This window comes from Magnolia sinica, chromosome 12 (assembly GCF_029962835.1).
Source record: "Magnolia sinica isolate HGM2019 chromosome 12, MsV1, whole genome shotgun sequence".
Lineage (NCBI taxonomy): Eukaryota > Viridiplantae > Streptophyta > Magnoliopsida > Magnoliales > Magnoliaceae > Magnolia > Magnolia sinica.
Genome location: NC_080584.1, coordinates 73,165,400 through 73,309,578, shown reverse-complemented (window position 1 = coordinate 73,309,578; position 144,179 = coordinate 73,165,400). Strand labels below are relative to the sequence as shown.

The 144,179-nt window shown below is 38.8% G+C and overlaps 4 protein-coding genes and 1 long non-coding RNA gene across 5 annotated transcripts; 4 read left to right on the top strand and 1 right to left on the bottom strand.

Moving 5' to 3' along the window:
• The first annotated feature begins 27,203 nt into the window (after nucleotides 1-27,203).
• On the top strand, nucleotides 27,204-34,160 carry LOC131221695 ((3S,6E)-nerolidol synthase 1-like). The gene is made up of 7 exons (XM_058216995.1): nucleotides 27,204-27,876; nucleotides 28,053-28,323; nucleotides 28,596-28,968; nucleotides 29,064-29,282; nucleotides 29,388-29,526; nucleotides 32,657-32,905; nucleotides 33,684-34,160. The coding sequence occupies exons 1-7, from the start codon at nucleotides 27,730-27,732 to the stop codon at nucleotides 33,972-33,974; spliced, it is 1,689 nt and encodes a 562-aa protein (XP_058072978.1). The 5' UTR covers nucleotides 27,204-27,729; the 3' UTR covers nucleotides 33,975-34,160.
• An 11,677-nt stretch (nucleotides 34,161-45,837) lies between these two features.
• On the top strand, nucleotides 45,838-52,825 carry LOC131221694 (large ribosomal subunit protein uL2-like). Its single transcript, XM_058216994.1, has 2 exons — nucleotides 45,838-46,338; nucleotides 52,268-52,825. Exons 1-2 carry the CDS (start codon nucleotides 45,899-45,901, stop codon nucleotides 52,611-52,613), a joined length of 786 nt encoding a protein of 261 aa, XP_058072977.1. The 5' UTR covers nucleotides 45,838-45,898; the 3' UTR covers nucleotides 52,614-52,825.
• Nucleotides 52,826-54,418: 1,593 nt separating this feature from the next.
• LOC131221692 ((-)-germacrene D synthase-like) lies at nucleotides 54,419-92,280 on the bottom strand. Its single transcript, XM_058216992.1, has 7 exons — nucleotides 92,111-92,280; nucleotides 70,470-70,743; nucleotides 65,239-65,611; nucleotides 56,642-56,860; nucleotides 56,101-56,239; nucleotides 55,696-55,944; nucleotides 54,419-54,738 (listed from the first exon to the last, which is right to left on the bottom strand). The coding sequence occupies exons 1-7, from the start codon at nucleotides 92,249-92,251 to the stop codon at nucleotides 54,445-54,447; spliced, it is 1,689 nt and encodes a 562-aa protein (XP_058072975.1). The 5' UTR covers nucleotides 92,252-92,280; the 3' UTR covers nucleotides 54,419-54,444.
• A 47,373-nt stretch (nucleotides 92,281-139,653) lies between these two features.
• On the top strand, nucleotides 139,654-140,863 carry LOC131220639 (uncharacterized). The gene is made up of 3 exons (XR_009158747.1): nucleotides 139,654-139,973; nucleotides 140,454-140,525; nucleotides 140,634-140,863. It is a non-coding gene; the product is annotated as an uncharacterized LOC131220639 (long non-coding RNA).
• Nucleotides 140,864-141,794: 931 nt separating this feature from the next.
• LOC131220638 (sulfite reductase 1 [ferredoxin], chloroplastic-like) lies at nucleotides 141,795-143,017 on the top strand. Its single transcript, XM_058215440.1, has 3 exons — nucleotides 141,795-141,943; nucleotides 142,194-142,328; nucleotides 142,864-143,017. The coding sequence occupies exons 1-3, from the start codon at nucleotides 141,851-141,853 to the stop codon at nucleotides 142,984-142,986; spliced, it is 351 nt and encodes a 116-aa protein (XP_058071423.1). The 5' UTR covers nucleotides 141,795-141,850; the 3' UTR covers nucleotides 142,987-143,017.
• The last annotated feature ends 1,162 nt before the right edge of the window (nucleotides 143,018-144,179 follow it).

The following is a 144,179-nucleotide window of genomic DNA, read 5'->3' as shown; positions in this document are numbered from 1 at the left end:
CGATTTTCCCAAATGTTGCAGGTGTTGTGGGCCATTGTTTGTGTGCGGATCTCCGATTTGAACCATCCAAAAGATCGGGCAAGGGGTCTTTACCCTGGCCATGGAGAAGAAAAGTGATTCTTGAATGTCTTTTGTCCAAAATAAGAATCCAAACGCAGCTCTCTTACATTTTTCTGCGACTGCGCACGTGAAACTCCACCGACCAACTCTAGCCACCGTCTTTGTTGCCTGTGAAAAGGAGAAGAGAAGAGGGAAAAAAAACATTCTTGGACGTGGGAGAGAAGGAGAGAAAGAGAGGGAAAGGAGGACGTGCAGCCGGTCATTGGAGGAGTTTTCTTCACCTTCTTCTTTCTTTTGTTCCTTTCCTGGCTTTGTTTACATCTTTCCTTTAAGATTTAGCTTGATCATGACTATGTCAGGCTAAACCTCTAAGCTAGGGCTAAGAGGTGAAGCTTGTAGCGTGATGAGTAGTTTTCTATAGCTTTGATTCATACAATGTTAAACTCTCTTTAATTATAGTTTGATTATATGGAATATTCATAGTTTTTTAATAGTTTGTTGTGACTTCAATTAAAATGGATCTGCGATACTTTGAGTATTTTCCATGCATGTATAAAGGTTATGGTCATAGGATTAACCCTGTTGTTCACCATCGTCTCCTGGGCATGGTTGGATGATGAAACCCTTCCTAACATTATAACTCTCTTAGATTGGTTGTGAATTGGTTAAATTCTGTTATTTGTTTTGTCTCATGGGCATGGTTTTGTGATGCATGGAATCACTTCTAGTTCATCTACCTATCTTCTATCGAAAACTAGATCAAAGGAAGTTTAGATTTGATTTTTAATATTATATCCACCAACTAGATGAAGATGGGACTCTAAATCCAATTGTGTTTATGAATTAAGCATAGATACCCCTGATCCCTATAAGTGGATCCTTGGAAACCCTAGTTTCCCACCTTTGAATTTCACAAGTTTTAGTTTAATATTTCACCATTATTCTCTTATATTTTTCTGGTTTAGATTACATCTCCTTCTAGTTCTAGTTCTAATTACTTTCAGATTACGTACAAGGTTCAGTCCCTCTGGATTTGACCTCGGTCTTACCGAGATTATTACTACATCGCAACCCTATACTTGGGGTGGTGAACAGCAGTTGAGCATCGCTTTGAGCTCAGGGTGGAATTAGCACATCTGCAATATGGTTGAGAGTTATCTGCAGCCCTTGCATGGTCAACTGACTCTCTCGATGGAAAGCTTCCATTTTTTCCAAAAGATAACGAATCATTGGATCACCGTCTACAGTATTTTGATTCATACCTTCGTTGTTTGTCATCAGCCTGAGGGGAGACCTCGCTCTGATACCAATTGACACAGGGATAAACGTGATGAGGTCGAGCACCGTCTTCCTCAAGAGGATAATTATTCCAAATCTACGGAACTTCTCTGGATTCCTCACGGAGACTTCTCGAATCCACGAGGGAAAAAACAAAAAAATAGAAGTAAATTCTATAAATTTTGTAATTTAATTAATTGATCTCTAATGTGTATCCTTACACCATTAATAAAGAAAAAAATAAACCAAAATTCGTAATTCAAAAAAATAGCAAAATTCTAACTCAAATAAAAATCCTAATTCTAATAAAACTCTTCTAAAACCTAAATTTTAAAAATAAAAATTCCAAATAAAATTTTGTTAGAAGAGTCCTAGCATAATTAAAAGTTTTTTTTTTCCTAAAAAAGAAGAAAATCTAAAATTCTAAAAATAGAAAAATATTAAAGAATTCAGAATTACTAAAAATAGTAAATGTTTCCTAAAAATTCATTTTTGAGCTGAAACCGCGTGTTTTCTAACGAAACGGTCAAATGTGACCCACTTTGTGGGTCAGTTTAGCTCGGATGGCTTGTTTCAGTAAAGATTGATACATTGTGCGCCCCATAATGATACTCGGATCAAAAGGTACGGTCAATTTACAGTACAACTTCTTTTAGCCCAACCATGCTAGGAACATATTTGTGACACGTGCTACATCACTATCACACCTTATTAGAGGTTTGAATCATCTGATGAGCATTGTCTTTCAGGTCATCCTAAGAATGATGAATTGGATCTCACAAGTCCAAACACAACCATGTGCATAAGAAGGTTCCAATAAACTTAGCCCAGTACTACATTATTATTCTTCATTCAAAACTTCCACCCGTCAAAGCTTTCAAATTCCATACGCATGTAGGATTATGCCTCTCCAGGAAGTCCCTAAAGGCATAAGCTACGTGGATCTCACCACAATGCTTTTGTGACATCCAATCCATCCATGCATTAATAATTGAGGTAGATCCAAAACACTAAGTGGGACACACTATGGGGAAACAATGGAGATTGAATGCCCACTACTGAAACTTCTATCAGGCCATGGAAGTTTTGTATTAGGCTAATATTTGTGTTTTTAGTTCATCCCATGAGTATTACTTTATGATAGAGTGCAAGACATTCCCAATGCCTCGATGTCACTAACAGGATTCTTAATCTTCCGTACTTCTCACACTTCTCACCTTTAGGATCTCCACATCGTAAGTTTTCATATCCAGCTTAATAACTACATATAAGGACCACAGTTCAAGCGTCCTGCTCCAAACTTATTTACAATAATCACAACTATAGTGAGGCCCATTGAATTGCTCAATTTAAATAATCCAACGGTCAGATTTAAACCAATGATCATGTGTGACCCACTAGATAAGAGTCTTCCAGGCCCTACATAGAAATCTATGGTTGACATCCTATCCCCATTGTTTCTTATGGTGTGGCCCACCCAGGGTATGGATATTGCTAATTTGTGCTAGAGGGTAGAGCATGATGTACAGGGTGGATTTTATATACACAATATAGTGAGGCCCACAAGCTAGGTTGTTTTAGAGGGGTTATTTGGATGCCGGAAAAAATGAATGGTTACAAAGGAACACGAGTAGTCATGTCATTTTAAAAATACAATGATAAACGTTGGTCCAAATTAATGAAAGCTGGTAAGATGGGCCAAACCCACGAACGCGGTAGTTGACTTCTAAATTTTATTATTTCAGGAGGTTATATCTAATTAGGCAATGAGCCGATGGTTTTGGTAAGAGTACCTTCTTCTTTTTCAGAAGAAGGTAGGTTTTTTTTTTTTTTTTTTTTTTTTTTTGCGTGTGTGAAATTTTCCTATGTTTTTATGGTTTTTTTATTGAAAGAATAGATTTTTCTTTCCAGAAAAGAATAGATATTTTTCTAATATATAGTTTTCTTTTCCTATTTTTTTATATTAATTTTATAATTTTCCTCTATTTTTTTAGGAGGTAAAGAATGAGAAGATTCTATATTTCTTTTAGGAGGAGAAGGTTTTTTTTTATTTATTTTTTATTTTTTTAAAGACATTTTTTTCATTTATTTTACTTTTTCTTTTCCTTTTTACCAAGGAAGAGGTAGAAAACAACCTCTGAAAAAAAAAAAAAAAAAAAAAAATTGACTAGCCTAGTCAACCCCCGGAGTCTAGAGTCAAGCCTGACCCACTGACCGAACCGAATTTGGGACGCAGATTGCGTCTTACACCCGCTCCTCTCTAGCCACTAACGGTCAGTTCTGTGGGCAGGCCCACCGTGATCTATCTTCTAATCCACGCTGTCCATCCCTTCTCTCGAATCATTTTAACGTATATACATAAAAAATGAGCAGGTCCAACTCTCAAGTGGACCGCACCAAATAATAAGCTTGGAATGCATAAAGCATTAAATGTAGGAGTCATCTTTTTTTTTCTTTTTTTTCTTTTTTTTGGTGCAGAACACGTGTTGACGCCAATGTACTAACGAGTTATGGGACTGAACAGGACCTTTTTTTTTTTTTTTTTTTTTTTTAAACAGAGAAGAATAGATTAGTATTTCATATGGGCACCACAAAAAGGTCGGGCCCTACCTATCATATAGCCTAAATATGAAGCAAAAAAGAGCAGAGAGAAAAACTACAGCCATCCTGTAGAGAACAGGGCATAATTGAACCCCAACGATGACGAAAAAGGAAAGATCAACCGGACTGGAAGCTGGGCTTAAACGAAAGAGGCTTGAGGGGAGCAAGGGACAAAAGCTGCCAAAAAAAAACCACTGACAGAGCTCAGGGCAAACTGCAAAGCACATAGATCTAACCACTGAGAGGACCAAGCCGAATTGCCCCTAGGCCTAGCCTGTCAAGGAAAAGGCTGCCTCTAACATGCCTCGGGAGGAGCGATGAGCGACAAAAGAGCGAAGAAACTTGGGACTCGCTGCCCATACGAACCATACCATCTGCAGGACCATTACCTTCTCGATAAATATGATAGAAAAGAATTTGAGCAGAAGATCTCCATCTCAGAATTCTATCTATCCAGTAGACCCATTTCCATGAGGGGCACGCGGTACCGTTGAGGAAATCAACCACCAGTTTAGAGTCGGGAGAAGCCTAATCTAAAACAATGGGCAATCCCATCATGGACCGCACGGAGTTCCGCATATGTGTTGGAAGCTAGCCCATAGCCAGCTGAAAAGGCAAAAATAAAGTTGCCATTATCACCCCTGCAAACACCACCACCCCCAGCCGGCCCTGGGTTACCCCTTGCCGAGCCATCAGTGTTGAGCTTGATCCATCCCCTACGAGGTTTCCCCCACCTGACGATTGTAGGGAGAGAGCGAGGGCGGGGAGAGACAGAAATCCCCAAAAAAGAGCAAGAAAAGCTAGAAGGAGGCGGGTACAAAACGTCAGGGGCGCGCTTAACTAGCGAGGAAATCTCACACCTCACCTTGAACACAATCTCAGCCACCTTCATAGGCTTGCCATCATATTTAGCTGAGTTCCTAGACTTCCAAATCTCCCACAAAATCAAAGAGGGAGAAATCCTAAGAAGCGGGGAAAGATGCCGTTGCAGTCCTACTGGGTTCCACCATAGATCGAGGGTGTCTAGGATAGACAAATTGGCGACGAAAGGAATGCCGAAGGCCTGCCCAAAAATTTTCCATACGTCTGAAGCTGTCTCACTGCTGAAGAAAAGATGATGCAAGGATTCAGATTTGTGGCCACCGGATGCAATGCCATCGCAGCAAACGCACTTAGAGGCCAAAGATACACCTCGCCCCTGAACGTCTACATCAGTAGGAATCGCCCTATGCAAGATTCTCATTTGTTGTGTGGTTCACTTGAACTTTGGATCTGCCTCATTTTTTGTGCACATACAGTAAAATGATCTAAGAGAATGGATGGACGGCGTGGGTTAGCAGATATCATGGTAGGCCCACCCACGGAACTGCCCGTTCGTGCTAGAGACAGGTGGGGGTAGGACGCAATCTGCGTCCCTCAATTTGGTGGGAGTCTTGATTGGCAACTAAGCCTTACATCAAGCACCATACCCCATCAGAATATCAAATGAGTGTGGAAGAAATTCACACGAAGGTGTGTGGTGATGGCATGTTTTACTTGCCTGTGGATGATCTGGGCCTACATGCTTGAAATATAAGGGAGAGAGGGAAAATCAATTGGAGAAACAATACTGGGAAAATCTGTCATTCAAGGGCTATGATTTCAGGCAAACATTGCAGTCATGCAAGACGAAATTTAAGCTACCTTCATCAGATATTTAGTTGCCTGAGAAAACTTCTCTTGACGCCTCACCTTAGATCCAGGTTCTCATGAGCATTTACTACGTGGACTTGGATGGAATTAGGTGGGATGAAATTACATTTGGTCCCGTGCAAATTTCATCCGGCCTTTGAAGAGAATGGAAATGGTTGGGATTAGATGGGATGAAATTGCACTTAGTCCCATGTAGAATTTCCAGAAATCACTACACATATAGACCTCACATTAAGGCATGTATTTTATCCATGCCATCCATCATACATGCCCTTTACACCTGACATCTTTTCAAAAAAAATAAAAATAAAATTGCATTGACACAGGAAGAATCGACAATTCAGGCAGAGCCCATGTAAAAGCCCGGACTCCACCTATCCTATGTACAAACGTACAGACACTCACCGAAAAGAACTGCCAGCTCATGCCCAAAGAAGAGCAACTGCCATTAGGGAGGGGTGGTTTTGTTTGGCTTCATGATAGGCAGTCCTGCATCCTTTTTGTCTGTGGGTCAACCTGAATTTAGCTTGTATATATAGCTATCTTATATATATATATATATAGAAAATGGAATTAAGGCTTTCTTGAAAAAGAGAAAAACGAGGAGCAGCTGCCGAGGCACCTGGCTAGCCGCCGTTTACAGGTGACATTCTAGTTATATACATGTACAAGTGACTAACATCCGTTGTGAATTTTGTTTGTTGATTACGATTCCATGGTCTGAGAAACACGATTTTGCTTAATCCAATGTTTTTCCCATATTAAGAATTTTATCCCAAACATAAGGATTGGGTGGCCCAAATGGCATGATATTTCCAGACATACATCCGCTGTGCAATAATGGTATTATCCCATCTAAAACAATTCCATACCATTTAATCCCACGGACCAAACAGGCTTAGGCTTGTGCATGTGAGGCCATGCTTCCCTGATACAGGCCATTAGCTTGGGAGGCCCATCAATTAAATGAAGGTGCCTGAGAACCCGAAGATTATTGGAAGATCATAACCATCTCACTGCAAGATTGCTCTTAGCTGATTGTGGACTGTTGCTTTTAGCTGATAGCCAACGGGTTGGATGGAAAATAAACATCATGGTGGCCCCCTTACGAAGGTTTCAATGGTGGGTGTCATTAATTATCACAGCTTCCTGTGATGTGCTCCACTTGAATTTTGGATCTGCTTCTGTTTTTGAATCATTATCAGGAAAAATCGATGGACAGCATGGATAGAATACATGCATCAAGGTGGATCATATAGAGCCCTGCCTAGACAGATTATTGTTTAGGCAGAGGCAGGATGCAACCCCCTTCCAACTCCCGCACAGTTCTCCTTTACTACTTTCTCAATTTAAAGAAGGGCTCAACAAAATAAACAGCATAAACCTCTAACGATATCTTCTTCTTTTTTTTCACTATAGAAGAGAAGAAAAGAATTCCATACCACCAAAGGTTCTTGGGCATTTACATGCACGGTGAAAACTCTCTCTCTCTCTCTACTGATTTTCATTCTTTGATAATTGCATTTGGACTACCCCAACGGATGGGCCGTCTTGATTTTTGGTCCATGAGCATTCCTGCTGGCTCCACCTTGCATATCTTGATTTTAGGTACCAGGAACATTCCTGCTGGCCTCAACCTGTGAATTCTCCTTCTTTCTTTCTTTCTTTTTTTTTTAAGCTATTTCTTCATTTCAGAGAAATCATGTGATACAACTAGGCCACCTCGTGAATTCTCTGCTTCAACATTTCCACCTCGCATGAAAGTGTGACCATGTGATGGTTTCTCCACTGAGCAAATCGTTGGATACTACAGCTGAGAGTGAAAAATGGCACAGTTAGGGCAAAGTTAGCTTAAACCTCAAATCGTGGATCCCACTTTAGATGGCGGCGTGAACCAAAAAACGACACTGGTGTCTTTTCCGGAAGCGGATTGGCTGGTGTACCACACACCATGACCTGACTAGTGGGTTTACGACATGAAGTTTTGTGGTTCCCATTATAAGGTATGTGTTATATTCAAACCGTCGGTTCATTTGGCAAGCTGTAGTAAGGACTGAGCTGAAAAATAAGACAGATCAAAAGATCAAGTGGACCACACTGCAAAAAGCAGTGGGACATTGAACGTCCACCATTTAAACCCTTTTGGGTCACAGAAGTTTTGGATCAATATGATATATTTTTCCTCTTCATCTAAGTCCATGTGATCTTATGAATATATTGGATAGCAAATAAACATTATACGAGCCTATGAATGTTTTAATAGTGAGAATCATTGTCCCACTGCTATTTGTGGTGTGGTCCAGTTAAGCTTTTGATATGACTCAATTTTGGTTGTATGCTCTGAAATGATATCGCTAAATAGATGAACGGTGTGGATATAATAAATACATCATTGTAGGGCCATCTAACTTTGATATCTTTGAAAAAACAAAAAAAAAAAGACTTTGATATCATTTGAACCGTTAGAACATCGAGGAGCTCAAGGAGCGTCAGCGCTCATCTTTGCACGACACGTACCTATACCAGCAAGGGCGGCAGCATGTGGTATACCAGCCCGTCGGCTTCCTTCTTTTCCTAAATGTCAAAGTATGGACATTTAAAGCTCTTTCAAAATGAGCAATATCAACTCTCAACAAACAGAAAAGCCCGTTAACCAGAGGTTTGGATCAGTTTAACTATTAAAATTTGAATGATCTATCTTGAGCTAAAGTACAATATATGTACAAAATTATAAGCGCCTGTGTTTCAACCGTTACACTGTCAGAGAATCATCTTTCTGTGATGTTCGTGCATGATTTATATGGCCCCTAACCATGGGGCGAGTTTTCATCTAACCCTAAGCTATGTAGGTCCACCATACTCTATCTTATATCCACTGCATCGCCTCCTGTCCGTCACACCATCCCATGCTAGGAAGTGATAGAAACAATCAGACAGGTCCAAGATTTACGTGTACCATGCTACAAGCAACGATGGAGATTGGAAACTTTATTGGGGCTGCGGAAGTTTTGATCAAGCTGATACCTGTGTTTACCTTCATTCCAGTGGAATCACCTCCTGAATGGTTTGGATGGCATATAAACATTGCGGATGGGCCATGATGGTTTCAACCATGGGAAGTTTCCATCCCTACAGTTTCTGTAGTGGAACTGACTTGAAGTTTTGGATACCCTAAATGCATGGCGACACTCATAAGTGGAGTAGAGTAGATACAACGCAGAGACTGGTGTCACTACTCTTGTATGACACCTGATGACTCTAGGTGAACATCTCGAGAAAAGGCTGAGCAAATTCCGTCTTTTTTTAGACAGATATCCTGTAGCAGGGACGTTGATTGGGCACCACACATTGCTGTTTAACTCTGACACCTGCCTGCAGAAGCAACGACTGATTTCGTTTATGCCGATGCTGAGTACTTTCACTAGTTTTCTATTTCCACACAATGGTGAGATTACGGCCGTTCCCTATAGGCATAAGCTATCCTAGGCTCACCGGAATGGTGGTGTGACATCTGATCTGTCCATCAGTAAAAGAGACACAACTAAGTTAGGGCACCCCAAGGAAAACAATGGGAGTTGAATTACTACTAAAATCTTTGACATGGGAAAACTTTCTTCTTTTGCAAGATTTTTAAGTACTATGAAGAAAATATTAGTAAATAAAAAGTTTAAAAAATAGTCATTAAAGGCTAATAAATGGATTTAGATTTTTAAGTATAAAATTAAATAATGAATTTATTTAGATAATTCTTTCTTTAATTTTGAAATAATTTGCTAATAAATTGTAAAAAGTATGAACTTCCAATATTTGGAAAATCTCACAACATTACCAACCACAATATATTTAAGTTGATTTTCTGTAGCATATCAAGCTCGCGATTGAGTGATGGTTTAATATGTACCATGCATATATAAGAGGGCAATACCTTGGTTGCCCACTAGTGTGCTAGTGTGTGTGTGTGTCTCTCTCTCTCTCTCTCTCTCTCTCTCTCTCTCTCTCAATGTTACCCATTATTCAATGGTCCAAACTGTCATTGCTTGTCTAGGAAATCCCTGTAGGCATAAGCTGCATGGAGCTCACCACAATGTTTTTGTGACATCCAATTAGGAGTGTACGCCGAGTCGAGCTGGCTCAGCTCGACTCAGCTCGGCCACTAGCTGACCCCATCTTAAACTCTGCTCAGCTTAGTCCTCGAGCCTGACTAACCAGGTCGGCTTGGTTCGGTTAGCAGCTCGGGCCAATTCGAGCCAAGTTCGAGCCAAAATCGAGCCTCCGCGGCATTTTCACAAACACATGTTGTGCGCTTTCAATTTTTTTCACTGTATGTGGAACAGCAACAGCTGTTTACAAGTATTTCATCAAATACCTTGTAAGCAACATCAAAATCAAGAAAAAATTGGCATTTGTTTTATATACATACCTTCCTTGCCAGTAGCCGACACTTCGTTGAGTCATTCCATCAAACACTTGGTGAGCAACATCAATATCAAAGTAACCGAGTCACGGAACTACTTCAATCTGAGTTCGATTCAAGTTAGGGTTCGATCTGAGTCGAGTCGAGGTTGGGCAAGCTCGAACCCGATTCGAAATTTTTCGAGCTCAAAAAATCAGCTCGAACTGAACTTCGAATTGAGTCGAATCGAACCTTTTTGAGTTGAGTCAAGCGAGCTAACCGAGCTAACTCAGTTCGTGTACACCCCTACATCCAATCCAACCATGCATAAGTAATTGAGGTAGATCCAAAACATTAAGTGGGACACACTATGGGGAAACAATGGAGATTGAATGCCCACTATAGAAACTTTTGTGGGGCTATGGAAGTTTTCTATTAAGCTAATATTTGTGGTTTTAGTTCTTCCCAATGAGTATTACTTTATGATAGAGTGGACTTTACCTGTAACAACCCTAAATTTTGGTGCATTAAAAAAAACTAAAATAAATATTTAAAGATTTTATTTTTAAATAAAAAATAAAAACAAGTCAATAGTTAAGTTGGTAGAGACATTCTTAGTTGAGAGAGAGGTTTAAGGATTGATTATTGGAGTAGTAATAGTATTTTTTTAATCAAATGTCATAAAAAAATTATTCAAATTCAAGATAAAGAAGGATGTGCTCATCCTATCTTATGAGAAGTTTCTTTAAAAAAGGATACGGAAAGGTTTCTGCTTAAAAGAAAAAAAAATAGTAAGCCTTAAAAAAAAAAGGAGAGGAGATTCTAATAAGGCTTGATCAAGTAAGTTCTAACCCTTATATCTTTTTAATTTTTTATTATATTGTTAATTTATTCCTGATCTATAAAATGGATTGTGTGGATTATCCACATAATCATTGTATAGGTGTGTAGAGAAATTTTTAATAAAGTGATGCTTTTATAATTTCAAATCTAGTTAGTAATATTTTTGGAATAAATTGAATGGATGGAATCTGATTGTGTTAAGATAGATCTGAATGAGTCATTTGATCGTAAGCACCAAAAGATGACAGTGCCTTGAATTTCAGATTGATCTGACCATCAGAGGGCGGCACTAGTCAGATCTATGAATGTTTAATAAGGAAATCTTAAATTTCTACGCAACTGATTGATATCACTTAACATAAAAAAGTCGAGATGGGCCATTGGTGTATATGTGATTAGATTCACACCATTCATCAAATGTGTAGAGGTAAAATATGCTAAGACCTTAAGAATCTGGATGATCCAATCATCTGGTTGGTCACCCCGATTAATTATTTGACATCAAATTTCAGAATCTTAAAAAGAAAATCTAAATCTTGATCATGAAATTTAAATAAATATATAATTTTAATTATTTGATTACTCAGCGTTTGGCCACTTAGGATATATATATCAAAGGTGGGCCCCACCATGTAAAATAACTAGATGAATAATAATGTTGTTGATATAACTGATAGGATCTCTGAATTTAAACCAACCTAATTACCTTGTGGATTCTACACTACCAAACTCAGGTTAGTAACCCAACGTATCTCATGATTCATTAGAATTAAAATAAATTATTTGCGATGGTTTGATTGATTGATGTATTAATTTAATTGTTTTATTGAAATATTGTGTAATGCGGTAAATTTTATGTTAATCTGTACCAAATTTCATGAATTTATAATTGTACAATGAATTTATTTATCAAGACAAGTATATATGGTAGTTATGAAACAGATACATGCATACATCATCTATCATTCATTGCATTTACATTATGTATTGTCGATCCTAGTGGCCCTCCCTGGAAGAAATGTCGATCCTGGTAGAGCGTTACTAGATGTGGTTATGCTCAAGCCTACCAAAAGGTGAAAGCCTACCCAACGGGTGGATGTGAGTTGACGACCTCCAATCTAAGCAAATGAATGATCATCTCATCTAATGCATTCATACATCATTTGCATCCATACCATTATACATATATTTTCATATTATTTTAATTGTTATGTTATGAGTCATGCTGTGTTATTTTACTAAGCTTGACCAGCTTACCTTTTTATTGATGGAAAAACTATACGGAGAAACCATTAGCAAATGATGTGGCGTAAGAACCAGAAGGATTTACTGCACCTGAACATGACCCATGTGAAGCCTGGACATACTTATCTGAAGATGAAGTGGCGGCATTAGACCATTTCTGATTATGTGATTTATTTGCTAGAATTGTTTGATTAGAGTATAATGCATATTGGTATTGATTTTGAAAATTTAAGAAATTGTTTAGATTTATTTAATTGAAATAATGTTAGTCTGGAATAAATATATTTGTAGTATGATGATATAATAAATGAATGATTTTTAATATGTATATTATTTTAAGGGTCGTCAAGATTATATATGCCTGGTTGATTGATGCTAAGTGTTATGTATGTGTGATTGGAGTTGGGATGAAACTTAGACTGAATGCAATTATCACCTCTGATTAAACTGATTAAGGAATTAATTTGGTACACTTTGTATACGAGTTACGAACCGAAACTCAGGTCTGAGGGTGCACACTCTATACTCGAATTTTAGGGCGTGACATTACCTATGCAATATGACAACCCTATATAGAAATCTATGGCTAACATCCTATCCTCATTGTTTCCTATGATGTGGCCCACCTGGGGTGTGGATATTGCTAATTTTTGTTAGAGGGTAAAGCATGATGTACAGGGTGGATTTTATATATACAACATAGTGGGGCCCATAAGCGAGGTTGATTTAAAGGGGTTATTCATATGCTGCAAAAAAATGAATGGTTACAACAGAACACGAGTTTGTTGGTGCAAATTAATGAAATCTGGCAAAATAAGTCAAACCTATGAATGCAGTAGTTGATTTCTAAATTTTATTATTGCAGGGGGTTATATCTAATTAGACAAATAGCTGATGTCTTTTCATAAAAAAACCTTCTTCTTTTTCAGAAGAAGATAGATTTTCTTTTTCTTTTTCTTTTCTTCTTCTTCTTTTATCTTTTTTCTTCTTCTTCTTTCTTTTATAATTTTCCTATGTTTTTATGAATTTTTTTTTTTTAATCGAAAGAATAGATTTTTTTTCCCTTCCAGAAAAGAATAGAGATTTTTCTAATAGTTTTTATTTTTATTTTTCTGTTTTTTTTTTTTTTAAATCATTCTCGTCTTCTTCTTCTTCTTCTTTTTTTAATTTTTTGTTTTTTTGCTAAGGAGAAGACGAAGGAGAAGATTCTCTATTTTTTAAAAGAATGAAAAAATTATTTTTTAAAGACTTTTTATTTTATTTTATTCTTTTAATAGGGAAGAGGAAGAAGAAAATAACGTGACAAAACAGAAATTATTTTTTGACTAGCCTATTCAACCCTTGGAGTCTAGAGTCAAGCCAGGCCTAATGACCGAACCAAATTTGGTGGGAATATTGATAGGAAACTATGCCTTAAATCAAGCACCATATACCCCATCAGAATATCAAATGAGCCCCATTCACATGAAGTTATGGCATCATGTTTTCTTACGTGTGGATGAGCTGGGTACACATGCTTAAAACATAAGTGCGAGGTGGAAAATCACTGAGAGGAACAATATAGGGAAAATCTGTCACCGTAAGGGCTATGATTTCAAGCTTGTTTGGTTCTCTTCTTCTTATGAAAACATCACAATCATGCAAGAAGAAATTTAAGCCACACCTTCATCATATGTTTAGTTGCCCGAGAAAATTTCTCTCCATGTTCTCATGTCTCTCATGTCCGTTTTGTACGTGGGCTTAGATGGAATTAGGTGGGATGGAATTACATTTAGTCTCGTGCAAATTTCATCCAGTGTTTGAGCAGGATGGGAAAGGTTGGGATTAAATGGAATGGAATTCCACTTAGTCCCATGTGGAATTTCTAGTGAATTTTGAAATCCACTACACATGTAAGCCCCAAATTGATGCATGTATTTTATCAATCATCATATGTGCCCTTTACACATGACATATTTTTCAAAAAGAAAATTGTATTGATATCGGAAGAATGAACAATTCAAGCATATAAAAGCCTATACTCCACCTATCCTATATGTACATGTACAGACACTCACAAAAAAGAAATAGCCAACTCATGGCCAAAGAAAAGGAGTAGTTGTCCCAAGGGAAGGCTACTTTTGTTTGGTTTCATGATAGGTGGCTTTTTGTTTTTGTTTTTGTTTTTTAATGAGAGAGAGAGAGAGAGAGAGAGAGAGAGAGATAGAGCAGTCGTAAAGACATTCTAGTTATATACATGTACATGTGATGGACAATCATTGTGAATTTGGTTTGTTGATTATGATTCCATGGTTCACCAAATAAAATTTTGCTTAATCCAGTGTTTTTCCCATAACAAGAATTTTATCCCAAACATGAGGATCGGATGGCCCAAATACTAAGGTGTCACGCCGCAAATTTGGGAACGGACAGCTTCCGTAATGTCCCAAATTCGGCACTCGACTTCCATACACCAAGTTACGAGTTCGGCACAACACAAGAAAGATTTTTGACTGATTTTTTTAAAATTATAATGTTTGAGCATAAAGATCCATGATCATAATACCAAGCAACAATCTCCATTATAAATCCTGATGGTTATAAGTACAATGCTTTCCAAAAGGTACACAACATCAATATTATCAAATTAGAAGATAGATACAATGCATCGAGAAAGCTAAGTCCTCCAAGCTACTCTTGCCCTGAAAAAAAAGTCTAGTGAGTACACTCATGTGTGCGTAGTGTTCAAGCATGCAGTAACAATCCAAATATCAGAGTACACAAGCTGAAGCATAGCGACCAAGTAATGCTAGATAAAGCCAAAAAGGACATGATGCAATGCAAGAGATGATATGCAAAAGTATGCCAGATGTATGCAGGCATGCAGATCCTCCTCTAAAAGTCCACATCTCAATATAGTTATCATCACTGGGAATCACTAGGGCCTAGTATCCAAGACAAGTCTGAAACTTGTTGAATAAAGGCCTCACATACCCGCCTTATCAGTGGGGGCTTATAGCCATGCCAATACCCACCCGGCATACCAGTAGCGGACCCATTTCATGGGTTGGTCAAACGTAACCACATTCGCTCCAATTCTTCAGCTAGGCGTAACTGAACCTCTTCTCACCTGATCGCGTCGACGGGAATCAGGCCTATGATGGTCTCGGCACCATGTGGCCCATGGTATCCGCCCAATCTCGACGATGAGGCTTGAGGGTACCACTCAAGGTTTAGAGAATTTCACCCAGGGGTCTAGGACCCAGTATAAGAAACTCAAATTTTCGGTGCCCATAAATACTAACCATGATGCTGCTATGGTGGTTTCATCAATATAACCACGATGTTGCTGTGGTATTCAATCCATCTCATGAGGATGCTATGCAAAATGCAATGATAATCCGCAAGCACGCTATGCAGTATAATTGCACTCGAGCAATGCTATGCATGTAAGGCACATATGCATACGAGGCAACCCTAATACCAATCGGGCTCCTCTGCCAACCACATCCGATCTATAATCCACGCTCATTGTGTAATATCGTCATCGGCATAAACATAAATCACAATGTAGTATCAAGTGATCTTTAGAGACTTCAACCCAAGGACTGTGCCCAATATATTCGCTTTATGGACTTCAACCCAGGGACTATGCCCAATATATTCGTTTTAGGGACTTCAACCCAGGGACCAAGCCCGCGGTCTCTCAAACTGGGTAACATCCGCACATACTCCATCATGTGCACCCCGCACCAACATCCTCTACTACATGCATATGATCTCTGCATGATCAAACTATGCACACCATGCACTCCTCATCCATGATGCATGTACATGTATATGTGCGTGCAGATGCAATATGCACAAATATCATAAGATCAGTAAAAAAAATGATCACGGTACCAACATGGCAAAATAGTAGCCTGGTGTGCACTCTCCCTCATGACCATGGGGCTATGCGAGTGTCCACATCTTCCATGTCACAAGTGTGTACCAACCACACAATAGCACAACTAGGATCAATCCATCACTTGACATCAATCGCATGGCCAAAACCTCATATAGTGGCACCAGAACAAGTTACATATCAAACACATGCAAGTGATGCACACATACCATAATATGTCTCAAATCCGTATGTAAAGATCCATAGCTATTCAAAAGCTATGTCATATCACCAACATATTCATTCATGGTTAAGAGTTAAGTGGTTTACCTCATCAATTCTGTAGGAACTAGGTACATAAGTGTCACGTCACTATATGATGCTAGATGCATTATTTATGGCTCAAGGTAATACATACAGTGGTCCATTTAGTCCTTACATCCAATTGATCACCATCTAAGTATATAAACATAAATTAGTATTACCATGCAATACAATCATCACATCTAACCATACACGCATCATCATCACCACAAGTATCACATTACACAATCACCGCATATGTGTCATCACAACATGCATAATTAGATTTCAATCCAACGCTTCAACATGTCTAGCTATCATTTCAAGTGGACTAAGGCCAAATTCATTGCCACACTTAAATAGGCCAGTTAGTGGGATGCTACATCCTAACCTTCTGCCTTGTTGGGTAGCCCTGGTGATTACCACAAACCGTTCATTCAAGTCTCAATCACATCTCATCCACAAGGCCCAAATGGGACTTAGCATACTTCCTTTAAATGGAGTCTCATGCACTTACCAAGAGGCCCAAACATAGGCCCAATATGGACATCTCATGGAATCTTACATTCTTAATAAGAGAAAATAACCTATGGGCCCAATAGGTTACCGCTAATGGGCCCACAAGACATCCACTCAAGGTGGGCTTTAAGGCTAATAGGCCCACCACTCTAATGTCATTGTGAACATATTATGTCCACAAATCAAGCCAATACTATTAACAAGATGGGTCCAACAATCAATCTGACACACGTCCTAAGTTCACATATCTAAGAGTTTACACCATTGGCATAGTCCACGAGTCTAGAGTGACCACACAATTCTCATATGCCCACATGATCTTATGGTCATTCCATTACCAAAAGTCCATATGGTTGAGAGGCCACACACATGTCACTCTACTTGCCATAATAAAGAACTTAAGGTTAGATGGTTACGTACTCTCATTACATCATAACTCACATAATGGGGATACCTCTTTATTAAACTTTCACATGGTCAGGCAGCCAGTACCACAATTTCACATAGTTTAGTATATATATGATTATTATCATGATCTAGTGTCCACATTTCAAAATATCTAAACATAATTAAAAAATCATAATCCTGCACACGAATATAAGGCTACACTAATTATGCTAAGTCTTAGGCAACAACCGCCTCACACTTCACACGGCTAATAATCTTGGTTTAGTGTCACATGATGAATGGACCAATGGCCACATTTAATCACATCACATATAGTTTAGTGGTATGTACTTCCGCTTTACTAATGAGTTGAATGTAGGGATCATATTCATGTCACATAATACCGAGTTGAGGACCACTCTATTATCAAGTTATATAATCCAACCTATCTCATAATTCTCATGACTGAGAAAATCTGCACGTACAACCCGATTGTTCATGGTTTAGGTGACCATGGCTATGCCCATAAGCACGTGGTCATATCATTAGGTGGCCACCAATGCCCCCTGATTTCATGTAGTTGGTTGGCCTTGTGTGCATTTCACATTCATACAGTTAGATGACTACATATACTCCACCATTGCCTATGATTAGGTGGTCATACATACATTAAATACTCACATGACTCATGGGCTAAACAGGTATATCACACCCTCACACCACTAGAGTCTACATATTTGTTATAATTGAACATGTTTAAAGGCTTAAGCATAAGTCACACGATCCTACGACTTAGTTTTACACTATAATCACAATTCCATGGGGTCATGAGTTAACCACACATCATAAAATTTGCTTAATCAAGTGTCGTAACTTGATCCTACAGCATCACATGAGCACGTAGTGTAGATCTCAGATGTGGCACAATTTCACACGGATCAGGGATGACTCATGCACCACAAGGTCACACAGCTTAGCAGTTGCCTAATCATCACATGATCATGTAGTTTGGGCCACGTACAATCACAAGTTTGCACATGTAAGGTGGACCACATCAAATTACCAGATCCCATAATTCAAGGCCATAAAAGTCTTGATATCCTCTCCATTTAGGTTACATCACCTTAGGAACAAGTTGAAAGACAAATAACCATCACTGTAGACCCACCTGTTGGATAGTGCAGGCTACTAGCTTTGGGCTTGCTCTAAGTTTTGTACCATACTCTAAAACAAGCAGACATGTGGATGAACGACGTTGATATGAAGCACTTGCCTCACATGGAATCTACACCAAACCCATGATCTAGACAGTTTTGATGACACATAAGCAGTATGGTGGACCCGATAATATCTTTTAAAGGTAAATGATATTGTCCTGTGGATATGATATACTGAGATTTGTATCTAATTTATTTTGAGTTAACATGAAGGGTTGGGTCCACTGAAATGGTGGGGTCCACTTCCAAATGGCCATAAAATGGATGAGCGGTGTAGATATGCAACACGTACACCTAAGTGGGCTACACATGCACCAATCCATGGTGGGCCTGGGGCTTAAAATCAAGTTAATCTGTGGCACATGTGGGCCACACCACACACAAAAGTTGAGAGGTTACCCGCCATTAAAATATTCATAATTATTTATTGGGCCCACCAAGACGCAGTTTATAAATCCAGGCTATCCATTTTGTGTGTCCCACTTGGTTAAGGGGTCTGACCAAGTTTCAGATGCATCCAAATTTCATATAAACCCCAGCAAGTGCTTTTATATATATTGGCCATATCTTCACATGATTTTTGATGGGGTGGGCCACCTGAGTTCCGTGTATGGCTGATTTTTGGGGTAGCCCATTATCTAGAGGGGACCCATCAAATGCACAGTGTAGATGCTTGACATACATCACAGTGAGACCTGTAGTGGGACCCATCATCCCTGCCAATATTTCAAGCAGTGTCCTCTAGACGCTGACAGCAAGTGGCATCCAGCCCCTTTGCTATTTTTATTTTTTTGTGAGGTTTTTCATAGGTGGGGCTCACATCAGGACAATCCACTCCATCTGCTGGGTTCCCTGGCTCGTGGCAAACCCAATAAGCCCAATATTCAATATGTTTAGGTCCACAGAAATATCACAGCGGGCCCTAACAATTTCGATAGTAAAATTCCATTATTACCACTATTTTCAATGGTGTGGCCTACCAGAGATTTGGATTGGTTTGATTTTTTGACTCAACGCCTAAAATGATCTGGAAAATAGGATGGATGGTGTGGTTCAAATACATACTTAATGTATGAATTATATGCATAAAAGGAGGGCCCATAGTGCTGGGGTCCCCCATCAAACGTCCTCTCTCTCTCTCTCTCTCTCTCTCTCTCTCTCTCTCTCTCTCTCTCTCTCTCTATATATATATATATATATATATATATATATATATATATATATATATATATATATATATATATTGTGTAGGGTTTAAAGTGTCGGCCAGCCCAATGGGCCATATTTGAATGGTATATAAGCATTCTGGTGGGGCCGAACTATTAATGGGTCTCAAATGAAGTCTAGAATAAATTGATTTTATAGGTTTTCTCCTATGCATCCACACCATTAATAACATCATCATCATCATTACAATTATCTTCACCATCAATCATATTATTTTCATTATCTACACCATTTCTAACATTAAAGTATCATCTTCACCATCCATAAATACAATGAAAACAAAAATAAGAATGAGTGGGGATGGTGTACTCACCTTGATGGACTAGATGGATGGTTGAGATGGATGGAAGGGATGGAATTGATGGGATGGATTAGTTAAGATGGATGGAAAGGATGGAATTAAAGGGATGGATTGGTTGAGATGGATGGACGGGATGGGATTAATGGCCTACCAAGCTCACTCCTCTCTCTCTCTCTCTCTCTCTCATAGTAAGAAAATGGTGAAAATATTGAGGATTGAAGGGGTATATGTAGAGGATTTGCTAATATTGTTGTTAGATAAGATCGAGGTGGTTATGTTAGCTTAAGGAAGGATTATGGCAAGTATTGCATGATTAATACTTAATGGTGGATTAAATGAGATACGGGGTGACATGGCATGCTGACATCATGCATAAGGGGTTGTATGGAGAACAATTGACTTCGCATGTACATGAGAGAGGTATGGTATGGGTGTGTGACATCACACACATGGGTGGAGATTCTCTCACCCATGTGTGGTATGGTGTATATGTACATAGCATGTGTTGTGCACATGTGTGGAATGGGATGCATGCCGCTATGCGCACATGATACACCGATAATTCTTCGTGGTGTATCTCACTAACGGAGCATCGTAAAGATGCACGAGTGGTACCTTCACGATCACGGTGATAAAACAATTGATATAAAATAGGTTTCGAGGTCTTGTGGTTTTAATCAGTCGGGTGTGTGCTATGCATAATCAATCCAGGTCTCGCCAAGGGTGTCGATCATCATGTACATAGGCATAGAAAATGGTACAGAATGAACGAGGTCTTACACAAGGTATTTCCAAACATGAAATTGCGATACAATAATAGTATTAATCCCATCTAATACAATTCCATACCATTTAATCACACAGACGAAATAGGCTTAGGCTTATGCATGTGGGGCCATGCTTCCTGACATAGCCTGCCTGGGAGGCTCAATGGCTAAATGATGGTGCCTAAGAACCCATGGATTGGAAGATTGTAACTATCTCACTGCAAGATTGCTTTTAGCTGATTGTGGACTATTGATATTGGATAGGATTGTAGTATGAAGGCTATTTTTTATGCATGGTCCACCTAGCATGAGATCATCATATCAATGGCATTGATTTTTGAAACATGGGTGCACGTTCACAAATTGAAGAAACCCAAGTGCATGTCCATGGGTCAAGGACACGATCGGACATCTAGCAGGTTCTATTGTTCTACAACACCTATTATGGAGTGGAGGAAAAATGCCTCATGAGATAATAATAACTGGAGATAGCTAGAAAAGTTCATAAATTGGTAGTCTTTCATCCTTCTCTATGCCCTATGCCCTTCTCTCTCACAACTCTCAGGTAATGTCCTGCTCCTGCCTAGACGATAATACATCAAGGCAGGCTCTGTAGGGATCAGTGTAATGTTTGGGTTTTATCCATACTATCACCACCCAGATTTTGGGTACCTGGCGTATATTTCGGACCCGAGATCCACAACATGATTTGAACATTAAGACTTCTTCTTTTTCTGATAGGTGTTTGTCCATGTGTTTGTCAATAGATACTTGGATCCATCCTCTCTTTGCCACAGAATGATTCTGTTTGTTGCAATCCGATTGTGTCACATCATCACACAATACATTTAATGTATTTAATGCCAGTACTAACAACACTGTAATTACATGGACCAATCATAATGTAGGAAAATAAGATTTTTTTACTTGTGGTAAGCAGAGGATCCGGATTCTAGATATTTTACAAATGAGAAATTTCCAACTGTAAACCCCACCTTTTACGCACCGTCTTTTCCAAACACTCCCAAACTTTACTTTTCCAAACTAAACCATTATGTATGGACACACTATTTTCAAACGAAAATACCCTTGCATTTAGCATGGTTGCACTGTGCACTCTGTAGATATATGGCTACAGATTATAGCCATAGCTAGCTGTAGCGTAGAGCCTTTGCACAATATAATTTGTGGACTTACTCTACCTATAGCTACGGTTATAATTCGTAGCCATAGGAGTACATAATGGACAATGCAATTGTGCTGAATGCAAGGGCATTTTCTTCTGAAAATAGTGTGTCCTTGCATAATGGCTTAATTTGGAAAAGTAAAGTTTGGGAGCGTTTGGAACAGACGGTGGGTAAAAGGTGGTGTTTACAGTCGGAAATTTCTCTTTACAAATGAAACTATTTTAAATGCAAAGCTTTGTTCGTATAGATAAGGACACTTTTCCCACAGCAAGAACATATAGGAGCCACGTTGCAGCAACAAGTTACTTGCAAGAAAAAGCTCTATGGCGTTTGTTACTAGCAAGAAAAAGCTTTATACCACTTGACGGTGGTGAATGATTATCACATGTATAATTGTTATACACATTGCTTATCTCTTAAGATTTAACTGTCCATATAACATAGGGAGGGATGTGATGAGATCGATCAACGTCTTCCTCGAGGGATATCTACTCTGAATTCATGGAGCACTCAAGACTCCTCCTAGAACTTCCTTGAATCCATGAGAAATAAAAGAAAAAAAATAATTTCTAATAAATTTAAAATATCTTAATTGATAATAAAAGTAAAATAATAGTGCAACTCTTCAAATAAGGAACTCAAACTTAGGATGAAGTTTAGAGTTAGAAACCAACTCAAACACCCTAAAAATGTGACTTAACTTACAATTTTTAAGCAATCTCTTTTCCTAGTAGACTTCATGACTTTCGCTAAAAATACCTTCTAGACTTTATGGTTTTCAGATTTTTTATTTTTTTTATGTTTTTTAAAAAAAAAAAAAAAAAAGTTAAGTGACCAATTTGGCCCAACTATCTCCTAACTTTTCTAAGCCCTTTACATGTTGGGCATGACTTCTACAACTTAAAGTATCAAAAGTTGTAAACTTACTAGCACTTTTAACTGTCAATCCAATGGAATCTTGCAAATTCGGCATGGGCAACCTAGTGTAGCAGGTTGGTTGGCTTAAGTAGGTTCTCTTGCTTGAAAATCATATATAATATGTTGAAAATCTCATCCCAATTTGTGAGATATGACTGTTTTAATGTTCTAACAGTCCAGATCATTTCCACCTCCTATCAAGCCCAGGCCATTGATCTCGGAGGCCCAACGTTTAAATGATCATTATGCCTCAAGAATCTAGAGATCGGAAGATCATAACCATCTAACTGCTAGGTTACTTTTAGGTGATGATGGACCATTGTTGTATAGACTCTATTGTTTATCCATGGCCCACCCAGCATGGGATCATCATATTGATGGTCTTTTACTGTTTTTCTAGTTTGAAGGTGGGCTCACATAATAAATAATCTCACTATGTAGATCTTTTCTAATATAATATAAATATCGACATTTCATTTCCTACCCATTGAACTCATGACTAAGATATATATATATATATATATATATAGGAAAGGGTACTATACGCTCGACCGTAGTATACCTTCCATAAGGTCGAGTGCCAATGGCACGTTATTCTTCAAATGGTAAAATTTTTATCTCTCGCATATTTTTTGCAAAAGTCTTGCACTCATTGAAACCTTACTAAGGCTCACTATGATATTTATCTAAGATCCAACCTGTTTATAAGTTAAGACATACATAAAAGAAGGGAAAACACAAATTTCAGCTTGACCAAAAACTTTTGTGGCCCTTCGAAATTTTAATGGTGGGTGTCACTCTATCCACTGTTTTCTATGATGGGTACATTCCAGCTTTGGATTTAGCTCATTCTTTGTCTCATGCCTTAAATTGATATCTCCAACTGAATGGACAATATGGATATAACACATACATTTATGGTGGGTCCCAGATAACTTGGTGATGTAACCTGTCCATAGAATCCACGTCTACCGAGTTCATTACTGCTTTTAATAGTATGCGTATTATGTCCTACCTCCATACAGACAGTAATCCACCCGGGCAGGGCTTTGTGGGGCCCACCATGATGTAAATGTTTTATCCATGCTGTTAAAAGATTTTCTTAGATCTTTTTAAGTTATTATCCTAAAAAGGAGGCAAGTCCACAGCTCTAGTGGACAACGACAAAGGAGGTGGCACTGATAATGGCACTCACTGTTGAAACCTTTCTAAATGCTAACATTATGTTTCTTTACCATCTAACATATTCATAAGGCCATGTAGATGTGACTAAAGTGAAAACACAAATATCAACTTGATCCGGAGCTTCTCCAGCTCGTAAGAAGGTTTTAATGGTAGACGTTCAATCCCCACCATATGGTCCACTTAAGCCTTGGACCTGCCTCATTTTTTGGTTCATATATTAAAATGATCTCAGAAAATTGTTGAATAGTGTGGACAAAACACTTATATCATGTTGGCCCCACAGAGCCATGTCCGGACTGATTACCATCAGGGTGGGGTAGGACACAATCCGCGTTCAAGTGGACTAGAACGTACGCGGAATAGATACTGACAAGTGGAGTAGCGAGTCAGCTACTGAAGTTACGTCACCAAGTTTTGTGGGCCCCACCGTGATGTATGTGTTGTATCCACACTGTCCATCCATTTTGAGATATTATTTTAAGGCATGAGTCAAAGAATGAGGCAGATAAAAATCTGTAGTGGACCCCACTACAGAAAACATTGGGGAGAGTGATTCCCACCGTTGAAACTATCCCAACGCCCACTATAATGTTTATTTGAAATCCAACCTCATCAAAAGTTAAAAGAGACATGAAATAAGAGAAAATACAAATATCACCATGATCTAAAACTTTTGTGCCCTTTAGAAGTTTTTAACGGTGGGTGTCACTATCCTCACTGTTTTCTGTGGTCGGCCCACTGGATCTTTGGATTTAACTCATTCTTTGCATACTACCCTAAAATGATATCTCCAAAAGCATGGAAGGCGTGGATATAAAACATAAATCATGGTGGGGGCCACGGAACTTGGTGACGTAACTTCAGTAGCCAGTCGAGCTACTCAACCTGTCGGTATATAATCCGCGCACGAAGTGAATGGAAACAACGTGAATTGAACTTCTATCATTAAGAAATTCTCGGGGTGGCACAGTGTGTTGGATAGCATCTTCTTTTTGGATAGCTTGATGTCGTTTTCCACACAGAGATCATGAAAATGCTAGAGAAGATCACTATGTGTTTTCTCATCGTGAACTTATTCAGCATGTTTGTTGATGTAAAAAGCTTCGCAAGCCCAAGGAGAGTCTGTGTAATACTATGTCCAGCTTTTTCAACACATAGCCCATCTCAACTGTTCCCAGTATGAACCTCCGGTAATTTTTACAGTAACAATGCTACCGTTTCTACAAACAAAAACCCTAAACCCTAGACGGACAACCACCAATCAGAAAACACACATCAAAATCATAATACAACTATAGCGTTGTTACTGTAGAAATTACTGGAGGCTCATACTGGGAACAGTTGAGATGGGCTAAGGCCTTTTGGTATTAGGGCATGAGAGGTGGCATGGACGGAGTAGGTTTTGGTATTGATGGTGGAGGTTACGACTTTGGTGGTAGAGGCATAGGTGGAGTAGGCTTGCATGGAGGAGGAACAAACAACGACTGTATCTTTTTGAGGTAGAGAACATAATAGTCGAACTTTCCAGAAGATTCTCTAAGGAGTCCAACCTATGGATCTCCATCTTCATAGTGGCATTTCAACTACGCCTGGAAAGACTTGGACTTTTTAGGCCTGTCCTCTGGAGGGTAAAAACAAGCATCGCACGAGCACACATCCCAAAAGATGTGTAAATTATTGCGCTGTCGCCATGCAGATAAGGGCCAACCTTAGTGTTTGTGAGAAATCTACCCCGTCCATCAGTTTTTAGAGATCATTTTGGGACATAGGGCCAAAAATGAGGCGGACCCAAGACTCAAGTGGGCCACACTAAAGGAAAAGGTAGTAGGGAAATTCCTATTGTTGAAACCTCTCTGGGTCGAAAGTGATGTTTCAATTGCATCCATACCGTTCATAACAATATTCCTATTGAGATGAGCTTAAAACACAAATACTATCCTAATTTAAAACTTATATTGCCCCATGAATATTGCAGCTGTGGACATTCAATCCTCATATTTTCAGCCCATTCGAATCTTGGATCCAGCTCATTTTCAGCTTCTTGTCCTAAAATGATATGAAAAAATAGATGGACAGGGTGGATTTCACAAAAAAAAAAAAAAAAGTCACAGTAGGCCCCACCTAAGTTTCCAGTACAAGGCTTTTTGCATAAAATCATAAGAAAGATAGAGGTAGAGTATTTTAATAATAGGTTTCTTCTTTAGTTTTCCAATACAATCTCCCACCCGATGAATAACGTGCCACCAACACTCAACCTTATGAAAGGTACAAAACGGTCGAGCATATAGTACATTTTTCCTATATATATATATATATATATATATATATATAGAAAAGGTTTTACAAGGTTAAGGTTTTACAAGGTTGAGCTCATGGGAACTTCCCATGAGGTAGAATGGTGTGGGCCCCACTGTTATACATGCCGAACACACACACACACACACACACACATGAAAAGGTTCTACATGGTCGAGCTCATGGGAACTTCCCATGAGGTTGAGCTGTGTGGGCCCCACTGTTATACGTTCCGAACATCTACCCCATTAGTCAGATACAACATTCTATGGTGGGCCTCTTGCTTAAAAATAAAGTCAATCCATGGTATTTGTGGGCCACACCACATACAAAAGTTGAAAGGGGTTATCCTCCCTTTAAAATATTCATAATCATTTGTTGAGGTCACCGAGGTGTAGTTAACAAATCCAGGCCATCCATTATGTGTGTTCCACTTGAACCAGGGTCAGACTAAATTTCAGACACATCCAAATTTTAGGTGGGCCCCACCAAGTGCTTTTATATGTTTTAGGCATGTCTTTACATTATTTTAGATGGTATGGCCCACCTGACTTATTTATATGGCTGATTTTTGACATATTGCATCATTTAAAGGGGACCCATCAAATGCATGGTGTTGATGTTTGACATACATAATGGTGGGGCCCACATAGCTCCACCTCATGGGAAGTTCCCATGAACTCGACCGTATAGAACCTCCAACACACATATATATATATATATATATAATATATATATATATATATATATATATATATATATATATATATATATATTGAGAGGGATGGGCAATCAAAGCTGGCCCGGAAATACCGTGCCGGAAAACATCTACTTCTTCATGGCTCTTAAGTTGTAAGAACTCGAGATTAACTAAGAAATGAAAAATGGGAAAAGCTCTGGCAATCCTCAGGACTACCAAAGTGAATCTTAGTCCACCACTTGGATTGTGTGGATCAATGCAAGAACAATTTCAGGAGCTAGGACTCAGTATTGATTGGCCATGGACATTCCTTTTTCTTCTTGCTGCAAAGATAATCCTAACCTTCAGAAAAATGGACTCAAAAAGGCAAACCATTGGCCATTCCAGGGCTTCTATCTGCCTATAGGCAAGGATGGACTGTGAGAACTCTCACTTTGATCATGGCCTATTCGCGGTGAGACCCATGTCTTGAATGGTTCCCATCATCGGCAAATATGCATACAAGGCCCACCTCGCATTCTAAATCCACTTTAATATATAGTCTGTGGACTACCTGACCTGCCCTTCAATTGGGCACAAAGGAATATTCATCACCATTCATTTAGAAAATATCCCATTGGTTGTGGCCCACTAGTTGTGGTGTATTTTTCACTATATAAAGGAGCTTAGTGCTTCAACACAATTAGATATCTCCCTCCTTTTCTACGAGTCCTTAGACAGTAGCATTTTTATTTTTTTTTCTCTCCATGGCCTTCTCTCGTGGAGTTTTTTCATCTCCCCATTCGCCCATTGCTCCCATCACTCAACCCTCCCATGAGCTTAGAGCAAAGAAACTCATGATATGGAATGTCTCTGCCAGTCACCATCCGATCATCACCCAAGACCACGACCTGGTCTCCTTGCCGTCTTCCAATGCATTCGTTGATAACATGGCAAGAATTATTATTTAAAAAAAAAAATTAAAAAAAAATAAAAAACCATTTTTCCCTATCATTTCTTGTTTTTCATAGAAAAATTTAACTTATTGTTCATGTTCTACCACTCACGGCACCATGGTTTTCTCATGTAGGACAACTTTCATGTCAAACGGACGGAGAAACTCGAGGAAGTCCGCCGTGTGCTCCATTGCCTATATGACCCATTAGAATGTATGATGATGATCGACAGCTTGCAATGCCTCAGCATTGATTACCACTTCCAGGAAGAAATTGAAGAAATTCTAAGTCACCGGTATAAGAACCTTGGTGATCAAGCTAGTAATGGTCGTGCCAACAAAGGATTGTACAACACTACACTTAGCTTCCGCTTGTTGCGACAACATGGGTACTATGTATCACCAGGTGCGTCAATTTCCAATATTATTATTTGTTTCATTGCGATGCATTTGTGTTCTCATTGAAACGAATTGTAATTGCTCAATCCATTATAAAGGAAATCTCAAAAGTACATGTCAAGTAGGACTGGAAATGCTACCTCGTTATGAATGTTGCTTGGACTAACACCACTTTGATCATTTACTCTTTATTGATTTGAGCGATTGCAATTCAATTTAATCAGACATCCAAACGCAACCTCCCATAACAGAATTTGCTGACCCTAAGGCATGGAACAGACATATTTGATGACTTTAGAGATCGCCAAGGGAGATTTAAGCCACATTTAAACAAAGATGTAAGGGGAATGTTGGGTTTATATGAAGCTTCACGCCTTGGAATAGTAGGAGAGGAGATACTCGATGAAGCCTGTGATTTCACTAGAAAACAACTCAAGGCTTCAATGACCTCCATGGAACCGGGCCTCGCAGTGCTGGCGGGCCACGCCTTAGAGCATCCCATCCACATGAGCTTGCCTAGGTTCAACACCAAAAACTACCTCAATAATCAACTTGGATCAAATGGGTCCACCGGATTCCTACATGAACTCGCGAAGTTGGATTTCAATTCCGTCCAATCATTGCACCAAAGGGAGCTTAGAGAGTTTTCTAAGTAAGCTGTTAAGCTACATTAATTGAATCGATTGTGTATTTTGTATTATGAGCTATACCATCTAATCTGATTGTTTTTTTCCTTTCCCATCGTAGGTGGTGGAGAGACCTGGGCCTGGCACAAGAGCTAAGTTTTGCGAGGGACCAACCCATGAAATGGTACATGTGGCCTTTGGCAATCCTCTCAAATCCTCATTTCTCGGAGTATAGGATCGAACTCACAAAACCCATCTCACTCATTTACATAATCGACGACATTTTCGATGTTTATGGGACACTTGATGAGCTTGCCTTCTTCACTGAAGCAGTCGTTAGGTGCTGAACATTCTTCTTCTTCATCCTCCTAACAAATTAGGTGGTGTATGTTGGTATTTTTATATATTTTTTCTAGTAAATATTAATATTGAACCATTTTTATAGGTGGGAATTATCAGCCATCGATCGGCTTCCAAGGTACATGCAGATATGCTTCATGGCGCTCTACAACACCACCAATGAGATCAGTTTTCTGGTACTCAAGAAACATGGTTGGAATCCCATACATTCATTGAAAAAAACGGTAAATTACCATATACCACAACTTTTCTTCTAACCATTCGTTTTTTTATCCTGTAAGTGTGGCAGACCAGATCGAATGTACCATATTGGTCATTTTACCAGCACATGTTCTTTGTGGATCCTAACCATATGATCAATCGTTAGGAAATTGTAGGTTTTTTGAATGATATAGATAATCCACCAAGTGAAACCTACCTTTTATTGGCAATCTCTCTAAAAATAGTTTGATGAGATAAACCTAACCATCCAATCAATGGCTAACAGAGTGGACGGTTCATTTTATTATAATAGAGAAGGTTGGATCACTAATCTGGATTCCCAGTTAGGTCCAGTCACCTTTTATTGCTCATCAGAAGTCACTCTGATCGAATGATCTTAACCATCAGGTCAATAGCTAAGAAAATGGACAGTCCATGTTGACTTTAACATTGAAGGTTAGGTGATTGATTTAACCATCCATGTAAACCCACTCCTTTTTGTCCCTTCCTCTTAAAAGCACTTTGATAGAAATAATACCAATCATCGGGAAAATGATTAGTCCATATTAATTATAATAAAGAAAGTACAATTAGTTATATGGCACTGAGGACCACCTTTGATTGCCCGTCCCTCGTGAAACTCACTTTGATCGGATGATTCTAACCTTTTTCATACAGGACTATGAAAATGATCATTCCACATTGAGTATAGAATAATAAGGCCTTAGTCAATGATGTAGGGCCCAAAACTTTCAGGGTAGGCTATTCATTAGCAAATGTAAGTTCAACAAGCTGTTGAAATTGCGGAATCCCACAAAGTAGCTCTTTCATTTTTTCTTTTTCTTTTTTTCTTTTTTTCTTTTTTTGTAAAATAACAAAAGGGTGTCCCCACTCCTTTTTAACGCAAGACTAATCAACAAATAAGTTCTTTCTTTAATAAAAATTAGCTGGGTAAAAGTAACTTTTAGCTTAAATTAACTTATCACCATAAGTAAAAAGTTGTTGCTTTCTAACTTTTAACGTTTTTCTTCTCTCTCATCTCTTTGCATAATGGATGGTACATATCAAAGGCGGCCCAGTATGATCAATCGTCCACATTGAAGGTGGGGTTTGCATGATGGATGGTCCACATCAAAGGTGGGTTCATATGATGGATGACCCACATCAAGGTGGACCCACATAATGGACAGTCCGGATCAAAGGTCGACCCCTAATCATTAATGGCCCACATCCAAAGTGGACCCCATATGATAAATGACCCACTTCGAGAGTGGGAGGGTGTGGATGGGTGATGAACATTTAAGATTGGCCCCATGCGATGGATGACTCATATCAAGGTAGGCTATACATAATGGATAGTCCACATCAAAGATCAACCTCTAATGATGAATGCTCCTCATCAATGTAGGCATCGCATGATGGACACCCCGTTTCAAAGGTAGGACCTAAATGATGGACGATCTACATCAAAAGTAGGCTGCGCATGATTTGGAGTGGACATTGAAGGTGGTCCCCACATGATGGATGACCCATGTCAAGATGGAGCCCACATGATGGATGGCCCATATTAAGGTGGGCCCCACATAATGGATGGCCTGCATCAAAGGTCAACACCCAATAATGAATGGCCCACATCCAAGGTGGGCCCTGCATCATGGATGGCCACTTCGAACGTGGGGCCCACATGATGGATGATCCATGTAAAAGGTAGGCTCCACATGATAGGTCATGTAAATTGAATGTGGTCCCCACATGATAGATGACCCATATCAAGGTGGGCCCCACATAATGGATGGTCTACATCAAAGGTCAATCTATAATGAGGAATGGCCCACAACCAAGGTGGGTCCTGCATGATGGACGGCCCACTTTAAAGTGGGTCCCACATGACAGATAATCCACATTAAAGGTGGGCTCCACATGATAAGTGGTGGCCATTGAAGGTGGGCCCCACATGATGGATGTCCCACATTGAGGTTGGCCACATGTAATCGATGGTCCATGTCAAAGTTTGGCCCTTTATGATGGGTGGCCTACATCCAAGGAGGCATGATGGATGCTCCATATCAAAATGTCCAACTTGATGGACAACTCACATCCAAAGTTGGCCAACATGATGGATAGCCTACATGGTCAATGGATCTTACCAAGTGGATGATTTATATTGAAGGTAAGCCCTGCACAATAAACGGTTCACATTAAAGACATTGCTAAGGTGAGCTTAATATAATGAACAATCTACATCAAAGGTTTATATATATATATATATATATATATATATATAGAGAGAGAGAGAGAGAGAGAGAGAGAGAGAGAGAGAGAGAGAGAGGCATGCTCACCTACGCACCTACGCACATGCGCACCTTTGCACACGTGTCATGGGTGTCGAATCCAAACGGTCCATAAGAAGCAGAATCCTATGAAACTTCAGGAGCTGAATTTTCACCCTGATCTAAGATTCTGGTGGGTCATAGCAAAGAGAAATTCAAATCAAGGGAAGAAACTATTTGCATTTTTCATGGCCCACCGAAGTTTTGGTTCAAAGTAAAAATTGGTACGAGGGGGTTTCATGACGTTCTGCTTCATGTGGACCATTCAGATTTTCGAGACTCATCAAATATGATGAGTTCTCAAAAAAGTTTGTATGTAGTCTGTACGAAATGGTTCGCAGGTGAGCATTCCGATATATATATATATATATATATATATATATATATATATATATATATATATAGAGAGAGAGAGAGAGAGAGAGAGAGAGAGAGAGAGAGAGAGAGAGAGAGAGAGAGATGTTAAAAATATGGAAGATGAGAGAAAGATGAGAGAAATTAATAGAAGATATTTACAAATTAACAATGTAATATTAGAAATTAAACAAACATTTTTACTTTTTAAGTTTATTATTTTCAAACATACTTATCTGTTAGATTCATAAAAACCAAAATTAATTACTTGAGGTATAAATAGCTTAAAAGTTTCAACACTGAGACCCGGGATGAGCTCCATGTGATGTGAGTGGGTGCGTGAGTCTGTGTGTTGTGGATATGTGTTTTTTTTTTTTTTTTTTAAATAAAATAAAATAAAATAAACACTTAGGCAAAACTACTGAAATACAAACGACCTCTAATTTTCATCCATCTGATCACCATACAGTGGGCAGACTTGTGCAAGGCATTCCTGGTGGAAGCAAAATGGTTCGCCTCAGGACAGATGCCGAAGGCCGACGAGTACTTAAGAAATGGGGTGATTAGCACGGGAGTACATATTGTGCTGGTCCACGCATTTTTTCTTTTGGGCCATGGAATCACAAGGGAGAGTATAGAACGTTTGGACAGTATTCCAGGGCTCATCTCCTGTCCAGCAACAATCCTACGGCTTTGGGACGATTTGGGAAGTGCCAAGGTACAAAGATTAGTGGCAGTGATTGCATAAATTCCAACTCTACATGAATTCTATCTGGCGACGTCGTGACACATGGGCCATGAGATCTAGGTCATTGATCAGGTGGGCAGACTGCGAGGCATCCAAAATAGTTTTGGTCCATTCATCAGATGGGCCATGCACGTACGTATGTTGAATATGGATCGTTGATTGGTTGGCCATAATTTTTAACCGTCCATTTTGTGCATGCATGGCCCGTTTGAGAATGAGTACACAAGTCCGACTTTTGAACCAGGGCATGCTTGCAGTGCCTGTTACTTGATGAGTGGACAGGATCTTGCGCCCAGCGTGATAAATTAGGGCCACATCCACTTCATCCAGAAGGTGTGCCCTGAAATTTCAGGCCGTATTCCAACATCAGGCCATCCAAAACACAGGTGGATCACACCACAAGGAGCAGTTGGGATATGGGATGTCAACGGGCCGGGCTTGTGGTTGACTTCGGCCCAGATTTTAAGCTGTTTAGGACAGGACTAAACAAAATTCAATTTTGGCAGGCCCAAGCCCGGCCCATTAAAACCTTTCAGATTGTGTGTCGGGCCCACCGTGTTTTGGATGTGCTATCCAATCCATTCATCAAATGTACCCCACCAGGATGGATAGACAATTCAAAAAATTAGGCACTTGTATTGTTGTCCAATTTTTCACAACGTTAAAACCTCTCTCTCTCTCTCTCTCTCTCTCTCTCTCTCTCTCTCTCTCTCTCTCTCTCTCTCTCTCTCTCTCTCTCTCTCCCTAGGATGAGAACCAAGAAGGAAAAGATGGCTCATATGTGGAATGCTACATGAAAGAGCATGGTATCACATCTCCAACCATTGTAGGAGAACATGTCATGCAAATGATTTCCATGGAATGGAAGAAGCTCAACAAGGAATTGCTCTCCTCAAACCTATTTTCTCCATCTTTCAAGGAAGCCTCACTCAACACTGCACGAATGGTGCAAATCATGTACAGCTATGACCAAAATCAACGGCTACCAGCTCTTGAAGGACATATCAATTCATTGCTTAAAGAAAAATGCCCTCTGTAAGAAAACCCATGAAATAAAATAAAATAAAATAAAGAATCTCATGACACTGGGTCTTCATGATCATCTACATGTATGCATGTGAGTGAAAACGTGTATCTGCGCCAGGTTGTAATTAAATTACTGAAATAAAAAAAGGTACGAACTTTGTTCGTACGTCCCAATGACAGAATGGTCTAATTTCATCAATCAATAGTATTGTTGAAAATAACTACATTGTTCTTTTTCTGGCATCCGTTTGTCCATATGTTTGAAATTAGATAATTTACAAATGAAGCTAGTTTTAATACAGAGCTTTGTACGTGTAAATAGACACACTTTTATATCAATACAAAAACATATGGATCCAATGTTGCATGCCTATATATGTTACCTGCAAGAAAAAGCATGATACTCTTTATGACTGTGGGGGATGATGCCTATGAGTAGTTGTTGTCCCATGGGCAACTGTTCATATCTTGGGCTCCACTTTAAAGTCTTTTACACAAAGACGACAATGATCAGAAAGTGGTGGCTTAAACTATTAATTATTGATATCTAATGCATGCTCATCAAGTTTTTTAATCAATGGCTTGATTTAAAGAAGCATATGTTTCATATCTTAGATGTTATGATCTTCAAGATCCAATAAAGAGTTTTTATGTTAAACATTAGCCTAATCAAACCATCAATATTAATTATCGATTTGTTTAAACCATTATAATACAATTTATAGATAAATCATTGTTATCAATAATATTTTGATTTAATGGCATCTGTGCCAAAAAATTACAGAATTGAAATATTTGATAAAAAGAACTTTAAAAGATGGCATAAGAAAATGAAATTTTATTTGACCATTCTAAAAGTGATTTACGGTATTACAAATCCGATGCCATCTTCTGTTTGGATATGAATCTGCTGCTTACTTTGGTCGTTCTAAATTGGAAAAGTTTACCTATGTTGTATCATAGTCTAAGTGGGATGAATAATAAGAATTATGACATATATTGTCATCATACTTAGGCTAAGGATCTATGAGAGCATTTAGAGAAGAACTTAAAAATTGAAGATACAAAAACAAAACAAAAAAAAGTACATTTTTAGTCATTACATAAATGTCTAAAATGATTAACAATAATTTAGTTATTAATCACGCCCACGATTTGTAAATGACAATACATGAAATTCTATCCGAATGGACACTAGTAAATGAAGTTTTTTAATCTGGATATAATTATTGAAAAACTTCTATATTCATGGAAAAGGTACAATTTTTTTCCTTAAATATAAGAAAAAGAAAATAAATGTAGATGACCTTGTTCTTAATATTTGGATATAATAGGAAGCTAATTAAGAATAGAGGCAAACAATCCAAGAAATTGAAATATATTGCAAAGGCACATTCACTTGAAAATAAAAAAGAAAAAAATTATCAGAATCCAAATAATGGAAATGAAAAAAATAAAAATAAAAATCTACAAAAACAATGTTAATTAACCTCGAATGATAATGTTTCTAAGGAATCAAGGTTCAAACTTTGCGTTTAGCCTTGGTTGCTAAGGAACTGAGGCTTAAAGTCAGGTTTTAGCCATAGTTACTATGGAACTGAGGTTAGAAGTTAGCTTTTAGTCATGGTTATTAAAGAACCGAGGTTAGAAGTTAACCTTTGTTGTTAAGGAACCAAAGCTAGAAGTCTAGTTTTACCCTCAATTATTGAGGAACTGAGGCTCGAAGTCAATTTTTAGCCACGGTTTCTAAGGAATTTAATTACCTCATTTTATTATTATTATTATCAAGATTGCTAAAGAAGAGCTCTTCTGATCATGAAAGTAGGTTGCATGGTGTGCCACACACCAACGACCTCGTACTGTGTCAACATTGCTAAGGGCTTCTTTGCAGGGGTTTTCTAGAGTTCCTTAGATGACTTACAGTCATGATAAATGTTAAACATTGGATTTGTCATATAGTTTAGTACATGATCATTACAAAGCTCATAATCTTTTGTTCATTTATTTAGTCTCCAGGTGCGATAATGTTCCAACAAATGAGTATTTTGTTCCTTCTTAAGAATATAAAGTAGTTTTTGTTTATATATATATATATATATATATATATATATATATATATATATATATATATATATATATATATATATAAAAGAACTCAAATTATTTTTTTCTATTTCTTTTTTTTAGATTCGTCAAACTGATCAATGATTAGAGAAGATTGGGAGTGACATTTTGTAGATGCCATTATCCTCTTCCAATAAAACAGATGTGTCAAACTATCTTAAATTCTAATATAATATAACTGAACAAAATTATTATAACTAATTATTAAACAATAGAACAATTAATTTAATAGAATAATAAATGAATTTAAAATTGATTCAAAATTAATTAGCTGACAGTACTACAAATTTGTACAAATGATAGAAAATCTATTTAACAGATGAATTAAAAAATAACACCAATGATTGATAATTTAATAATAATAAGATAGATATGTGTTAAGTTGACAAATTGATTCAAATAATCAACTCAGAAATGATATAAAGTAAATTAGCGAGGTAGATATGAACAAATCAGATAAGGGTGGATTAATTAGATGAATATATATCAATCGGACAAGTTTAGATTAATCGAATGGATTTGAATTAATCTTATAGATCTAATGAATATGGAAATCAAATAATTATTATAGATCTGAATAGATGTAAATGTAATAAACAGATCTAAACAATTATTATAATTAATAAATAAATTGTACTAAAATTAATTACAAAAAAAGAAAATTTAAATTATAAAGCAAACCTAAAAAAAACATAAGTATTGTAATAGATATGAACAAATAAGAAATAGATCTAAACATATCTAAATTAATCAGAAATAGATCTAAACATATATGGATTAAGAAAAAATAAATCAAAACGTATCTCAATAGATTAAATATTATTTGATAATTTTTTATACACTAATAAAAATGTCTTTTGATTGTTGTTTCAATGTACAAAAAACATTAAAAAATAATATTTGTAGTTAATTACCAACAAAAGATAATAAATAATGATTAATGAAATAGATAAAACAAATCATTTATAAATTAGAATGAGTGCTGCTAGATCGAACATGGGTAATAAGAAAATAAGAAATAATTGATTGACAAAGCCAGCGGAGGCGCAAAACCAAGTCGCTTTCCCAAAGACGATTCATGCCTGTTTGTTGAACCATATAAATAATCTAGATTCCCTATGACGACCGCCTTTGGGCTACAACTGGTGATAGACAAATATTGCCAACTCTATTACCAAGCGGTTGATGCTTAGAATATCTCGATAAAAAATAATATATAATAATGACAGTTTAAAACTTTGTTAATAGAGGATTACGAAAAACTAAAGAAAGGAAGGGAGTGGCTAGGTTTTTTTATTATAATTTCTCTGTTAATTAGGTTTTTCGTAATAGCTACATATAGTAAAACCCATCGCACATGTGGCTAACACCTATCGACACTTAGGTAGTAGCCAACGTATAGAAACAACTATATCAATGATCAAAACACCGTTGTAAAATACTTGCGACATGGAACCAAAAGACTTGGTAAAAATAATAATAATAATAATTAAGAAAAAATTAAAATGGATCATTTAGACAAGCTCGAGCCCAGCCCAGCACACGCGACATGATGCGATGGGCACACATTCACATATTTGGTGCTTGGCATAACATATCTAAGAGCTCAAACAAATATTATCTATATGAATCTATATATCAAGTGAAAAATAGTCATTCTTTCTTTTCAATACAAGACTATTCCCATAACCATATTTCAAATGACCTTAAGGCAACTCTCTCTCTCTCTCTCTCTCTCTCTCTCTCTCTCTCTCTCTGTTTTAAAAACAACCAACAAGACCAATACTTATAGTATTGGCATAAGAAGTAAACGCTAAACTCCTTTGCATCAATTGTTGTCTATCGTATGTAGCTTGAGAGGCCAACTCAGTAGCGGATGGTGTGGATCGTATTGGAAGCTCAACTAATAAAAATGTGGCTTCTTAGAAAGCAAATATGCAACGGGAAAGCAGGAGCTCTTTCATGTTGGATCTTATGGGTCTTGTGGCAATCGGTCATGGCTAAGGTCCATGAAGTCAGGAATATAGTTAGGTGCTACTTTCTCTTCTTTGAGAGTAGTTGATGGGTGCCCCTCACCTTTTGTTGGGTTTGTTCCTAGTCTAAGGCTTTGTTATATGATAAGTGTGGTCCCTTTTTTGTGGGGCCCACCCAAATGCTTTGTAAAGTCTTTCATGAAGAACAAAGTCATTGGTAGTGTGCTCCATCTTTTATAGAAAGAAATATTTCAATGAAATAAGATGCTAGCAAACTTTGTATGTCCCATTAATCGAATGACCTTATTTCAACAATGGCATTGTTGAAAATAACTAAGGTGTTCTTTTTCCAGCATGTGTTTGTCGAGATGTTTGTAAATAGATATTTTACAAATAGACGTAGTTTTTAATACAAAACTTTTTATGTACGATACTTTCGTCCTACAACCAAAATGTATAAAAGCAATGTTGCATGTCTTTGATAGTTGCAAGAAAAAAGTTTGATACACTTTACGATTGTGGCAAACAATATGCATGTGTATAGTTATTGTACACGCGGCCTATGTTTATAAACATTGGAAATCAGCGACTATGTTTTTTTATCTTTATTTTTTAGGCGTATGGGCTAATTTGGATTGATGATGTAGTAGACTTGGAGTCACCATTAGCCAATTAGTTCAAAATCTCGTAGTCGACCAGAACCTACAGAATCTGTAAAAGCTAGAGAATCCAGAGACTTTCTTGCTTTAAGTTGACTTCTGATCTATGACCTAAAATTCCGAGTAAGGGACCTCAGTTACAGAGAGGGAGGGTGTTAGGAACTCTCTTTGCCCGTACGGGTGTATGGTCTCTACTTCATGTGGTAAATTGATCTTATGATATAAGATAATATGATGTAAAGTATTAAAATAAGACTAGGCAGACTCAGATTTCTAATGTGGCGGGGTCCAAAATTCCGGCAAGACAGAGAGCATACGTCCAAAAAATGTCTAGCAATGGGATTTAAGAATAGATGTGATGATATTAGAATGTTATGTAACAGGACTAGGTTACCATGAATTTTTTATGTAATAAGATTCAAAGTTTCAGCAAATCATAAATCATGCTTTCAATGGCAACCTAGAGAAGTTGAGGGGTGAGAAAGGATGTAATGATGTAATTCACGAAGTATGAATGATAATGATGACATCATGATCTTTTACTTGCACTTGAAATGACTTGGAGGTTTGGGTGCACTATGGTTGGAAGGGTTGACCTAAGTGGGACTGGGAGTCTAAGAGATGGTTGGAGGAGGCTAGATGGGGGTTGAAGAATATAGAAGCTTGAAAACTCAAGCACTTTCTCTCACTCACTCTCTCTCTCTCTCTCTCTCTCTCTCTCTCTCTCTCAGTGAGAGTTCCTTGGTTTGTGTGAAATGAAGAGAGGAGTAAGGGTATTTATAATTACCTATTGGGATGATTTTTTGCTAATTTTATAGATTATGAATGATAAATGATGATGCGGTAGCCTAAGATTGGTGGAGAGAAGGGAGATGCCACGTGATATTTTCTTATGAGTTAAAGGGCTTTGTAAATTGGTAAATAGTAGGAACTCTAGCGTGCATGTCTAGCATAGTTGACTTTGTAAGGGAGCAACAATTATAGCTTGGGGCACATATTTTAAGAGTATGCGGTAATCTGACTACTGTCGGCGGTAATCGGATTATCGTCGTTTACTTTTCATCTCTGACATTTAGCCAATTGGCTCGTTCGTGCCTAGAGAGTGGTTTAAGGCTTGGGTATGGGTCGGCTTAGGTAGTGGCATAGGTCTGGCTCGGCTTAGATAATGGCCTGGGTTTAGTTAGAGCTTGGCTTAGGCTTAGCAATGACTGAGATTTTAGGCAGGTTGTGGAGTTTATGTTTAGTTCTTAAGGATTATCCATGCTTCGTCAAGTTGCTAGCCTGGGCAAGTTATCCACAATGCCTTAGTTAGATTTACATTTATGTAGTGTTGGCTACATTTTAAAATATTTATAAGAACAATGATGATAAAGTGGTAGCTTCAATGGATGATTATTGATATCTAATGGATGCTCATCAAGTTTCTTAATCAATAGTTTGATTTTAGGAATCATATATTTCATGCAATACGTGCTACTTTTTTAAAGATTGAAGCAGGAGTTTTCATGTGGTTGAACCACAACATCAATATTCATTATTAGTTTATTTAAACAATTTATCTTAAATGTTGGTCGAATTAGACCATTAATTTTAGAATATCTGCCTCATTGTACCATTCATTTTTAACATTCAATCTAATTGAACCCTTCATATGTAATATCAGCCTAATGATGCAGTTCATCATATATATCAATCTAATTATACAGATTTAAGCAAACACCAATGCACTTATGTATATATAAATGAACTTTGATGGGTTCTAGCTCACTTTAATATCACTTCCATGGACTTTGACAGTCTTGCACAAACTTTAATGGAGTTTTAAAGACTTCGTTTGGATTTTAGTTTAATAGACTTTGGCATACTTCGATGGGGGTCTTTGGCAGACTTTTGGAATATTTAACGCAATTCACCAGACTTTGTTGCACTTTCGTAGATTTTAACGGGCTTTGGTAAACTTATGCTGGCTTTGGTCCATCAATGTCTGCCAGAGTGCATCAAAGTACATTGAAGTCCGCCCAAATGCATCTAAGTATTATTTAAGTGCAGCGACATTTGTCTAAGTCCTTTTTATGTGCATTGAATTTGGTTACATCCTATATATATATGCCAATTTCATGCCTTTCATAAGAGTATTAGCAAAGCCAATAAGCTTTTTAATCACTATATAGGGTTATCTATCTTCAAAATGTAGCATTCATTAACTCATATAACTAGAGCAAACTATGGTGCAAGAATCACGCGAACCAAATGATCTTAACACTTTAAATAGGGTTAGTTTAGTTACATTTGTTCATCATTTATGAGCTATAAATCCCATATTTAGGGTTATCAAATCAAAGCATTACCTTAGAAACATAAGGAGATTTATGTACTAGTTTTTTTAAGATAAAAATTGTTCATATTTAACAGAAGATCAGGGTCACACTATAGGCACGATTTTTGCACCTTGGCTTGTTTCTAATTGTATGAATGAATGAACGATTCGGATCTACAATTGACCACCCTGTGTTATGTGTGTGTGTGTGTGTGTGTGTGTGTGTGTAGGGAAAAGGTACTATCTGCTTGACCTCACGATAAGCTCCCATGAGGTCGAGCTGTATGGGCCCCACCGTGATGCGTGTCGACCATCAACACCATGCATTTGATGGGTCCCCTCTAAATTATGGGATATCCCAAAAATCATCCGTATACGGAACTCAGGTGGGCCATACCATCTAAAATCATGTGAAGACATGCCAAAAACATATAAAAGCACTTTGTGGGGCCCACCTGAGTTGTGAATGCTGCTGAAACTTGGTCTGAACCCTCATCCAAGTGGGACACACATAATGGATGGGCTGGATTTGCAAACCACATCTCGGTGGGCCCAAAAATGATTATGAATGTTTTAATGGTGCACGGCCCCTCCCCACTTCTGTATGTGGTGTGGCCCGCACAAGTCACGAATTGCCTTGATTTTTGAGACCTAGGCCCACGATGGAATGGTGCATCTGACTGATGGGGTAGATGATCGAAACGCATCACAGTGAGGCCCACACAACTCGACCTTATGGGACGGTCTTGTGAGGTCGAGCGCATAGTACCTTTTCCTATATATATATATATATATATATATATATATATATATATATATATATATATATATATATATATATATATGGGAAAAGGTACTATGCGCTCGACCTCGCGATAAGCTCCCATGAGGTCGAGCTGTGTGGGCCCCATCGTGATGCGTTTCGACCATCAACACTATGCATTTGATGGGTCCCCTCTAAATTATGGGATATCCCAAAAATCAGCCATATACGGAACTCAGGTGGGCCATACCATCTAAAATCATGTGAAGATACCGTTAAAATATATAAAAGCACTTGGTGGGGCCCACCTGAGTTTTGAATGCTGCTAAAAGTTGGTCTGAACCCTCATGCAAGTGGGACACACATAATGGATGGGCTGGATTTGCAAACCACAGCTCGGTGGGCCCAAAAAATGATTATGAATGTTTTAATGGTGCACGGCCCCTCCCCACTTCTGTATGTGGTGTGGCCCACACAAGTCACGGATTGACTTGATTTTTGAGACCTAGGTCCACAATGGAATGGTGCATTTGACTGATGGGATAGATGTTCGAAACACATCACGGTGGGGCCCACACAGCTCGACCTCATGCGACGGACTCGTGAGGTTGAGCGCAAAGTACCTTTTCCCCATATATATATATATATATATATATATATATATATATATATATATATAATTAATTAATTAATTAATAAAAATCCCATGTCGGATAACCGTTTCATTCGGCATGCCATCTTTTGATGGGAGACAGGCATGTACCGAGATCCATCGCACTGTTGGATTGTGTCACCAAAGATGGGCCATGAGCTCTGAGCGAACTAGCAGAAACAAAAATAAACTCAACTATAGAAAAACGATGTGGTTGCTATCCTACATAAGCAAGGCACCTTTAGCTCTAATTTTACAGTTGGCCTGGATGGACTTGGTCTAGGCAGGGGTACGGTCGGCCCATCATGATGTATGTGTTTTATCCATGCCATTCAGATCGTTTTAGTGGTTGAGCCCAAAAATGTGGCAGATCCAGCTCCATGTAACCTCATGAACAGGTTGGATGGTAAATAAACATCACCGTGGGTTCAGGAAGATTTCAACGGTATTCATCATTGTCACCACTGTTTCCTCTGGTGTGGTCCGCTTGAACATTGGATCTTGCTCCTTTTTAGGCTCGTGCCATAAGATGATATGTCAAAATGGATGAACGGCATGGATGAAAGAAAAGCATCATAGAGGGCCCCAAAGAGCCTCTGCCTGGCAGGACTCTTTCCATGTCCCTTTATAGGCCAGGCTTGGCCTGCAATATTACTAATCCAGGCCTAAAATTTAAGCTTATTTAAACTAAATTTAAGAGTCCATCAGCTAACTTAAGCCCGGCCCATCTAGGCCCAATTAGGATTTTCAAGGGTATGTTTGGCATATGTCATGGAGGATGGTGACCCTTAGTGAACAGCTCAGATGTTGCCCAGAAGTGGGTGGCTTGGCTCCAGGCTCATATGTTGGATTTGGGTTCGAGCCATGCATTGTCATCAAAAGCCAACCTGTTTGTTTTAACCCTTCATGGGCCTGGCCTAGGCTTTCCTTCGTGGGTTAGGCTTGGACAGACCTCGGACTAGCCCGATACTGGGTACAGCCCATTGTTCTGAGTAAACTTTATGGGCCCATCCTGATGCATATGCTTTTATCCACACCGTTCATCCATTTTTCTAGTTCATTTTAGAATATAATGCTAAAACTAAAGCATCTTCAACACTCAAGTGGACCACACCACATGAAAAAGCAGGTGATGACGTCCACTGTTGAAACCTTCCCAAGTCCCACACGAGGTTTATTTATCATCCACCCTGTTCATAAGGTCATTATGACATGGATGAAGGGAAAAACAAATATCAGCTTGATCCAAAACTTCTGTGGGGCCCGTTAAGTTTTCAACGGTAGGCAATCGAATCCCACTGTTTCCAGTAATGTGGTCCACTTGAGCTTCGGATATGATTTCAAGTTCGATTTCATGCCGTAAAATGATATGGAAAAACGGATGGACAGCGTGGATAATACACATACATAACTTTGGGTCCCACAAAAAACAATCTGAGTCCCCAAGACGGGCCTGCTGACAGTGCCATGATTACTCGCCATCCGGATCTACTCTCTCCATACCTGGGAACTGTCGTGGTTGCAAGATCTGTGCGGTTCTGAGGTGGGTCTCATAACTTATGTATGGTGGACAAAATCTGGCAACTCGGCCCATCAGGTGGGCCACATGGTTATCCTTTACGTAGAACAATCAACAATCCTTTTCTAGTGTGTGATTCCCTTGATAATCTGACCGACCAAATTTTAGTTAGATCAAATGTAGACGGCTATGATCTGCTAGATGAACGAATCTGATCTCGGATGCACGTGCGAAATTAGCACGTATGGGCAGAGAGTAGGATTCGGGGATGACTACTCGCATTCCATTTCCACGTAATAATCTTTGATGCTGATGCTTGATACGCAGACACTAAGAACTTGCAGACGTGGAAACTATTAATTCAATTGAATAATGGAAACTCTAATTCTCAAATTAGATGGACAATACACCAAAAATTACACTGATTTGATCACTTAAATACTTCATTGGTGCACAACTATTGGACGGTTGAAATCGAAAATCTCCAACAGTCTTATTTCAAGAAATAGTTTTCCTCAGATCGGAAGTTAGAATCTATTAGCCCATCTGATCTTAGCATTAGTAGCTATCTAAAGTATTTAAAGTGGCCTCTAAATTTTGGAAGGTTTGTTTTGAGTAAGAAGTATGAAATTTATGCAATTTATGTGTGCCTGTGCATCAAGTGTCACCCTCCCTCGTGATCAAATAGGATAAGTTTTTAGCATGGACATAACTTATCACTCACTTATTTTTATTTAACCTGAGCAAAATTTATCTTATTAAATTAGATCTCTATCCTCTAAAGACAAAAATACTTTCATTTTTTCAGCTGCTTAGCCCCAATGATGAGGGGTATTTTTGTTTGAAATTCTTTTTTACTTTTCTAAAAATCTATTTTGGTAATATAAGTTTTCAGATGTCGAAAAGAAAGACATAAGATGAAAGAGTCTACAATGCTAAGTTTTTTTAATCAAATAACTCTGGCAGACCCCGATAGATGATACGCGGCCAGTTAGATATTATATACATTTCATCCATGTAATTCAAATTAAACTTTTCAAATAATGGGTCCCAATTTATACCTATTATAAACCAAAAATCATGACCATCAAATTGGTGGACATTTATTGAACGGCTAATAATAATAATAAAAAGCCAATGTATTTATTTCAACAAACAAATGTTCATAAATCAGTGGTGGAGATCAGTCAAATGATCTGATTATAGAAATGTAGAAATAGAGTCAGTGTTCCACGATTTAGTCGGTTCTATTTGAGTTAATATACGCCTCTGGCATAATTTATAAGTGCCTGTGTATCAAGCGTGGTACTCGGACAGAGTATCAAATAACTCCCCCAACCAAGTGGGTGCGACCCTGACGGTGGGCCCACGTCGATACATGCGTTGTATATCCACGCCGTCCATCCATTTTTCCGGCTTGTTTTAGATATGGTCCCAAAAATGAAGCAAATAAAAATCTCAGGTGGACCACACAGTAGGGATTGTATTCCCACCATTAAAAGGTTCTAAAGGCCACAAAAGTTTTGGATGAAGCTACTGTTTGTTTCTTCCCTTCATCCAGGTCAGTGTGACCTTATTAACAGGTTGGATGGCAAATAAACATTCCGGTGGACTATAGACAGTTTTTAATGGTGGGTGTCAATGATCATTGTTTCCTGTGGTGTGGTCCATATAAAATTTTTATCTGCTTCATTTTTAATCATTCCGTAAAATAATCTGGAAAAACGGATGGACGGCATGGATATAGAACTCATACATCTAGGTGGGACCCACGGTCAGGGTCGCACCCATCTGGCTAGATCCGGGGTCGCAACTTATCCGCATCCTCAGAAACCCTACAATCCCTCTATAAAACCCCTCTATCTGCATTTCTTTCTCTTTTCTCCTCTCTCATTTTCCAAAACCCTAAAATCTCCACCGTTTATCCCAGATGGGGCGTGTGATCAGGGCCCAGCGAAAGGGTGCCGGCTCCGTCTTCAAGTCTCACACCCACCACCGTAAGGGTCCAGCCCGCTTCCGGTCGCTGGACTTCGGCGAGCGCAACGGCTATCTGAAGGGCGTCGTAACGGAAATCATCCACGACCCGGGCCGAGGCGCCCCTCTCGCCCGAGTCACGTTCCGCCACCCTTTCCGCTACAAGCACCAGAAGGAGCTCTTCGTCGCCGCCGAAGGGATGTACACCGGTCAGTTCGTGTACTGCGGCAAGAAGGCCAATCTCATTGTCGGCAACGTCCTTCCCCTGCGGTCGATCCCTGAGGGTGCTGTCGTGTGCAACGTCGAACACCATGTAGGCGATCGCGGCGTGTTCGCTCGGGCTTCTGGAGATTACGCGATCGTGATTAGTCATAATCCTGATAACGGCACCTCCAGGTATAATTCTTTCTTTCTTTATTTTATTTTATTTGATTTTTGTTGGATTTTTAATTTTATGTATTGGGTTTGGATTGATTTGGCATGAGATGGGACGGATCTGGAATATATTCCCTGTCGGCTTACTCTAGCCGTTAGATCTGTGGGTACCTAAGTAGCAGTTACTGTTGATGGTCCACTGATGATTTTGTATTTTGTGGAGTGTTTGGATTAATTGGTGGGTGAGAATTTTGGGTTGTCACTAACAATATGAACGGTTTAGATCGACTTAAGGTGGACTCCACATGAACATTTTGTTTGGGTGGAGGGTGGTTAGGTTGTTGCCCGGTGAAATTGGGCTAGCCCATCACTCTCGTTAGGTGGGCCACCCCATTTATGTGAAAAAAAAATAAAATCAATGGCTAGAAGAACACTGGTCTACATTCGATCTAAGCATGTGGGTCACCTGATTAGTGCCCTGGCTTGATCTTTTAGGTCAGGACATGCGAACTGTGGGACCCACTTTGAGTTTCCATATCTTGAACATGTCTGCTAGTTGGCAGGTGTTGTGAACTCACCTTTTCAATTGCTCCTTGGCATAAACATCTGCATTTCCGGGTCTGTTGGTCATCCTTATCAGTGGCATTTTTTACCCTGACCAATCCAATGTGCACTCATTGATCACTGGTCGAGATCATGGGCCTTTGTATTCGAATCTGTGTGCAGCACTGTGTTATTAGATCACAGCAACCCCTTGAAAAAATTATTAGATCATAACATTGTGCTAATGTTGGATTCTCTTGTTTCTTTTTTAATTATTTGATTTGGTTTTCATCATTTAATTGAGTTGGTTTTGGATGTTATAGGATTACCATGTATCTTTAGGAACACTTGTCAGATAATCACAAATTGGTGTTACTCTGTTTTTTGTTTTTACTAAACTTTGGTCTCAGCATGGTTGGAGCGTATCCCAAAAATCAAATTTACTGGGTGATCCTAACCATCGTTGGTGTCACCCAAATGGACAAAAAAGAAGAAGAAGAAGAAATGGTCAGCAGTCCAAATACAGTGTCGCCACCTCGTATGGTTAAGAACCTTCATTGGTTTTCTTTCTGTATTGAGCTCTATTTATAACCGGGCCCATGATTTGGGCAGTAGATCTACGTGATTGCGGCTGAGTCATTGTGCCTTTTCCAAGCAATCATGAGAATTCCTGATCCGACCATAATTAGCTGTGACAAGACTGATGACAAATAGGAAGGTGGCCTGGGAGTGCCTGCCTTGAATGCATGTCCAAACAGATGTTTTTCTTTTTAACTGTGGGTATAATAGTCACCTGGGACATTGAAACAAGTGAGATGCTATTTGACAATATTTGGTGGATGTTACATTGCGGTAGTAGACACCTTTTGCATTTCTTTTTATTAATATATTTTGCATATTTTCCATTTAAGATCTACTTGGGGCCTTTATTTTTGGTGAATCTGGAACATAGAGAGCAAAGAGGATGGCATGATAAGGTTTTCCTTTTCCATAAAAAAAGAGAGCATGATACACTTGATTCGTCCCATTTAGGAAGGACTTTTTTTTTAATTATTAATTTTAAATTTCCTTTTTTTCCCTTCGTTTAGGAAGGACTACTTCCGAAGTAATAAAAAGAAAAAGGAGCTTCTCTATATCATACTTTGGAACCTGAATGCCTGAATTTTTAACACCAAGTAACTCATTTTTTTTTTCCAGTTAAGTAACTTGGGTGATTTTTTATTTTTTTTCTCGAGTCTTGAACATGAAGACAGTCATATTTAATATTTAGAACTATAAATGTTGTTGAGTCAAGTCAAGTTTTGATGAGTTTTGTCTAGTCAACCACTCATGAGCAGTTCTTGACTAAGTTATTACCAAATTGATGTGTTTTTTTTTCCTTCCAAGTCATGATGAAATCTGATCGTGTTGAGTTGATTGAGAGCAAGAGAAGATGAGTTTTTTTTTTTTTTTTCTTCTGAATTTTCAAAAAATAAGTCCATATCAATGTTGTCAAAATTGTTATCATATCGTAAATTGTAAGATTTTATATATATATATATATATATATATATATATATATATATCGGAAAAGTTTAAAAACTCATCAATCATCTATTTACCATCAACATGTACCAAAAAAGTAATACATATCATCAATGTTTTAAATATCGACGACATCGGCTGATGTGTCCCACGATCATTGTTGTCAAATGCGATCGCATATGCGCATACTGTTGATCAAATCGCATATGCCATGATGGCATATGCAATCCTGGCAAGTATGCCATGGCATACTTTTATATGCGACCAATATGCGATCGCATATTTCCCAATAGCCAAGACTGGGAGATTTTTTTTTATTTGTCATTTTTTCAAATCGGAGAACTTTTGCCTATAAATAGGCACTCATATCCCCTCCATTTTCACTATTCTTTACTCCAAAGCTCTAAATCTCTTACTCTTTCTCTTACTCTAGTCTCTCTACAATTATTTCAATTATGTTTATTTTTTGTATTTTATAAGTTGTGCTTACTTTTTGTAAATTAAGTTGTAAGTTATAACTTGTAGTTGTAAGTTGTTTCAAGTTATCCATTTATCTTCTTTGTTCGAAGTTTATAATAATTAGTTATCTTTTAATGTAGCTTGTTGATTGTTTTGTTAAAATTTATATAATATAATATAAGTAAATAAATATATCACTTAATGAAACACTCAAACGATAATGAAATAAGTAAAATAACCCAATCCAATCATGTGTACTAATTAGAAAAGTTTTTCCTCTTTTTTTAAAAATATTTTCAATTTTTGTCCTTTTTTTTTTCAAATTTTTATTATTCAAAAAAAAATGCCATGGCACATGCGATCGCATATGCGATTTGACAACATTGCCCACGATATATCTTGTATTCCACCTGTGCGATACGAAACACAGGTAGTACCGATATATCCCACATGTTCGATTCGGTGAGCATTTTCACTTTCTAATCTCTCTCTTATTTTTTATTTTTTATTTTTATGTTAAATCAGTGTCCAATGATTATAAATACATTGGTTCTTCATTTTTTGCATGAAAAATCATGCAGTTGGAACTTTGATTTTGATATCCATTGGTTCATTTTCTCCATGTTTTTCTTCTTCATAATTTTCCTTCAACCAACTGTCAATTTAGACTAATTTCAAAGTATTTAGGAGTATTTGATGAAATTTTCATCACATACACTGTAATTTTGAAATTTGAGTGTAGGTGGTCCTATTTGGGGAAAATTGGGGAAAATTCGAAATTTCTCAAATTTCTACCAAATTGGTTGCAATGTTGTACTCCAAACATGAAATCAAGCATGCATGAGAGCTCATCTACTGATTTGTTAAGTCCTTGTCAATTTTCGGAAAGTAGAAATAATTTTTTAATTAAATTTTTTATTAAAATATTATTTTTTCCCAAATTTCCCTTCAAGCAGCTGTCAATTGAGACTAATTTCAAAGTGTTTAGAAGTGTTTGATGAAATGATCATAACATATACTCTAAATGTTATGCATTCAATTTGAATTTAGTTGCATTTGTTTAGTCAGACAACGCATAGCTTAGGAACCTATACAAAGGAAACCTATTATGTGCACTTCTTTTTTGAGATATTATGATTTAAAAGTGTGTATTAAAGTCCTTTTTAACAACCCCTGAAGTTTCATTGAAAAATGTAACCATATTCTCAATGTTCCTAAAAAGTGCGATGAACTACCCGATACAAATGATATATCCGGTGCGATAACCGATACGTATCTGTAGCCCAGTGATGTGATACGTAACGCGATACCGATATTTTGAACACTGCATATCATGATATTACCAATTGAGATAATGTACATGGTATACATTTCGCGATGGTAAAGGATTCTTGTCCTTTTCCTTTGTTTTCTTTTGTTGTCTTTTGAAAAATTTATCTTAAAAGACATTCAAGATTCCTTTAAAAAATTTATTCCGTTGTACCTTTCTTGTGTAAAATCATGTTAGAAAAATGGCTTTCGATTCCATTGCGAATAAAAAGATATCTTGATTTCTTTGTTTTGTTTTTTTTTTTTTTTTTTGAAAGATAACAATTGTATTGAATATCAAAATCCCCAAATCTCCTCTCTCTCTCTCTCTCAAGAAAAAAAAATGAGGATATTTTTAATAGGGGAGAGCCTTTTTCATATTTTATGAGCAAAATGGTACAAAGAAAAAGAAAAAATTGAATAAAAATAACGAAGTTTTGAATTTTAATGTTTTTTGGGACCATTTAGGCAGTTCACGATTATCCTACCATTTGTATGATTCGATATGATTATTGTACGATTCGTACGATAATCGTACAATTATTTAGGATTTGTGATTTGGGTGTATGATTCGAATCATATGCCCATACAATACGATATGAATGGTATGATTTTGATAACATCGGTCCATACATGCAGTTCATATTCTTCCAGTGCTTAACTAGAACTGGTTCCAAATAGCTCGCTGGCAGTTCCCACCTTGATAGTTTTTTTAGTAGAACTGATTGATCTGAAAATGGTTATTGTTACATAACTTTCATGATTGGAATTCCACCTGGATCTGCGTCAATGCTGATGTCACATATTGCTGCTACCTTTGATTAATACTGTAGATATGATGGCTTGAGAAATTGCCTGTTTGGACCTTTTGGGGGAGAGCACCACTAGTTAACAATTAGTACAGTGTATTTGGGGTCTAATCAAAGCAGGTCCCACCAAGTTGTAATGAGTTATACCAGTTCAAGTCCCACGAGCAATTGCACACCAACACTGATTTTTTATTCTTTGGACGATAGGGATAAAAAAAGGCACACAAACTTCCAACAAAAAAGTAATGTTAATTTTATTTTTTTTATAGATAATGATTCAATGCTCATCAAGCACTATTAAGTCATACCGCAACTGGTTGCATGTGGACAATCTTATCAATTTTGAACTGGCTGGCCATGCATTACAGGGGCAGCCATGCGAAAAATTACAATGATCAGATGGTCTTATCTTTCTTAAAGTTGGCCTTATTTTCTCCAGACATCTGTTTTTTGGCCCATGGATGGGAATATGGTTAGGATGGTCTTTTCAATGGATTCTTCAAAACAACAAGCAGTCCATGATGGGCCATCAAATGGATGGTTCAATTTTTTTATTACCATCTTTTCATAAACAATCTTGGCCAAACATTTTGTACACTATTGATTAGATGGTTATAATTTTCAAGTCACTGTGACTTTTGCAAGTGGTCACTGAAATGCAGGCTAGATGTAATGGACAACCCAAATCAATTTATTGAACAGTCCATGTTTCCCTATGCAACCGCGGAAGTTCTGTAACTTAATAGTCTTGGGAGCATAGAATATTTCTTAGTTTTTAAGTCTTGTTGTTTGATATGTCTTGTCCTTACTACTTGAATGTGCCATGCTAATATCTACATGTCTAGCTATAGGTTTGATAAATGCTAATAATGTCTTATGCACGGAAAAAAAAAAAAGGCGGAAAAGAAAATATTGACTAGTTTAGTTCATTTGAAAATGTATCCAAAGACAATGGAAGATGCTATAGTGCTATCTTTCTGTAGAAACATTGGTTTTCCGTGATGCTTAAAGACACATTAATTTCTCTTCATGCTGGGTGTGGTGCTGTCAATGTCAATTTAAGTTGCTTCTTATCAAGATGATCTAAGAATTAAATGGGTTGGATCATTCAAGCTTGCGCTCGATGAATTTTAAATGGGTCAGGTTAAGCCACAGGGTAATGGATTGTGGCCTGGGTTCGTGTTCATCTTGTTTGCACATGTGGAGTTGGTTGGCATAGGGATGAAAATGCAGTGTATGCTCAACCTTCAAATGATTCTGGTTTTAAAATTATTATACTTTTTATATGGTTATGTTCTGTGTGTCAGGATCAAGCTTCCTTCTGGGACCAAGAAGATTGTGCCAAGTGGATGCCGTGCCATGATTGGCCAGGTTGCAGGTGGGGGCCGGACAGAGAAGCCCCTCCTCAAGGCTGGCAACGCATACCACAAGTACAGGGTCAAGAGGAACTGCTGGCCCAAGGTCCGTGGTGTGGCCATGAATCCTGTGGAGCATCCCTTTGGAGGTGGTAACCACCAGCACATTGGACATGCCAGCACTGTCCGTCGTGATGCCCCACCTGGCCAGAAGGTTGGTCTCATTGCTGCAAGGAGGACTGGTCGGCTCCGTGGGCAGGCTGCCGCCACTGCTGCAAAATCAGAGAAAGGTGCTTAGTTAGTTCACCTGCTCTCTTACCTTTATTTTTGAAAAAAAAAAAAAAAAACTTAACTGTGGGTTTGAACAATTTTTGTTTCCCTTTTCACTATAGCGGTCAGATTTCATGGCAGTTCTGTTTCCAATTTGGATTGGTTGTCAGTTACATTAGATTTTGATTGCACTCAGTTATATAATATGAATTTGGCATGTGGCCCGTTTGGGTGTTTTTATAGGCCGTGTTACTGCCGCTATCATATGGGCTGGCATTTTGTATGGATATGTAGCCTAACCATTGGTGATCAAGATTGATTCTCATGTGACCTCTATCGGACCATCCTCTAATCTGATTGACAGTTAAAATTAGATTGACTAGTAGGGTCGGCATTCCAAGTCCACATGTGACTTGTCCCATGGACCTGTCCGGCTGCTGCTCTGGGGTGTGGCCAACTAGATGAAATGCTTCTATGGACATTTGGACAACATTTCTAATACTGTTTTGGTCGTCCGTAATGTGAAAATGTGTCATTTGGGTTTCATAGTATATCTCCATGTGTTGGCAGGATAATGGATCTAGATTGTCCATCTCATTCTTGTATTTAGATGGCCCACCGAGTGGATGGTCCTGGCTGACAGCTTTTCCTGTTTTAGGGCTTGTTTATTATAAAGGAATGACGATGGATAGCATGTAGGTTAAGAGTAGGCCTGAAAGTCGAGCGGGTTAGGTCAGGCTGGTTTTCAACCCTAGCCCAACCCAAGGTTCCTATACTTCAACCCTAAACCCAACCCAACCCAACCTCGGGTTGGGAATTCTCAACCTATGCCCAACCCAAGTGGGCTCGGTCAGGTTGGTCAGTGGATACATGCTAATATTTTCATTATTACATTAGTTTATTTTATTTTCTATATGGTCTTATTTTTTGTACCTATAAGTTTATTAATTATATATGTAGTTATTTATCGGAAAGAACTTTTTTATTCTAAACGAACAAGCTAAAATATAGGACAAACACTCATTTAAAAGTGGTGTTGTGTAGCACCCAATCTATTGGGAGAGAAATCTGACATATCTTGTTAGCTTGAGTCATCAGAAATGACGTTGACCAATGGCACCCGACGACACAGGAATTCCCCGTGCCTTTAACATAGACAATCTGCACTCAGTTATAATTTATAATTTATAAGTAACTAATATATTGTTCGGGTTTGGGTTGGGTATAGTAACCCGAGACTTCAACCCTAAACCGACCCAAGTTTTATTGGGTTAGTGTTTGTATAGCTCAAGCCCGAGACCAAACCCAATATATCTTGCCCGAGCCCAACCCAATGTTGGGTTGAACCCGCCCGACTTTTGGCCCTAGTTAAGAGAGCTTTGCTAACCGTACAATGAAGCTTGCGAACACGCCACATGGGCCAGCATGGTACATATTTATGAGATCCAATCCATCCATCAGGTTGGTCTGACCTTGTACTTGTTTTCATCAAAATGAAAATCTGGTCCAATCATCATTTGGCCCTCAATATTTGAAACAGGTGGATAGAACTTCACCCAAGTTTTTTACAGCTGTACATTTGTTTTTGTAAACAGTGGCCCACCCCATCAGTGTATCAACCTGATTCTTGGATGGATTGGATCCGGGACTTATCGTGACAGGCATGAGGGCTTAGCAAAGGTATGGTTAATATGCCAGGTATGCATGATTGATTGTAGGTTCAACTTAAAATTAAAATGCAAAACAATGCATTGACATGCAGATGTCAACTACAAGCATAGGATACATATAAAGCAATCTAGTCCCTTCAAACTGTGGGCCGAGATGAAATAGTTCAATTCAACAAAACAACTGCATTATCAAAGAGGGATGGGATCGACGAGCAATGATGCAATACATTCCTTGGTCTGTCCTGCAGAATCAGTATATCCGTCGCCATTCTTGTACAGGACTTCCATCATGCGCGCGAGATTGAGTGATGGGGCAAGGATGGGCCCAGGGAATTCTGTAGGCCTAAGGCACGCCTTGTTTATTTCTTTCCATGCATCGGTGACCAGTTCGTATAGGGCCCGGCAAGCTTCTTCCTCAGTGACGCCGTGATCTTTCATGTAGCATTGGACACTTGAAGCATTGTCTCCTCTAGATTGCTCGACCTTCAAATGTTTAGAACCAAAATGTAAACTAGATTCGGATTGGAATGCCTACTCAGTTTCGGCCCAGATCTGACCCATTCATTTATCATCCGAAATTCCAACTTTGGGCCAGACCCATTTTCCGGACCATCATATCCATAAATGGGTCAGTCTCCATTGGAAGGTTCTCAGCAATGGCCTCGGTCTATTTAATGGGTGGAACCCATTGATTTCTAAGCATAGAATTCCTATGGTCTAGTCGGGTGATGTAGAGTGGGTTGCGGATAATTTCATGGCCAAGATGGACCAGAAAAGGTCCAATCGGAGATGAAGATAATCCGGACTGTCAGAACTTAAAACGGACATATCTCATAAACCAGAATAAGTTACCAGACATAAAATATATGATTTTGAGGCCTGCTAGGCCGGGTTGCACAAGCCGGATTTGGAAATACGATGAGAAGGTCGTTTCCCTAATTTAATTCCATTTTTACCATAAATAGTAAGTTTTAGTTTGATTATAACTCTTCATCGGTCGGGCTTTAGGAGTTGTTCCTAACATGAAAAGTGCTTAAATAATTAGGAGAACGACATGTTGGAGTGAAATAGGACACTTACTATTTTTGGCCGAAAACCTTGTGCAACATCACGATCTAGCAAGTCACGATTTATAAGAGTTTTAGTTGTAGTTTGATTCCAGAAATTATTCCATGGCTTAGTATCCCTATTTAAAGGGTTGTAGACTCATTTATTTTATTCATCAATCAATTTCAAATTTTATATAATTTATTTTCTATTTTTCTTGTTTTTTTTCTTATGGATTCAAGAAGTCTCGGTGAGTAGTCCAGAGAAGTTCTTGGAAGACTGTGCTCGACCTCACGTCCTTCCCTATGTCATCAGGCTACCATCTTGGGTCAAACCAATCAAGCTCATGGAATCCATGAAGAAAATGTCATCTCTAGGCTCAGTTTATCATACCTTGTTCGTTTGTATATCATCGACGATACGGGCGATTAGACCAGAGGACCATACGATCTTAGGTACGCTCAGCACCCAATCAAAGGCTTCCTTCGTCGCCACATCACCCAAGCCTACCAGGGCTTGGACGGCTAGCATTGGGTAACCACTGGACATGACTGCAATCTCCAAGTATTCATCCAAGGTTGGAACATGTCCCGTGCTAAACCATTGGGCCTCCACCAAATAGGCCCTTGTCAAAGCTTTCATCTGCCAGTAAACTCAACCATTAGAGAATGGGTTATGATTGTCTTCCTACATTTTATCTACTTTGAAAGCTATACTCATCTCCATGTGTGAGTTGAGTGCAGATAGAATTCATCAATGATAGAAAAGAGCTGATATGAGTAGAGTTGCATGCCATACAGCTTCTTTGGAGTAGTGTGCAGTGTAGGATCTTCCTTCATTTGTGGTCTTCTCCTCAATTTCTTTGACAACCTGGTAGAGTGCATGGAAACAAACTTGCATGTACTCTGGCAACTGATCCATGGCCCCAATGTCCCACCTGAAAATAAAGTAGCCCATGTACATTATCAGTAGATTATCAGCTACTCATCTATAGGCAACCAATGTGGCACACGCGTGCATGATCCAGGCCTTTGATTAATACGCGCTGCAGCTAACATGTCTCAACCACAAATCAAGCTGGTCCACTCATCAGGTGGGCCACATGTGTAGATTAAACGTGGACAGTCGTTCTGGCTTTTTGTTTTTTTTGAACCGTCCACGCTCTGCATGTATGGCCTGACTATTGAGTGAACCAGGCTGAGTTTTGGACCGCACCATGATGGATGGCCTCTGTCTCGAGCGTGCATGCCAGGTTGGATATCAAACTTGGTGTATACTGTATGGTATACAGACTACCAGGTTGTTTCAGTGAATAAAAATCTAGGGATTGCTTACGAACCGTTGGATTGCTTCTGTGAATGGTTTGAGTTCCTCCAGTGTACCGTACACATCGTATATGTCATCCATGACAGATGCGATGGATATAAGTTTGGTCACTGCGATTCTACCAAACGTGTATTTTGGCTCAAAATACACACCCAATATCCAAAAGTAGCACTCAACCAAACGGTCCCTAACGAAAGGTAATTTTGAGGCAAAATCAACGGCTCTCCACCACCTGCCAGTGAAGTACATTCAGCACACCGTACAATGAAAATTCAAAATAGGAAAGATTGTGATTGAAAAGGATATGGCACACGCTTACAAGATCTTGCCCGTTCATCAGATGGGTCCCACACTGTACATCACATGGAGCAAAGATGAAAAGCTGGTTCACTCATCATCTGGGTGCAACATGTATGTTGGATAAAGAATGGTGGCCTTTTTGCTTGTCTATTTCTCTAATATATATGTGGCTCGCTGGGTAAGAAGAGCCTGATTTTAGGACAGGACATGTCCCCATTGGGGCCCACCTGATGAATGGCCAGGTCCACTAACACACATCCGCAATTGAACTTAACGTTACTCTAGAAATGTAGTCCACTAATTATGGTGGAGCCCAATTTCAGGAGTCATGTGATTTTGAGTCCCTTTTTGGAAGATATTTATATAAACTGACGGATTTAGATAATTGGGAAGTTTTTTTGAAAAATAAATAAATTATAAAAACAATCTGAATCTATTAAAGGACTTGACTGTTTTGAATTTTCAAAAGAATAACCTTACCTATGACACAATGATCAAAATTCCTTTTTTTTTTTTTTGTTAAAGTGGTATGGTGAGCATTGTGGGGCGCCCAACATAGTTTGTGTATGATATCCAGGCCGTCCCAAAAGTGAATCCACTGTGATGAAATGCCCAAAATATTAGGCTGATCCAATTATCAGGTGGCCACACGTGGAATTGGAGATTTTTGTGACGGGTTTGTGTCTTCTATGATGTAGCTGATCAGCCTAATTTTTCCGTTGTATGATAATCATGGTGCAGTCCACCTGTTTGAAAGCTTGGATGTTATAAACACATCTCTTGGGCTTGGCAATGCTTCTTCAAAATTGATCAAATTGTATTAGATTAAATCCAAAATTTGTAGACATTTCCTCATTTCTGTTGAAAATCGGACGCCTCAAATCTATGCTGAAATAGGAGCCAGCAACCAGTCGACAATATGATTGATATGTCGAAGGATATCGAAGATTTTTAGTTTTTTGGGCAAAACTCATTGGACTATTTTTGGAGTTTTTGATAGGTCGAAAACTCTAGTCGACAGGTCCATCTGACTGATTATTGCGCCTTGACTAGTCAAATTGACTGGTCGATAGATTGCACAGTTTACACGATTTGTTTCTATTTTCATTTTCCTTAAATATATGGGTGTAATTGAGATTAGGTTGGAGGGCTAGACGTGTTTAAGGGTTTATGAGGATTTTGGAGAGAGAAAAGGCTAGGGTTTTTCTCTCGGGGCTTTGAGACGTGATGTTTCATCTCTTGTAATTTTGTTATTTATTGTGCATTATCGTTTTGTGCTGTGGTTTTTTCCCGCAAGTGTTATTCCACGTAAATTTTGAGTTTTTTCTATTGGATTTGTTTGTGCGATTGTGATTACTTTGTTTGATTTCTCCTTGTGCACTTCCGCGAGTCCTGACAAGTGGTATCAGAGCTAACGTTAGGAGCAAGCTGAATTCGAAATAAGATATTTATGGTATCTAGTATGAAGTTCGACATAGAGAAGTATTTCAGAAAAAACAACTTTGAACTATGGAAGGTGTAGACGAGGGGCTTTCTAGTTTAACATGGAATGAAAGATGCACTCCTTGGATAGCGACTAGAAACTATGAAAGAAAAAAATTGGAACAAGTTAGATCAAAAGGCCAGTATTTGAATTTAGTTGTGTCTAACGGATGAAGTCCTCTATAATGTTATGAGAGAGAAAACTGTGACTGATATATGAGTCAAGTTAGAGTACATTTCTACAAAGACTTGAGAATCATTTATATCTGAAGATACAATTATTCAATCAGAAGATAGATGAGGGGGCTTACGTTGAGACCCACATTAGTGACCTTAATAGGCTCGTTTTGTAAATTGTTAGATGTGAATGAGCTGATGAAGGATGAAGATTAATCATTTATTTTGTTGAATTCTTTTCTAGAATTGTATGAGTTGTTCAAAGACTCTTTGTGTACTAGTAAGATGACCATTAATGTTAAGACCGTTATTTCGACTCTTTAGTCGAACCTGATGAAAAAGAAAAGCAGTGACATAAGTGCATTTACAGATACACTGGTTACAACGGGGAGAAGTTCTGAGTGGGATAGAGGATCTTCATAATCGAGATCTAAATACAATGGCGTGTTGGAGTTGTGGTATGACAGGATAACCGATTGAAGGCCCACCAAATATGGCAACCATTAGTATTAGCCGGCATCGTCACTGCCGTTGAGCTTGTGGCAATCATTAATGGCAGCAACAAGCTCTTAGAGCTCCCATCCATTTAAAAAAATAAGAAGAAGAAATAAAGAGGGGTTTTCAAATCGTAGATAGGAGGAAGAAGAAGGTTTAACAGATTAGTGGTGGCTACCATTAGATGTGTGCAGCTGCTAAATCCTGCTTTTGATTTGAGTTAGCGGTGACGAATTGAACTCTGGTACCAGTGGTTGTGATTTTGGAACCCAGATGCTGGCATATCCGGCTCTCTCCCTTCCTTGGATCTAACACACACACACACACACACACACACACACACACACACACAGAGAGAGAGAGAGAGAGAGAGAGAGAGAGAGAGAGAGAGAGAGAGAGAGAGAGTGGGAATGAGGGTTTAGGGTTTTCTTTTGGATAAAGTACCACAACCAGGATTTGCAGCTAAAGATGGGCGGTCCTATCAGGGGTTTCATGGGACCACTGTGATGTATGTAATTTATCCACACCATACATTTATTTTGACACCTAGTTTTAGGGTATGATCCCAAAAGGGAGGTAAATCGAACGCCCAAGTGGACCACACCATAGATCAATGGTAAACACTTAATCTCCACTGTTTCTTATGGTGTGGTCCACTTGAGCCTTTGATCCCCCTACTTAGATAAAATAAGCTATTAAAATTGATGGATGGATTAGATAAAATGCATACCTTATAGAGCTCTTAAAGGAACATCAGGCTCTAGCTACGATCTGGTGACGGTAGTAGCTTTTAGCTACAGTTCAAAGCTGTAACAATCTAGTTATGGTTTATATTCGTAACCAAAAACACCTATAGTCTATAACCTTTACTCCGTTTTTTAGTAGTGATAAAGAATGATTATTAGAATCCTAAGTCTATAAAGGAGAAATCAAAGAATTCTTCCAGAGAGGCCAACACCGCGGAATCTAATCAGGAGGCGAGTGGTAGTAACATGTTGACTGCATCCAAATCGGGGTATTTTCGATGATAAATAGATTTTGGATAAGGGGCTTCATATCACATGACCCCTCATAGGAGTTGGTTCACTAATTATAGTGACTGTAATGGTGACTAGGTGTGTATGGGCAATTAAAATGTCTGTAATGTGGTTGGTATCTAATCGGTGCACATCAAAATATTTCATGGCATGGATTGTATCTTGACTGATGTGAGATACGTTCCTAAGTTAAGGAAAAGTTTGATATCTCTGAGTGCAATTGAGGCACTTGGGTGCAAATTCATCGAGTTTGATCATGTATTTAAGATTTTAAAAGGGGCACTTGTAGTCGTGAAAGCACAAAGAAATGGTAACATTTACACGTTGATTGAGAGCACTTCATCCTATAGAAATGAATTGTCTGTAGAGGATTCCACATCTACATGTATGTGCCATGCGTGCCTACGCCATATGAGCGAGCGAGGCATGAAAGTACTTTTAATCGTTATTTGATCCCAGTTTTTAAAAGCATTGATTTTAATATATGCGAGCATGATATATATGGTAAACAATTAAGGTTATCTTTTAAGTCAGGGAAATATATTTGTAAGGAGTTTTTGAATTACGTGCATTTTGATGTACGTGAGTCGTCGCCCATAGTTTCTAGTGAAGGGTTATCATGGTTCGTTACGTTCATTAACGACTATTCGAGAAAGGTGTGGATTTATTTTTTTGAAAAATAAATTTAAGATTTTCACTAACTTCAAATAGTGAAATGTAATTATGAAAAAAAATCAGGGCGAAAGGTGAAAGTGTTGAGGATAGATAAATGTGGAGAATTCAATCATTTTTTGTAAAGATGAAGGGACTATGAGGCACGACATAATGCACCACACACCAAAGCAGAATGATATAGTTATGCGGATGAATAACTCTCTTGGAGAGGGCCTAATGCATGATAATTAATGATAGGATAGGCAAGAAAATGTAAACTAAGGCCATTAACATAACTTGTTATTTGGTGACTCAATTCCCCTTTATGGTTATTACTTGTAAAATTTCAGTGGAAGTGTGGAGTGGTTAGCAGGCAGACTACTCAAGGTTACAAATATTTGGTTGTGATGCTTATTCTGACATAACGTCAATTGAGAGAGATAAGCCAGACTAAAGGGATAAAAAATACATTTTTGTTGGATATGATGATGGTGTGAATGGGTATAGGATATATGACCAGCTCACATGAAAATTCATCCTTAGTCATGACGTCAAATTTGACGAGAAATCATTATTCTATAAGGATGAGCACAAGGGAGCAAAAAAAATCAGTTGTGATCATTCAGATAAATAAAGATGAGACACAGGTTGATATTGAGACGTATATAGTGATACAAGAGTAAGTGGAGCAATGACCTGTGAAAATGATTTCACCAAGGGATCGTAACTTACTAGCGAGATATAGGGATGACTCGTATATTATATTTTCTCTCATTATAGATGAGAGAGATTTGTATACTTTTTAAGAGGCTTTTGACGACATAGATGCCGAAAAATAAAAAAAATGGAGATGCATGACGAGATGGACTCCTCATACACGAATGAGATATGAGAGCTGGTGAAGCTTCCCATCGGCTGTAAAGCAAAAGGGTGTAAGTGGATATTTAGAAAGAAACATGATAAGTACAAGGCAACACTAGTAGCAAATGGATATGTTCAAAGAGAATGTGTCGACTTCATTGAGATTTTCACGCATGTTATGAAGCAAGTGCCTTTCAGATTTATATTTATGTTAGTTGCCTAATACAATCTCAAGCAATTAAAATAACATATTTACATAAAGTAATCAAAAGGATTCGAAATACATGGGGTAGAGAATAGTGTTTACAAGTTGAAGAGGGTATTGTATGGCTTGAAATATTCTTTTAGGCAATGGTACAAGAAATTTGATTTTTTCATCATGAGTTAAAGGTTTATCAGGAGTGAGTATAATCATTGTGCCTATTTTAAGACACCGAGTGATAAGAAGTTCATTATCTTAATATTGTATATTGATAACATGCTTATCATCAATCATAGCATGTCTAAGATCGACATACTAAAGGCTCAGCTCTCAGGGACATTTGAGATGAAAGATTTTGGGGCTGCAAAGGATTCTTGACATTGACATATACAAGACAAGTAGAGGAGCACGTTATGGTTATCTTAAGCTGAATACCTTGAGAAGCTATTGGTGAAGTACGGGATGGACAAGGCAAAGCCGGTTAGTGTTTCCCATATGGCTCATTTTTTACTTTCTTTTGAGTAGTGTCCTGAAATGGATAAAAAAAAGTAATTTATGTCACATTTGTCTTATTCAAGTGCGGTTGGTAGCTTGATATATGCCATGGTCTGTACGAGACTAGATATTTTACATGTGGTGGGTGTTAATTGCAGATGCATGCCTAACCCAGGGAAGCAACACTAGGAGGCAGTGAAATAGATACTTCAATATATTCGAGGTATGTAGGACTACATCTTAACACCGACAAAGATAGAGTAAAGACGAAATGTGCACGAGAGGCAATGATTGTGGAGATATGATGGACACATAGTAGAAATGGAGGATATAACATTGCATGTTGCAGCATAAAGATTAGTCATGGTGGAGATCGTTGAAAATCGAATACTTCAAATCTATAATGAAACGAGGGCCATCGACTAGTCGACAGGTCAAAGTATATGGAAGATAGTTGATTTTTTGGGCAAAACTCTTTGGATTGTTTTTGGAGTTTTTAATGGGTCAAAAACTTTGGTCGATATATAGGTCGACCCGATCGATCGATACATATCGACCGGTCGAAGTGACAAGTCAATGGATTGCATAGTTTACGCATCTTTATGTGATTTATTTCTATTTTTGTTTTTTCTTAAATATATGATTGTAATTAAGATTAGGTTGGAGGACTAGATATGCTTAAAGGTTTGAGAGAGTTTTGGAGAGAGAAAGATAAAGGCTTTTCTCTTAGGTCTGGTTTTTTCCCGTAAGGGTTTTTCCACGTAAATTCGGAGTGTTCTCTGTAGGATTTGCTTTGTGCGGTTCTGATTACTTTGTTTGATTCCTCTCTATATGCTTTTGCAGCTCTCGACAATCTCCACTAAAAGACGAATGACTGATTTTAAATCATTGAATGCGGCAACTATCTCAATAGCCAATGAGAAGGATGCTTGAGTAATAGATTTTTCCCACCGAAGATGTGGAAGGATTGTGGGATATTAACCCTTGATTTTGTAGAAGCAAAGAAGAAAGTAATAGTAGATTATCAAACCAAATATAGAGGTATCAATTTTGGTTGATTTTATATTGGTTTTTTACATAAGTAGGTGTGATTTAATTCTTTCTTTAAAAATAATAATAATAAATAAATAAATTTACCATCTCGAGTCTTATAAGAAAGAGATGTGATTCAAGATATGAAGAAAAAAGATTCCTGAAATAAGTTATATAGCACATGGAAATAGAGGCAGATAAGTTTAGAGTGAATTACACGATTGGAGTAAGAAGTTTTTATTTCATTTAGAATGGGCAAATTTAGTTAATTCATTTTTTTTTTCCAGTAAATGTGTTGTGGCAGTGAAAATATCATTTTATTCGAGGGGGGATCCGAACAGACCGATTCCAACTCTCTTTTTAAGAAGAAAGTGATTGGATAAATCTAGTGTCAATAATCAAATCTTGTGTTATAATAAATAAGTGACTTCCATTAACATCCACTACTCTACCAATTATACATTTGAAGGGAGAATATTACCAAAATACTTTTATCTTTTTTTTTAAAAAAAAAATAATAATTATCTTTTTTGGGATTATAATCGGAAGATGCCTCCAAAGTGCCTCCCCGTACAAGGGCTGTCAATGGGCTGGGCTTGGGTAGGCCTTGGCCCAGATTTTGAGTTATTTGGGCCAGGCTGTTGGGCCGTCCTTATTCAAAATTCTGATTTTTTAGGCCTGGGCCTGCCCCATTGACACCCCTCCCCAGAGCCCACGTTTCCAAGTAGTGGTTTTTCAAAGGTCAAAATTACATTATTGCCCTCTTTTCCATTTTCTTTATAAAGTGGAGAATCCATAATTGTTGGACCCATCCAACAGTTACGAACCAAAGTTATTGATGATTTGGTTGGACCATTTTTTGGTTCGCGCTATATATGGGTGAATATGTTAGATGGCTTGGATGTTATACACATACCATGTGGGCCCCATAAGTTTCAACTTTCTCTAATTAAAAAAAATAAAATATGAGGACACTTTTGTAATTTCATTCCTCAATGAGCACCTACTTGGAAATTTTAATTGTGGAGGCATTATTTGGTAAAATGTTAATTCATGAGGAATTTTGCAATAAGATCTGTTTTTTTTTTTTTTTTTCCTTTAAAAGGTAGTGAAGTCGATATCTGTGGGGTCCACATGGGGGCTTTGAACATCCAACCCTTTTGAACATGTGCATCCTACCATGATAATGGGATGAGCTGATCCAATCATCAAATGAGCTGCACTTGAATTTGGATACTTTTGAGTAGTATGTATTATTTTTTTTATGGCTTGGCCTGCCTTATGATTGGGTGACCCATATTTTTGGTTCATTTCAAATACACGGTGAGATGCATCTATTGAATGAGTTAGATGTCAAACACATCGTATGAACTCCACAAATTTTAATTCTTCAACTTTTACGGTTACATAATTTCCTTTCTTAAAATGTACTGTGGGCAAATTCTGGTTACTTGAGATACTACTTTCTAAAAATTAGAACACTGAAGGAGTCCTACCATAAAGATGCTTTGTTTTTTTTTCTTATTATAAAGGATCCCTTAGTAAGTTTTGCTCTAAAAACATTGGTTCATTTGGATTTTCTCCTTGTTTGAGGGAACACGATGCACTCTTCCCAGTATACCATCCAGCCAACTTTTTTTTGTTTTTGTTTTGTTAACTTGTTAGTACACCCACTGTCAGTTCACACATCACTGTTAGCCACCCCCACTAGGGAATTGATACCAAGACCTCAGTGTTGAAATGAGGTATCTTTCACTAGCCAACTTGGAAGTGCATTCTGAAATTGGAAAGCAAAAGGCCTAACGTAAATGGGCCACCGATATTGGATTCAATCAGTACATCGAAAGGATCCACAACATAGTTGGCAAAGCTTACCTCGAGAGTTCTCCAATCTCTCCCTGGTGCAATGACTGTAGTAGATTGAAATCTAACTTGGCAAGTTCGAGAAGGACATCGCTCCAAGATTCGTGATCTTGGTACAAAGATATGTAGCGCCTGGCCTCTAGGCATGGCATGCCCCTGCGTAGCGGTAGCTTAAGGGCATGGGCCACTTGACTAGAGAGAGGAGATTCAAGGTGGGCCACCATAGCCCTTAGGTTCTTGCTAGTGAAAGCAATGGCTTCTTCTAATATGTCTTCTCCTCTTGTGCTTAAATATGCTGCTTCATACAAGCTTATTAAACCCTTCACGTTGGTACATAAGCTGGCCTTAAAGTGGCACTCATCTTCTTTGAACTTTCCGAATACATCTGTTTCAGGAACACATAATTTCGTGATATCAATAAATCTATATATATATATAAAAGGTTCTATACGGTAGAGCTCATGGGAACTCCCCATGAGGTCGAGCTGTGTGGGTCCCACCATGATGTATGTCAAACATCAACACCGTGCATTTGATGGGTCCCCTTTAATTATGAGCTATCCCAAAACTCAGCCATATATGGAACTCTGGTGGGCCATACCATCTAAAATCATATGAAGATATGCCTAAAACATATAAAAGCACTAGGTGGGGCCCACCTGAAATTTGGATGCGTCTGAAACTTGGTTTGACCTCTCATCTAAGTGGGACACACATAATGGATGGGCTGGATTTGTGAACCACATCTCGATGAGCCCAAAAAATTATTATGAATATTTTAATGAAGGGTAATCCCTCTCAACTTTTGTATGTGGTGTGGCCCACACAAGTCATGATTGACTCGATTTTTAAGCCCTAGGCCCACTATGGAATGGCACATCTCACTGATGGGGTAGATGTTCGACATACATCATGGTGGGGCCCACACAGCTCGACCTCATGGGGAGTTCCCATAAGCTCCACGTATAGAACCTTTTCCCATATATATATATATATATATATATATATATATATATATATATATATATATATATATATATAATACATATAAATACACATACACATATATAATGTTTCAACGGTGGTCATTAAATCCTCATTGTTTCCTCTCATGTGGCCCATTTAATCCTCCTCATTTTTAATTGTATGTCCTAAAATGATTTCGAAAAACGGATGAACAGGTTGAATTTATAACAAACATCATAGTGGGCCTCACACAGAATCTTTGTACAGGATCTTCTAATGAAAGACTTTTATGTGAAATCCACTTGCAATTCCAAGTCTATCCCAGGAGAGAGTCTTGTTTTTTAGACTCTCCTTCTCTTAATGCAGCTGAATCCCAGCCACTCTCCTCATCTTACGGCATATATGAAGGCTCGCACATAAATTTCTTGCATATGGTTAGCAGGAAACCATTACTCCACCATTACTCCACACACACAGTGTGTGCCGGGAAATGGTTCTATACGTCGAGCTCATGGGAACTCCCCATGAGGTCAAGCTGTGTGGGCCCCACCATGATGTATGTTGAACATCAACACCGTGCATTTGATGGGTCTCCTTTAAATTATGAGATATCCCAAAACTCAGCCGTATACAAAACTCAGCTGGGCCATACCATTTAAAATCACATGAAGACATGCCTAAAACATATAAAAGCACTTGATGGGGCCCACCTGAAATTTGGATGCGTCTGAAACTTTGACCCCTCATCCAAGTAGGACACACAATGGATGGACCGCATTAGTGAACCCGATCTGGGTGGATCAAATAAATGATTATGAAGGTTTTAATGTGAGGGTAACCCAACTCAACTGTTGTATGTGGTGTGGCCCACCCAAGTAAGGGATTGACTCGATTTTTAAGCCCATGATCCACCATGCAATGGTGCATCGACCGATGGGGTAGATGCTCGACACCCATCATGGTGGGGCCCACATAGCTTGACCTCATGAGAAGTTCCTATGTATATAACATTACAAAGTTACGTGGGCCCATGATGTATGTGTTATATTCACACTGGCCATTCATTTGTAGAGTTCATTCTAGAGCATGATGGAAAAAACGAGGCTAATCTAAAGTTCAAGTGGACCATACTTAAGAAGGTAGTGTGGATTGAATGCTTACCATTGAAATCTTCTTGGTCCATAGAAGTCTTCGATTAAAATAAAAAAGAAAAAAGAAAAAAGAAAAAGATATTGGGTTTTTTCTTAATCAATGTTCGTGTGACTTTTGAACAGGTTAGATTACAAATAAACTTCATGGTGGGCACTTAAAGAAGGTTTGAGCTATGGTCGTCATTATCCCCTGGTTTTATGTGGTTTGTTCCACTTAAGCTTTGGATGCGATCTACCAAAAATTTGGGGTCATGTCCCGAAATAATCACGCCAAATGGATAAACCATTTTGGAGATAACACGCACCATGGAGGGCCGATGGAACTTGATGACGATAACCCACCACCGAAGTCGGTGGTGTGGCACCCACTCAAGACGGGCATGGGTTGGGTACTACCACGCCGAGACATGGCAAGAGTGGACCAATCCTATCAGGGATATGTGGGCCTATCATGATATGTCTTTTATCCACACCGTCCATCCATTTTGAAAAATCATTTTATGACATAATCTCAAAAATGAAGAAGATTGAATAATCCAGTGGACCACACCATTAGAACAGTGGGGATTAAATGCCTACCACTAAAAACCTCTTAAAGGCTAAAGAAGTTTTGGATCAATATGATATTTATGTTTTCCTTTTATCTAGGTCCATGTGACCTTATGAGCAAGTTGGATGTTAAAAAAAAAACATCGCAATGAGCCCTAGGAAAGTTTCAATGGTGGGATCGACTAGAATATTCAATCTACCTTTTTTTGGGAGTGAAAATACCTCGTTTCAACACTGACGCCTTGGTATCGATCCCTAGTGGGGGTGGCTAACAGTGAAGTGGAACTGACAATGGGGGTGTACTAACAAACAAACAACAAAAAAGTAAATAAATCTACCTCTTTTTTAGGCTCATGCCCTAAAATGTTCTTCTAAAATGGATGGATATATTAGACAAAACACTTATATCATGCTGGCCCACAATGACCCTAATAGGACCGTACATCTCTAGCTAGCCCGAGGTAGCTTGTACCACTCCGCACCCCATCGCAATCATCCGCTTCTTGGACACATATCCTGCCTAAGGCTTTAGTGAGCATGGAAGCTAGGTGGGCTTACCATGATATTTGTGATAAATCCACTCTGTTCATCTGTTTTGGGAACTCATTTTAAGACATGTAACAAAAAATGAGGTGGATCCAAAACTCAAGTAGGTCACATGAGAGAAAGCAATTAATGGGGATTGAATGATTACCGTTGAAACATTCATATGGCTACAAAAGTTTTGTTTAAAGCTTTTTTTTTCCCCTCTCTCTGTGTGTTTTCAATTCATTCCAGTTAGATTGACCTTACAAATAATTTGGATGACATATAAACATTAAGGTAGAGCCCAAGAATGTTTCAACAACAAGCATTTCTTTCCCACTCTTTCCTCAAGTGTAACTCATTTGAGTTTTGGATCTTTCTCGTTTATGATCTCATGTCATAAATTGAGCTTAAAAATAGGTAAATGGCAAATAAACATCACAATGGGCCTTAGAAAATTTTCAACAGTAAGAGTTCAATCCCCATTGTTTCATGTGATGTGGTCCACTTGAGCCTTTGATCCACTTCCCTTTTGAGCTCATGACCTAAAATGATATATCAAAATAGATGAAAGAAACCATGGATAAAACATATAGATCACTGTGGGCCCCCCAAATCCCTTGACATAACCACTAACCAATTCGAGTGTGTCATCATTTTTCGCAGGAGCACAAGACCGAGGAACATTGAAGTCTCAAATGGACTGCACCATAGAAATCAGTTGAGATTGAAAGCCTACATTTGAAAACTTTTGAGAGGACACAAAAGTTTTGAATCAAACTAATATTTATATTTTCCCTTCCTACATGTCTATGTGACCCTATGATAGGTTGGATGGCAAATAAATATCATGGTCCTAGGAAGTCTTCAATGGCTAGAGTTAAATCCCCACTGCTTCCTATTATGCGGTACACTAGAGGCTTCAATCTGCCTCCTTTTTGGGCTCTTATCCTGAAATGATAAGTTAAAATAGGTGGACGACATGGCTAATATATTTACATCACGTGAGCCTCATGGAGCCCACGTCATGCACCCCACTTGAGGTGTAGAACATAGCACTAACATTGGTAGTATCCATATGTGAAAAGGTTATGTGGGCCTCACCGTGAAGTATGAGTTTTATCCACGCTATCCATCCATCATTTCATATATCATTTTTAATGAACGAGCCCAAAATTAAATCAGATCTGAAGTTCGAATGTACCACATCATAGCAAACGGAGGGGATTGAACCCCTAGCATTGAAAACATGTTGCAAACCACATAAGTTTTGATTAAGATGATATTTGTGTTTTCCTTCCATCTAGGTCTTTGTGACCTTATGAACAGAATGGATGGCAAATAAATATCATCGTGTGCCCTAGGAAAATTTCAATGGTGGCATGGTTATCCCCACTGTTTCCTATGGTGTGGTCCACTTGAGCTTTCCATCTGCCTCATTTTTTGGGCTGATGCCTTAAAATTGTCTGAAAAAAATGGATAGATGACATCGATAAGATACATATTTGATGGTGGGGCCACCAGAGCTTATCCATGTATACACACTAACTGCGTCTTCTTTGTAGGCTCTATGGATAAGTTCAGTACAGACGTTCTGTGCATACGTGCATAAGCCCTGAGAATTGGATAAAGCTGGCTAAAACTTTGGATACCTGATGGCGGGGACCACAGAACTTATCGATGTATACACAGTACCAAGGTCTGTACTGTGGGAAAGTTTTGGCTAGGTTAAGTCAAAAAGTTTCCTACGGTATGGTCCACCCGAGAATTGGATCTGCTTCATTTTGGATCATGCCCCAAGGTTTTGAAAGATAGGATGGATAGCATGGATATAGAATACATACATCATGGTGGGCATACAAGGCCTCACCGTCTTTTGTGAAATACATGTACACCCCAAGGTTTTGAAAGATAGGATGGATAGCATGGATATAGAATACATACATCATGGTGGGCATACAAGGCCTCACCGTCTTTTGTGAAATACATGTACACCTTAAATACATGCATGGCATGAAAATGTAACTTTCAGGAGCTGTAGAGGACACATACCAGATGGTACGTTGTATCCATGTTGTCTTAGTAGTCGAAATTGGAGCGCGACTGCATGCAGATCATCACCGCCATCATAATCACCGTTGATATGGGCATAATACATCTGGCGCATGGCCTCTTCAATCTCCATCTCAAAGTGATAAGCCACACCGAGACGTTGGATTTCATCAACCAAGATCATTTTTTGAAATGGCCCACTATCAGTCCTTAGCATCCTCTTCACTTCTTTCTTCAGTTCTTCAATCCTTTCATTAATCCGTGCATCAGGCACCTGCATCATCAGCACCACACAGAAGGGAGACGCTTCAGTGAGGTTTGGAAACACCGACTTCGGTGAGGCATTGATCGTGAGCCCATCTTGATGTATTTGTTGTATATCCATACCATTCATCCATTTTTCCAGCTCATTTTAGGGCATGAACCCAAAAATGAAGCAGATCCAAATCTCAATAGGATCACACCATAGAAATAGTGGTGATTGAATGCCCACCACTAAGAACTTTTGTGCTACATAAGTTTTGGATCTAGTTGATGTTTGTGTTTCCCCTTCATCCAAGTTTGTGACCTTATCGATAGGTTGGATGACAAATAAACATTACGGTTGTAACAAAGTACATTAAAAACTAAAATAAATAGTTAATTTTTTATTTTGTTCTTAAATTCTTCGCGATCTATACAATGGATGGTGTGGATCATCCACATGATCATTGTATTCGTGTGTATAGAAATTTTAACAAAGTGGTGCTTTATAATTTCAAATCTGATAATTAATATTTTAGGAATAAATTTAATATATAGCATCTAACTGTGTAAAGATAGATTTGAACGGGTCATTTGATCTTAAGCACCAAAAGATATTAGTGCCTTAAATTTCAGATCAATCAAATCAATGGATGGCCCATTTTGATCATATTTAACCATAAGAACAATTTACACCTTAGATCTAAAATAGTGATTGGACATATTAGATCAGATCCCTATTATGTATGCTCATTCCAAAACAAATATAAATTGTTCTCTAGAGAATAGGGTTGATCTGACCATTTAATGGGCCACAATGATGAAAGGTTAGGACTGTACTTATGATACTTTGAATCAAAATTATTATTTTTTTTGGAAAATATGAATGGTCTGGATCTAAGCGATCTATTGACCCATTATCAATTTGAAATTTTGTGATATCGATGGATGGCTTAGATCTATCCCATATGATTGGTGGATCATCGGATGTATCAGATCTAATTTACACCATCCATCTGATTATTGAGGTTGAATTGCATTGAAAACACAAATATTAGGTCAATCTGACCATCAGGTGGACAATGTCAATTCGATGGTATTTGTTAACAAGAGAAGTATTAAAAATGCCATGTAGGCTACTAAGGTTCTAGATCAAACTGATTATTTGGCCCTACTTAAAGCATTCCTTAACAGGCCATTAATCGGTGAGGATCTGACCTATGTATGTAAAGTGTATTCTATATCTTAAATAAGAAAAATCTCAAAACTTTTATTCATCTCTAAAATATGGAGTAGAATTCTAGAGTTTGTCAGTTCAACACGTATGATTATTGATCCAAATCGATAGAGAGATCATAACCAAATTTGACAAAGCGTGCACTATGTCGGTTCGACTTGATCCAACCGAAAAAGAGTAAAAGCATAGTACTTATACTTTGAATTTAAGATCTCGGATAAATTGATAGATTAACAATAATTGTTGGGTTATTTGAAATGTAATTGAAAATGTTAGAGACCACTTTGGTTAATCAAGTGAGCCTCATGAAATGGTTGTGATTACAGACCCTGTATCAAGGGTTAGATCTAAAGAGATCCAAATTTGAGAATATTGTGGACTCTGATCATGTTCTTGATCAATTAAAGGTGGTCTCTATCATATGAATTCATATAAATTGGGATAATGATTATATGTAAATGTTGTGTTTTAGGAAATTCTAAATTATCATATCTCGATTATTCGAAAGACAACTCATCTCTACAAAAAAATAGGGCAACCATCGGTCGCCGACTGCTAAAAAACCGTCAGCGTTTCTCATTAATTAAAAAAAAATAATAATGATGAAAATTAATTACCTAATCAATGCACACATCAAAAACTAGATATACCCATTTTTTCAAAGTATTTGGACTCCTAAAATATGCTTAGATATAGTCTAAAATAAGTTTATAAACCTCATCTTCAAATGAAGAAAAAAGCATACGAGAAGCATAAAAAGAAAAGAAACATCAGCAATCTCATTACCTTCCCTACCAACACAAGTGACCGAAATATTTTCTCATAAGCTATATAGAAGATTCTGTCAAACCATTAGGTGAGTGATCCCAACGTGTTTCATATCCATTGTTATTAAAATAGATATCTCATTATTTTGATGATTATGAACTTTTGTTTTGAATGTTCATTTAATTTGTTGAGAATTGAAATGCCATATGTTGTGATGCGCGCGCGCGCACACACACACACACACACACACACACTCACATGCACTGGTTATTCTCATCATGCATCCATGTCATGCATTGTATAACTTCGCTGAATACTTGGGGGCACTTCCTAAATGACCTGTAGGTACTTACAATACTGGGTGACATAGGTGACCATCCTTGGATGCTCACATTATATATGTGAAAGCCTATCAAGATGGTGGAAGCCAACCCCAAAAAAGAGAGATGCGGGTTGATGGGATCCAATTCAAGCTAGTGGACCGATCAACCCATTTGATGCATTCATGCATCCATGCATCTCATGTCATCCACGCATTTTACTTTAATTATAATGTGCACAAACCATGATGGGTTCACTCACACGGCCTGGTTAGCTGACTTTTTATTGATGGAAAAACCGTACAGATTTAGTGGACGATGAAACAACTGCTCAAGTTTTATGGCGCGAAGGTGAACCAGTGGACGATTCACAAGGGCTATGGCCCTATCTTGATGAAGACGAGTTGAATATGTTAAATCGTTAACATATCGAGTTGAAATCATCTTATTGTTTTAATTACGTCTTTGAATAAATTTTAAGTTAAGTAACTGTAAGTTATGAATTGTTAGATCTTTTAGTGAATGGTTTAATAAAGCCTCAAATGAGTGGGTTCTAGTACTGTGATTAACTTTTGTGAATGTTATCAATATGTGGATTGAATGCCCATAAATAATCGTGATGGTGGATATATATATATGTTACTAAATTAAATGAATTTGAGATATTTGTTTAAGGTTTTGAGTTTGGAAACTTAGTATACTTACATTTTAACCGAGCCTCCGGAAAGCCGTATGAATGAATGGTTTTAGTACACATGGTGTACAAGTCATGTGCCATAATTCGAGCTGAGGGTGTATACTCTGCATCCAAATTTCGAGGCGTGAAAGAATGATATCAAAGAAAGGCCTTTTCTAAAACCTAGAGTGACCCGTAGGTTGTAAATCCTTAAAATTAGAAACATTTCATCAAGATTTTCCTCTTGATTGATCTATGGAATGATGAACATAAAGACACAAAACTAAGTTTCTATTAATTTTTATTTAATATAGAAATAAAAATTTAGATTTCCTGCACTCTTATTTGAATATGATTTAGATTAAGATGAGTTATTGTGAACCAAAATGAATTTTAAAGATATTTAATACACAAAATTTTGTTAGACAACAATGGGTAGCAGGAATCACACAACTTGTAAAATTTGTAACTATAAAAGTACTACTCCGATCAAGGTGATTTGAAAGCCCGATTGAAGATAAAAAAAAGTCTAAATTAAAATAAAAATAATAAAAAATTTCGAATATCAGAGTCAATATATTGATTCAGTGAGTTAGTACAGGTTGGTTAGAATTCATCAAATTCTGGACAAGTCTGACTGCAAAAATTTTAAAAGTTTTTTTTTCTTAAAATATTCTACTAAAATTTACGGATATATAGAAAACTTATAATAAGATCTGTAAAAAAAATTTGAAACTAATTTGAAATTTCAAAGTACGAGAAAATGTGATAGAAACAACAATCATTAAATCGAAAATCAATCTGCCTATATTAGTTGTCTATTGATTTAACTAATAGAATTTTTATTTGAATTACTTTATTTAAAGAATAATAATAATTAAGTGCAAAATAAAAACCATAATCTCTACTAAATTTTAAAATTTCTTTCTTATATGATCATAAGCCTATACATGGTGAATTTTTTCCTCTACTGAAAAAAATGAAAAATTAAATGTCAAACTCACTAGTATCTTTTTTCAAGTATAGGACAATGTCTTCTCCAAATTTTAAGATTCGAGAAAGTTATTTCTAATTTTCTAACAAATTTTAACATTGTAGATTGAAAATCTGGACCTGTTTAGTGTCCCTTATCAAACCTGATCAAATTATTGTTTTAAAAAAAAATTCTGAATTTTTTTAGAGTCATGTACATACACTAGACAATCCCATGAAATTTTATGATGATCTGAGTTGTAGATAAATTCTAAAAATTTAAACACTATGCTATAAATGATTAAAACGGCTACTGGACAACAAATTATTTTTTTCCCCATTATCAGTGATGACAATCTAATTAAATGTAATGATTTTAATATTAAACTTTTTGTAACAATTCACCAGATAGTTAATGACCTACGTTCCAAATTTCAAGTTATTCTGACTTTCAGTTTGAAGGTTAAAATTTTGTAAATGATATTGTATTTGTCAGTCCGAATTTGAAATTTTTTATTGGTCATTTCGTGAGATGCAATACATAAGATCATTGATTGTTGTGATATATGAAACGTAGAATCCCAACCTAGAACCCCAATTAAGATGATTTAAATGCCACATCGTATATCAATAAATCAAGTTCAAAAGAAAATAAGAAAGAAACTAGAAATAATTTTTTTATACCAAATTTAGTTTTTTTAACTGAAAAAAATAAATAAATAAATAATCGTTCGTTTCTAGACAACCCTTATTGTCCGAACTTTTTAATCTTCTATAAATCTTAGTTTTTGACAAAATTTTACGTACTTATAAATTCATTACCAGAAAAAGTAAGAGACCAATCCATTGTTCGGAGCCATCCATAGCATCAACGTGACCAATGCTATTAGAACCAATTTTTTTTTTTTTTTAAATATTAGTTTTCAAATCTCGATGATGAGATTTTATTTTAAGCGGGGTAGAATGTAACAACCCTAAATTTTAGTGCAATAAAAATTAAAATAAATAGTTAAATATTTTATTTTAATTAAGAAACAAAAAATAAGTTAATAACTGAGTTGGTAGAGACACTCTTGGTTCTAAGAGAGAGCTCGGGGGATCTACTCTTGTCACCGTGACTCTCAATGAGGTCGGAGGATTGATTCTTGAAGTACTAGTAATAAAATTTTATCAAATATAAAAATTTAGAAAAAGTGAGAGTGAGATTTTAAGAGGGCTTGATCAGTTAAGTTCCAACCCTTATATCATTTTAATTTTTTGCTATGTTATTAATTTCTTCCTGATGTATACAATGGATGGTGTTGATCATCCACACGGTAATTATTTAGGTATGTAGAGAAATTTTAACAAAATCATGCCTTATAATTTCATAGTTGTTCAATAATATTTTATGAATAAATTTATTATATGACATCTAACTCTGTTAAGATAGATCTGAATGGGTCATTTGATCCTAAGCACTAAAAGAAATTAGTGCCTTAAATTTCAGATCAATCTGATCAGTGGATGAGCTATTTTTATCATATTTAATTATAAGAACTATTTACACCCTACAACTAAAATAGTGACCAGACAGATCAGATCAGATCTCTACTATGTATGCTCATTCTAGAATAAATATAAATTATTGTTCAAAGAATATGGGTAGATCTGACCGTTTGATGGACCACAAAGATGAAAGGTTAAGATTGTACTTATGATACTTTGACTCAATTGTTTTTTTAGAAAATATAAATGGTTTGGATCTAAGCGATCTATTAACCCATTATCAATCTGAAATTTTATGATGTCAATGGATGTCTTAGATCTACCACATATGATCAGTGGATCATCGGATGATCAGATCCAATCCACACCATCCATCTGAATATTGAGGTTGTATTATATTAGGACCATAAATATTAGGTGAATCTGACCATCAGGTAGACCGTGTCGATTAAAAAAGAGAAGTATTAAAAATGTCTTGTGGGCTAATTAGGTTTCAGATCAAACTGATTATTTGGCCCTACTTAAACCATTCCTTAGCAGGCCATTAATCAGTTAGGATTTGATCGATGAATTTAAAGTGTATTCTACATCTTAAATAAGAAAAATATCAAAACTTTTATTCATCTCTAAAACATGGAGTAGAATTTCAGATTTTGTCGGTTTGACACATAAGATTATCGATCCAAATCGATAAAGAGATCCTAACCAAATTTGACAGATTATGCACTATGTTGGTTCGACTCGATCCGACCGACAAAGGGTAAAAACATACTGCTTATACTCTAAATTTAAGGACTTTGATAAATTGAGTCATTTGATTTATGATTAACTATAATTATTGGGTTATTTGAAATTTAATTGAAAATGGTAGAGACCACTTTGATTAATCAAGTGGGCCTCATGAAATGGTTGTGATTACAAACCTTGTATCAAGGGTTAGATCTAAAGAGATCCAAATTTAAGAATATTATGGACTCTGATCATGTCATTGATCAATCAAAGGTAGTCCCTATCATATGAATTCATATAAATTAGGATAATGATTCTATGTGCTTGTTGTATTTTAGGAAATTCTAAACTATCATATTTCGATTATTAAAAAAATAATTCATTCTCACCAAACCATTTGGTAAGTGATCCCAACATGTTTCATATCCATTGTTATTAAAATAGACATCTTAATGTTTTAATTATTATGATCTTCTGTATTGAATGTTTATTGAATTTGTTGAGAATTGTAATGTCCTATGTTGTGATGTGTGTGTGTGTGTGCCAACTGTTAATATCATGCACCGGTCATTCTTATCATGCATCCATTTTATGCATTGCATAACTGCGCTGAATACTTGGGGGCACTCCCTGAATGACTTGTATGTACTTATAGTAACATGTGACTTAAAGAACCTTTCCTGGATGCTCACATTATGTGACAACCTACCAAGATGGTGGAAGCCTACCCCAAAAAGGAGAGATACGGGTTTATGGGATCCAACTCAAGCAAGTGGACAAATCAATCCACTTGATGCATTCACACATCCATGTATTCTATTTTAATTATGATGTGCATGAACCATGATAGGTTCACTCACTAGGCCTAACCAGCTGACTTTTTATTGATAGAAAAACTATACAAGTTTAATGGATAGTGAAACAATTACTCAAATTGCAGGGCAGGAAGGTGAACCAGTGGATGATTCACAAGGGCTAGTGCCCTATCTTGATGAAGATGAGTTGAATATGTTAAATCATTAACATATCTAGTTGAAATCAACTTATTTCTTTAATTACATCTTTGAATAAACTTTAAGTTGAGTAATTGAAAGTTATAAATTATTAGCTCTTTAGTGAATGGTTTAATAAAGCCCCAAATGAGTGGGCTTGGGCACTGTGATTAACTTTTGTGAATGTTATCAATATGTCGATTGAATGCCCATAAATAATCATGATGGTGGATATATGTGTATATGATTGAATTAAATTAACGTGAAATGTTTTGTTTAAGGTTTTGAGTTTAGAAACTTAGGGCCAATTTGTTAACTCTTAAAAGTAGCACTTAACGCGGAATGGAGAAAATTCTCTGTATCAAGTGTTGTTTGTTAACTCTGAAATCGGAAAGCGCTAAGTGATTTTTCATTGAATTCTTTTTGTGACAGGAGTCTAACTTAATGGTGAATGCCGAATGCACTTGGTGATTTTTCTAGTAAAAAAAAAATTTACTTCGAAAATTACCCCTTTTGAAGTTAGTACGAATTTTTTTTATCCTATTGTTTACGCAATACAAAACCTTTTAACATGTAAAACTTCTTTATTCCCCACCATGATTTTTGTGTTTAATCTACATCGTCCATCAACTTTTTCAAATCATTTAAGGTATGAGCCAAAAAAAAGAGCCAGCTCTAGGGATTAATTGGATCACAAGGTGGGGATTGAACGTCCACCATTAAAAACTTCCTGCAAGTCCGAGAAGTTTCGGATCAAGCTAATATTTGTGTTTTCACTTCATCCACATCTACGTGACCTTAGGTTGAATGGTAAAAAAAACATCACAATGGCCCTTAGAAAGCTTTCAATGGTGGATGTCATCATCACTATAGCATCCTTTGGTGTGGTTCACTAGAGCTGTGGACTTGCTTCATTTTTAGGATCATGCATTAAAATGATATTAGAAAAATGATTAACGGCGTGGATAAAACACTTACATCATGGTGGGCCCCACAGAGCCCTGCCCGAACGGATTACCTTCCAGGCAGGGTAATCTGCGTCCGAAGCGGATGGCTGGGTACGGGATGTGAAGCGGATTAGCTGGTGTATTGATGTCAGCAGGTTCTGTGGGTCCCATCATGACGTATTTATTATATCCAAACCGTCCATCCATTTTGCGATCTTGTCGTAAGGCTTGAATTGAAAAATAAGACAAATCTAAGATAAGGTTAACCACACTTCAAAAAGCAGTGGGGGATTGAACGTCTACCATTGAAACCCTTTTGGGGTCATAGAAGTTTCAGATCAATATGAAATTTGTTTTTCCTCTTTATCCAGATATTTTTGACCTTATGAATAAATTAGATGGAAAATAAATGTTATAGTGAGCCTGCGAATTTTTTAACGGTGAAAATCATTATCCCATTGCTATTTTTGGTGTGGTACATTTGAATTTTGTATACGATTTATTTTTTGGCTAATGCTCTGAAATGATCTCTAAAATTTGATGAAAGGTGTGGATATAATAAATACATCATTGTAGGGCCCATGTCACTTTGATCTCCATTGAACCGTTTGTACAACTTAGAGCTCGGAGCGTATTCGCATGACATGTATCTACTCAGCTATATAGCTTGTGTGTGGTATACGGACATGGATTAGATACTGACAAGGTCAGTAGCCAAATCCCACTGAAGTGACGTCAGCACGCCCTGTGGATCCACCATGATGCATGTGTTGTATCCATACCGTCTAGCTATTTGGGGAGATCGTTTTTTTGCATGAGAAAAGGAATGAAATAGATCTAAAGTTCAAGTGGACCCCACCATAGAAAATAGTGGGGACAGTGACATCCACCGTTCAAAACGTTTTTAGGGGCCACAGAAGTTTCCGATCAAGCTGATATTTATTACAATATATTAAAATTGCAAGTAAATTTATTAATTTTTTTTTACCTAATTGTTCTTCTTTAAATAATTCTCGGTTTATACTAGACTATCATAGCGATGGCTTCAAGGGATAGTGGCAGGGTAAGATAGAGTGATTTCAATAAAAAATTATTTATTGATTGTTGTCTTGAAGAAGCTCATAAGGGTGGCAAGTCAGGGTTAAGTTTGACTAAACAAGCATGGAACAAATAATTTCATTTAATAAAAAATAATTTCTTTATAATTTTATTTTTATTTAATAAATTATATAGAATAATTTATTTTCATTTAATAAAAAATAATTTCATTATAATGTAAAACATTTCCAAACAGGAGATAAGGGCAAATGTGTCAAATTAACATATTTCAGACATTTCATATGTTTGTTAACAAACATGTTGTTTCAAATTCAATGCTTAATTTTTAGACTTCAGCCATAATTTCCAAACAAGTTTTTTGACTTCAGATTTCAGATTCAGGCTTTAAAATTCAGATTTAACAAATAGGGCCTTAATGTACATTTTAATTGGCCCTCTGAAAAACGGTATGAAGGAATGGTTTTAATACACATGGTGTACAAGTCATGTGCTATAACTCACATATGAGGGTGCACACTCTCCATCCAAATTTTGGGGTGTGACAATTGTGAGCTCTAGAAAGTTTTTAATAGTTGGCATTCTGACGCAGGGATGAACGTGATGAGGATAACTACTCCGAATCCACGGAGCTTCTCTGGACTCCTCACAAAGACTTCTCGAATCCATGAGGAAAGAAAGTAGAAAATAGAAATAAATTCTAAGAAATTCGAAATTGATTAATTAATGAATAAAAATGAGTTCACAACCCTTTAAATAGGGGTACCAAGCAATGAGCAAGAAATCAGAATCAAACTACAACTCAAACTCCTAGAATCCGTGACTTACTTTAAATAGTAAACTTACTATTTATAGACGGTCGTGATGTCTACTAGTGCGCAAGGTTTTCGGCCAAAAATAGTAAGTGTCCTATTTGGCTTCACCAAACCGTTCTCCTAATTATTCTAAGCTCTTTTCACGTTGGGCGCAACTCCTAAAGCCCGACGGATGAAGAGTTATAATCAAACTAAAACTTACTATTTATAGTAAAAACGAAATTAAAATAGGGAAACGACCATCGATCCATGGGTTTTTCGCAATTCCTGGCTACGTAACCCGGCGTAGCTGGGTTGGTTGGCTAAAGTAGCTCGTTTTACCCCAAAATCATATATTTTACGTCAAGTAACTCATTCCGGATTGCGAGATACGCCCGATCTAAGGTCCGACGGTCCGGATCACTTCTGTCGTCGACCGGGCCTTTTCTGATCCATCTTGGCCATGAAACTGTCCGCGACCCGCTCTACATCAGTCCCCTCCAATTCAAAAGAACTCATCCTCGAGTTCTCAACCTGCTCTGGTTCATGATACTCGGTCAGGTTCGCAACGTTGAAAGTCCGTGAGATCGCCATGTCATCTGGAAGATCAACAACATAAGCGTTTTCATTGATCTTTCGAATGATTCGGACAGATCCAATCTTCTTATTTTTCAACTTGTTGTACGTCTTGATCGAAAATCTCTCTTTACGCAGATGGACCATAACGCGGTCGTCCACCTCGAACACTTTTTGTCGCCGATGCTTATTCGTTTGTTCCTTGTACTTCTCGTTCAAGGCATGTAGCTTGGTCTACACTTCTACATGGATGCCCATGATTTTATCTGTCATATGTTCTGCTGCAATGCTCATGCCTAGGTGCTTGGGCAGAGGGACCAAGTCAAATGTGTGGCGAGGCACTCGTTCATAGATAATCTGGAATGGTGATCTCCCTGTCGAGCGGTTCACCATATTGTTGAATGCAAACTCTGCTTGAGACAAGGCCAAATCCCACTGCTTCGGTTTTTCTCCTGAAATACAGCGAAGGAGGTTTCCCAACGTGCGATTCACAAATTCGGTCTGCCCATCAGTTTGTGGGTGGTAAGCACTGCTGAATTGAAGTCGTGTATCAAATTGATTCCATAAAGTCTGCCAAAATTGGCTAATGAACTTCATGTTACGATCAAAAGTAATGGTCTTGGGGACCCCGTGTAGCCGTACGACCTCCCTAAAAAATAGATTCGCCACGTGTGTTGCATCAAGGGTCTTCTTACAAGAGAAACAATCTACCATCACGAACACAGAATCCATGCCACGTTGTGTTCGTGGGAGACCAAGCACGAAGTTCATTGATAAATCCTCTCAAGGACCGTCAGGCACAGGTAACGGGGTGTAGAGGCCCGTATTCTGAGATTGCCCCTTGGAGGTCTGACAAACATGACAACATTGTATGGCTTTTCCCACATCGCGTACTAATTGCGGCCAATAATACCGCTCGTCCACAAAAGCTCGCATCTTATCTCGCCCCAGGTGTCCACCGAGGCCACTTCTCCTGAATAATCTGCTCCCTTAGAGAACTTTGGGGATGCACAATCGATTTCCCTTAAAGAGAAAATCATCTTGTATATGAAGGTCACTGGGGTGACCTTCTTGGCACTTCATTCAAGAATCTTTGAAGTCCTTGTAAGACCCGTGTCCTAGTCCGTACTATTCCGTTGGCTTCCGCGGTCTTTCCGGTCAAATTCCGGCAACCTTCACACCGTATCCGGTGTTTGCGCACAATCCTAAGTTAGGTCCCGCACACCGACGTCGGCTTGATCCGAAAGTTGTATCATAGCAACCGCGTCGTCGCAGCGGTTCCAACACCGTGACTTGCGCATCGAACCGATACCCTGGCAAGAAGATGCCGATCTGCGTTTATTCCGAAGAAACACCGCGTGTTGCGGATTTCGAGGGAATCTCTACACAATTAGTCCTATCAATCAATTATAAATGCAACCATACCTCAAGTACTACAACCCATCTCCTCCTTTTTCAAAAGTCTATCCTCTTTCCACCTCACTACTCCTCTTTTTCCAAATTTCAACCTCAACCATACTACTTTTACAAAATTTCAACCCAACCCATCACCCATCACACCTCACCGATCCATATCACCTCTCTCTCTCTCTCTCATTTTCTAAAATCTCCAAGTAACTCAAGCCTCTCAAACGTCCAAGCTTTCCTCTCCCTCCCAAGTGTGGTCCACCTTCTCATCTTCCATCTCAACCATTTAAACCCCATCAACCTCCATCAAATTTGAAGCTAAGGAGCATTGGAGTCTAAGGGACCAAGAAGAAGGAAGATAAGGTGGGTGATTTGTCATTATTTTAAATTTTTGGGCCCACTTGTTGGTGGGACCCATTTGGATGTATGTGATTTAATCAAGAGGGCCCATAGTGGCGGGGTCCCTCTATCTCACCGTATATCTCTCTCTCTATCTCTCTCTCTTTCTTCGTAATGGTGTGGATCTCACCAATATGTGTAACATCTACCACATCCATCTACATCAGACGGTGTGGCCCACTCTATTACAGGTGATGATCCACACCATCCACTGTTTGGATGGGCCTAATGCACCCTTTTGTTTATATATATATATATGTTATATTTTATATAATATATATATATATATATATATATACATAATATCATATTATATATATTATGTATATATATATATATATATATATATATATATATAATATAAGATGTATTATGTATATATTATATGTATACATGTTGGTGGGCCACATCCACGTGGGACCCACCACGATAATGTGTTTATGCATGCTGTCCAGCGTCCCTGGACGCTGGACGTTGGCAACAGGGAAGTGTAAACTGGCATGGGAGGTACTAACGAGCTAGCCAAAATGGTGGGCCACTCATGCAGGCTCCACTTTGATGTATACATATAATCTAAGCCATCTATCCCGTTGCCCAGATCATTTTATCCGTTGAGCTAAAATTTGGGACCAATCGGAAAATCAAGCGGGCCATACCATAGGAAACGGTAGTGTTTACCGTTGAAAACCACCTGAATCTTCTTATTCGCCAGAAATAGGCCGCATATTGGACTCTATTTGACTGTATCAAGTTGGGGAATGCAATGGGCAGGACAGATTTCCCCGATGTGGGCCCCACCCATGAAAAACTACAGAAAAACCCGATTTTTTTTTTTAAAAACAACATCAGCAGCAGCAACTGCTGCCACTAACGACAGGCGCAGGCGCTGCCTGCGTTGGGCGCTGGACGTCCTGACGGACGGGCGGGCTGGGCTCACGGCCCCAGTTGTGGGCCCCACCTTGATGCTTTTCGACCATCCACACCGTGCATTTGATGGGTCCCCACAGACCATCCGTCCATACCAAAAATCAGACTTATACGGAACTCATGTGAGCCACACCATTTAAAATCATGTGAAGACATGCCAAAACATATAAAATCACTTGGTGGGGCCTACCTGAGTTTTGGATGTCGCTGAAACTCGGTATGGACCGTTAGTCAGGTGGGACTCACATAATGAGTGGGCTGGATTTGTGTACCATATTTCGGTGGGCCCCACATCCACCCCAAGGTCCAATGACCTTTTCAACAGGTTGGATGCCAAATAACGTCATGGTGGGCTCGTGCCCACGTGACCAGCCAACTGGTTGGCAGCAAATAAATATTTCAGTGGGCCCTACTCCCTGGCCCACATGACCTTATATACGGGTTGGATGTAAACAAATATTACACGTGGGCCCAGGAGGGTGGAAATTAAATATTACAGCGGGTCCTACCCTGGTCCACATGACCTCATGAACAGTTAGTTGGAAAATAAACATTATGTTGGGCCCTAAGTTGGGTGGAAAATAAACATTACATTAGGCCCTAGGCTGGGTGGAAAATAAGCATTATGGTGGGCCCCACATATGTATGTATTGTAAGCCACACCCTCTATTAGTGTGGGCTCCATCATGATGCATGTGTTTCATCCAACTGTCCAACTATTTTAGAGATGATTTAAGGCCCATTGCTGAGGCCCACCTTGATTTGTATAGGGCCCCTATTATGAGGCCCATTATAAAGCATGTAAGAATCGTGTATTTAGACCAGCTTGATGTATTTGTGAACTGCCCCCTAAGGCCCACTTGAGATATATAAGCCCATGGTTTGAGGCCCATTTGATGTATTTGGGCCCTTGGGTCGAGGCCCAACAAGATTTATATAAAGCCCATTACAACGTGACTCTACCATGGTTCATGCCTTGAGAACAATGTTGGTTTGATGTCCACATTACAAGTACAATGTTGGTTAAATGTCCGCATTGTCACTATCCTTAAGGCCCATTAATAGGCCCATACCTGTAATATATAGGCCGTCTAGGCCCATCGTCATTTTGATCAGAGCCCATCACCACATAATATGTATAACATAGATCCATGATTCATGATCATACGCATCATATGTATGCCTGATATGAGAAGTGACTGATTATAGCATATGCCTTCGGGCAGATCGTTATGGGCTTCCTGATAGGCGGAGTCGCCCCACATGAGCGCTCGGTACGCGCAGGATTGTTGCATGTTTGGTAGGGTGATTCATGCACTTGCATTTGTGTGATTATAATTATTGTATGTCCTAGCAACATCAGGGCCATCGCCTCCACAGACTCATCATGGGTGGCTAGGTTGGATACCAGAAATGTTTGGTTCTAGCATACGGGCGCTGTGGATGTCCCTGGGTGAAAATTCCTAAACCCGATGGTACCAGAGGATGACTCCAACGTCAAGACCGAGTGGATATATGAGCGCACGAGGGCCGAATACCAGGAGGCCGCGTCTCCCACTGTGTCGTGGTCGGTTGGAAAGGAATGTGGCCTTACTCGACAGAGGGTAGGGGGCAATACTAAGCTGAGTTTGACCAACTCACGAATGGGTCCCCTATCGACGTGCCGGATAGGTATTGGCAGACTATTGGCCAGGCGGATAGTGAGGTTTCTTACGCTCACTTGGACAGTGCGGCTAGGAGAGCAACAGTGCCATTTGGAGTGTATTGAACCCCGGTGATTATCCAGAATGAGAACTGTACTGATACATGATGAGGATTGGCATGCTTGAGTTGCATCTTGCATTGCATGGCTGTGTTATGGCCGATAGCATTCATATCTTGCACTGCATAGCCTTGGTACGGTTGATTGCATTCATGTGCTCATTACCATGATTCCGCATTACTCTTACCTTGCATTTTTGAGCACGCTTATATTGCGCACATACTTACACCACCCTCTAAGCTTTCTATAAGCTTATGCACGATTGATGCGTGCAGGTGACGCCAGGACGCAGTCGCAGCCATAGTCTCGCTGTAGTTGGATCGTGCAGCCGAGCTTCTGGAGTTTTGTTTCTTTTGTTACATTGTATTTTTCCTTTCAGTTGCATTGTACTCAAAAGTTTTTGATCATAGTGGATTTTGTGGTGGTGTTCTTGTGGTTATTGTTTGTGGGTTATGCTTTTGTTATGCTCATTATGAATCAGACTGATGATTTGAAACCCTCCTTGTAGTATTCCAGGATCGGAACCTGGTGAATGGGTGTCGGGATCCGAGAATGTGGTTCTACGGAGGCTATCGGCACCGGATTCGGCGATCGGGAATTTTGTGAGCCCGGTTTCCGAGTTCGGGGCGTGACAGTCCTCATCCTCAGCATACAGCTCCTTGAGACAGTCGAAGCCGACCACCTCGTTGCTCATCGTAACAAGTAGTGATGTACGACGGCTAAGTGCATCAGCCACCTTGTTCTGTTGCCCTGACTTGTGCTTCAGAACGAACGTGAATTCCTGTAAAAACGCAACCCATCTAGCATGCACACGATTCACGTTAGTCTGACTATTAATAAACTTTATTGCTTAATGGTCAATGTACAAAATAAACTCTCTTTGAATCAGTTAATGCCGCCAATGTCGCAGCGCCTAAACAAGTGCGTACAACTCAAGCTCATAAGTTAACTACCTCTTTCGGGCTTCGCTAAGTTTCTCGCTGTAGAAGGCTACCGGCCTACCTTCCTGTGATAATACTCTTACAATTCCGACATATGAAGCGTCATACTCAACCTCAAACAATTTGTCGAAATTAGGAAACACCAAAAACGATGTTGTAGACAAACAATGCTTGATCTCATGAAAGCTCTTGTCAACTTTATCGGTCCACTGAAACGGTCCTTTTTTCATATAATCTGTTATAGGCGCGACTATGGTGCTAAAATGTCGCACAAATCGACGATAGAAAGTCGCAAACCCGTGAAAACTCCTCACCTCATGAATGTATATTGGGATCGGCCATTCCCTAATAGCTCGCACATTTTCATCGTCCACACGAATGCCTTTGGACGTTACAACAAATCCTAGAAACAATAGGCTGTCAGTTAAAAAACTACACTTCTTTAAGTTGAGGTACAACTTGTTAATTTGTAGGACCTGCAGCACCTGCTTGAGATGTTTCCTGTGCTCCGCCTCATCCTGGCTATATATAAATATGTCATCAAAATGTACTACCACAAATCGGCCAGTGAACGGTTTTAGAACTTAATTCATCAAACGCATAAAAGTACTTAGTGCATTTGATATGCCGAAAGGCATGACCAGCCACTCATACAACTCTTCCTTAGTCTTGAATGCCGTTTTCCACTCATCACCGGGTCGAATACAAATTTGATGGTACCCACTTCTTATATCTAGTTTAGAAAATACCTTAGCCCATTCTAACATATCGAGCATGTCGTCCAACCGTGGTATTAGGAACCGATATTTGATGGTAATTTTATTGATTGCCTAGCTGTCGACACACATGCACCAGCTTCTATCTTTTTTTGGTGTTAATAATGCTAGTACGGCACATGGGCTCATGCTCTCTCTCAAGAGACCCTTACGAATCAATTCCTCCACTTGCCCCTGAAGTATCTCACACTCCTTCGGACTCATCCGATAATGAGGGCGGTTAGGCAAGCTAGCTCCAGGGACGAGGTCTATGTGATGTTGGATATTCCTCATGGGGGGACAATCCATCAGGTAAATCCTCAGGCCAGACTTCTTTGAATTTTTTCAGCAATAGTCTTAAACTTGTAGGGATGTTTGAGGGTTCCTCTTCCTCGCCCTTCACTACTACAACGTATACCTCGCCGGTTTCCTTGGATTCATCCATAAAATTTCGAATAGTCAAGAGGGAACTCCCCTCCACTTTAAAGGCTTCAGGGTGGTTCTCTGGTGCCATAGGGGCAAGTATTATTTTTCGACTATCCTTGACGAATACATAAACATTATCTTGTCCCTGATGGGTCGCGTCATCATCCGACTGCCAGGGTCGACCGAGTAACATATGACAAGCTTCCATATCGACCACGCCACAAAGTATTTGATCCTTATATTTTTGTCAATTAAAAATGAGATAGTGCATTGTTTAGTTACATTGGTCTCATTCACCTTTTTTATCTAGCCAATTGAGTACGGGGAAAGATGTTTCATCGTTGGTAACCGCAACTTGTCCACCATCACTCTCGAGACGATGTTCTCGCTACTACCACTGTCTATGATCACATCACAGACCTTTTCATTGACGGTGTATCGAGTACGAAATATATTGTGTCGTTATGGATGTAATTCCTTTCGTGGGGCATACAACAATCACCTCACAACTAGAAATTCACCACAATCCTCGTCCGTTATTTGATCGCCACATGCTATTTCTTCAGTGGTTTGTTCATGTTCATCAAAGCGATGGTCTTCTTCTGCAGCCTCATCTTCAGTGCCCCATTCGTTTATAGTCAAGTGTGCTGTGGGACGTTGAGGACAAGTGTTTGATAAGTGGCTTAGTTGGCCACAGCGGTAACAATTGTTCGACCTTGGCCGAGCATAAGGATTTGAAATCTTACTCAGACCCGCTATTGTGGGTGCTGCACGTTGAGGTCTGGATCAGCCACTCCCCGTATCACGGTTTGCGGTTATAGGAAGTTGAGGTAATGGGTCTTTTCCTCGTGGCAGCACTAGATCTTGCAAGGGACCCGTCATGGGGGGTCGAGTTGAAGGATATGGATGAGTAGGAGCTCTTGTAAGTTGTATTTCTGCCCTACCCGCCAATTGAACTGTTTCATCCACAGTCTCGACTGGGTACATCTGAACTCGATCCTGAATTGTTGGTCGCAACCAACCTATAAATCGTGCCACCTTCTGTGACTCAGATTCTGACAGATCGTTTCGTGTAACTAGCCGTTGGAATTCTTCAGTGTAATCTGTGACTGTTCGATTTCCTTGTCTATAATTTTGATATTGCTGGAATAATATCTTCTCATAATCACTGAGTAGAAATCGTGATCGAAGAAGACGTCTCATCCGTGGCCATGATGAGATGGGCGCTTTGTTCTGGCGGGCTCGTGAGAGTTGTAATTGTTCCCACCATGCAGAAGCACCAGATTTTAATTTAAACGCTATCAATTTTACCCTTTTATGATCTGGCACGTCTATGTAATCAAAATATTTCTCTACTCCGGCTAGCCAATCGAGAAAATCTTCTATACATAATAAACCGTTAAAACTAGGAAGTTCAGCCTTACCTCGATAGTCTCTTTCAGCACGATCTAGATGATCACCTCCATGGATTGGTCGTCGGGCAAAACCGTCATTAAGGTCCTCGTCGCTAGAACTTGAATTATCTGGTGTAGCCTTACGGTTTGTCACTGGTAGTGCTCTACGAAAATCGAGGTTGCGTCGGACAGCAACCATGGGTGGGGGAGCAACCAAATGTGGTGGAGCACCGCCTAGGGCTCAGGGCGGAAATAGCGCATCTGCAAGACGGTCGAGGGTTACCTACAGTCCTTACATAGTCAACTGACTCTCCCGGTGGAAAACTTCCATTCTTTTCGAAAGATAACGAATCCCTAGATCACCGTCTACAGGATTTTGATTCATACCTCCATTGTTTGCCATCGGCCCGAGGGGAATCCTCGCTTTGATACCAATTGACGCAGGGATGAACGTGATGAGGATAACTACTCCGAATCCACGGAGCTTCTCTGGACTCCTCATAGAGACTTCTCGAATCCACGAGAAAAGAAAGTAGAAAATAGAAATAAATTCTAAGAAATTCAAAATTGATTAATTAATGAATAAAAATGAGTTCACAACCCTTTAAATAGGGGTACCAAGCAATGGGAAAGAAATCAGAATCAAACTACAACTCAAACTCCTAGAATCCGCGACTTACTATAAATAGTAAACTTACTATTTATAGACGGTCATGATGTCTACTAGTGCGCAAGGTTTTCGGCCAAAAATAGTAAGTGTCCTATTTGGCTTCACCAAACCGTTCTCCTAATTATTCTAAGCTCTTTTCACGTTGGGCGCAACTCCTAAAGCCTGACGGATGAAGAGTTATAATCAAACTAAAACTTACTATTTATAGTAAAAACGAAATTAAAACAGGGAAACGACCGTCGATCCAGGGGTTTTTCGCAATTCCGGGCTGCGCAACCCGGCATAGCGGGGTTGGTTGGCTAAAGTAGCTCGTTCTACCCCACAATCATTGATTTTACGTTAGGTAACTCATTCCAAATTGCGAGATACGCTCGATCTAAGGTCCGATGGTCCGGATCACTTCTATCGTCGACCGGGCCTTTTCTGATCCATTTTGGCTATGAAACTGTTCGTGACCCGCTCTACATCACATTCCACCTAAAATTTGGATCTTCATTTTTTGGGCACATGCCCTAAAATAAGCAGACAAAACAGATGGACAACATATATGTATAACACATACATCAAGGTGGGCCCCACTATCATAGCCTCACTGAATCCGCTCTTGAGATAGAATCACATAGACATGAGAAATGATCACATATATCCTAGTAGACTTCATGTGTACTGATGGACGTGATGATTACCAATTCCCTCCTCCTTTTTTCCATTTTTTTTTTTTTCTAATCAAGATAATCACACCGGTAACATAGATTACCAATTCCCTCTTCTTCTTCTTCTTCTCTCTCTTTTTTTTTTTTTTTCTAATCAAGATAATCACACCCATAGCATAAGTGTCATTGACTACTAATCCGTTGTACGTGTCCTAAAACAATTAAATTATTGACTGCATCACTAAAATTACATCAGAAGTATCCAAACACACCACTAAAATCATAAATTTGAAATGGTTAGGTCTTTGATTTAGGAACAGCTCTAGGACGTTTCTGATTTGGAAAGGTTTTACACCGTTTAAAAACCATGGGGCACATAGAAGGTTTTAACGGTGGACATTGGTGTGTGCCACCTGAGTTTTGGATCTTCCTGATTGTTAAAATCCTGTCCTATTGTTGTATTTAAAGAAAGATGGATGGAGTGAATTTGTCATATATGATCATTTCTGTGGACCCCACACAACCCTGGCACAGGTATATCTTTCAATTATCGATCGAAGCACGCATTGAACGAAGAGGGTGGAACGCTCTCGGTGAATTGCAGTTGCTGTAGCGTCAATCTTTTTCCCTTTTTACCCTCCTTAAGGTTGAAATACAATACTTAAACATTCTGTTTCTTTCACAATAGCATATTTTCTTAAGTGGATATATTTTGAGAACTAATCACCTCTTAGATAACATTCTCTTTCTTTCATGGTAGCATCTTTTCTTAATTGCTTTACCTAAGCAAAAATATTTTGAGAACTGATCACCTATTAGATGCTGGTGATGTTTTAGTCTCGGGATGCAATAAAATGGAATTACTTTGATACCCTGTGAGAGTGATGGATGATACAAAGGCAGCAAGAAATGTTCAAAAAACTATATACACAGCACATAAGTAGATCCTATACTTGTAGCCTATTTCGTTAAAAAACATTAGTTAGTAACTTGTTGTGATTCTATAGTTTTGGCCTATATGAGGCTTTAAATTTCATCATTTTTTTTTGTCAAAGTAAATATTTCGTTAGGCTTATCATAATCAGTATCAAATATATCACATATGTACATTGATTAGGGATCTTAAAGTTGATTTAGTAATTGCAATCATACTCTTGTAAATATACTATATAATTTCAAAGTATAGCTAATTTTAGATTACAAGAGGATTCCATATACAAAGACAACGCAAGGATTCAAAATCATCGTTGACTCGGAATCCCCTTGTTTCGGAATCCAAGTATTTGAAACCCAGGCTCCCAAGCAGGCCCTTGGTGGGTGGACACTACACTTGATGCAGTTCCAGGAGAGAGCCATTGGTGATTTGTTTTCAAAGCTGACTGATTTTCTCATATACGTGTGGCCCAACTGATGAGTAGTCCCACATGATTTGTGATCCCTAGTTTGATCACGGTGATCTCTACCTCATGAGTAGCATGTATCTCACACTTGTGCTGCAGTACTACTTACGTGCAGAGAGGATGCGATGAAGTGGTCACCCCAAACACTAGGTTTGTAGTTTGCAGAGCGGCGAGCGATCTCATCCCTTCCTTTTACTTGCAAATGGACGGTTGGAAAATCATCAGAGCTAGAAAGTGGAACAAGAGCCATGAGTAGAACAATCTTTAATTCACGGATATGATGCAAAGGAACTTGATTGAAGGCAAATGGCTAACCGATTGAGATTTTATAGGGATGAGCCCAAGGCATGTAACATATTTGTCAAATATGGCAATACAGTATTGAAAATTACAGTAATCAATATTGCCGTCTGATGGGAGGCATGGTGTCTTTTCATTGCGTCAGGTTGATCGCTTTAACTTGTACCTTTTTATCAAATTTCAATTACTATATGTTTGTCATACGTGCCAATCTGCCCATGTGCCCAAGTGTTACTCTCTAACTTTAATTACCCACTAATCTCAGTACCACTTTTTTTTTTTTTTTTTTCCAATTCGTTTCATGTCAAATGTGCTAATTTATCTTTTATGCCACGTGTTCTACCATGCAACTTCAAAAGCACCTCACATATGACACGTGTGTTGCAATACAACTTGAAGCATCTCATATAAGCTTCATATGCCATGGGTAACTGTTCAATTTCTAGCATCTCATGTGTGCCAAATGTATTAATTTGACACAAATCCCTCCACATGGGTCATCATAAATGGTGATTGGTAACCTGTCATTTTCAATCATTGCACATCGGTAAGAATGGAAGGACGGATTCCTTTACTAGAATTGTAATGGTGAAAAAAGACGGTCAATATTGTTTCTGTTTGTGAGCTAATGTACAACCAGCACATATGTGAGCGTGGCCGACAGGTGCAATATCCAAGCCATCCATCAGAAGAGTATAACCATGTAGAGTCCCAGGAATCAGATCCAGATACTAGTCTGCTGGGCTCCAATTAAACAAATTTACTTTCGTGAAAAAATCACTCTTGAGTATTCTAAGCAGATAGCTTATAAATATCATGGACGGCCTTTATTTATGGCCGTAACAGCAGGGTCCACCTGATATGGATGGCTTGAATATCTTAGTAAAGCCGACGTGAATTGCCTACTGAGTAACTCAGCATGCTAAGCGTACTCTGTAAATTCTGTGGGGTCTACTGTGATTTACATATCTTATCCACTCCATCCATTTTAATAGATAATTTGAAGACTTTAGCCCAAAAACAAAATATATCCAAATTTGAAGTGGACCTCAACACTGAAAACAGTGTGAATTGAAATTATACCATTCAAAATTCCTTGGGTGCCACAGAAGTTTTGGATCAATCTATTATTTGTGTTTTTCCTTCATCCATATCTTTGCAATTTTATGAACAAGTTGGCTGACAAATAAACATCACTGTGAGCCCTACTAAGGTTTCAGCTGTGGAAATCATTATTCCCATTGTTTCTTGTTATCTAGTCTACTTCAACTATGGACATGCTTCAATTTTCAATTCAACCACTAAATGAGTTGGAAAAACGGTTGGACGGTGTGAATAACCCACCCACATTTATAGTAGGCCCAACTGAGTTTATTCAGTATGATAAAAGTAGGGCTCAGCCACTAGCTGGCTTCAGTTCGAACTTGACTCAACTCGGTCCTCGAGCCTAATTGGCTAGCTCGGCTCAGTTTGATCAGTAGTTCAGGCCAATTCGAACCGAGTTCGAGCCAAGTTCACCATTGCAATATTTTCACAAACACCTGGACTGCACCTTCAAAATCTCAGTGTATTTGAGACAACAACAATGGTTTTACAGGTATTTAATTAAACACCTTCTAAGCAACATAAAAATCAAGAAAAAAAGAATGTTGGTTTCATATGCATACCTTTCTTGCCACCGGCTACACTTCTTTAAGTCATTTCATCAAACACTTGGTGAGCAACATCAATATCAAAGTAACCAAGTCACCAAACTGGTTTGATCCGAGTTCGATCGATTCGAGCTGGGTTTGATCTGCGTCAAGTCGAGCTATGGCCAGCTCTAATTCAGCTCGAACTCTTTTTCAAGATAAAAAAATCAGCTTGACTCAACTTGAACTTAGCTTAGAACCAAGTTGAATCGAACTTTTTCAAGTCGAGTCGCGCGAGCTAACCGAGCTAGCTCGTTCGTTTACACCGCTGGATAAAAGCGTTCTGTCTAACTAGTACGCAGTCCGATTTCCTTAAAAAAACTGAGTTAGTCATGTCCTTTTACTGTACCGAGTAAACTCAGTTGGGCCCACCTTAAATGTAAGTGGTTTATCCACGCTGTCTATCCATTTTTCCATCTAATTTAAGGGGTTAAGCCCAAAATTTAAGCATATCCAAAGATCAAGTGGATCATACCACTAGGAACAGTGTGGCTAATGATTTCCACCGTTGAATCCTTTCTAGGCCCCACAGTAACGTTTATTTGTCATCCAATCTGTTAATAAGATCATACAGATATAGATGAAGGGAAAACAAAAATGTAAGCTTGATCCAAAACTTCCGTGGCCCTCAAGAATTTTTCAGTGGTAGAAGTTCAATTAAACTTTTTTCCATGGTGTGGTCTATCTGAACATTGTATATGCTTCATTTTTGGGTTTAAGCCTAAAATCATCTGGTAAAATGAATGGACGGATAAGATAAAAATACATAAATCATGGTGGACCTCAGTTTATTCCGTACGCTAAGCTTGGTGAGTTACTACGTAATCCGCTTCCCCATTTAAGATCGACAGGTATGCTACTGACACCTCCAGTACAGACTTAGCTGGTTGGAAAGCTCCGTGCACCTACCATGATGTATATGTAATCTCAGGGCACCACACCACAGGAAACAGTGGTGCCCATGTAACAACCCATATTTTATACGGGAGTGTAATCCGTTAGCATGGCACACATGAGATTTGAATTTACCTCATATTTGGTCAAATAAGCTAGTGTGACCCATAGAATATAATAGACGGTGTCGATTTCAAAAGTCGTCACTGTGGCCCTGCACTGATAGTGTGTGTGCATCGAGTGTGTACACACTAGTGCACCGGATCATGAACCCAGTCAAGTTGGGCGTAACCCGATGGAGGAGATTGTTCTCGAAATCGGATTGCGTACTGAGTTACTTAGTACGCTTTTATCGTACTGAGTAAACTCAGTTGGGACCACTGTTAATGTATGTGGTTTATCCACACCGTCCATACATTTTTACTGATAATTTTAGGGGTTGATACTAAAATTTTAGTGAATCCAAAGCTCAAGTGGACCATTACACAGGAAACAGTGTGGAATAATGATTTCCACCGTTGAAACCTTCCTAGGGTCCAAATTAATTTTTATTTGTCATCCAACCTGTTCATAAGATCACAAATGCATGGATGAAGAGAAACCACAAACATCAGCTTGATCCAAAACTTCTTTGGTCTCCAAAAAATTTTCAATGGTAGAGGTTCAATCAAACTTTTTCCTGTAGTGTGGTCCACTTGAGATTTTAATTTGCTTAATTTTTGGGATCTAGCCCTAAAATTATCTGTTAACATGGATTAACCGAGTAGATAAAATAAATAAATAACATTGGACCCCACACAGTTTACTCAGTACGCTAAGGGTACTGAGTTGCTCAGTACGCAATCCTCTTCCATAGTTCTCACTCTTCCTCCTATTTTCCAAGCGACAGTTAGAGCTGGGCAACGGTCCGGGTCGGACCGGATTTAGCCTAACCCGATCAGATCCGAAATTTTAACAAGTGGACCCGAAATCGATCCGATCCGAGACCGAGTCCAGGTCACTGGACTCGGACAGATCCGATACTTGATTTATTTGACCCGATCCGAGTCTGACTCGGTGAAGGAAATTGAGTCGGATCGGGTTGGACACTATTCGGATCATTTCATATGGTGTGGTCCACTTTAATCTTCAATGTATCATAATTTTTTGTTCAACGCTTAAATTGATATGTCAAAATGGATGAACGGCTTAGATAACATATATACATCAAGGTGGGCCCCACATGACTATAAAAAATTTGTATAAATGTCTGCTGCATGTGTTGTCCCATCGGGCAGGCTACTGAAGTAACGTCACCACCTCAACTCTCAAGGCTACTAACGTAACGTCACCAAGTTCTGTGGGCCCCACTATGCTGTATGTGTTACATCCACACCGTCGATCAATTTTGAGATATCATTTTAGGGCATGAGCCAAATAATGATGTAGATAAAAATCTGTAGTAGACCACATCACAGAAAAAAGTGGGGAGAATGATTTCCACCGTTGAAACTATTCTAAGGCCCACCGTAATGTTTATTTGAAATCCAACCTATTCAAAAGTTGAAAAATAAAGAAATAAGGGAAAACACAAATACCACGTTAATCTAAAACTTTTGTAGCCTTTAAAAGTTTTTAATGGTGGGCATCACTGTCCAGAAAACTTTCTATATTGGGGTCCGCTGGAGCTTTGGATTTCATTCATTCTTTGGATATTGCCCTGAAATGATCTCTCCAAATGGATGGAAGGTTGGATACATAACATACATCATGGTGGGGCCCAAGTAACTTGGTTAAGCCACTTTAATACATACTCCCACAACCTACCGTATTGACTTGTAAAGCAAGTAAACAGCTGTTACCCGTTGTTGACGTGCCGTGCAAGTAACCCATTCTCATATCTGAGTGAACTCTGCTGGGGCCCACCATGAATGCATGTGGTGTATCCATGCCGTCCATTTGTTTTCTCAGATTATTTTAGCTATTGAACCCAAAATTGACGAATATTCAAAGCTCAAGTGGACCACACTATAAGAAAACGTAAAAATATTATTTTTTACTCCGGATCTGGCCGGATCGGAACGGTCGGATCTATTCGGATCGGGTTTTCGGATCGGAACGGTCCGGATTAACCACTATCCGATCTCGATCCGAAAACTAGTCGGATCTAAATGATCTTACCCGATCCTACCCGATCCAGGCCGTCGGTTCTGTTCGGAACGGGTCGGATCCACCAGATCGGTTCAAAAATGCCCACCTCTAGCGACAGTTCAAACAGACTGTTATCTTTTTTTTTTCTTTAAATCAGTGGCCCACTACCATTAATCATATAAGTGATCCCAACCGTCTATCTTGTTCAAACCGAGATTTTGAACAAAACCCAAGAATTTCCACACCTAAAGACGTTAGTGTGGGCGCTAAATTTCTGGCATAAGTTAGCTTGTGTGCGGTTAGTTATATCCAAAAACGGAAAGATCCCATTCTTTCTCACAGCTAGATGAATCCGTGTGAAGAGCTCTCCTATCTTCTTAGCTGTCCAAAAAGAGAGATCTCAACCATTAGATCCAGTTCACATGGATCGGTAGTTCGTGTATTTAAACGGGTAGATTTTTCGTCCCATTAGATCCAGTTCACATTTTATCTACGTTGAAAGCTATACTTATCTCTTAATTAGAGTTTCAATGAGGCTAGGATGGACTGTCCGGATTAAGGCCCACCTTGCGAGGGAGTTGGCTTGCCAACTCAATCCAACGCCCTACTTAGTTCACGTTGATGAGTGGTGGGTTAGCCCAACCCAAGGTTCGTTCATAGCTTACTGACTAATGAGGATTTTCTCCTCATTGTTGGGTTCGATGAAATCAAACCGTTTTCGATATCATCGATAATTGTCGGGATTTTTCACCACTGGTCGCTGAACAGTTTTGATCCTGTTTCGATATCATCGAAGGACCTTAGATGATATCGAAGGCTGTCATCGAGAGACCTTCGACGACATCGATAATTGTCAAAATTTTTCACCCCTGGTCACTGGACAGTTTTAGTCCTGTTTCGATATCATCGAAGGACCTTAGATGATATCAAACGCTGTCATCGAGAGACCATCGATATCATCGAAGAGTTACACTGATGCGATTGCGGAAACGCAGATTCTGTGAAAATTGTTTCCTATTTTGATTCTACCTCTTTCTATTCTTATATAAATAGGTGTATGCGGGATTAGGGTGTATTCCAGGGTTTTTTAAGATTTTCTAAAGGTTTTCTAGGAGGGCTTAGGGCTATCAAAGGTGAGAGAGAGAGAGAGAGAGGAAGCTTGTGGATGGGAGATTCTGCTCGTAAATGCATTCTACTTCGCAGTTCACGTCTCAGCGCTTCTACGTCCTCGTGATCGGTGAGATCCCTCTGTTTTTTCATTATTCTCTTATTGTTCATCCACTCCCGCGTGAGTGAAGAAGGTTTGATCCAAGCGGTGTGTGCTTGTGATCGGTTGTAATGTTCTGTTTTATAGTGGATTGTTGATATGGACGAGGTCTCGTGATTTTTACCTCTTTGAGGGTTTTCCACGTAAAATTCTCCGATGTCATGTGGTTTATGCTTTGATTTATTTCATTGCTTTATTATCCCATAATTCTTTTTTATTTTGGAAGGCTAGATCCTAAGGTTTTGTGCAAGGCCCTGTATTCTCCAATTCAAGGCATATAAGCAAAGTCAAAGGATATGACAGATGATGAATAGAAGAAGTTGGATCGGAAGGCGGTAGGGTTTATTAGACAATGGCTGGACGATTCTGTATTCCACCATGTGTCTATGGAGACCTCAGCCGCTAGCCTATGGCTAAAATTGCAAGGGATGTATGAGAGGAAGACAGCCGGTAATAAAATTTTCCTGATAAGACGACTTGTGAATCTCAAGTTCAAAGATGGTGGTTCTGTGGCCGAGCACATGAATGAGGTCAACAATATAGTGAACCGGCTCTCTGACATGAAGATGGTCCTGAGTGATGAATTACAGGCTTTACTATTGCTTAGTTCATTGCCTAACAGTTGAGAGACATTAGTGGTGTCTCTAAGTAACTCTATGCCAGACGGAAAGGTACCCATCGAACAAGTAACCAGTTATCTCTTCAATGAGGAGACAAGGAGGAAGTCTCAGGAGTCTACCCAGTAAGAGGCCTTTGTAACACAGAAACGGGGGAGAGGAAAGAACAGGAAGGGTAGGAAGGTCCGAGATAAATCAAGAAGTAAGTCGAGTACCAGGAAGGATGTTGAATGCTAGAATTGTGGCAAGAAAGACCACTACAAGCATTAATGTCGTGGTAAGAAGAACGACAAGAAAAGAACAGGAAAGAAGAAGGAAGATGAATCAAATTCCACTGCGGTCGCTTTAGATGGTGATGTTGTAGTTATTCTTTCTGCAGATCATGATTTTTGTCTTACGGCTATGAGTCAGGACACCAACTGGGTGATTGACTCGGGAGCCTCGTTTCATGCGATTCCACACAGGGACTTCTTCACAAGCTACAAGTCAAGTGACTTTGGGACCGTGAATGTGAGAAATTCTGGCGTATCGAAGATCATAGGGGTCGATGATATTTGTGTGAAGACTGATGTAGGTTGCACATTGGTTCTTAGGGATGTGAGGCATATCCCAGACCTTCACCTCAACTTGATGTCGACAGGAAGGCTGGATGATGATGGTTATGAAAGGTGGTTTGCTGGTGGGCGTTGGAAGCTCATCAAGGGTTCGTTGATCATAGAGAAAAAAAGTATTGTATCCTTTACAAGGAAAGTGTCAGTGTGTGCAAGGGTAGGTTGAATGCAGCGGAAGATTTAGTTATTGACATTTGGCAGAGGCGTCTATGCCACATGAGTGAAAAAAGGCTTCAACTACTAGCAAGGAAGCGGCTCCTTCTAGACATGATAGGTATACCTCTCAAAACCTGTATTGATTGTTTATTAGGGAAACAACATAGAGTTTCATTTGTTAAATTTGTTTCTCATGTTAATAAAGTGCATACATTAGATTTGGTTTCATTACCAAAAAAGGGGCAAAGGCTACGGATAAAATCCGTAGCCATAGACCTATGGCTACGGTTTTAGTTCGTAGCTAGTCCGTAACACGACCATCGTCGTAGGTGCCATAACAATAGGTCTGGAACCTATGGCTACAGATTTAATTCGTAGCTATAGGTTCAATAGTTACAGATATAATCCGTAGCAATTATATCTGTAGCAAAAACTTCAAACAGCTACGGATATTATTTGTAGCTGAAAGTCTGTAGCAACAGGCCAAAATTGAAAAGGCTAAGCTGTCTGATTGGTGGCTACGGATTTAATCCGTAGCTATAGCATAAACAGCTACAGATATAATCCGTAGCAGTTATATCTGTAACAAAAACTTCAAACAGCTACGGATATTATTTGTAGCGGAAAGTCCGTAGCAATATGCCAAAATTGAAAAGGCTACACCTGTCTGATTAGTGGCTACGGTCAATATCCGTAGCTATTTTGTACATTGAAAAATTAAATCATTTGTTCATTCAGTTAGCACCTGTACAATCATTCATTCATTCAATTACAATCATTCATTCATTCAATTACAATCCTTCATTCAATCAATTACATCATTCATTCATTCAATTACAATCCTTCATTCAATCAATTACAATTACAATCCTTCATTCAATCAATTACAATTATAATCAATTACAGTTACAATTACAATAATGCTGAAAATACAAATCTTTGGCTTCATTAGAGAAATGTGCTCGACTTCACCCTGAAATTTCAACAGCTACGTATATTCCATCATCCTACAAACAGTCATGTCATTCATAAATTAGAATGCCCATTGGGGAAAAGAAAGACAGTGAAAGAAGTGCATCGCGTATAACCACTTTTTTTCTTAATGAATTAAAAAAAAAAAACTCAAAGAGGAATGAAATTAACACAAAAGAAATAGTCTCACCATATGATTATAGGTTTTGGTTTAGGTTTAGGTTATAGGTTTAGGTTAAGGTTAGGCTATAGGTTATAATTAAGTTTAGGTTATAGGTTATAGGTTTTGGTTTAGGTTTAGGTTAAGGTTGAGGTTTAGGTTATAGGTTATAGCTTTTGGGAACTTGATTATAGGTTAAGGTTTAGGTTTAGGAAATCGGGTTCAGGTTTGGGATCGGGTTTAGGATTGGGTTTTCAAGTTTAAGTTTAGGTTAAGGAGTTGAGATTAGGATTAGGTGTAGGTTTGGGTTTAAGGATTTAAGAATACATTTAGGTTTTACGTTTAGGTTTAAGTTAAAGGTTTAGGGAAATGTTATAAGTTTAGGTTAGGTTTAGGTTTAGGTTTAGGTTTAGGTTATATGTTATAGCTAAAGGGAATTGAGAATGGGTTATGGTTTAGGTTTAGGAAATCGGGTTTAGGTTCGGGATGGGGTTTAAGTTTGGGTTTTCAAGTTTAGGTTTAGGTTTAGGTTAGGGAGTTGAGATTAGGATTAGGTGTCGGTTTAGGTTTGGGGAATTGAGTTTAGGTTATAGGTTTAGGTTGAGGTTAGGTTTAGGTTATAGGTTTTAGGATTTGGGAATAGTTTTAGGTTATAAGTATAGGTTTAGGTTAGGTTATAGGTTAAGGTTTAGGGATTTGAGTTTAGGTTATAGGATTAGGTTACGGTTTAGGTTTAGGTTATAGGTTTTGGTTTTGGTTTAGGTTATAAGTTTTGGTTTAGGTTATAGATTTTTGGATTTGAGAATGGGTTCGGGTTTAGGTTATAGGTTTTGGTTTTAGTTTAGGTTATAGGTTTTGATTTAGGTTATAGGTTATAGGTTTATGTTAAGGTTTAGGTTTAGGTTAAAGGTTTTGGAATTTGAGAATGAGTTCAAGTTTAGGTTATAGGTTTTGGTTTTGGTTTAGGTTATAGGTTTTGGTTTAGGTTATAGGTTTTGGTTTATGTTATAGGTTTTGGGATTTGAGAATGGGTTCGGGCTTAGGTTATAGGTTTTGGTTTTGGTTTAGGTTATAGGTTTTGATTTAGGTTATAGGTTATAGGTTTAGGTTAAGGTTTAGGTTTAGGTTATAGGTTTTAGGATTTGAGAATGGGTTCGGGTTTAGGTTATAGGTTTTGGTTTTGGATTAGGTTATAGGTTTTGGGATTTGAGAATGGGTTCGGGTTTAGGTTATAAGTTTTGGTTTTGGTTTTGGTTTAGGTTATAGGTTTTTGGATTTGAGAATGGGTTATGGTTTAGGTTTAGGAAATCGGGTTCAGGTTCGGGATTAGGTTTAAGTTTGGATTTTCAAGTTTAGGTTTAGGTTTAGGTTAGGGAGTTGAGATTAGGATTAGGTGTAGGTTTAGCTTTAGGAAATTGAGTTTAGGTTATAGGTTTAGAGAAAGGTTAGGTTTAGGTAATAGGTTTTGGAATTTGGGAATAGTTTTAGGTTATAAGTATATGTTTAGGTTAGGTTATAGGTTAAGGTTTAGGGATTTGAGCTTAGGCTATAGGTTTAGGTTTAGGGAATTGAGTTTAGGTTATAGGTTTATGGAAAGGTTAGGTTTAGGTTATAGGTTTTGGGATTTGAGAATAGTTTTAGGTTATAAGTATAGGTTTAGGTTAAGTTATAAGTTAAGGTTTAGGGATTTGAGTTTAGGTTATAGGATTAGGTTTAGGTTTAAGTTTAGGGATTTGAGTTTTGGTTATAGGTTTAGGTTTATGTTTTATGTTTAGGTTTAGGTTTAGGTTTGGGTTTTGGGATTTGAGAATGGGTTCAGGTTTAGGTTATAGGTTTTGGTTTCGGTTTAGGTTTTAGGTTTTGAGATTTGATAATGGGTTTGGGTTTACGTTATAGGTTATAGGTTTTGGTTTTGGTTTAGGTTATAGGTTAACAGTTTAGGTTAAGGTTTAGGTTTAGGTTATAGGTTTTTTGGATTTGAGAATGGGTTCAGGTTTATGCTATAGGTTTTGGTTTTGGTTTAGGTTATAGGTTTTGGTTTTAGTTTTGATTATATGTTTTGATTTAGGTTATATGTTATAGGTTTAGGTTTTAGGTTTTGGTTGTGGTTTTGATTTAGGTTATAGGTTATAGGTTTAGGTTAAGGTTTAGGAAAAAGTAATAGGTTTTGATTTAGGTTATAGGTTATAGGTTTAGGTTTAGGTTTTGATTTATGTTATAGGTTATAGGTTTAGGTTTAGGTTTAGGTTTAGGTTATAAGTTTTGGGATTTGAAAATGGGTTCGGGTTTAAGTTACAGGTTTTGGTTTTGGTTTAGGTTATAGGTTTTGAGATTTGAGAATGGGTTCGGGTTTAGGTTATAAGTTTTGGTTTTGGTTTAGGTTTAAGTTATAGGTTTTTGGATTTGAGAATGGGTTATGGTTTAGGTTTAGGAAATCGGGTTCAGGTTCGGGATTGAGTTTAAGTTTGGGTTTTCAAGTTTAGGTTTAAGTTTAGGTTAGGGAGTTGAGATTAGGATTAGATGTAGGTTTAGGTTTAGGGAATTCAGTTTAGGTTATAGGTTTAGGAAAAGGTTAGGTTTAGGTAATAGGTTTTGGGATTTGGAAATAGTTTTAGGTTATAAGTATAGGTTTAGGTTAGGTTATAGGTTAAGGTTTATGGATTTGAGTTTAGGTTATAAGTTTAGGATTAGGTCTAGGTTTAGGTTTAGGGAATTGAGTTTAGGTTATAGATTTATGGAAATGTTAGGTTTAGGTTATAGGTTTTGGGATTTGAGAATAGTTTTAGGCTATAAGTATAGGTTTAGGTTAAGTTATAAGTTAAGGTTTAGGGATTTGAGTTTAGGTTATAGGATTAGGTTTAGGTTTAGGTTTAGGGATTTGAGTTTAGGTTATAGGTTTAGATTTAAGTTTTATGTTTAGGTTTAGGTTTAGGATTGGGTTTTGGGATTTGAGAATGGGTTCGGGTTTAGGTTATAGGTTTTGGTTTCGGTTTAGGTTATAGGTTTTGGTTTAGGTTATAGGTTTAAGTTTAGGTTTAGGTTTAGGTTTGGGTTTTGGGATTTGAGAATGGGTTCGGGTTTAGGTTATAGGTTTTGGTTTTGGTTTAGGTTATAGGTTTTGGGATTTGATAATGGGTTCAGGTTTACGTTATAGGTTTTTGTTCTGGTTTAGGTTATAGGTTTTGGTTTAGGTTATAGGTTATAGGTTTAGGTTAAGGTTTAGGTTTAGGTTATAAGTTTTTGGATTTGAGAATGGGTTCTGGTTTAGGCTATAGGTTTTGGCTTTGGTTTAGGTTATAGTTTTGGTTTAGGTTATAGGTTATAGGTTTAGGTTTAGGTTTAGGTTGTAGGATTTGAGAATGGGTTCGGGTTTAGGATATAGGTTTTGGTTTTGGTTTTGATTTAGGTTATAGGTTGTAGGTTTAGGTTAAGGTTTAGGGAAACGTAATAGGTTTTGATTTAGGTTATAGGTTATAGGTTTAGGTTTTAGGTTTAGGTTTTGGTTTTGATTTAGGTTATAGGTTATGGGTTTAGGTTAAGGTTTAGGTTTAGGTTTAGGTTTAGGTTATAGGTTTTGGGATTTGAGAATGGGTTTGGGTTTAGGTTATAGGTTTTGCTTATAGGTTTAGGTTTAGGTTTATGTTTAGGTTATAGGTTTACGTTTAGGTTATAGGTTTTGGGATTTGAGAATGAGTTCGGGTTTAGGTTATAGATTTTGCTTATAGGTTAAGGTTTAGGTTTAGGTTATAGGTTTAGGGATTTGAGAATGGGTTTGGGTTTAGGTTATATGTTTTGGTTATAGGTTGTAGGTTTATGTTAAGGTTTAGGTTTAGGTTAAAGGTTTTGGTATTTGCGAATGAGTTCAAGTTTAAGTTATAGGTTTTGGTTTTGGTTTAGGTTATATGTTTTGGTTAAGGTTATATGTTTAGTTTTAGGTTATAGGTTTTGGGATTTGAGAATGGGTTCGGGCTTAGGTTATTGGTTTTGGTTTTGGTTTTGGTTATAGGTTTTGGTTTAGGTTATAGGTTATAGGTTTAGGTTAAGGTTTAGGTTTACGTTATAGGTTTTGGGATTTGAGAATGGGTTCGGGTTTAGGTTATATGTTTTGGTTTAGGTTATAGGTTTTGGGATTTGGGAATGGGTTCGGGTTTAGGTTATAAGTTTTGGTTTTGGTTTTGGTTTAGGTTATAGGTTTTTGGATTTGAGAATGGGTTATGGTTTAGGTTTAGGAAATTGGGTTCAGGTTCGGGATTGGGTTTAAGTTTGGGTTTTCAAGTTTAGGTTTAGGTTTAGGTTAAGGAGTTAAGATTAGGATTAGGTGTAGGTTTAGGTTTGGGGAATTGAGTTTAGGTTATAGGTTTAGGGAAAGGTTAGGTTTAGGTAATAGGTTTTGGGATTTGGGAATAATTTTAGGTTATAAGTATATGTTTAGGTTAGGTTATAGGTTAAGGTTTAGGGATTTGAGTTTAGGCTATAGGTTTAGGTTTAGGTCTAGGTTGAGGTTTAGGTTATAGGTTAAGGTTATAGGTTTAGTTTTAGGTTTAGGTTTAGGTTTAGGTTTAGGTTTGGGTTTTGGGATTTGAGAATGGGTTCGGCTTTAGGATATAGGTTTTGGTTTTGGTTTTGGTTTAGGTTATATGTTTTGATTTAGGTTATAGGTTATAGGTTTTGGTTTTGGTTTTGATTTAGGTTATAGGTTATAGGTTTAGGTTAAGGTTTAGGGAAACGTAATAGATTTTGATTTAGGTTATAGGTTATAGGTTTAGGTTTTGGTTTTGATTTAGGTTATAGGTTATGGGTTTAGGTTAAGGTTGAGGTTTAGGTTTAGGTTTAGGTTATAGGTTTTGGGATTTGAGAATGGGTTCGGGTTTAGGTTATAGGTTTTGCTTATAGGTTAAGGTTTAGGTTTAGGTTTAGGTTTAGGTTATAGGTTTAGGGATTTGAGAATGGGTTCGGGTTTAGGTTATATGTTTTGGTTATAGGTTATAGGTTTATGTTAAGGTTTAGGTTATAGGTTATAGGTTTAGGTTATAGGTTTTTAGATTTGAGAATGGGTTATGGTTTAGGTTTAGGAAATTGGGTTCAGGTTGGGGATTGGGTTTAAGTTTGGGTTTTCAAGTTTAGGTTTAGGTTTAGGTTAGGGAGTTAAAATTAGGATTAGGTGTAGGTTTAGGTTTAGGGAATTGAGTTTAGGTTATAGGTTTAGGTTATAGGTTTTGGGATTTGGGAATAAGTTTAGGTTATAAGTATAGGTTTAGGTTAGGTTATAGGTTAAGGTTTAGGGATTTGAGTTTAGGCTATAGGTTTAGGTTTAGGTCTAGGTTGAGGTTTAGGTTATAGGTTAAGGTTTTAGGTCATAGGTTTTGGTTTTGGTTAAGGTTTAGGTTTAGGTTATAAGATATAGGTTTAAGGAATTGAGAATAGGTTAAGGTTTAGGTTTAGGAAATCGGGTTCGTGTTTGGGATCGGGTTTATGTTTGGGTTTTCAAGTTTAGGTACAGGTTTAGGTTAGGGAGTTAAGATTAGGATTAGGTGTAGGTTTAGGTTTAGGGACTTGAGAATACATTTAGGTTATAGGTTTAGGTTTAGGTTTTAGGTTTTAGGTTAAGGTTATATGTTTAGGTTAATGTTTAGGTTTAAGTTAAGGTTGAGGTTTAGGTTATAGGTTAAGGTTTTAGGTCATAGGTTTTGGTTTAGGTTAAGGTTATAGGTATAGGTTAAGGTTTAGTTTTAGGTTTAGGTTTAGGTTATAAGATATAGGTTTAGGGAATTGAGAATAGGTTAAGGTTTAGGTTTAGAAAATTGGGTTTGGGTTCGGGATCGGGTTTATGTTTGGGTTTTCAAGTTTAGGTAGAGGTTTAGGTTAGGGAGTTAAGATTAGGATAAAGTGTAGGTTTAGGTTTAGGGATTTGAGAATACATTTAGGTTATAGGTTTAGGTTTAGGTTTTAGGTTTTAGGTTAAGGTTATATGTTTAGGTTAAGGTTTAGGTTTAAGTTAAGGTTGAGGTTTAGGTTATCGGTTAAGGTTTTAGGTCATAGGTTTTGGTTTAGGTTAAGGTTATAGGTATAGGTTAAGGTTTAGGTTTAGGTTTAGGTTTAGGTTATAAGATATAGGTTTAGGGAATTGAGAATAGGTTAAGGTTTAGGTTTAGGAAATCGGGTTTGGGTTCGGGATCGGGTTTATGTTCGAGTTTTCAAGTTTAGGTATAGGTTTAGGTTAGGGAGTTAAGATTAGGATTAGGTGTAGGTTTAGGTTTAGGGATTTGAGAATACATTTAGGTTATAGGTTTAGGTTTAGGTCTTAGGATTTAAGTTAAGGTTTAGGTTTGGGTTCGGGATTGGGTTTATGTTCGAGTTTTCAAGTTTAGGTATAGGTTTAGGTTAGGGAGTTAAGATTAGGATTAGGTGTAGGTTTAGGTTTAGGGATTTGAGAATACATTTAGGTTATAGGTTTAGGTTTAGGTCTTAGGTTTTAAGTTAAGGTTTATGTTTAGGTTAAGGTTGAGGTTTATGTTATAGGTTAAGGTTTTAGGTCATAGGTTTTGGTTTAGGTTAAGGATATGGTCCCTGCAAATACAGATATAAACACGGCCATCCGACGCAAATGTCAGGCCCTTCCAATGTTGTCCATAAAAAATGGACAGCTTCATCATGGTCATAATAGCGGTTCCCTCTTTCCAGGGAACCCCGCTCTTCCGAATAGCTTCGACGCACATCCGGGTCTGCTCCCTTAATTTCGATCAAATACATAAATACGGCCTGTCCAAATGGCCAGGCCCCTCCAATGTTGTCCATAGGAAATGGACAGCTTCATCATGGTCATAACAGCGGTTCCCACCTTCCAAGGACCCCCACTCATCCGGATAGCTCCGACGCACATCCAGGTCTGCTCCATTAATTTTGAGCAAATTTAATGGAGCAAATACATAACCACTTGGTCCCAGATACTTACTTTATAAAAGAAAATCTCCCCTATTTTCTCAAATTTTCGATTTCGATCTTTTTTAGCCCAAATCCATGTCAATGCATGAGAATCATGCATAAACATGGATTTTAAGAAAAATACATGAGGGAAATTACAACATGGATATCATGCACACGATATCACATAATGTATTGTTTGATGAACTACACATGTGCATTCTTGACAAGAGACGTACCAGATGCTTGAATCTGAAATATGCAGCTCCAACCCCCCCACATGCAACATCCACCTGAAAGAATGCGCATAACCGTCATGCTTGAGTAATCAATACAGGAATGTACAACATCCACCTGTACTTTAAAGCAAATAACACCCTGCCAAATTAAATGCTTCTTGAAAGTTGAAGTTATTAGAGATCCATATAATTTAAAGGTATTAATAAATAACACCAAATCTGGTCACTGTTGACATTTTTAAAAGAATTATAAGAAGGGAAGTACAGGCTCCACCAATGAGGTCAATCAATCACAGTGTGAAGAGCATCGCACATCAGTGTCTTATGAATATCTTTTGCAGTCTTGAGTTCCAAAAGGATGTTAATAAATGTTTTCCGGAGCTAAGATTTTCTTGATGTAAACAAGTGCAAGTAGATCCATCAGAAATAAATCCTAGATGAATAACCATATCTGGTTGTATCAGTGCTGGAAGGTCAACTAGCAACTGCCAGATAAGTCTTAGAATATAGAAGACATGTATAAAATCAACAAAAAGTTATGAAGAGACTTAGATCTAGGTTGCTCCTTACGGTTCCAAGTTCCAATCGCATGCAGCAGCAACAAGTTTAGTAATAGGGGTACCTTGGTAGGCACACCTCTTTCCAAAGCAAATTGCACTTGTGCCTCGTGTGAGTCCCTCAATGCAAAGGACATTGCCAATACATTTCTTTTCAACAGGTAAACACCCCAGCTTGCAACCTGTGCACAGTTTCAAAGTTAGCTGATAAACTACAACTAACACAATATCCTGAAAACTGTCGTGTACTAAAAAACTGGCCCAGTCAGATCGACTCCATCCAACTTGGCTGACTTTAATCAGTAACTTGGTTAAAAATTAACCAGAATTGGTTGGAGCACATTCCATCCAAGGTGTGGTCCATCAGATCAACAAGCTGGATCACCGGACCATGCCCGCACTTGTAAATAGGTATAATTGATTTCTTCTACATGACCATTTAAGGCTATTGATATTGACAGCCATTAAAGTATTCCAAGAACTTTTTTTAAAGTAGTACAAGAACATAGATATGAACTTTAAAAGCTGATAGCAGTAAGTGATGAATGAAAAGGAATGAGCTTTCAAATCTAGTACACAAAGAATTGAGATACCATACCTTGAAGTAGCAGACATGAGAAGGCATTGGTAGCGTCGAGGGACATGTGGCATAGGGGCTTTTAAGTCATCTTCATAGCCATATGACAAAAGGAGATCTGCCTAGAATCAAATATAAATCAAGTATTATTCTTGCAAAAGAAACCACAAAAAAAAAAAAAAAAAACCCACATTCCATAGTTGAATAAAAGAGGAGACAAGTAGGTAAAACTTAACATCAATAAAACCTTGATACTATTCAATACAGTTTGAAATGCATTCGAATGAAAAAGATAAATATGGAGAAGCTTTTCAAAATTAACAAGATTTAAAAATTAAAACAATTCGAGCTTCGACTAATATGAAGCATGTGTAAGTGTCAAGTTTTTAAACCAAAAACCAAACAACAAGCTAGGCACCATATAAACCTCTTGGACAAAATCAACCTGACACTTAAAGTTTGGAGATGCTAAGCACAAAGTTATATCGTGCTAAAAACAAGATCTTGTGTGTTTCACTTGAGATTTGGATCTGATTGAGTTTTGGGATTGCATCCTAAAATGGCTCGGATTCCTCCATGGTATGAGAAAATTGAATAAAAAAAAATATTTCCAAACTCTTTTTTTTTTTTTTTTTTTTTAAATTAATTTTTTTATAGCTTGTTAGTACACCCCACTGTCAGTTAACACTTCACTGTTAGCCACCCCCACTAGGGAATCAATACCAAGACTATTGTCAGTTAACACTTAACTCATTTTTACAAGTAAAGCATCGATCTATGTGGCTCAAGAGGAGAATGTAAGACTGTTGTCCGTTTAGTGGGCCATCATAGATCAATGATTTGATTAAATAGATTGAATCAAGTTGTTGGATCTTAACTAATGAGCATGTTTGTGAGCCCCACTTATGATTTGATCATATTCTACATAATATGGGCTGATCATAGACAGTCATGTGGTGGGGTCTTAGCAAGTGTGGGCATTCTAAAAGCATAGAGACTTGAGGGCTAAGGAACCTTGATGGGCTCAATGTTCTTAAGAGTCCCCTGTATATAGAAGTGTTGGTCCCCAAGCATCTCTTATTTCTTCCACTTCTTCCTTATCTTGAAAGTGATGTAAAGGGAGAGGAGGCGAGCAAGAACAAGTCTCTGAGCCTCCTCAAGATTCAACAATGACCCAACATCTCCTGGTACGCATTTAGTTTATTAAACTCCATGGTATTGATGCAAAGATATTGTTGGTTTACATAGTCCAACACTCTGCCCAAGTATGACATCAACCACAAAATGGATGGTTCGAATCATTTGATGGATGTAATTTTTAGCTTACTTTCTATCAACTATGAGCACAAGATGTGGACAGTCTGGATGCAGATATACAAATTCATGGTTGATGAATTTCCACAATTTGGTTATTTGTGAAGTGCCTAAGAGAAGATTGCAATAATGCCCTCTAAGAAGTTGGGGAATAGAAATGCATACATCACAAATAAAAAAGAAAGCAAGAAAATCCACAGAATCCTCATTTGTATCCTTGTGATGCTTGTATATCCCAGCAACTCTAGAAGCCACATAGTACCATTATGGATTGTGGTACATGCTTGAGATCCAAACCATCTATCAGTTTCTCTACAAGAGATCACATATACTAATGTGGCATATGCATGCAAGAATCCAAGCATTCCATCAAGCAGGCCCTGTGTGTATATTCCCTCGCGAAAAGATCAAGCCGTAGTTTTCATGTGGGCTATGCAAAGTGTACTTAACAAATAGATGACCGAAGAAACTTGGCCGAATATCTTTCTTTCTAGTCATCCATTTGTTTCATAGACTAGTGTACCCCATGGTGGTACATGCCTATTTTGGTGACAGAGCATATACACGAGCAAGCCCACCTGATGGGGGATTTCTTGTTTGGCACACATGCCAATTTGAGAGATGTGGCAGCTTGTAGAGGGGCTGTGTGTATGCTTGTGGAATTAACAAGGTCTGTGTTACCCGATCTAAATTTTAATTTCGTGTTTGTTACTAGCATGAATATGAGCCTATTCGATAATGGTGCTGCCACTGTGAATGAGGAAAAGGCGACTCTGTTAGACAGTGAGAATCACAAAGAGATTAATGCTAGTGAAGATCAGTTCCCTGTTGGGAGTAGCGACAACCTAATAGGCGCTTTGGTCGAAAATCCCTCTATTCCTTTTCAAGCTGACATGGGTCTTGATGGGACTGCCATTCTGAATTCAATGACTAGGGAGGAGAAGATGCCAGTTGATCATCTAGCAAGTGATTCTAGAAATGATGTTCAAGTTGTAGAGGAAGATAAAGCTTGTGATTTAGGAAACCATGTTGAAGCTGCAGGTGAAGAAGATACTGCAGCAAATAGTAATAGTTATGTCAAATCCAAGTTACTGGTTGAGGATCATTCCTCTGTTTCAGAAGGCCAAAACCGAGATGCTCTTCCCATCAAGCAAGTTTGTCATCCCCTGACAGCTGCTGCAGGAGACGGTGGTAACTTGGCTGTGGTGGAGATGGAAGAGAAAGCGATGGATGAGGTTAATCAGACTCAAACACCTGTAGGGAACATAGAAAAGGTGATGACCGATGAGGTTGATCAAATTCAAATGGCCACTCATTCTACATCAGATGTGGGTGGAGACGAGAAATGCAAAAATATCGATCTAGCTACTGGGATCAATGTTGTTCTAAATGAGAAGGCCATGGAATCAGATGGAAAGCTAGTGGAAACCATTGCAAGTTCTGAACAGGCAAGCATAGAACTGGATAGTGAGAGAGTGCTTCGATGCGTGAGTATGCAGATGCTGGAAAAAAACTTGCTGTTAACCGTTCGATGTTCTCGGAATTCGACAAAACCATTAATTCAACATTTTCTTCATAATCTAAAAGGTCCATCAATGTTTTCTTCACAATATCCATGACCCAATGAAACAAAATCCTAAAATCCCCAAATCCCCAATTTGTAAAATTAGAAAAACCCAAATTCAAGGTCCACATTCAAATCTGTAAGCCTTAAAATCTCCAAATCCCTAAATGAGGGTCCATATTCGAATTGAAAATCCACAAATTACTAAATCCCCAAATTGATAAATCAACATTGAGATTGAGAGAGATTGAGAGAGAGAGAGAGAGAGAAATACCTCGCGGTCGAGGATGGGCAGGGAGAGAGAGAGAGAGAGAGAGAGAAGTAGAGCCGTCCGAACGAGTCCCTCACACAGTCGAGGATGGGCAGGGAGCGAGAGAGAGAAGTGGGGAGAAGATAGAGAGAAAGGAGCGAGAGAAGATAGATAAAGAGGTGGACGCGAGAATGAAAAATGCAGCGGGCGGGCGGGCTATTTTGTTTTTTGTGCACACGGTTGCCAAATTGAGATGAACGGTCATGTTAGGGGTTCCGTGTGGCCCACCATGATGTATGTTATTTATCTATGCCTTCCATTCAATTCAACGAATTATTTACGGATTTATCCCAAAAAATGAGGCAAATAGAAGACTCACATGGACCACACCACAAATCAACAAAAGACACTTAATCTCCATTATTTCCTATGGTGTGGTCCACTTAAGCTTTAACTTTATCTAATTTTTGTGCTAACGCATTAAAATGATTTGTCAAAATGGATGGACGGATTATATTGAACACAAAAATTGTGGTGGGCCCCCCATAGAACTTCTAAGAGACCATCAATACGAGCAAAGGCTACGGATGATTGGAGTCTTTAGCTACGGATTTAATCTATGGTAATATAGCTACGGTTTATATCCGTAGCTAAAGACTCCAATCATCCGTAGCCTTTGCTCATTTTTTTGGTAGTGTTTATTCTGATGTTTGTGATCCTATGAGGACAAAAACCTTTGGTGGGGCATTGTATTTTGTCACTTTTATAGGTGATGCATTTAGGAGGGTTTGGGTTTATGCTTTAAAATCCAAGGACGAGGTCTTTGGTGTGTTTAAATTGTTTCATGCTATGGTCGAGAGAGAGAGAGAGAGAGACGGGTAGATCATTGAAGTGCATCCGCACTGACAATGGTGGTGAATACATTGGCGACTTTCATGAGTACTGCCCTGGGTATACGGCATGAATAGACAGTTCCCAAGACCCCCCAACATAATGGTGAGAGAGAGAGAGAGAGAGAGAGAGAGAGAGAGGAAGCTTGTAGAAGGGAGATTCTGCTCGTAGAAGTAATCTACTTCGCAGTTCACGTCTCAATGCTTCCATGTCCTTGTGATCGATGAGATCCCTCTGTTTTTCCATTATTCTCTTATTGTTCATTCACTCCTGCATGAGTGAATAAGGTTTGATTCAAGCGGTTCCACGTAAAATTCCTTGGTGTCGTGTGGTTTATGCTTTGATTTATTTCATTGCTTTATTATCCCATGATTCTGGTTTGTTTTAAGAGACTAGATCCTAAGGTTTTGTGCAAGGCCCCCAACAAAGACTGCTTTGAGCCTTACTGCCTTGGTGTATCGGTTCGGCCTAAGTCGAGTTAAGTTGAATGTGCCGAGTGGTCGAGTCACCCTTTTTCTCAATCCCAAGTCGCAGTTCGGATCCAGATCAGACTCGAACACTTCCAAGTCGACTCAGTCAAGTCATCAATTCCTCACTTTAAGACTCAAAAGAGTCTAATGATATTCATCCGAGTCAACCCAAACTCCATATGCTGAATCCAATCCGGTTTGATACGACAAGTCACCCTTGCCTCGACAGGTAGGGCTGATTCAGCCCTGACTAGTGCGAGTGACTTGAAAAGAAAAGAAAAAAAAGAAGAAGAATAAAAAAGCGGGCGACTGAGTCAACTCAGGGTCGAACGAACGAGTCAGATGGTCTCACCCATTCTTTAAACCATGTTTAAATCTCCTCTTATGCGAATCCCCATTTCAAAACTGTTGAAGAGAAAATTCTAATTCCATCGATCGAGTGGACCCACAAACACTAGGTTTGTAGTTTGCTGAGGGGCGAATGATCTCCTCCCTCCCTTTTACTTGCAAATGGACTGTTGGACAATCAGAACTAGAAAGTGGAACAAGAGCCATGAGTGGAACAAGCTTTAATTCAGAAAATGATGCACTGGAACTTGATTGAAGGCAAATGGCTAACCTGATTGAGATTTTATAGGGATGAGCCCAAGGCATGTAACATATTTCATGAGAATTACAGGTGTGGTTTAACTTGGTTTATTAACAATGAACGTCTCTTGCACTCGTACGAGTGCAAAATGATCCACCTGTAGCAATTTAACACTCGTGCCTTTGTTAATATTTTCAATTACTCCATATGTACAATATGTACTATATATGCCAATTTACGTGCCCAAGTTCTACACTCTTAACTTTCAATATCACTCGTGTGTCAAATGTGCTAATTTATCATTTGTGCCACGTGTTCTACCATACAATTTCAAAAGAACCTCATATATGACGCGTGTGTTGCAATACAACTTGAAGCATCTCATATAAGCTTCTTCTTCTTCTTCTTCTTCTTCTTTCTTTCTTTCTTTTTTATTTTTATTTTTATTATTTTTTTATTTTTATAATAATAATAATAATAATAATAATTATTATTATTATTATTATTATTATTTTAATGAAAAGGGCAATACAACACGTGTGTTGCAATACAACTTGAAGCATCTCATATAAGCTGCATATGCAGCATGTGTAACTGTTTATTTTCTAACATCTAATATATGTCAAATGTGCTAATTTGGCACAAATCTCTCCGCATAAAATGGGCCATCGTGAACGGTGATTAATTAACCTGTCATTTCCTACCATTGAATGGAAGGACGGATTCCTTTAATAGAAGGGAAATTGACCGTACTGGCCTTGATGTATGGTCAAATTCCCTAAAGAAATTGACCGTACCGTCCAAATATTCCGAGGGTGGCCTTCTGACTACTTTTGTAAAATGTTTCGGACGAAAATGCTCTTATCCTTAGATTAGTAGTTGTACGTTTTTGAAGTGCAAAAGAAGTTACGTATTATTTCAATCCCGATAATGTGACATGGACGGAAGCCTTTTTTAGCGTGGGCAAGGCCCAACTCATGAGGTCCACACTACTGGATGTGTAAAACCCATGCCGCCCATCCTTCTTATCGTGTCATCTTAGGGCAAGGGCCCAAATATCAACTTGATCCAGATCTAGAGGGGCCCACATAATAGAAAATAATGGTTAGAGTGTTACCCACTGTTGATACTTTCCAGACTCACTGCGATGTTTGTTAGAAGTGGACATCGCACAAGATGAGACTTTTTGAGCCCAAGGTGAGCTGGCAGATAAGGTGGATGGATAGGATCACCTCATTGTGGGCTTAGGCTATGACAATAATCGCTGGGTAATAAAGGAAGTGAACACATGCAAACCACGGTCCACATTTAACATGACAACCACAACCCATATAACATGACAACTACGACCCATGCAAACCACGACCCATATGGGCCCACATTGATGTATGTGTATAATCCATACCGCCCATCCTTTTTGCCGTGTCATTTTAGGGCTAGGGACCAAATATCAGCCTGATCCAGTGCTCATGTGGGCCACAAAATAGAAAATTCTGATAACTGTTGAAAATTTTCAGGTTCACTGTGATGTTTATTAGAAGTGGACACTGCCCAAGTAAGGACTTTTTCGGCACACGGCGAGTTGGCCGACACGGTGAATGGATGGGATCACCCAATTTTGGGCCTTAGGCTACGGTACTAAGGGCTGTGTAGTAAAGGAAGTGAACACATGAAAACCACGATCCATTTGACATCACAACCACGACCCATATAACATGACAACTACGATCCATGCAAACCATGACCCATATGGGCCCACATTGATGTATGTGTATAATCCATGCCGCCCATCCTTTTTGTCGTGTCATTTTAAGGCTAGGGACCAAATATCAGCCTGATCTAGTGCTCATGTGGGCCACAAAATAGAAAATAGTGGTGAGCGTTGAAACATTTCAAGCTCATTGTGATGTTTGTTAGAAGTGGACACTGCCTAAGTCAGGACTTTTTGGGCCCATAGTGAGCTGCTGACACGGAGAATGGATTGGATCACCCCATTCAGGGCCTTAGGCTATGGTACCAATGACGGGGTAGTAAATGAAGTGAACACATGCAAACCACGATCCATTTAACATGACAACTACGACCCATATAAACATGACAATGACGACCCTTGCAAACCATGACCCATATGGGCCCACATTGATGTATGTGTATAATCCATGCCGCCCATCCTTTTTGTCGTGTCATCTTAAGGCTAGGGACCAAATATAAACCTGATACAGTGCTCACGTGGGCCAAAAAATTGAAAATTCTGGTGACTATTGAAACTTTCCAGGCTCACTGTGATGTTTGTTAGAAGTGGACACTACCCAAGTCAGTATTTTTTGGGGCCACGGCAAGCTGGAAGACACGGTAAATGGATCAGATCATCCTATTTTGGGCCTTAGTCTACGGTACTAATGGCTGGGTAGTAAAGGAAGTAAATACGTGAAAACCACGATCCATTTAACATGACAACCACGACTCATATAACATTTATATGACAACTACGACCCATGCAAACCACGACCCATATGGGCCCACATTGATGTATGTGTAAAATCCATGCCGTCCATCCTTTTTGCCGTGTCATTTTAGGGCTAGGAACAAAATATCAACCTAATCCGGTGTTCATGTGGGCCTTAAAATAGAAAATTTTGGTGACTGTTGAAACTTTTCAGGCTCACTGTGATGTTTGTTAGAAGTGGAAACTGCCAAAGTGAGGACTTTTTGGGCCCACGGCGAGCTGGCCGACATGGTGAATGGATCAGATCACCTCATTCTAGGCTTGAGACTATGGTACCAATGGCTGGGTAGTAAAGGAAGTGAACCCGTGCAAACCACAAGCCATTTAACATGACAACCACGACCCATATAACATGACAACTAGGACCCATGCAAACTATGACCCATATGGGCCCACATTGATGTATGTGTACAAATCATGCTGCCCATCCTTTTTACTGTGTCATTTTATGGGTAGGGATCAAATATCAGCCTGATCCAGTGCTCATGTGGGCCACAAAATAGAAAATTCTGGTGACTATTGAAACTTTCCAGGCTCATTGTGAAGTTTGTTAGAAGTGGACTCTTTCAGCCCACGACGAGCTGGCCGACACGGAGAATGGATCAGATCACCCCATTATGTGCCTTCAGCTATGGTACTAATGACTAGGTAGTAACGGAAGTGAACACTTGCAAATTACGATCCATTAAATATGACAACCACATCCCATATAACATGACAACTACGACCCATGCAAACCATGACCCATATGGGCCCACATTGATGTATGTGTGTAATCCATGCCACCTATCCTTTTTGTCATGTCATTTAAGGCTAGGGACCAAATATCAACCTGATACAGTGCTCATGTGGGCCAAAAAATAGAAAATTCTAGTGACTATTAAAACTTTCCAAGCTCACTGTGATGTTTGTTAGAAGTGGACACTACCCAAGTCAGTATTTTTTGGGCCCACGGCGAGCTGGCCGACACGGTGAATAGATCAGATCACCCCATTCTGGGCCTTAGTCTATGGTACCAATGATTGGGTAGTAAAGGAAGTGAATACATAAAAACCACGATCCATTTAACATGACAACCACGACACATATAACATGACAACTGCGACCCATGCAAACCACGACCCATATGGGCCCACATTGATGTATGTGTATAATCCATGCCACCCATTCATTTTACCGTGTCATTCTAAGACTAGGGACCAAATATTAGTCTGATCCAGTGCTCATGTGGGCTACAAAATAGAAAATAATGGTCACTATTGAAACTTTTCAAGCTTACTATGATGTTTGTTAGAAGTGGACACTGCTCAAATCAGGTCTTTTTGGGCCCACGGCAGGCTGGTCGACATGGTGAATGGATCAGATCAACCCATTATGGGACTTAGGCTATGGTACTAATGGCTGGGCAGAAACCACGATTCATTTAATATGACAACCACGACCCATATAACATGACAACTATGACCCATACAAACCATAACCCATATTGGCCCACATTGATGTATGTGTATAATCCATGCCGCCCATCCTTTTTGCCATGTCATTTTAGGGTAAGGGACCAAATATCAGCCTGATCTAGTGCTCATGTGGGCCAAAAAATAAAAAATTCTGGTGACAGTTGAAACTTTTCAGGCTCACTATGATGTTTGTTAGAAGTGGACACTGCCCAAGTCAGGACTTTTTAGGATCACAACAAGCTGGTCGACACGGTGAATGGATCAGATCACACCATTATGGGCCTTAGGATATGGTACCAATGGGTGCATAGTAAAGCAAGTGAACACGTGCAAACCATGATCCATTTAACATGAGAGCCATGACCTATATAACATGAAAACTATGACCCATGTAAACCATGACTCATATGGGCCCACATTGATGTATGTGTATAATCCATGTTGCCCATCCTCTTTATTGTGTCATTTTACGGCTAGAGACCCAATATCAGACTGATAGAGTGCTCATCTGGGCCACAAAATAGAAATTTCTAGTGATTATTGAAAATTTTTAGGCTCACTGTGATGTTTGTTAGAAGTGTTCACTGCCCAAATCAGGACTTTTTGGGCCCACAGGGAGCTGGCCGACACGGTGAATGGATCGTGGTTGTAATGGGTTGTGGTTGCAATGTTATATGGGTCGTGGTTGTGATGTTATATGGGTCGTGGTTGTCATGGGTCATGGCCGTAATGTTAAAGAGGGCCCCCACTTACATAATCTACTTTGTTCGCCGCGTAGACTAGCTTGAGAATGGGCCAATATGCTTTGACTAAGACTGGTTTGGATGAATAGGGACCCCAATGTGTGCCTAGGAATGTTTTAATATACAAAAGTCATTCCCCTCCGTGCAGTCCACTTCAATCTCGAATATGCCTCATATTTTATCCCATGGACTAAAATGACCTGAAGAAGTTGGTGGATGGATCAAATCAAATATATACATCAAAATGGTCCCACTTGCGAGACCCAAATTTAGCCAGGAATGGGTTACTGCCCACATAAATTTCGTCCGGCCAAATTTGGGTCTCACAAGTAGGACCATCTTGATGTATATATTTGGTCTGATCCATCCACCAACTTCTCTAAGTCATTTTAGTCCATGGCATAAAATATGAAGCGTATTCAAGATTAGAGTGGACCGAACGGAGGGGGATGATTTTTGTATGTTAAAATATTCCTAGGCACACAATGGGGTTCTTGTTCATCTAAACTAGTCCCAGTCAAAGCATATTGGCCCCTTCTCAAGCTAGTCTATGCAGTGAACAAAGTAGATTATGTAAGTGAGGCCCTCTTTAACAATACAGCCATGACCCATGACAACCACAACCCATATAACATCACAACCATGACCCATATAACATTGCAACCACGACCCATTACAACCACCACCCATATAACATCACAACTATGACCCATGATAACCACGACCCATATAACATGACAACCATGACCAAAATAACATGACAACCATAACCCATAACAACCAGGACCCATGTAACACAACAACCACGACCCATATGGGGTGATCTGTTCCGTCCACCTTGTCGGCTATCTCACTGTGGGCTCAAAAAGTCCTGACTTGGGTAGTGTCCACTTCTGACAAACATCGCAGTGAGTATGGAAAGTTTCAACAGCCATCATTATTTTCTATTTTGTGGCCGACATAAGCAATGGATCAGGCTGATATTTGGTCCTTAGCCCTAAAACAACACGGCAAAAAGGATGGGCGGTATGAATTATATACATACATCAATGTGGGCCCATATGGGTCATAGTTATCATGTTATATGGGTCGTGGTTGTCATGTTATATGGATCATGATTTCCACGTATTCACTTCCTTTACTACCAAGCCATTGGTACCATAGCCTACAGCCCAGAATGGGCTGATCTAATCCATCCACCTTGTCGGCCTGCTCGTCTTGGGCCCAAAAAGTCTTGACTTGTGCAGTGTACACTCCTAACAAACACCACAATGAACTTGGAAAGTTTCAACTGTTACCAGTATTTTCTATTTTAAGACCCACATGAGCACTAGATCAGGCTGATATTTGGTCCCTAGCCCTAACATGACACGACAAAAAGGATGAGCGACATTGATTATACACATACATTAATGTGGGCCCATTTGTGTCATAGTTTACATGGGTCGTAGTTGTCATGTTATATGGTCGTGGTTGTCATGTTAAATGGATTGTGGATTTCAAGTGTTCACTTTCTTTACTACCTAGTCATTGGTACCATAACCTAAGGCCCAGAATAGGATGATACGATTAATTCACCATATCGGTCAGCTCGTTGTGGGCCTAAAAAGTCCAAACTTGGGCAGTGTCCACTTATAACAAACATCATAGTGAGCCTGGAAAGTTTGAACAGTCACCAGAATTTTCTATTTTGTGGCCCACATGAGCAGTGGATCAGGCCGATATTTGGTCCCTAGCCCTAAAATGACACGGCAAAAAGGATGGGCGGTATGGATTATATACATACATTAATGTGGGCCCATATTGGTTATAGTTTGGATGGGTCGTAGTTGTCACGTTATATAGGTTATGGTTGTCATGTTAAACGGATTGTGGTTTGCACGTATTCAGTTCCTTTGCAACCCAACCATTGGTACCATAGCCCAAGGCCCAGAATGGGGTGATCCGATCCAATCACCGTATCAGGCAGCTCGATGTAGGCCAAAAAAGTACTGACTCGGGCAGTGTCCACTTCTAACAAACATCACAGTAAGCTTAGAAAGTTTCAACAGTCACCAAAATTTTCTATTTTTTGGCCCACATGAGCACTGGATCAGGCTGATATTGGGTCCCTTGTCCTAAAATGACATGGTAAAAAGGATGGATGGCATGGATTATACGCATACATCAATGTGGGCCCCATATGGGTCATGGTTTGTATGAGTCTTAGTTGTCATGTTATATGGGTCGTGGTTGTCATGTTAAATGAATCGTGGTTTGCACATGTTCACTTCCTTTACTACCCAGCCATTGGTACCATAGCCTAAGGCCCAGAATGGGGTGATCCGATTCATTCACCATGTCGGTCGGCCTGCCGTGGGCCCAAAAAGACTTAATTTGGGCAATGTCCACTTCTAACAAACATCATAGTGAGCCTGAAAAGTTTTAACAGTCACCATTATTTTCTATTTTATGGCCCACATGAGCACTGGATCAGGCTAATATTTGGTCCCTAGTTCTAGAATGACACGGTAAAATGGATGGGTGGCCTGGATTATACACATACATCAATGTGGGCCCATATGGGTCATGGTTTGCATGGGTCGTAGTTGTCATGTTATATGGGTCATGGCTGTCCTGTTATATAGATCGTGGATTTCACGTGTTTACTTCATTTACTGCCTAACCATTGGTATCATAGCCTAAGGCCTAGAATAGGGTGATCCGATCCATTCACCGTGTCGACCAGCTCGCCGTGGGCCCAAAAGTCCTAACTTGGGCAGTGTCTACTTCTAACAAACATCATAGTGAGCCTGGAAAGTTTCAACAGTCACCATTATTTTCTATTTTGTGGCCCATAGGAGCACTGGATCTGATATTCGGTCCCTAGCCCTAAAATGACACGAAAAAAAGGATAGGCGGCATGGATTATACACATACATCAATGTGGGCCCATATGGGTCATGGTTTGCATGGGTCGTAGTTGCCATGTTATATAGGTCGTGGTTGTCATGTTATATGGATCGTGGTTTTCACGTGTTCACTTCCTTTATTACCCAACCATTGGTACCATAACCTAAGGTCCACAATGGGGTGATCTAATCCATACATCATTTCATCCAACTCACTGTGAGCCCAAAAAGTCCTAACTTAGGTAGTGTCCACTTCTAACAAACATTACAGCGAGCCTGGATAGTTTCAACAGTCAACATTATTTACTATTTTGTGGCCCACGTGAGCACTAGATCAGGCTGATATTAGGTCTCTAGCCCTAAAATGACATGGCAAAAAGGATGGGTGGTGTGGATTATATACATACATCAATATGGGTCCATATGGGTCGTGGTTTGCTTGGGTCATTGTTGTCATGTTATATGGGTCGTGGTTGTCATGTTATATGGGTCGTGGTTGTCATGTTATAAGGATTGTGGTTTGCATGTGTTCACTTCCTTTACTACCCAGCCATTGGTACCATAGCCTAAGGCCCACAATGGGGTAATCCAATCCATCTACCTTGTCGGTTAGCTCGCCGTGGGACTAAAAAGTCCCGCCTTGTGCGGTGTTCACTTCTAACAAACATCGCAGTGAGCTTGAAAAGTATCAATAGTGGGTGACACTATCACCATTATTTTCTATTATGTGGGCCCCTCTATAGCTCTGGATTGGGCTGATATTTCGACCCTTGCCCTAAGATGACATGACAAGAAGGATGGGCGGCATGGATTTTACACATCCAACAGTGTGGGCCCCACGAGTTGGGCCTTGCCCACACTAAAAAAGTCTTCTATCCATGTCACATTATCGGGATTGAAATAACACGTAACTTCTTCCGCACTCTAAAATTGTACAACTACTAATCCAAGGACAAAGACATTTCATCCGAAATATTTTATAAAAGTTGTCATAAGGCCACCCTCAGAATATTTGGACTGTAGTATTTCTTTATGAAATTTGACCATACATCGAGGCCAATACGGTCAATTTCCCTTCATAGAATTTTGTCGGCTTTTGTCAGTGTTCTTCCTTTTTAGTTAATGTACAGTAAGCACGTATGTGAGTGTGGCCAACAGGTGCAATATCCAAGCCTTCCATCAGAAGGGTATAACTATGTGGAGTCTCAAGAATCAGATCCAGATACTAAAGCCAGATGGGCTCCAATTAAACAAATTTAATTTCGTGAAAAAATCACTCTTAAGTGTTCTAAGCAGATAGCTTATAAATATCATGGACAGTCTTTATCTATGGCCATAACGGCAAGGTCCACCTGATGGATGGCTTGAATATCTTAGCAAAGCCCCCATTTAAGGGACGTGAATTGCGTATTGAGTAACTCGCATGCCAAAGTGTACTGAGTAAATTCTGTGGGATCCACCATGATTTACATATTTTATCCACTCTGTCCATCCATTTTAACATATATTTTGAAGGCTTTTGCCCAAAAACGAAGTCTATCCAAATCTCAAGTAGACCTCACCACGGGAAATAGTGTGAATTAAAATTCTACTATTGAAAATTCCTTGGGGGCCATAGAAGTTTTGGATCAATATGTTATTTGTGTTTTTCCTTCATCCATATCTTTGTGATTTTATGAACAGGTTGGATGACAACAAACATCAGTGTGGGCCTACTAAGGTTTCAACGGTGGAAATCATTATTTCCACATTTTCCACTGGTCTAGTCCACTTGAGCTTTGGACACGTGCTTTTACTCCCTGGAATTGCAATTGGTCCCATGCCGGATTTAGGTGGATTTTGAAATCCACTATACATCTAGGCCCCACATTGATGCATGCATTTATCCATGCCATCCATCTATATATACCGTTTACAGATAACATTCTGGTTATATATGTGTACACAAGTGAACGACATCCGCTGTGTTTTCCCATAGCAAAAATATTATCCCAAAGATTCCCAGAGATGGATTGAAAGGCTACAACACCGCGGTCTTTCCGTATGCATAATCATTGCGCAGTAATGATGTTAATCGCATCTAATACGATTCCTGCCGAATCCGCTTCCCCGTTCAAGAGGAGAATGGATTGGCTACTCCCCCTGCCACCGGCCCCGTGGCTAATGGTCAGTGATCTGTGGGCCCTACCATGATGTATGTGTTTCATCTACTCCGTTCATCCATTTTTACAAATCATTTTAGGGCTTTATAGAAAAAATGAGTCTCAGGTGGACCACACCACAGGAAAACAATAGTGATTGGATATCCACCATTAAAATCCTCCTAAGAACCACTGTACTGTTTATTTGACATCTAATCTGTTGATTAGGTCATAAACACCCATGTGAAGGGGAAAAAACAAATATCAGCTTGATCTAAAACCTTTATGGCCCGAAAAGTTTTTAATAGTCGAAGTTCATTCAACAATGTTTGCTGTAATGCGGTCCACTTGAGATTGGTATATATCTCATTTCAAGTCTCATAGCATAAAATGATGTATAAAAATATATGGATGGCATGGTGAAACACATACATTATGGTGGGGCCAACAGAGCACCGACCACGAGTAGTCAATCCGTTTAGAGCATGCTACTGACACCTCAAGTACAGAGTTTCGTGGTTGGAAAGCTCTGTGCACCTACCATGATGTATATGTTTCATCAACCAGGTGGACCACGGTGCTGGAAAAGCTCTGTGGTGCAAATCTTAGGCACCACACCACAGGAAACGGCGGTGACCTCCATGTAACAACCCATATTTTAGACGGGAGTGTAATCCACTAGCATGGCCCACATGAGATTTGAATTTACCTCATATTTGCTCAAATGATCTAGTAGGACCCATAGAATATAATAGACTGTCGATTTTAAAAGTGACCAATGATCTAGTAGGACCCATAGAATATAATAGGCAGTGTCCATTTTAAAATATCATCACTGTGGCCCCGCACTCATAGTGTGTGTGCACCGAACGTGTACACAGTCGTGCACCGGATCATGAACCCAGTCAAGTTGGAAGCAGCTTGGCTAGTGTACCTCATACCAGCTGTACGGCTGCTATATTGACGTCAACAAGTTTCATGGGTCTGATCACGAGGTATGTGTTATATCCAAACTGTCCATCCATTTGGCAAGCTCATCTTAAGACTTTAAACTAAAAAGAAGACAGATATAAATATTAAGTAGACCACACGGCAAAAAGCAATAGGGGATTGAATGTCTACCTTTTTGGGGTAATAGAAGTTTTGGATCAATATAAAATTTGTTTTTCTTCTTCATTAATGTTTTTGTCACCTTATGAACAGATTAGATGGAAAATAAACGCTATGGTGGACCCCATGAATTGTTTAATAGTGAAAATCATTATCTCTGCTGTTATTTGTAGTGCGGTCCAGATGATCTTTGAATATGATTCATTTTTTGAATAGTGCTCTAAAATGATATCTAAAAATAGATGAACAGGGTAGATATAATAAATACATCACTGTGGGGCCATATAACTTTGATCTCCTTTAAACCGTTCGTACAACTCGGAGATTGAGGAGCGTCAGTGTTCGTCTTCGCACGACACATATTTATAGCAGCTATACAGCTGGTGTGAGGTACACCAGCCGATCCCCTTCCATCAAGTTGGGTGCCAACGGACACGGATTAGCTACCGACAAGTGGAGTAGCTAAACTGGCTATTGAGGTGACATCACCAAGTTCTATGGGACCCACATGATGTATGTGTTGTATCCACACCGTCCATTCATTTGAATATATCAATTTAGGGCATGAGCCAAGGAACAAGTCAGATCCAAAGCTCAAGTGACCCCACCATAGAAAAGAATGGAGAGAGTGATGCTCACCATTAAAAAATTTCAAGGGCCACAAAAGTTTTCGATCAAGCTCAAATATGTGTTTGCCCTTCTTTCATGTCTTTATAAACTTATGAACATGTTGGATCACAGATAAACGCCACAGTGGACCTTAGGACAGTTTCAACGGTGGGAGTCACACTTTCCACTGTTTTCTATGATGGGTCCACTTGATCTTTGGATCTGACTCATTCTTTGGCTCATGCCTAAATTGATATCTTTAAATGGATGGACGGCGTGGATACAACACCTGCATCATGTTGGTCCCACAGAACTTGGTGACGTTACTTCCGTAACGAGTCTGGCTACTGAACCTGTCAGTATCTCCCTAGCTCGGCAGTTCTGTAGGCAGGCCCACCCACCGTGATGTATCTGTACATCCAAACCGTCTATCCCTTTTCTAAGATTATTTTAAGGATAAACACAAAAATGAGGCAAATCAAATGCTCAAGTGGACCACAGCAAATAATAAGCTTGGTTGCATTAAAATGCACCAAGCATTAAATGTAAGTTGCATTAAATGCGAGAGTCATCTATGGTGTGGTCCATTTGAGCGTTGGATATGCCTCATTTTTGTGTTAACGCATTAAAATAATCTGAGAAAAGGGATAGACGGTTTGGATGTACAGATACATCACAGTGGGCTCACCCACAAAACTACCCGTTCGGAGCTAGGGACGGGCGGGGGTAGTACGCAATCCGCGTCCGGCGCTTACCCGATGGAGGAGATAGTTCTCTCTCTTCCTCTTGTTTTCCCAGCGACAGTTCAAACGGACTGTAACTGTTTTTTTTTTATAAAAATAAAAAATAAAAATCAGTGGCCCACTACCATTAATCGTATCAATGATCCCAACCGTCTATCTTGTTCAGACCGAGATTTCGAAGTGGGCGCTAAATTTCCGGCGTAAGTTAGCTTGTGTGCGGTAAGTTATATCCGAAAACGGAAAGATTCCATTCTTTCTCACAGCCGGACGAATCAGTGTGAAGAGTTCTCCCTTCATCTTAGCCATCCAAACAGAGAGATCTCAACCACTAGATCCAGTTCACATGGATCGGTAGTTCGAGTATTTAAACGGGTAGATATTTGGTCCCATTAGATCCAGTTCACATTTTATCTACTTTGAAAGCTACACTTATCTCTTAATTAGAGTTTCAATGAGGCTAGGATGGACGGTCCTGATTAAGGCCCACCTTGTGACGGACTTGGCTTGCAACTCTTTCAAACGCCCTACTTAGTTCACGTCGATGAGTGGTGGGCTAGCGGCTAGCCCAGCCCAAGTCCTGTTCTTAGCTTACTGACTGCTCTGAGCCTTACCGCCTTGGTGTACCGGTTCGGCCTGAGTTGAGTCAGGTTGAATGTACCGAGTGGCAGAGTCACCCTCTTTTCTCAATCCCAAGTCGCAGTTCGGATCCAGACCAGACTTGAACATCTCCGAGTCGACTCGGGCAAGTCATCAATTCCTCACTTTAAGACTCAGAAGAGTCTAATGATATTAATCCGAGTCAACCCAGACTCCATATGCGGAATCCAATCTGGTTTGATACGACAAGTCACCCCTGGCTCGACAGGTCGGGCTGATTCAGCCCTGACTAGTGCGAGTGACTCGAAAAGAAAAGAAAAAGAATAGAAAAACCGGCGAGTGAGTCGACTCATGGTCGAACGAACGAGTCAGATGGTGTCACCCATTCTTTAAACCATGTTTAAATCTCCTCTAATGCGAATCCCCATTTCAAAACTGTTGAAGAGAAAATTCTAATTGCATCGATCGAGTGGACCCACACCACACGTGGAAAAGAGTCGTACATATGTGACCCATTTTACAGGTGATCTTCGCCGTTTAATCTAAACGATTCCAAAGTCAGGCCAGGTTCATTATCCAATGGGGTACATACGTGCAAGGAATCTGAACTGTAGGTCAATTTCTCTTGACCCTTCATTTGTTTTAGTACAGGTGAGGCCCACCCCACGATAACACATTGTGCATTTTGATTGGCTACTATTACAGTGGGCTCTACGAGGTTTTTAATGGTAGACATTCAATCACTACTGTTTTCCCATGGTGTGGTCCACCTGAGATTTATATCTACCTCAGTTTTCGGATCAAGCCCTAAAATTATGTTTCAAAATGGATGGACAGCGTGGACAAAACACATACATAATGGTGGGGTCCACATAGCACCATCACTAGCCAAACTGCAACCGCATTCTGAATGTTTATCATCCAACGGCTCAAGCCAAGACACGACTCAACTTTAGGTAAGTGCAAGTAGAATTCATCAATGTTAGAAGAGAGCTGACATGAGTAGAGATGCATGCCATACAGCTTCTTTGGAGTAGCTAGTATGCAGCGTAGGATTGTCCTCCATTTGTGGTCTTCTCTTCAATTTCTTTGACAACGTTGTAGAGTTCATGGAAACAGTCTTGCATGTATTCTGGCAGCTGATCCATGGTCCCAATGTCGCACCTGAAAATTAAGTGGCCCATGTATCAGCCGTTCATCTCCATGCAATCAATATGGCACACACGTGCATGATCTGTGCTTTTGAATAATGTGTGCCCACAACTAACATGTCTCAACCCCAAATCAATCTGGTCCACATGTGTAGATTGAAAGTGGACAGTAGTTCCTTGTTTTTGGCTGAGTTTTAGACCAAGGAACGTTCAGACGGGGTGCCCCACCATCATGGATATCAACTTCGTGTGGGTATACTGTATAGCATACGGACATCATGATAGTTTCATATTGTGAATAAAAATCCAGGGATTGCTTATGAACCGTTGGATTGCTTCTGTGAATGGTTTGAATTCCTCTAGTGTACCGTACACATCGTATATGTCATCCATGACAGATGCGATGGGTGTAAGTTTGGTCACTGCGATTCTACCAAATGTGTATTGTGGATCAAAATACACACCCAATATCCAAAAGTAGCACTAAACCAAACCGTCCCTAACGCGCAAAAGGAAATTTTGAGGCAAAATCAACGGCTCTCTACCACCTGCCAATGAAGTACATTCAGCATACCCTACAATGAAGATTCAAAACTGGGAAGATTGTGATTGAACAGGATATGGCACACGCTTACAAGATCTTGCCCGTTCATCAGACGTGTCCCCCACTGTACATTAGATGGGCCAAAGATCAAATGCTGGTTCACTCATCATCTGGGTGTAACATGTATGTTGGATAGAGAATGGTGGCCTCTTTTCCTGTCTATTTCTCCCATTCATATCTGGTCCACCGAGTAGGTAGAGCCCGATTTTTGGACAGCATAATTCCCCATTTGGGGATGAGTGGCCAGGTTTTGCATTACTCTAGAATTGTAGTCTACTTGTTATGGTAGGACCGATTACAGGAATAATGATGCATGTGATTTACTGTCCCATTTTGGAAGATATTTATATGATTGGAAATTTTATTTATAAAAAATCATTTAAACAATCTGAATCTATTAAAGAAAGCCTCAACTGTTTTGAATTTTCATCAGAATAACCTCATCTATGATACCATTATCAAAATTTCCTTGGTAATTACCTTTACTTTTTAAGTTGTGTGGTGAGTGTTGTGGGGCCAACATAGTTTGTTTATGACATCCTGGCCGTCCAAAAAGTTGCAATCCAATGTAATGACAAATGACCAAAAAATTAGGTTGATCCAATTATCAGGTGGGCCATACATGGAATTGGAAAGATTTATGAGGTGTTTATTGTTTTCTATAATGTATAGGGATGTACATTGAGCCAAGTCAAATCGAGGTGGGCCAAGCTTGGCTTGACTCGTCCATGATCTCCTCGAGATCAAATTCGAGCTCGAGCTCATCCTTGAACTTACCATTGGAGCTTGCTTGTTTGCCAAATCTTTCAAGGTGAGCTCTAGTCAAGCTAGTGGATTGAGTTGAGATGAGCTTACCTTGAGTCGAGTCGAGTCTGCTCCCACCTTAATTTATTATATTTGTTATTTTCAATTACATAAATAAAAAACTAAAAGATTAGATTTAGATAAAGGTACCTTGATGTTAAGAGAGAGAGCACTACCAAAAAAAAGGACCAAAGGCTATGGACTATACTAGTTTTTAGCTACGGATATAAACCGTAGAGGTATTGCTACAGCTTAAACCCATAGCTAAAAAATGCCCAAACTGTAGCTAAAAACTACCACCTTAACATGTTCATCCAACCTTCGAAGGACTCTACGAGACCCATTAAAATTCGTGTGCTCCATCTAATACGTCTATCTGTTTTTAAAAAAATGTTAGGGCAGGACCCCAAAAAATGAAGTAGATCGAACGATCAAGTGAACCACATGTTAGGAAACAGTGGAGATTAATACCTACCATTGAAAGTTGGTGTGGTTCAATTGGACATAACATTTGTAGATTTGTTAGGGTCATTCCCTATAAAAAAAAAAATTTCAAAATTAATGGACGGAGTGGATTTGTCAAATGCATTAAGATGGACCCCACAAATAGAATGAAAAATCCGTCCGTTTAGATCCCGCCAAATGTGTGAATGCAGAGGGGCTGTTACGGACGGAACATTAGCTATGGCCCAAGGGAATTTTAGCTACGGCTTTAGACCGTAGCAGGGCTATAACAGGTACAAAATGCGAAAAACCGCGCTCGTTTTTCTTTTCCCCCCTCCCGAAATTTTTTTATTTCCCTCTCACGTCCATCCCTTTCTCTTTCACTCTCAATCTCCCACTTCTCTTTTCTCTATCTCTCTCGATCTCCAGCACCAATGTTCCTGTCCCTCTCTCTCTCTCTCTCTCTCTCTCTCTCTCTCTCTCTCGATCTCCCGCACCATTGTTCAAAACAGAAAAATCGTCATCTGCATTCCTTAGATTGCATCGTCAGAGGATTTTGGTATGCCTTTCTTCTCTCTCTCTCGATCTCCCGCCCCTTTTCTCTGTCTCTCTCGATCTCCGGCACCTTGATTAATTGCAAATCAAGCCTCATCCCAATTAATTGGATGATGAGGCTTGGATGATGATGAGAAATCAATGAATGGTATTTCTGTTTCTTCTACCATTCTGTTTCTTCTACCATTGGATGATGAGCCCAAAGAGCATCGCGTTGTTGGAGTCTCCAAAGTAATCAATGAATGGTATTTTTGTGGAGAAGACAAGGGCGCGGTCGACATTCGTGTTGTTGGGCCAATGCGTTAATCCATCGATTTGAAGGAGATGAAGGGAGATTATGGCCTAAAGGGCTTCGTTCTGTTTAAGCAGCCACGATTGTCGGTCGTTCCGGTGCCGGAGAATGTCTGGGAGAGGGTTTGTGAGATGTGTGGTGGGTATGAAGAGGAAGGTGTTTGTTGTGTGGTGGGTATGAGGAGGAAGTTGTTTGATGTGTGGTTTGGTAACGTTTGTAGTAGGTGTTGTTGTTGGTTTTTGAGAACTGGAGTGTTCATACAACTCCCCATTATAGATGGGCCATAACCTACAATCACACAGGTCAGAAGGTTAGGATCATGTAACTGCTGCGATTCTTGGATATGGTCCATCGGTAATAGAGCTTGACGAATGAACAGCCCAGGTTTTGTGCATACCTAACGGGTGTGCCTATGGAGCCTTTGTTTCTGAATCTTTATTGCACAGATGGAGTTTTCCTATGAGGATGTCTCCTTGAATCTTAGTCACTTTTTAGAACATCTGACACCTGCACATTAGGTGTTTGATTAAATTCCTTCAAGAATTTTTAGTAGTATTTCTTATTTTTCGTAGTGTGCTAATTCCACACACGTGAGCACATAGATGTTCATTGACAATGAAATTAGCAATAGATGTTCACCTTTGGGGTCCTGTTTAGACATGTTCTGGGGGAAGCTAATTCCATTGCATGTGTTCTTGCAAAGGAAGGAGTCTCTCAAATAGTTTGCTTGTGGGATCTTCCTATCCATGATCTTAATGCATTTTTGTATTTTTCTGCTGCTGCGAAATAAAAAGTTAGCATTTAAAAGAACTTTCAGATCAACACCAGTATTAGTCCTTGTGAATCTTAGAAGCTCCATAGACACAAAGAGGAGGTCCATCTTCTATGGTATCCAAATGGCCCCTTTGATTCCCTACAATGTTAACTGATCCCAAGCCCATCTCTCTCTCTCTCTCTCTCTCTCTCTCTCTCTCTCTCTCTCTCTCTCTCTCTCAAAATAATAATAATAATAATAATAATAATCCCAAGCCCATAGGGCAGCCCCAAAAACTGAATTCAGATGCCTTTCCAATTGACCACCTAATTAGCACTATCAACTTTTCATGGAGCCCAAAAGTTGCTACCAGTCAATTAAATTGGCTATACAAAGTAATTGTGGTCGTCTCAGCCACTGGAGACAATGATCAACATGTTTACAAGGAATTGCGTAATCAAGTGCAAAATAGCAATGAACAACTGATAAATCCAAATAGATGGAATCACGAGAAATTGAATGCATGGGGGAAAAAAGGTTAGCTACAAGTGGGCGACATTATGACAAATTGACAAACCTTAAGCATGTAACTACGAAAACCCATCCCCAATATCATAACAACTGTTTTTTTTTTTAAAAGATAATATCACAAGTTATAACAACTGTAGGCCAGTCATTTTCCAAGAATTCCTCACTTTTCAAGCTATTTCATAACAACAAGCAAAGACATGTTAAAAAATCAAACCTCAATCATAGCAAATGCCATGCAAGGATAGAAAGTTCTTTGTATGATTACCTATTGCTTGTGAAGCCTTTGTTTCTGAATTTTAATTGCACAGATGGGTTTTCCGAATTGTTTGCCTATATACACTCATGTGGTAACACACCTTAAAGACCAATTAAAGACCAATAAACTATACCCAAGTGTCTTAGGAACCCTCCTTTCCTTCATCAAACAACTGACTGTCGCAGCCTCTTCCCACATTCCATGTGAAAGACAAATACCTTTTAATTCTTGATGTGGAGTGGGTTGCGGACACTCATGTCCAAGATGGACCAAAGGAGACTTGTTTGGAGGTGGAACTCGTCAAGACCATCAGAACCATAAAATAAGCATATCTCGCAAACCGGAATGAGTTACTCGATATACCAAATATGATTTTGGGATAGCACAAGCTAGCCCACGATGAATTTGTGAGATTCCATCATATCAATGGTCAAATTCTCGGTTTATTTTTGTTTTTACTATTTTTAGTAAGTTTTGGTTTGATTGCAACTCTTCATGCGTTGGGCTTTAACAGTTGTGTCCAATACGAAAAGTGCTTAGAATAATTAGGAGAATAATATGGTCAAGTCAAATAGGACACTATAAATACTAAATTTACTATTTATAGTAAGTTACAAATTTTAGGAAGTTTTAGTTGTAGTTTAATTCCTAAACTTCTTCTAAGTCTTGGTATCCATATTTAAAGGGTTGTACACATGTTTATTTCATCTATCATTCATCAATCAAATTACGTATTTTATAGAATTTATTTTCTATTTTCCTTGCTTTTTCCTCGTAGATTTGAGAAGTCTTTGTGATGAGACCAGAGAAGCTTCGTGTCTTCGAAGTAGTTATCCTTGAGGAAGATGGTGATCGACCTCATCACATTCATCCCTACGTCAATTGGATTAAAGCGAGGACTCTCCTCGGGCCGTTGGCAAAAAATAATAGTATGAACCAAAATCCTGTGGATTATGATTCAGAGATTCGATATCTTTCAAAATGAATAGAAGCTTTCCACCGGGAGAGTCAGTTGATTATGCAAGGGTTGCAGGCAACCCTTAACTGTCTTGCGGATGCATTGATTCCGTCTTGAGCCCAAGGCGATGCTCAATCGCCCGTAGTTGTTGTACGACACAACTATGATTTTCTTAGAGCACTACCAGTGGTGAATCTCGTAGTGCTACACTAGTTAATTCAAGCTCTAATGACAAGTACCTTGATAAAGGCTTTGCCCGACGACCAATCCATGGGGGTGATCGTCTATATCGTGTTGAAAGAGACTAACGAGGTAAGGCCAAACTTCCTATTTTTAATGGTTTATTATGTATAGAAGATTTCCTTGATTAGCTAGCCAAAGTAGAAGGATATTTTGATTACATGGATATGTCATATCATAAAATGGTGAAGTTGTAGCCTTTAAATTAAAATCTTATGCTTCTGTATGGTGGGAGCAATTACAACTCTCACCTGCCCGACAGAACAAGGCTCCCATCTCATCATGGCCATGGATGAGACGCCTTCTACGATAACGGTTCCTCCGTAGTGATTACGAGCAAGTATTGTTCCAACAATACTAAGATTGTGGACAGGGGAATCGAACCGGCACATATTACACTGAAGAATTCTATCGGTTAGAAACACAGAATGACCTGTCAGAAACTGAATCGCAAGCCACCACTTTGATCATAAGGAAGTCGTTATACTCGCTAAAGGTGCAGTGTATACTAAAAGGTTTGTAATGTGATCATCAACGTCTGGAATAAAGAGAATTTCATGTCGAAAACAATGGTGGAAAAGCTACAACTAAAACAAAAAGACACCCATCTCCATACACGATTGGATGGATTAAGGAGGACAACAAAACTGAGGTAACCAAATGATGTCGTATATCCTTTTCCATTGGTAAATATTATAAGGACGAAGTCATGTGTGACGTAGTTGATATATAAGTTTGTCATATGTTACATGGTCGACCATGACAATATAATATTGATGTTATGCATAGAGGTTGGGATAACATATTTATATTTATTAAAGACGGTAAAAAGATTATCCTCGCCCTTATAAGAATAGAGAACCAACCCATGACTTCTAAGGTTGAGGAACAGTCTCCCATACCCAAACATGATTTTATTAAACAATTTGAGGAGATGGAGATGTAGATGTATTGGTTGAAAAGAGAAATTATATGGAGCCTGTGAACATCCCAAAGGATTTAAAACTGGTGTTGCAAGAGTTCAAGGTAAATGTGCTCAATGAAATTCCTAATAAATTGCCTCCCATATGAGATATACAAACTATATTAATATTGTCTTAGGGGCAAGTCTGCCTAATTGTCCACATTATCAGGAAGAATATGTGATCTTACAAGCACAAGTGAATAGACTGATCCATATTAATCAAGTCAAGGAGAGCATGAGTATATGTATTGTGTTAGCTGAAGAGCTTAATGCCAAGTACGAGAAAAGGCTAATAAACATCAACGTTAGAAGTTATCTCAGAATCATGAGCCTAGTCCCTTGTGTAACTCAAGGATGAGTTTTTATCAAGTACAGGGGTCTGATGTAGGACGTGGCACCGATACATTCCTAACATGGTTGGACAAAAAGAAGGTAAACCGAAAATTGACCATAACTTTTGATCCAGGTATATTTACGCGCACCTAACTGAGTATCAAGAACAGAAGCAGCACAAGAACTCAATGATGAGTTCTTTTGAAGTGGAGGGGACTGATGTAGAGTGGGTCGCGAACATTTTCATGTCTAAGATGGACCAGAGAAATCTGATCAGAGGCGAAAGTCATTAAGACCGTCAGAACCTTAAAATAGGCATATCTTGTAAACTGGAATGACTTACTCGATGTACCATATATGATTTTAGGGTAGGACATGCTACTAGCCAACTAACGTGGCTTAAATAGGTTGCCCATGCCAAATCTATGAGATTCCGTCTGATCGACGGTCGAAATCCCTGTTTATTTTCGTTTTTACTATTTTTAATAAGTTTTGGTTTGATTGTTACTCTTCATTTGTTGGGCTTTAGGAGTTATATCCACATGAAAAGCACTTAGAATAATTAGGAGAATAATGTGATCAAGTCAAATAGGATACTTACTATAAATAGTATTACGAATTTTAAGGAGTTTTAGTTGTAGTTTAATTTCTAAACTTCTTCCAAGTCTTGGTATCCCTCACTACCAAAAAATCGAGCAAAGAGTTCGGACTTTGAAAGTTTTCAGGTAAGGATTAAATCCGTAGCAAATTTGCTACAAATTTAATCCGTACCAAAAACCTAAATGAGTCGTACCTATAACCTACCCCCCATCGTAGCCATATTAGATATTGATGGTGCTTAAGGGGCTCCATGGGGCCCATTGAAATATATGTGTTTGATCTAAGCCATCCATAAATTCTGATATATAATTTCAGAGGATTGGGCCAAAAATTATGTAGATTAAAGGTCTAAGTGGACCACACAATAAGAAATCATAAAAATTAAATTTCTGTTATTAATATGTCGTGTGGTCTTATTACAGCTTCGATCTGACTCGTGTTTTGCATCAACCCTTAAAATAATATTTAAAATTTAATGGACGGAGTGGATAAATAACATACATCATGGTGGGCCCCACGGTCCTAAAACCCACAGTCCTAATGAGTCGTCCGTCACGCGCCCCTCCCCAAATGAAAATCATTTCGCCATTTTCTCCCACTCGCGTACCTCCCAAAACTAGGGTTTTTGCGTTCGTCTGTTTCTCCCTCTCTCCATCTCCCAGGCTCCCTCACCCTCTCTCTCTCTCTCTCTCTCTCTCTCTCTCTCGCACTCAGCCTCTCCCTCGCCATCTCTCGATCTCCCTCTCTCCCTCACCCTCTCCCCGTCTCTCAGTCGCATTCCCCTCTCTCTGTTTCCCAACCTCTCTCTCTCTCTCTCGCTAGCATTTTCAAAACCCCCTTTCGTCGCAAGAAGGAGAAGAACGGTTAGTCTCTCTCTCTCTCTCTCTCTCTCTCTCTCTCTCTCTCTCTCTCTCTCTATTTCCGAAATCAGTTGCGGTCGGATGGGCCATTGAAATCTCTGTTTCTGTATCTTGTAATATCACTTGTCCAACACATATATCTTGCACGAGAAATCTCTGTGCCTGTTCATTAATTAGAGGTAGAAATCAGCCTTCTAAGGTGAGATAAAATGTTCTAATGCTGGTAATGGTGAAGTTGAGCCACCAGCAACAGAACACCAGAACCCATCTCCAAGCCATGGAAGAGGGGCTACAAGGAACGCAACAGAACCAGAAATAATCTTCTATTGTATAGTGTTGTGGTTGTTTTACTTCTATGATTTCGGTTCTGCAATGCTGGGAAGCTGGAAACTTCATTTGGATTTCTTGGCTTTTGGCAAAATATCCTGAAAATTCCTTTTCTGTAATGCTGTTGGGTGTTTAATCTTTCTTAGTTGCTTTTCTTTTTTGCTAGAATGGTAGAAACTTTAACTGGGTTTGAAGCATTGCACCCACATATAGACCTAATTAGATCAGAACCAACATCTGTGAACAGATTTAGAGATTTTTATTACCCAAAATTGACAGGACTCCGATCCAACTGAGTAGGATCTGGATTCTTAATCAGACCCAAAATCTAGACCCAATCTGATGAAACCGTATGTTAGGTATCTGTGGATCCAGGTACCATTTCCCCAGACATCTTGTGTGCAAAAGCATCAGCTGATGCATTCGAATAAAATATGGAAATTAATTCAATCAAATCCATTGGGAAGAAAAATCAGGGGGGAGAGTCTCACTTGTACAGCTCTTATTTCCTGAAAGCATTCATTCTGTCCCTAAGGTAATACAGCTTTGCCTTCCTAACTTCCTTCTTGTCCAGCACTTTGAATTCCTTTATGTTGGGAGAGTATAAAGGGAAAATAGATTCCACTCCAACACCTGTTATCGGCCTCCGTAATCTAAATGTTGTATTCAGACCAGCATTGCGCCTTGCTATAATAACGCCTTTCAGAATCGAAACTCGACGCTTGTTCTCGGGCACTTCCACTTTAAGCTGGACAATATAACCGGGCTTTATGTCAGGGATCTCTCTATCTGCCTTTATTGCCTCCACTGCTTATCCAAAATCTGCATTATGTGCCTGGCTGTTTTATCAGGCCTTTTGAATTTGATAGGCCGATCTGTCTCAGGGCTAACTAAAGAAGAGTCCTATGCAACAAGTTCTGCGGCATCACCCATGGTTGTTAAGAACCTGATGGGGGCAGTAGACCCAAATATATTGGGTCGAAATAGCTCCTGTCTAGGGCTTTTTTAGAACAATGATACCGAAGGTCTGCCATTATAAGATGTTGAAAATTCGTTGTAAGCAGCAACTACCACTTGTGATGTAGCTGAAGAAGAAGAAGTATGTTTAAGTAGCAATGGAAATGGGCTGCCCTGTGAGTAATTAGCTAGTTGTTGAAAAAAGCTTGTCTTAGAGTTCATAAAAAGGATTTCAATGATATGAAAGCTTCTACAAAAGGGTCGCATATTTCCAAAACTGAACTCCTTCTATCGAGAAATGCCGCTGGAAAATAGAATAGCTACTCTCTCTCTCTCTCTCTCTCTCTCTCTCTCTCTAACAGGAATGCTAAATGGTTTGTTGTGCAAAGAGAACAATCCATTCTATAGGGAAGCACATGGACTTTGTGTGTCCATCTCTATGCATTATTTAGAATTTTAGAAAGACGATGAAACTAGAATTGGACTAATGCATCCCTAACTTACAATTGGGTATTATCCATTGATTCTTTGGAAATAATCACCATCAGTACTATCTTCATCATAATCATAGCCTTTTTCCAATCACCATCAGTACCGTATTCATCATAATCATAGCCTTTTCCCAAAGGGTCGGAGTTGTTGTGAAAATTTATATTGTGCTTACAAATATAGAAGTAGAAAAATTGGGGAAACATAGGGAGAACTCCAAAGCTTGTTGTATTCTATAACCAAGTTTTACATTGTAACACTAACAAATTGAGGTTTGGAATGTTTTATTTTACCCTCCGTCATTGTTGATTTGTGTTAACATGATTTGAAAACTAGTTTTCCCTTGTCGACATAGCCAATGTATGCATGTTAGTGGAGCTGCTAGTGAATCTCCCTGCTAGTGGGGCGACCTGGGCTTGACTCCCACTGATGTACTGCTAGTGAATGCTCACTGGATTCCCTCCTCTGTCTTTTAATGGTGAGGATGTGAAAGCACAACTTTCTTAGTGTTGAGTGCGTCTAGTTGTACCCATGTATATAACTTACCTTTGCAATATAAAAATGAAAAATGATAATAAAGTTAGTACATTGACCCATCTTGCAATATATATTTTCTCTATTAAGAGCCATTTATACCATGTTTACAAAAACATGTTAAAACTGAAAGTACCTTTCTTCCAAAACTTTTTATGAAATATCTCATTGTAGTGGTTTCACAAAAACCACATTGGATTGAGCAAAATGTTAGCAACATTATTAATTTGTTGTAAAAATACAATGTCTGCAAACTCCTTAATAGGTCTTAGTACAGAAATTCTCACGCTTTCACTCAGCATATCAAATGGAATTCCTGAGTTACCCCTTCTCTTTTCTCATTGCAGTCGCAACTCTGTGGGGCCTTTACATCTCCCTGAACTTCCCACCCCAACTCATTGGATGGAAATTTGTAGGTGGTGACCCCTGTGGAGAAAGCTGGGATGGAATCAAATGCTTTGGAGATGCCATCCAATCCATGTAACACATCACCTTCTGTTCTTATCTTTGTCCTCAATTTCTCTTCTTGTGCAAACCGTTTTTACTTCTATTTCCTCAACAGCAAAATTTGTGGGCTACAAATCACTGGAACGATGGCTTTCGAGCTTGCTAACCTCCAATCACTTGAGGAATAAGTGGTTTTGGCAGCAGTTGTATGCAAATCCGTTTCCTTTTGTTCCCAATTTATAGAAATTTATCTTGTAGCCCCGACCCAATACAAGTCTAACGTACATCTAATTTCATCTAAGTGCGTCCAAGTTCATCCAAGTGTATTTAAGATCCTCCATGTTCATCTGCACATGTGGGATGAGCTTAGCTTCACTTGGATGAACTGAAATGCATTTTGTAAGTTAAGCTTAACATACAAAGCTTTTTATTTGATCTGGTTCCATTTATCTTTACTAATTCAAATAATCTTCCCTTGTACAGGGATGTTAGTAACAATAGCATTCATGGTGTAATTCCTTTATGTTTGCCTCCCAGTGCAACCCATATGTAAGATGTCTATAACTTTTTACGACTTTCTTTTCCTATATAGGATTTAATCTTTTTATTTTATTTTATTTTATTTGAATCTCAATTCCAAGATATATTTTTGTTTTCTTCCTGCAATGCAGAAACCTGGCATTCAATCGGCTGAGACAGAATATTCCATTCTCCTTAGCTTCCTCGAAATCTCTCCGTTATTTATAAGTTCTTGTAATGAGTGAGGGTGTTAAATTCTCTAGTTTATGAGTAGCCAGCTCATATTTGCCAACCGATCTTTTTTCCAAGTGCAGGAATCTGAGTCACAATTCCCTTTCTGGTTCCATTGGGGACATATTTACTGGTCTGGAGAATCTAAAACAAATGTAAGATTTCATTTGCTGACTTTGTTATGTAGATGAACTAGATGGAAATTATTTTGGCCTGAAATATTTGCGCAAGTATTAATTTTAGAAAAAAAAGTATAAAATGATTTCATGAGAAAACATTTACTCACAGCACAGTCAGTTTCGGTGCACTTCTACTGACATAATTTCATTGATTAAACTATAGGGTTAAATGATATTTTTTTCTTCGATCCCCACCATACATGCGCCATGCGTACAGTGATTATAACTATACCCTCCAGTGGGCCCACCATGGATGGGCTTACTTTCAGAAATCACAACAATTGGACAAGCATAAAAGACAGCCAGTTTAATTTATTTTAAAACTGTGACCATAGAAGGTATAGTGGTTCTGATAACATATCCATACATGGTATAGTGGGGAGCTGGGAGAAGCATTATTCTGGTTGGACTCAGGAGACACCTTAACGGTCTTCTAAAGTGTAAATTATGTTTCAGGGATTTATCCTACAACAGTTTCTCAGGAAATCTGCCCATTTCATTTGTTACCTTGACGAGTCTTACTGCTCTGTAAGTATTCTAATGGGCTAAGTTTCTTCAATATATACAATTTTATTTTATTTTATTTTTTGGCAATGTGAGTTGTATTCCATTAACCATCATGGTTAATTCTGTCAGTGACCTGCAGAACAACCAATTTACTGGATCAGTTGACTTCCAGGCTGGTCTCCCTCTATCATACCTGTATGTCTTGAACTAAGTGTCTTACTTTGTATGGATTGTCTATTCTTCAACACTTTTTAAGACTAAGTACACAGTTCTGATTTTAACTGCTCTAAGTTTCAGTAATATTCGAAACAACTACTTCAGCGGTGTTGTTCCTAAGCAGTTTGAACTCATTTCAAATCTCAGTAGGCATTTAATGAATGTATGATGCTTATTTCTTATGTTTCTTTTATGAATTCGATATCCAATTTCCTGTTTCTCACTAATTAATCTCCATGTTTCTTACTAGTATTGAGGGAAATATGTTTGCAACCAACCCAGTCCGTCCACCGCGAAATATCACTCCTGATAACAGGCCGAGAAGTCAGAACATCAGTAATTCCACATCAACTAAGAATGATAGCCATGATCAGAAAGGGTTGGGGCGTGGGTCAATAATTGGGGCAACTGCATTCCTAGTAATCTGTGTGGCAGCTCTTGTCCTAATACACATGCATATCCAAGGAAGATCCGTCTGCAGGAAGATCCTTCTTAGAGCAGAGGATATCCAAGGAAGGAAATGTCCTCACAAACTTTTGGGTAGGAAAAGTTCTTTCCACCATCACTTGTTATGCTCTTTAGAGAAGAGTCTAATCAGACTGGGATTTTTCAGGGAATGGATTTTACAACCGACAAATTAAGATCATTGGTTTGTAAGTGGCAAACCTTGATTGAGGCGCATGTAGATGTGAAGACGATAGACAACTACACCCTGAGAATGTTTTGCATTAGATTCACCAAGAGACACCCTAACCAGGTTAAGCAAACCTGTTATGGCCACTCAAGCCAAATCAGACAGGTGAAGATCTAACAAACTTTTGTTTGTATTGGATATGTTTTTACTGTATAGCATTATCACCATTGCAAAACATGCGTATTTGTCCAAATCTTGTACAAGTAGCATTAATATACTGTTGTTGGTGGTGTCAGATTCGCAGAAAAATGAGGAAAATCATGGTTAACCAGGCAACGTCCTGTGATCTCAACATCCTGTTTGTGCTTTCTGATCATTTAATATATCCTCCTGTAGGGGAATGGTGCAATGTTTTGTGGGCTCCATGTTGATAGTGGCCGCATTGGAGGGACAATGAAGAAGACGTTAAGGGAGATAATTGAGAAGTATAACCTGAATGTGTGCCTTACACCCAACCAGAACATTATCTTGTGTTTGCCGTGCATGGAGGCGACCCATCACAACAGCTCTTGCTCAGGCTGGTCTTCTGGTAAGACTCAATCCCCAGCAAGGTTTTAAGACTCAAGGCTCATTTGGACCCAAGTCCAATACAACACCGTGAGAATTGAAATACGGGGGAACTCGGCCCAACTTAGCTGGGTCATGACTCCAGTCAGGACTAAACAAGTCAGTCTGAGTTCCCAAGACTTCAAAAGCATCCCAACTGCTCCTGTTACTTGTTTACTTGTTGCAAATGTCTTTTATTCATAGCAGATCTTGACTAGCTTTTTTGTGAACAGAATCCTAGGTATGTGGATCCACCCAATATAACTGCAATGGCATGTCCCGCACTACCATTATGCCCTCTAGCAATAGTAGAAGCTGAGCGTGGAATTCGTGACATTCTCAAGCGGGTTCGAGCTGTATTTGATAAGGCAAGCCATAAAGCTATATACTCACATTTTCTTTTCTTTTTCCTTTTTTTTGTGTGTATTCCAAAAATGAATAGAAAATATGCATCAAACCTATTTTTCCATGGGGTCACCCAGACACTTGAAAATGGTGTTTTGTTGTTACAAGTTGGCCTCAAGTACAATGAGTCAGTGGTAATAAGGGTAACTGGATGCCCTAATGGTTGTGCCAGACCTTATATGGCTGAGCTTGGACTAGTTGGCGATGGACCCAACATGTACCATATATTTCACATGCTGATTTTGTCGAAACCCTAGAAACAAAGGTATTATAGATGAGTTATATTCTTTTACAGGGATAGGTACCATGTAGTTGCCAGAATGGTGATTTGAGCACGACACGTCCTATCCGCCCCCAAAAATGGAGAAAAATCCCAAACAAGCAGGAACACTGAAATGTCCTTCTAAAGATCCATTACAGGATGTCTCTTACAAATTTTTAAAATAGGACTTATTTCAGAAGGATGAATGATGGGGTGCTTTTGCATGTTTCAAACAGGTTTGGCTCGGGGGAACGCCTAACCAAACCTCACTAGGAAAATATTTCATGAATAAGGTGAAGATTCATGATCTAGAAAAGGTTTTGGAGCCATTGTTCTACAACTGGAGGTGCAAATGTTAACAGGGAGAATCTTTCAGCGATTTAATAACCCGCCTGGTGAGAACCCAAGTTTGTATTTGGGTCATGTTATTTACAACATCTGAATTTCTTCTAGCCATACTTACAACTTGAATTATTTCATAGGTTTTGGGATTTGAAATTTAGCGAATGTCTAAACATTTTTAAAAGAACACTACCACGGAAAATTTCTATATCAGCAGTGTCTCAAGGCTTTGTTTTGCCTCATTTTCATCTACATATCATTCCTAGGGTAACTAATAGAAAATCTGAATGGCTCTATACTGGTAAAGTAAGCATACATTAAGTTTCTTCTTGTCCTATGCAGGCTTTGACAAACTGAAAGAGACAGTTGAGAAGTAGGAGGGCATAACAAAAGCACCGACATGATTTAATCTAAAGCTTTTTGCTGACAAAGACACATACAAAGACATTGATGAACTTGTAAAGCTGCAGAACAAGACTGCTCACCAGTTGTGTAAGACTCGTATCCTAGTTCGTACTGTTCCGTCAACTTCTGCGGTCCTCTCGGTCAAATTCCCGCAACCTTTGACCTTTATCTGACATTTGTGCGCGATCCTATAAACCTGAGTTGACTCAATCCGAGACTTATACCATTGCAACCGCACCCTTAGCCGTGGTTCCAACGCTGCGTCTTGCACACCGATCCGATACCCTGGCCAAGAGATGTGGGCCCGTGTTCAGTTTGAGGAAAACACTACACGTTGCAAAACCCAAGAGAATTTCTATGACTTGTCACTCAATCCATCAATCAATCTCATCAAGGGTCAAGTACATATCACCTCACACCCATCCCCAAGCAACCCCATAAGTCAATAAAGCCTTACACACCCCATACATTTCTTACACAAATTACCTCAAAAGTCAAAAAGCTCTTACACACCCATCACTCACCACATCTATCACCCATCTCTCTCTCTCTCTCTCTCTCTCTCTCTCTCTCTCTCTCTCTCTCTCTCTACAACCCTCTCTCTCATTCTCAAACCATTTTTCTAAGCAACCCCAAAAGATCACACGTCTAAGCATTTTCTAACCTCTAAGAGAACTTTGTATGTGGCCCACTTTCCCACTCTTTCATCTCCCATCTCAACCATCAAAATTTCATCTCCTCCGTTAGGATCGAAGCTAAGGAGCAAAGGAAGCCAAGGGAGCAAGAAAAAGACAGTAGGTGATCT

Excerpts from the sequence above, each read along its gene's own strand:
- LOC131221695 (XM_058216995.1), top strand. The coding sequence starts at position 27,730 with ATGGCCTTCTCTCGTGGAGTTTTTTCATCTCCCCATTCGCCCATTGCT. Across the intron at positions 28,969-29,063 it reads GAGCTTAGAGAGTTTTCTAA|GTGGTGGAGAGACCTGGGCC; the intron begins GTAAGCTGTTAA and ends TTCCCATCGTAG. Across the intron at positions 32,906-33,683 it reads ACGATTTGGGAAGTGCCAAG|GATGAGAACCAAGAAGGAAA; the intron begins GTACAAAGATTA and ends CTCTCTCCCTAG.
- LOC131221694 (XM_058216994.1), top strand. The coding sequence starts at position 45,899 with ATGGGGCGTGTGATCAGGGCCCAGCGAAAGGGTGCCGGCTCCGTCTTC. Across the intron at positions 46,339-52,267 it reads CCTGATAACGGCACCTCCAG|GATCAAGCTTCCTTCTGGGA; the intron begins GTATAATTCTTT and ends TCTGTGTGTCAG.
- LOC131221692 (XM_058216992.1), bottom strand. The coding sequence starts at position 92,251 with ATGGCTCTTGTTCCACTTTCTAGCTCTGATGATTTTCCAACCGTCCAT. Across the intron at positions 70,744-92,110 it reads TCATCGCATCCTCTCTGCAC|GTGCCTGATGCACGGATTAA; the intron begins GTAAGTAGTACT and ends CTGATGATGCAG. Across the intron at positions 56,861-65,238 it reads GAGATTGGAGAACTCTCGAG|GTGGTGGAGAGCCGTTGATT; the intron begins GTAAGCTTTGCC and ends CTTCACTGGCAG.
- LOC131220638 (XM_058215440.1), top strand. The coding sequence starts at position 141,851 with ATGTGTGCCTTACACCCAACCAGAACATTATCTTGTGTTTGCCGTGCA. Across the intron at positions 141,944-142,193 it reads TTGCTCAGGCTGGTCTTCTG|AATCCTAGGTATGTGGATCC; the intron begins GTAAGACTCAAT and ends TTTTGTGAACAG. Across the intron at positions 142,329-142,863 it reads TTCGAGCTGTATTTGATAAG|GTTTGGCTCGGGGGAACGCC; the intron begins GCAAGCCATAAA and ends TGTTTCAAACAG.